The sequence below is a fragment of the Zingiber officinale genome, chromosome 9B, assembly GCF_018446385.1.
Source record: "Zingiber officinale cultivar Zhangliang chromosome 9B, Zo_v1.1, whole genome shotgun sequence".
NCBI lineage: Eukaryota > Viridiplantae > Streptophyta > Magnoliopsida > Zingiberales > Zingiberaceae > Zingiber > Zingiber officinale.
Genome location: NC_056003.1, coordinates 118,918,219 through 119,062,397, shown reverse-complemented (window position 1 = coordinate 119,062,397; position 144,179 = coordinate 118,918,219). Strand labels below are relative to the sequence as shown.

General features: G+C 37.0%; 5 protein-coding genes and 1 pseudogene across 10 annotated transcripts in view; 4 read left to right on the top strand and 2 right to left on the bottom strand.

Moving 5' to 3' along the window:
* LOC122025705 (50S ribosomal protein L18, chloroplastic-like) overlaps window positions 1-2,182 on the top strand; it is a 2,864-nt gene extending 682 nt beyond the window's left edge. Inside the window, exons 2-3 of the mRNA XM_042584549.1 lie at window positions 1,498-1,659; window positions 1,956-2,182. Coding sequence (XP_042440483.1) covers window positions 1,498-1,659; window positions 1,956-2,105 — 312 coding nt within the window. The 3' untranslated portion in view covers window positions 2,106-2,182. The remainder of the gene's footprint in view (window positions 1-1,497; window positions 1,660-1,955) is intronic.
* Window positions 2,183-4,451: 2,269 nt separating this feature from the next.
* On the bottom strand, window positions 4,452-7,574 carry LOC122024807 (porphobilinogen deaminase, chloroplastic-like). 2 transcript variants are annotated; one of them, XM_042583516.1, is made up of 5 exons: window positions 7,273-7,574; window positions 5,766-6,171; window positions 5,178-5,381; window positions 4,857-5,034; window positions 4,452-4,778 (listed from the first exon to the last, which is right to left on the bottom strand). In XM_042583516.1, exons 1-5 carry the CDS (start codon window positions 7,518-7,520, stop codon window positions 4,666-4,668), a joined length of 1,149 nt encoding a protein of 382 aa, XP_042439450.1. In that variant the 5' UTR covers window positions 7,521-7,574; the 3' UTR covers window positions 4,452-4,665. The 2 variants fall into 2 exon arrangements, with proteins under 2 accessions (XP_042439450.1, XP_042439451.1); XM_042583517.1 differs by having other exon boundaries at window positions 5,766-6,176; window positions 7,273-7,401.
* Window positions 7,575-38,395: 30,821 nt separating this feature from the next.
* LOC122023336 lies at window positions 38,396-106,082 on the top strand (annotated as a pseudogene).
* A 1,583-nt stretch (window positions 106,083-107,665) lies between these two features.
* LOC122025325 lies at window positions 107,666-110,599 on the top strand. 4 transcript variants are annotated; one of them, XM_042584111.1, is made up of 7 exons: window positions 107,666-107,894; window positions 107,957-108,039; window positions 108,120-108,182; window positions 108,258-108,315; window positions 108,434-108,565; window positions 110,179-110,346; window positions 110,423-110,599. In XM_042584111.1, the coding sequence occupies exons 2-7, from the start codon at window positions 107,975-107,977 to the stop codon at window positions 110,504-110,506; spliced, it is 570 nt and encodes a 189-aa protein (XP_042440045.1). In that variant the 5' UTR covers window positions 107,666-107,894; window positions 107,957-107,974; the 3' UTR covers window positions 110,507-110,599. The 4 variants fall into 4 exon arrangements, with proteins under 4 accessions (XP_042440045.1, XP_042440044.1, XP_042440047.1 ...); XM_042584113.1 differs by having other exon boundaries at window positions 107,667-107,894; window positions 108,123-108,182; XM_042584110.1 differs by having other exon boundaries at window positions 107,666-108,039.
* Window positions 110,600-131,457: 20,858 nt separating this feature from the next.
* On the top strand, window positions 131,458-133,178 carry LOC122023459 (putative L-cysteine desulfhydrase 1). Its single transcript, XM_042581575.1, has 2 exons — window positions 131,458-132,890; window positions 132,975-133,178. Exon 1 carries the CDS (start codon window positions 131,556-131,558, stop codon window positions 132,879-132,881), a length of 1,326 nt encoding a protein of 441 aa, XP_042437509.1. The 5' UTR covers window positions 131,458-131,555; the 3' UTR covers window positions 132,882-132,890; window positions 132,975-133,178.
* On the bottom strand, window positions 133,140-136,731 carry LOC122023460 (ubiquitin carboxyl-terminal hydrolase 3-like). Of its 2 annotated transcripts, none has more exons than XM_042581576.1 (9): window positions 136,625-136,731; window positions 136,234-136,365; window positions 136,102-136,155; window positions 135,494-135,599; window positions 134,679-134,737; window positions 134,515-134,589; window positions 133,917-133,965; window positions 133,736-133,812; window positions 133,140-133,399 (listed from the first exon to the last, which is right to left on the bottom strand). In XM_042581576.1, exons 1-9 carry the CDS (start codon window positions 136,727-136,729, stop codon window positions 133,298-133,300), a joined length of 759 nt encoding a protein of 252 aa, XP_042437510.1. In that variant the 5' UTR covers window positions 136,730-136,731; the 3' UTR covers window positions 133,140-133,297. The 2 variants fall into 2 exon arrangements, with proteins under 2 accessions (XP_042437510.1, XP_042437511.1); XM_042581577.1 differs by lacking the exon at window positions 136,625-136,731 and adding an exon at window positions 136,480-136,617.
* Between the last annotated feature and the right edge of the window lie 7,448 nt (window positions 136,732-144,179).

Below are 144,179 nucleotides of genomic sequence, written 5' to 3'. Positions count from 1 at the left end.
CACTCATTCATGATGAAACTGAATGTGCAACATTGTGAATACTAATCTGAATTATACCTTTGCCAGCTAGAGTTCAAGCTGAATTGTTCAATCTATGTATTTTGATTTGTTACATTTTTCTATCTTAAGATGTTTGTGCATTGCAATCTGATTTATCATGACTTTGGTACTGTAGAATAAAGTATATTTATCATTTTTTGATGTTATGTAGCTTGCTCATGTGTGCCTCTGTGGAACAGTTCTACAAACTATGCAACATTGTAAATAGTATTCTGAATTATACTTTTGCCAACTAGAGTTCAAGCTGAATTGTTAAATCTACGTATTTTGATTGTTGCATTTTGCTATCTTAAGATGTTTGTGTATTACAATCTTATTTATCAGGACTTTGATGCTGTAGAATAAAGTATATTTATCATTTTTCGATGTTATGTAGCTTGTTCATGTGTGCCTCTGCGGAACTTTTGATGGAACGAAAATAGCACAGCAAATGTTACATTTGAACTCCAATCAAGAGTTTCTTGCCACTAGACGAAACTCGATTTTGCTGGGCTGTTTTGGAAGATGTTAATAGTAGACTTTCTAGCTATAGAACTTGTAGTCTTTAGCAGATACTTCTACCTTAATGGAGCGTAACTTTGATTTAAACTTAACCAAAAGAACTGATATAGAATCAGTTTTGCTATTTTTGCTGAGTATTGTTATTGTATATGCAAACAAAATTTGTATGTTGTTGGCGATAGTTCCTCATGCTTATTTTTCCAATGACAAGCATGCTTATTTTCGAATAAGTTTGTGGTTCCTTGCACGGATTGAGGTTTCATTAAGCATATTTCATTGGCATATGCTTGTGCAGTTTATTATTTTGCAGAAGTATTTTGTAAATGCATTTGATGATCCTCGTGTCAATTGAACTCATCATGTTTCCCATGATCGTCATCAACATTCCCCCCATCCTGTCTTATTTGCCACAGCTATTTGTGTTTAGATACATTCTACTCGAATCAATTTGAAAGTATTTAACTATTCTAGTTAGAGTATGTTTGTTGCTTTTCATTTTAGCTCGTAGATGTTCATACTTTTTACTTTGTTTTTGTATTGATTGAAGAGTAAATAAATATGTGCATTATACTAATTCGCTAAAATCTTTTACTTTTTACAAATATGGAAGGTTTCTTATGGTGAATGAAGTTTAAACTTCAAAGTAGTTTGTGCATATTGTCCTACCTTTCACAAACCGAAAAATCATCATTTCATGATCATCTATAATGGGAAAATGTGTTTACATTCATGCTTTATTATGGCAAGTTATTTGAAGATTTAAGTTTTATGACTGTCATTGGTGTTTCGAATAGGAATGAGCATTCGCTCTAATGCATATAGCCGATAGTTATCCACAGTTAAAATGTGTATTTCTTAGCATTCTTTTTAATGTGTCGTGTTGTGAAGCTTCCATTCAATTTGTGCTTGTTACTGAAAGCATTTCGTCTTTGTCAGGTGAATGGTACCCCGGAGAGACCAAGGATGTGTATTTACCGCTCGAACAAGCATTTATACGTCCAAGTCATTGACGATTCCAAGATGCACACACTAGCTTCAGCTTCTACAATGCAGAAACCTATTTCGGTAGAGCATGATTACTCTTCTGGTCCAACTCTCGTAAGCCTTCGACATCCCTCTACATGATTACGGAAGTCTTATCTAGCTATTACAATCTTTCTTTTCTCGTTAACAACCTAACGCATTCAATCCACATATCAAATGCTCTCTAGAGAAAAGTCGATGTTTGAGTTGAATAGATGAAGGGGAAGACCTCACCAAGACTAGAAAGACTCGCAAGTTATATTCAAGTGATGGTAGTACCTCAAAATGATAGTAACAAGAAATGACGACCACGGTTGTGGATACATATCACTCGACTTGTGCTAATCTAAGTGTCATAATCTTGTTATCAGGAAGTGGCAAAGAAGGTGGGCGAAGTCATCGCAAAGGCTTGCTTGGAGAAGGGAATCGCCAAGGTGGCTTTCGATCGCGGTGGCTTTCCTTATCATGGACGCATAGAAGCTTTGGCTAATGCCGCGAGGGAACACGGTCTTGAGTTCTAAAAAATTGTTCTATTGATGGAATTGGAAGAACAAATATGTATAGTTTTCTTTTCAACTATAGCATGATTTCCAAGTCATTCGATGTCTAGTAGATACAAAATTGTCGTCATAAGATGATGTTATCCCTGAACTTGATGATCAAGGGTACTTCATTCCGACAAATTTCTCTGTCTTTGTCGCAGAGGCGATCATCTTGATGCATGGTCCTTGTTGGTATGAACGATGTAAGAGTTCGGTCGAGGAATCAGAATTGTGGCTCTCATTTCGACCGAGACCTTTCGTGGTCGATCTTTATATCTTCCTCTTTTTGATATTAAGAAATTCTTAGCCTTGTCCCTTTCCATGGTCCATGGGAGTTGTACCCTGAGAGTAAGAAAAATTCCTCAAATGAGGGGAAATAATTAATAATAATAATATTATTATTATTATTATTATTATTATTATTATTTAAAATTATCAGATTAAAAATAAATAAATAAAATGAAATCACCAGATTGCCATCTTAATCAAACGGGGGAGAAAATCAGTTGGCGGGCACGTGCTACGCACGTGCTCCCGTCGATCTCCCTCTGCGCCGCCTCCGCAACTTCGCCGACGGAGAGCGCGTCGTGACGGGGCGGAAGACGAGGATGGCCTCGCCGACGGCGACCACAGCCACGACGGCGGAGGTTTCGATGACGGACAGCCACTGGAAGGCGTCGTCGTCTGGATTCCAGAGAATGGAGAGCGCGAGGGCGGCCACATGGACGGAGAGCCCGGCGACCACTGCGGCGCAGAGCACGTAGAGCGACGCCGGAGGCGTCGATTGATCACCACGGAGACGGCCGCCCAGGAGGCGGAGGAGGCAGAGTAAGATGACGAGGAAGGCCGGCTCGGCGAGGTGTTGAGAGGAGACGAAGTAGGCGTGGCAGATGAGGTCGGGGTGGCGGCGGAGGACGGAGACGCGGCGGCGGAGGACGGGGGAGCGGAGGAGCTGGGAGAAGGACCAGAGGCAGGCGAAGAGAGGAAGGAGGAGGCGGACAGGCCAGAGCGGGCTGAGGAGGTCGTGGAGCCGTTGGCGGCGGCGGCAGCGGAGGAGCACGGCGGCGGAGGAGGCAGAGGAGAGGAGGAGGAGGAACGAGGCGAGGGCGACGGAGATGAGGTCTTCAGAGGAGTCAGAAGGGTCCGGAAAATCCAAAGGCATCTCCTTTACGTCCCTCGCCGGCGCCACCTCCTCCGCCGGCGATTTGACTGTTGCAGAGACCCAGTTGGAGGCGGTACACGGCTGATTATGATCCCGATGCCTTCTCCCTTGCCCTTGCCATCGTGATCGCCTTGCTCCTCTTCCTCCTCCTCCTCCTGCGCCTCCTCCGTCGTCGTGGGCTTTGAGATGCTTCCTGTTTTCTCGGGGAGGAGGAAATCGGAGGAGAAGACGCTTCCATTTTAATTGGGGGCATTAAGCCAACGGCCAATTCCAACCATCTCCATCTCCATCTCCATCTCCAGGGGAGGGGTGCGAATGAATCGAGTTGGTTCGAAAAATAAATATTTTTGAATTAAGATTTGTATAATTTCAATCCATCTTAAATTTAAATTATTTTAAATTATAATTTGATTCTCTTTAAATCAAGATTCGAATAATTCGAACTTAAATTTTGATTTATCATTTTAAATTATAATTTGATTCTGTTTAAATCAAGATTTGAATAATTTGACCTGGAATCTCATTTCAAATAAGCTCGAGTCATGGGACTATAAATGAGTTATGTAGTATTTAAATTTATTTAATAAGATATTTAACCAAGTCAAATTAAATTTAAAATAAATTAAACGGTTGAAATTATTATTCAAACTTAACTTAATCTTTTTTTACGAGCTTGAGTTTCATTGTCCAAGCTTCTCTAACTGTTTAGAAATTTTACCATTACAAACTTTTAGTGATTATTAAGTTTAATAACCTAAATTTATTTATTTACCATAAATCAACTCATAATTATTGTTCTTATTTATTGGTAATCTAACAACTATCCAATTCTCATGACCTTCCAAAAAAAATTTTCATCAACTACCAAAGTTAATTGCACACTCTTTGTTCATAAATATTAAAGAACTAAATATATTTTCCTCAAATTTATTCATTTATTCAACAAATATAAATAAACTTTTATCAAGTTAAATACAAAATTTATGAATATTTGATTCATCCACAATAAATAAATAAATAAATAAATATATATATATATATATATATATATATATATATATATATATATATATTTGGATGATTCAATACGTTTGGACCCCTAATCAGCACAAGGATGAGCCGGTCGAGCCAGATCATCTGACCAACATCGCAATACATGTAACTGCTCCCAAACAACAATACTTTTATTTTATTGTCGAAATAATCTCACTCATCGATACAATGACTAATAGAAAATGGCCATAGTTTCTCCCTAAGCAAAGTAGAATATCAATGTGATGTCACATAGATGATACAAAAGTCGAGAATACACGATACAAACTAACTCGAATCAAAAGCATGATTTCGTATCTAAACTGCTCTTCTGAGTTTGCAAGATTACCAATCGAAGAAACCAGGGCCAGCTTTCGAAAGTAACTCTTTCCCGGCATCTTGTCCCATTGCCACCATGTCGTCGAGAGCATATAGTCCTCTTCTCGATGTCTCTAGCACTGATGGTTAACAAAATTATGGTCGATTCACAAGTAATAAAACAAATGAACTGATAGATCTTGAATTCATAAAGTTACCCCTTTTCCCATCAGGCGAAGCAACCAAACACTGTAGAACACAATATCCGTCAGCATTGCGATGAGCATAGCCAGCAATGGGCGTACGGCAAGACCCATCAAGTGTCTCAAGAAATGCCCTTTCACAAGCAACAGCTAACCGAGTATCATCGTGGTTCAGTGAAGCTATGTAATTAGCCTGATTCACAGGCAAATGCATTGCATAAAGCATGTTCATAGGAAAGAAAAATTACATCTCCGCTACTAATGGAGGTAAGCCGGTTACAAAATGTTGATTAAGCAAGATCAAGGGAAAGTTCTATTGATTACCATACGACTCACCATTTTATCATCATTGCTTCTACAACCAATTCCAATAGCACCTTGGGCAATTGCCGGAAGCATATCTTCGATAGAGAGTATTGCAGTGACCTTGTCAGTCATATTCAATCGTTTCAGCCCTGCCAATGCTAACAACGTTGCTTGAACTTCACCATCATTGAGTTTTTTCAATCGGGTCTGGACGTTCCCTCTGAAGTTAACTACCTGCCATTTTTTTTAGCGAATGTGTAAATCTCTGTGATCAATCACATACATGTTCTACCATCACACGAAGCCATAGAGAGACTCATGAATTTACATGTACCTATTTCATAGTAGGCCATGCATTGCTTTCTTTGAATACTTCTGCTTATTTTTTAATCGAATATTTGCACGATTATGCTTACACGTCGATCTAGAGCATTTAATGAAGTGAAACCATAAAGCACACTGAAGAAGGAAGACGAAAACCTATACCATTGTCATGTTGACTGGCTAAATGTTAATAAAGCACCAAGAAAACCTAGTTCCTACTAATAAGCATTTACCGAGCTCTACAAATGCAAAAAAAAAGCTTTTATCTGGAGCAAAATGGGATCCTTACGATACCTTAAGTGATGGATATCTGTATAAGATTTGAGACTGTCGCCGGAGGGAAGCTGTTCCAACAACACTCCCAGCAGGTAACTCCGAGAGAGAACTTGAAGATAAGGAAATGAATGCATCCCTTACGTCTTCTCGGGGAAGGTTGCAGGGCAAGATCGTGCCTTGTGGAAGATAAGTAGGAACATCCTTCATTGAATGAACTGCGATGTCAATTCTACCTTCCAATAGTGCCTCGTCTATCTCTTTAGTAAATAGACCCTTGCCACCAATGTCGGCCAGAGGTTGATTGAGTATTTTGTCGCCGGTCGTCTTAATAATTACTATGTCAATAGCTCCATCCTCAGCAAGCTCTGAGTGTGTTGACATCAGTTTATCCCGTGTCTCGTACGCCTGGGCAAGTGCCAGTGGACTGTCCTACATGCCAATGACAACCGATAAAAATCAGCTCAAAAAACAAAAGTATTTCCACCTTCAGAGATTACTCACTTGCAACATCTAGAGGATCAATATAGGGTCATTAAGAAATCAGGAAGTTGAAGAACTACTATAAACTGAGTAACAATCGAAAAAAGACAATGCACTAGATGTTGGCATTATTTACAAGCATAGTTACCTAAAAGGAACCAATTATATTCCAACTTACAATTTGTTCCCCATCTTTAAAACATCACAAAGTCAACCTATGATAATTCAAACAATTTTGGTCAAATCTCACTTTACCGTCTAATAGAACCATTAAATGGCTATCGTATTCATTTTACATAAGCATAATTGTAGACACATCATCAAACCATATAAACATGACACAAAGCTTTTGCAGAGAACTTATATTGATTGAAAGCAAGCTTTTGTAGGAACAAACATACATGCCATCTTAAAAGCATCTCAACCAAGTTTAACCACAAAATCAAGCCACCAAATCCAATAAAAATGTTTTAGTTAACTGCACGACAAAGGACAAACTACAAGTTGATCAGGCCTTTATTAGGTAATAGATCTATGATTCAGTTTGAACTAAAACTAGAGATATCAAGCACCAACATCCTCAGCGAACAAGAGAAAATCAAGGTAGCATCAAAATTAGAACCCAAACTAGCATCAAATCTCATTTTCTCCTTTTGCTCCACTAATTCAAACTCGCATTGTTTGAATCCCACTGAAATGAAACTTTTGGGGTTTGACCCTTTGTTCAGAAGCACAAATATCAGTTATCAAGATGCTTGAAGACCAATGTTACTAAGAGCAACAGATGTTATCAGCCTAGCAATTTCATCTGGACCAAGAGAAATCTGCAATGGGATTTCACCTACGTCAGAATGAGAAGAATATAGTGAATTGTGCTGTCTCGAAACTACACATTTGGAGTAGAAAACACAACGAACCGCGAAGGAAACAAAGAGGAGGGGCAAATCCTAAAACAAAACGCTAAAAAACCCTACTTTTAACGAGAAAACTAAGATCGATTATAACTTTCGCTCGAGTTAAGATCATTGGGGAAAAAAGGCTTCACCTTCCGCGGGTGCCAATCCTCAGAAGGGCGACCTGAGCCTTCGCCTCCTGCTCCACCACCACGGCTGCCCTCACGACTAAGGCCCGCCTCCCAAGGGAGGAAGCCGGGCGTCTTCCAGGGCAGAACACGGCAGGGGCAGCGGCGAAAGGGTGAAGCGCGGTGACAGTCATGGCGGCGGGCGCCTTCGAATGCCGCAATCCGAGAGGGAAGCAGGAATGGGAGTAGGATCGGATAGAGTTGGAGCCCATCGTGGATTAGGTGGAGGTTTGGGTTTGGGGAGAAGATGATGAGGTAGATCAGATGGATGTTGGGATACGTTTACTAGGGAGGAGAGGAGAGGAGAGGAGAGGAGATTATTAATGAAAAGCATGCTGTAAGCTTTAAATTAGGCCCGGCCCAATAAAAGTCTTAATTTGGGCCTAATAAATTTATCGTCTAAAAATAAAATTGATAGGATATTTTGGGGAAAAAATACGTTCGGCAAATTAGGAATCAGGTAGAAAAGTTTTTAAAATATCTATATCTAGTTTTAAAATTATCTAATTTTATTTCTATCCATCTGAATTCATTGTTATAATGTAGTAATTGATTCATACACGATTCATCAAGACAAGCTTTTAATATAATGTGTTAAATTAATATTTGAAGATATAAATATAATCAGGAGAACGAAACAAACACATAAATACTAGTTCCATGTGTATTTCGAGCTATTTAGGTTCATTAAATGATTTTGGTTGAAATTGACTGATGGACCTATAAAATTCAAAATAATATGGAACTAACTTTTATGTATTTGTCATGTTCTCCTGATTATATTCATATCTTGAAATATCAATTTTAATACACAATATTGAGAGCAATAAATTTTTTATCATAAAAAATACATAAGATCTTGTTCCATGTCATTCTGATCTTTATAAATTTATCAATTGATTTTGATCGAAATTAATTGATAGACCTGATCTGTAATATCATGGAACTAGGTCTTATATATTTATCTTGTTCTTCTTATTATAGTACCCTCAAATATCAATTAAAGATTTTTAATCATACAAGATTTTTTAAAATAAAGATTTTTAATCGTATAGCAATCGATTCAAAAGGGTTTTATGATAATAAACATTAATTTTAATTGATTGCTATGGTAAAATTGATTCAGGGAAAAAATAAAATTAAATACATATTTAGTAATTTTAAATTTAAGATAGATGATTTAGGTGATATGAAATAGGTCGTTGAACGAAGCCCAGATACACAATATGGGCCGGCTCAATTAAGCAAGTCAATTGAGCAAGTGCAACTGATTGAAGACTCACCATTTTTCGTGTGGCTGCTGCCTTTAAATAAGCAACTACAGTTCGTTTGAGCTTAGTATATATTATTCATGGTCTCTATCCTACTACCTTTCACGTTTCAACTACTGGAGATACAATATATTTTGCTTTTCCTGCAGGTGCTTGATGGCCAAGAGAATACATTAGTAGTGTCTTCAAATCTCCCAAGCAGAAGTTCTCATAAGCAACTAACTTTGGACACGAATCGCTCAAGAAGAAATCCTCATAAGCAACTAACTTTGGACGCGAATACGTTGCCAAAGTACCGATGACACCCACCACAAAACTAAAAGTCCTAAAATCTGACCAAATTTCTTTGCTCTTTCAGTGTTTTTCGCCAAATGTGTTTGATTTATATGGCATTTATGGTTCTGTGAGAGACTTTTAATCTATTGTAGTGGATGAATAACATCTATCTTTCTTCTCTCATGTAGAAACAGAAAATGGTGAAGCCTGGATAAGTATAACAGCCCCTTCAACGTTGTAAATTGCCATTAGAAAAGAGCAAAACAAAGTGTTTGTGTCCATCTGCTCCACATTGACTGCCAATGACTGCTGTTGATGGCATAATTGAATTTAGCAGTCCAAAGAAATGTCATTTGTTGCCTCTTTAAATGTCTGGAAGGTGAAGGTTTGAAGTTACTTTGAGCTTTTTGGTTTGCAAATTGATATTTTTCTAGATATCATCGGTTTTTAGTTATCCAAATAAAAAAGATTATTATGCTTTTGCCAATTATCTTTGTATTTTATAAAAAAAAATTGTGGGTTTTTATTACAGAAATTATATTTGTTATGTGATTTTTTTTTTTGTCTTTCCTAGATTATCAGTATTATTATTGAAAAATAAAGGCATAGGATATTCAAGATTTCAAGGAGTACAATGGAGTTTTATTTGTGAATTTTTAACACGAACTTTTGATAATCAATTTTTTTTTTTAATAAAAGCATGAGTTTAATGGCTTTAAGGAATAGGAATAGTATTCTTCATAGTTAGGCAAGATTAGTTCGTGGAATAATTTGGATTAGAGTTCTTATATATAAAATAAAGAACTTAAAATGTATTTATGAATTTTGATTGACTTAAATTTATATAATGATTTTGATTAAACTATTATATGAAATTATATTATCGAAATTGAAAAAAAAAAAAACTCTTCATATATTATTTTTGATTAAAATTATTATATATATATATATATATATATATATATATATGATCCGGTGGTAAGGACGGGAGACTCTCATGGGCGGAGAGTCAAAGACACGTGGAGGTCAACCCCAGGTTCGCGCCGAACGGAGGATGCGGGGCCGAACGGAATGATGCCGGGCCGAACGGAAGCATGCCGGGCCGAACGGAAGCCTGCCGGGCCGAACGGAAGGATGCGGCGCCGAGCGGAAGGATGCGGCGCCGAACGGAAGCATGCCGGGCCGAACGGAAGCATGTCGGGCCGAACGGAAGGATGCCGGGCCGACCTGACATTCGGCCAGGAGCTTCCCGGGCCGAATAGAAGACAACCCGACCATGGGCGGGTTTCCAACGCTCATAGTGAAAAGGGTCACCTGGCCGAGCGGATATCCCGCTCGGCCGAAGCATAAAGCATCGTTGCTGTGGAACACTCTCAGCCGAGCACCCAGTCGGACTGATACCTACGCCCGGTCGGACCTATGCCTGCCGAGCGGCTGGCCACTCGGCGCGGGAACAGAAGAGACAAAAGGACAAAGGAAACATCGGGGGAACATCTTCTGACAACAAGCGTGTTCGACGACTAACCCATACGCAGAAGTTTATGACAGAAGGTTCTACTGTCCCATCAGAGATGTGCTTGGACTGTAGCAGTATGACGTCAGGCAAGCTCTTCTGACAAGCCTATACTGAGGTATGGTGAGAGGACACGTATTCGCCTCGGTATGTGTGTTTGAGCCTCTTCACAGCTCTATATAAAGGGTCCTCACCCTTCGCCGGAGGTACGTGATCTGGCATATTCAGAGACATTTTATCGTCTTCCACTTGCCTGACTTGAGCGTCGGAGGGTCGTCGCCGGGAATCCCCTCCCGGCCCGACTTCTTTGCAGGTTCGTTGGAGCGCCGTACGACCAGTCGGAGATCTACGTCAGCAACCAGGAGAGTGTCACGTGCCCAGCGTCCGTTGATTCAGCTATTCAGACAGGATCAATTTGGCGCCGTCTGTGGGAACGCACCTGCATCCGAGCGGAAGCAATGGACGAAGCTGGACGACCGATACGGTGATGCTCTCCATGGAGGAGCTCGACGCTCTGATCGAGGCAAGAGCGGCTAAGCTTGTGGAACAACAGAAACAGAAGGCGCAAGCCGAGCGGATGGAGCAACAAGCGACTGCAGAGTCAGGAGGCCGAGCGGAAGCCGAGTTTCGAATGGAGAACATCTCACCAAGGGGTCGAGATAACGATCCGATCGGCATTCAAGGGGAAAGAGGATGGCCGAGCGAACCACCTCCAGCCGTATCGAGCTGGGTGAAAGGTGCGCCGATGTAATTCATTTTATGTATGTCTTGGTCGCCTGTGCCCTTTTAATGCAGGAGGCAAAGTGATAAAACGTATTTTGGAATTATTGGCCAAACGACCGACTACACGAAGACCACGTGCCACTCGGACCATGTTGAAATTAGCCTTGAAGGCCGTCGAGCTCCGACGTTAAAAATCGAGAGTCGGACCGGCGATTATAAACCCTCCGAGCGGAAGACCGTCGAGCTCCGACGTTAAAAATCGAGAGTCAAGCCGGCGACTATAAACCCTCCGAGCGGAAGACCGTCGATCTCCGACGTTAAATATCGAGAGTCGAGCCGGCGACTATAAACCCTCCGAGCGGAAGACCGTCGAGCTCCGACGTTAAATATCGAGAGTCGAGCCGGCGACTATAAACCCTCCGAGCGGAAGACCGTCGAGCTCCGACGTTAAATATCGAGAGTCGAGCCGGCGACTAAAAACCTTCCAAGCGGAAGACCGTCGAGCTCCGACGTTAAATATCGAGCAGCCGGCGTCTATAAATCCTCTGGACGGAAGCCATGGTACGACTCGGTTATAAACCGACCCAGGCCGGTCCGCCATAAGGCAAGAAAAATAGAGAGACGAGCCGGCGTCTATAAACCCTCCGAGCGGAAGACCGTCGAGCTCCGACGTTAAAAATCAAGAGACGAGCCGGCGTCTATAAACCCTCCGAGCGGAAGACCGTCGAGCTTCGACGTTAAATATCGAGAGTCGAGCCGGCGACGCGGCTCGACTATAAACCCTCCGAGCGGAAGACCGTCGAGCTCCGACGTTAAATATCGAGAGTCGAGCCGGCGACTATAAACCCTCCGAGCGGAAGACCGTCGAGCTCCGACGTTAAATATCGAGAGTCGAGCCGGCAACTATAAACCCTCCGAGCGGAAGACCGTCGAGCTCCGACGTTAAATATCAAGAGTCAAGCCGGCGACTATAAACCCTCCGGCCGGAAGAAGACATAAAGAGGGACTTTGTAAGTCAATTTGGCCGATCGGTCAACTAACCAAAAGCACTTCGTAAATGTCCGGCGGAAATCCCGTTTGCAAAACAGGATATATTCAGCCGAGCGGACTAGCTATCCAAAATACTTCGTGAGAAATCCCTTTCAAAACGCAAGAGAGGTGGAATGAGAGGCGATTAACGAGGAGAAGCGGAGGATGGTTTCTTGGATGCGCCGCTCGGCACTACGGGCGTCCAGTCAGTCGGACTATGCGCCTCCTTCGACTAGACTTGAAGGGGAGGCATGTGATCCGGTGGTAAGGACGGGGGACCCTCATGGGCGGAGGGTCAAAGACACGTGGAGGTCAACCCCAGGTTCGCGCCGAACGGAGGATGCAGGGCCGAACGGAAGGATGTCGGGCCGAACGGAAGCATGTCGGGCCGAACGGAAGCCTGCCGGGCCGAACGGAAGCCTGCCGGGCCGAACGGAAGCCTGCCGGGCCGAACGGAAGGATGCGGCGCCGAGCGGAAGGATGCGGCGCCGAACGGAAGCATGCCGGGCCGAACGGAAGCATGCTAGGCCGAACGGAAGCATGCCGGGCCGAACGGAAGGATGCCGGGCCGACCTGACATTCGGCCAGGAGCTTCCCGGACCGGACAGAAGACAACCCGACCATGGGCGGATTTCCGACGCTCATAGTGAAAAGGGTCACCTGGCCGAGCGGATATCCCGCTCGGCCGAAGCATAAAGCATCGTTGCTGTGGAACACTCTCAGCCGAGCACCCGGTCGGACCGATACCTACGCCCGGTCGGACCTATGCCTGCCGAGCGGCTGGCCGCTCGGCGCGAGAACATAAGAGACAAAAGGACAAAGGAAATATCGGGGGAACATCTTCTGACAACAAGCGTGTTCGACGACTAACCCATACGCAGAAGTTTATGACAGAAGGTTCTACTGTCCCATCATATAGGTGCTTGGACTGTAGCAGTATGGCGTCAGGCAAGCTCTTCTGACAAGCCCATACTGAGGTATGGTGAGAGGACACGTATTCACCTCGGTATGTGTGCTTGAGCCTCTTCACAGCTCTATATAAAGGGTCCTCACCCTTCGCGGGAGGTACGCGATCTGGCATATTCAGAGCCATTTCCTCATCTTCCACTTGCCTGACTTGAGCGTCGAAGGGTCGTCGCCGGGAATCCCCTCCCGGTCCGACTTTTTTGCAGGTTCGCCGGAGCGCCATACGACCGGTCGGAGATCTACATCAGCAACCAGGAGAGCGCCACGTGCCCAACATCCGTTGATTCAGCTATTCGGACAGGATCAATATATTTGAAAATGGATATTTTTATAAAATATGTATATTTGGAAACAAGATAAATTGTACTAAGTTATGATTTACTTGTGCAGTTTAATAAATATGATCAAATTCTTTGGTCATTTTAGCACAGGTTGGAAATTAAAATGTTGATATCCCATTTTATGTAATGTCCATATTATATATTCACATCTTTGGTTATTGTTGATCCCCGGGTAGCTTCTGGAGTATGCAAACTGATCGTCGAGGCTAGTGTTCGACACTATTTCCGTAAACGATATTGCTCCGCTACGGTGCTTAACGGATTGTTGCAATTCGTTCCCAAGATACAACGACGACGAATGTCTCGGAATCGTAGCACTCCGACTTCCGAGACCAGCGAACCTTTTAGTAGACTTCTTGGACTCTTGAATGCACAAGATGAGATGAATGCTTGAGGAAGAGAAGAGAGGATTGAGTGAGTATTCCATCATCTGGAGGGTTCTATTTATACTGAAAGAAGAGGTTGAGTGTCCTTTGGGTGAGTGGATGTGTTCCTTAGGCTGGATAGATCTAGATCATCTATTCTGAAGGGTTTGGGCTGGATAGATCTAGATCATCTATTCTAAAGGGTTGTAACCCTTCACCAAGCCCACTTCAATCTCATCCATCAGATCTGAGGAGTTGTGACCCTCAGATCCCGCCTATTGTCATCGGCCATCAGATCTGGATCCATTGATTCGATGCTTCAGATCAAGTCTCATCAAGCGATCGTTACTCTTTGCGATCCAACGCTCTAGATCGCATCACAAGCGATCCATCATACCTATTTGATCAACGTTGATCAACGGTAGCCATCCATTCCCTAAGTCAACTGTCTAGTCATCTCCCTTTGCCCACGAGGATGCCGCATAGGTACTGCCATGTCAAGTACGAGCCTGACACGTCACCCGAAGTGCAAAGTGCGCCTACAAAGCGCTCATTGCGCACGTGCGCACGTGGCGGGTGGCGGGCTCACAGGTGCGAGCACCTGCTCGCCCTGGGCTAAGGGGTCACCTGTCATTTTTATTTTTGTGTTAACTCCATTAACATATCTTCATTAATAAGTAGAGAATACACATCGAGAATTTCCGATGTGGGACTATTCTCCCATGCACTTTATTAATGAATAATAAATGTTATTTTGGGCTGACTTTAAACATTAATTTCTCATTCACCCTTAATTGGTTTTGAGCAAATTAATAGTTTAAATCTATTTACGCGAATCGTAGATTTCAATTTTGAAGTCAATTATGACTTTCAACAATTGATGACTTCCTTCCTCTAAATCGTTTTGGTCCATTTAAGACCCCAATATCCAACAATTATCTAATGTAGTATTACTGTTTGCGGAGTAAATGCTGCAGAAAAACGGTGCTGGTGCAATAGGGGCCCCTAGGATTTTGGTGTTGAAATAATATGAGCCACATAAGTTGCAGGACGTTATGAGACAATTTGGGCAGTGTATTCTAGCCTGCCTGACAGTTTTCCTCTTGCAACAGGTGCATCTGCTTGGTTGTGGAGGAAAAATATTTTCATTATGCTGCTAGTTATGCAGACAGTTGTACTGATCATCTGTAACCCTGATTTAGGGTCTGTAGCCGGCATCAATTTGTCTAAGCATTAATAAATATTCATTAGTGTGGCTAAGGTTTGAAGGGACCTATTTAAATCATGGAAATCGTCTTCCTCTTCAGATATACTGAAGATTACATCACTCTGTGTCTCTCCTTCTTGGATTGATAGAATGTCATAATCATCAAGAATTTCTAATTACTCAAATATGGTGACTCTTTTAATATTTCGGCGATCATTAGGGCATTCTCGTGCAAAATGACCTTCCTACCCGCACAAATAATATTTGCACTTTTTATTCCGCACAAGATGCTTTCTCTTTTCGATTCTGGCATGTGAATCATAAGGTTTGCCCTTGTAGGTTTTTGATCGTCGAATTCCATATTTCTTTGGACCTTGCTTCTTGTGATACCATGGTATTGGCATTTGACTGCAAAAAGATAGATCTTTTGAAGGCGACATCTTTACATTCATGCTCTAGAAATTTATAGGCAAATAACACTCTAGGGAAGGCGCCAACGGATAGGCCAGGATATTTTTCATCAAAAGATGCCTTTATTCTTATTCCCAGGTCACTAGACATTTTTATCCAGAACTTCTCAGAGAGCTCAGGTCTAGTAAATAAGCGTCCTATCTTGGATGCTAACTTCGAATAATCATTCATATATTGAGTAATATTTTTGACATTTTCACAGAATAATTTTTCCAAATCTCTGTATGCCACACCATGTATAACTGTGGATCCTTGGATGAGATCTTCAGAAGAAAATACTCGATGCATTTGAGAAATCATATTTTACATATCTTCCCTTTCATCAGCTATATCTATAAGTGCTTGATATTCTGTAGGGTAGGTCATGCGCCACTGGATCCATACTAATTTTTCAATCTCTCCTAAGAAATTTTTCATGTTTTCAATTTTGTCTTTGGGATCTGTAAATCCCTTGCCGGCAACATGGTTCTTGGTGATGGATTCCCATCAAGAAAATACGTCGTGGAACATACCTATTTATTCAGGGATTACAAAAATAGTACCTCCTTGTTGTTGGGCCGAAGGTAAAATCCACATCTTAGTGGTAGGGGTGAGCAAAAATTCGGAAAAACCGAATTAACCGAACCGAACCAACCGAATTTAGAAATTCGGTTCGATTTTCGATTAATTCGGTTCGGTTTCGATTTTGAATTTTGTAATTCGGTTAAACCGAATAAGAATATTATTTTAATTAATTTTTTATTTTAAAATATAATTAATTAAATAAATTCTTTTTTTAAAAGGTAAAACCGAATAGGGTTTTAAAATTCAGTTAATTCGGTCAATTCAGTCGAAACCGAATTAACCGATATCTTATTGGTTCGGTTTCATAGGGAAATTCGGTCGGTTCGATTGGTTGAAAAGAAATTTGGTTTATTCGATTTTCGGTCTATTCGGTTCGATTGGTTCGGTTTTGACCGAATGCTCACTTAGTGGTATTATCCCGCCTGAACTGTGCATTAGAGGGCCTTTGATGAAAGTTGGGCCAAGCTGGTCCTGGATCCATTCTGACTGCTGGTGGATAGTCAGGATGCCCCATCATGGTATCCTGTGGCGGGTTATATGGAAAAACAACAATACTTGAAAAGTATATTTGTTGAGGTTCAGGTTCTTTCATAAGATGCCACAAGCTGGGGTATTCCATTTCATACCTGGTAGCAATTAGTTGATTTTGGGTATCATTTTCAACAAATGAGTTTAACCATTCTATTTCATCTGAATATTGGTCCCATATAGGTTGATCATTCTGGTCCATAGGTAGGGAGATTGAAGCCATATAAGCAATTCTTGCCAAGAGGTCATCCTCATCCTGGGGGTACCCAAAGAAATATCCATGGGCTGGAGTACATAGGCCCCTGTGCATCTCTTGCATGGATTTCTTCCGGATCCCTCCGGGAAGGAATGCACTCAACTATCACCATTATAGAATGCTTCACTGTGATTCTTGCAATGACCAGACGAGGGGGTTGCCCCCTTCTCTTGAACGAGCGAGGTAGAATAGTCTAAGCTCGAAGGCTCTTGTCAAAGCCTGGTCTGCCCTCTGCAAGGACTCTCTGGCGCACTACATGTCCCTGGTCGACTCCCCGATCTTGCTCTACTGGCTGATCTGACCCTTCCCTCTAGGTCGCATAGCTTCCTCTCTAAGGCTTCCCTTCCTCTGACTTTCATTGGCTGATCTCCTAAGACTTGAATTGGCATTTGACTAAGCTCCCACCCGAGTGAGCTTACCAGCGCGTAGTTTGTTAAAAATGGCTTTTTGGGAAGTTGACCCAAGATTTTGGGATGTAGATTCGAATCCATTTCTCCTTCGGTAACTTTTAGCTAAGCTTGGTACTTCATGAATATCTGGTGTCAGAATTCTTTCAAAAATGATCTGAGCAATGCAGTCTCCTTGATAAACAATTACTGATTCATTCGAGTGATTAAAGACAACAATAATAATCTCTCAAGTCACTGTCAATAACACCAGCTCCAACATCTATTCTTAAATTCCATAGTGCACCAGATAGTGTAGCAATTCGACCATAGCAATCCTAGGTAATCTCCATGCTAAGGCCTGTTGGTACTTGGCCCCGTCCTCTAGGTTGTATAGTGCTGATTTTACTTGCGGCTAAATCAAAGCCTAGAGCACCATTAGATTTATGCTAGGGTAACTTTATATAAGGTGAGAGTCATAAAGGAGAGGTCACGAGGATAAATTATGTTGACAAAAGTGATGTAAGGGCAATTGTTATTAGGATTATAGAATCCTTTTCTTTTTCTGTAGTTAAATAAAGTTCATTATTTTGTCTCGAAATCTGATACTCATATTTATAAAAAACCCGAAACCTCTACTTAGGGCATCTCTAATGATTAAATTTTTCAATAATTTTTTTTGTAATTTTCAATATGCCACACCAATATCACATCACAAGTATAAAAAGTTCTTAAGACATCTTTAATGGTTAAACATCTCAATAATTTTTTTTTTAATATTTTTCAATATACTACATCATGCCACATCACAAGTATAAACACCTACTATTATATCCACAATGAAAAAATCTCCATATAATTTTTTTGTGTGTCCTACATTATAAATCATATATTTTTATTTATTATTTTTTCATTTAATATATCTATATAATTTTCATTTAATATTTTAATTAATTTTTGATTTTGATTTAATTTATTTATAAATTTTAATTAATAAATTTATGATTTTAATCTAATTTAATTTATAATTTTAAATCAATAAATAAATAAATTAATTATTTTAATTTAATTATAATCATTTTTATATTTTTTTTAACTTATCTTAAATATATTTATTTTAAAAAATAAGTACCACTTTAATTATTATTAACTATTTATGAAATAAACATTATAATTAAATGTTACATCAAATAATTTATTTTTAATTATTTAAAAATAATCAATCATACACATTAATTATCGATTTCACTCTCAAAAGAAAAAAAACCCTTGAAACTTAAACCTACACTTAAATTAAAAACTTCAAATTTCACCAGCATAATCATAAAATTTTTTTTTAAGTAAATTTTTTCAATTTTACAAACCTTTTTTCTTGCATTGGGAGATGCTTTTAATTGCTCCGCTCAACCCTCTCGGTCTTCCTCCTGCCGTCGCCACACCCCCCTTAACCGTCCACTCCTCTTCCCTTCCCTCCTCTGTCTTCGCTCGCCGCCTTCGCCTTCGCCTTCGCCTTCGTCGCCACTGCCACCAGTGCCTTCCCAGTTCTCACCATCACCAGCTCGGCATACCCGCATTTTCTCCTCCCTAGTCGGTACTGGATCCCTTGCCTTGCCTTCTCCGTCCGTAGCAGGTCGAATTTGTGTTGGTTTCTTTCTGTAATCATAGTAAGGCTCAAAGGCAGTGCAACTACGTAACTAAAAGGACATGCCTTGAGAATGCACAAACTACCTCAGAATAAAAAAAAGAATCATTCTTATCGCGATAAAACTTTGGCTTTAGGCCTAAATCCAGCTCATTGGCTACATATATGAGAAACTGGTCTCCTACTAATTTCCCTTAAATGGCTCAACTCTTGGGGACTACATGATCAAGGATATCAATGTACCTTATTGTCTCTACTTCAACTAGTTTATTTCTTAAAATTGCTTAACTAACTCAGTGACTATCATACTGTGAGATGCCAATACTTATTTAGATTTCGTGTCAGTGCAATTGTCATTGCATTAGCTTTCCCAAGGTTATGGTTAATAACACAACCATAATTGTTCTCAAACTTCATTAATCTCCTCTATTTTAGATTCAACATTGTATGAGTGAAAAGATATTTCAAACACCTATGGTTGGTAAATATCTAAAAACCAATCCCACAAAGATAGCGTCTCAAAAACTTAAAGGCAAAAAAATAGTTAATTTAAATCATGAATGAAATAATTCTTCTATGGTCCTTTATGAGAAACATAAGCTACCACTCGACCGTGTTGCATTAGTGTTACACCTAATCCCTACTTAGATGCATTTGTATCGAGAACATTTCTATCCTTTGCAAAAGAAGTAACTAACACTACTCACCAATTGAGTCGATTGCCCAATTAGCTTCTATTGATGCAATTGTGCTACTAGTGGACCTTGAGTTTTGAAATTTGAGAAAAAATTAAGTTAGACCTTGCTTTGTGATTTGATATGCGTGTTTGAGTGTGCAGGGATTGTAGTAACACATATGGAACTTGGAGAGCTTATGGCTTGACATAGTCTAGTGATTGATGATGATTTAGCGTGGCTAAGATAACACACTCAATGGCTTGGAGGTTCAAATAGATTAGAGAAGGATGGCATGAGGTATCCAAAGGATCATAGGATGAGGAGCATTGAGGTGGTGATAGAGTAGTTCTGGATCATTGATTTGACATGGATTAACAATTTATGGCTCGAGGTTCATATAGATCGAAGTAGAAAGTTGCATGAGGCAGATTGAGGGACTATAAGATGAGGAGCATTAAGATAACAAGGACAACAATTGGTGAAGACAGACTCTATAGGTGAAGGGTTGATGGATGACATATGAAAGAGCCAAGGGCTCATGCACATCCATGGCACCAAGTAATCTAATAAGAGATGGTCGAGGAATGAAGTCAAGCTCTAATGATAAGTCTTTAGTGAGCTAAGAGTGTTGAGTGACCTATAATCCTTGAGGGTTGAGAGGAAAGCTCAACATAGGTGGAGTCAATCTTTGAGATGGTTGTAGTTAGAGTCAACAATTGATTGACAATCGACAATATCGCCATGTGGATTCAGGGTTTGAGGTTTACTAGTCGACTAGTGTTGGAATCCAATCAAAATGGTGGATGAGTTAACTGATGAAATAGATAATCAACTACAAACGAAAATCCTAAAGTTATCATAAGCTGAGGTTTATAGTTTGGAGCATTCAACTAATATGGATTTTAGTCGTTTGGAGGATCAATCGGCCGGAGTAGTCGATTGGGTTTGAGGAGTAAACAAACAGAATGCTTCTATTTATCATTGAGTCGAATTTATATGGACTGATGGTAAGTGGTTGGTTGACTAGTTGCCAATGTAGAAAGTAGAAAGGACTAGTTGTTGCGTGATAATGGTCAATCATGAGGACCAATCGACTAATTAAACCAGAGCAATCGACTACTGGACGACAAACAACAAGAGACGTCAGAGGATTGAATACTATAAAAGGGGAGCTTAGTGGAGTCCTTAAGACTAGTGAAAGTAAGGCTAGTTAGATCTTATTAGAGATTCTATCTTTGTCCTTAGCTTTCGTGTAATCCATTATAAAACTTTTGAACTTGTAAGAGAATTTTTCACCTTTGTAGTTCACTTAGAAGGAGAAAATTAACGGCTTTCTGAGAATGATCCACTGATGGATCATAGTTCGTGAAGTAGGAGCTTGGGACTTAAACCATATTAAATGAATGTGTTAGTTGTTTCCGAGAATGATCCTTATAAGTGCGATTCTGTCATGTTTTCATTTTCACTATATTAATTGTTTGTAACCTTGCTAACTCAATAGCAAAAGTAGGAAGACTCATCATTTGCAGATCCTCAATCGCTATTCACCCCTCCAATTTAGTCATCCATTCCCTAAAGCTGTTCTATCAATCACTGAATTCCTATACTAATTAACTGATACTCTAATTTTAGTCCCTCTAAGGCTGAAATCTCATTGTGTTAAAAGACAACATGTCTTTGAAACTCCTTTATTTGTTTAGCACTAATCAACCTCAACTTAATATGACTTCCGATGCTTAGAGATCATTTTTTTAGGCTTCATCCATTGCTTACTATTTGGTTGACTTTGGCCTACTAAGGCTTCCACTTGCTGAGTCTCTAGTCAACCTTGACACGCCAATACTCCACTTGCCTAGAATTCACTCTTATGAGACTTTATTAATATATAATTAACCCTGACCTGTTGTGTCTTTATTATTTGCTAAACATCCAACCCTCTGTGACTTGCTTAGACACGAGAATCTACGAGTAACTTACCCTTTAAGTTTGGGTAGACTTTATTTACATGAGAAGTTAATCTTTGAGTTGATCAAAATTGATGATTTAGTCGACTGAAGATTAGATTTAATATAATTAAGTCAACTAAGTAGTCAATTCCAATTGAACTACCAGCAATTAAAATGCTTTTGTTTGTGGGTGGCTCAGTCAACTATGTAGTTGATTGAGGTAAGATAAGTCACTTGATAAATAAAAGCAATTATAGTGATCGATGGAACAATTGAAATTTTGGAAGATTTATTGATTGACATGATTAGAGTGTAATGTTAGATGACCCAAATGCTACATTATGTTAGTTGACTTAATGAATGATCAATTGACTCAAATATTCATCGAAGAGTTAGGTAGTTAGATAATATACAAAGTCAATCAACTTTGGATAAAACAATTGTCATAACAATGGGGTTAAATATTATCACTATTTTTATTTAAATAGGAATATTTTTAAAGTATTTGTAATTTTAAATTTATCTTAAATTAATTTATTGATATATATTAAATATTAAATTGTAATTTTTTTTGAAAATTTTGTATATTTTTTAAAATAAACTTTGTGTATATGTTAATATACATTTTTTTTTCATTCCCAATTGCGCCCGGGGCCGCTAGCAAGAGAGTTTCAGCATTTTACTTAACCACACATGCACGTTTCAGGATTTCTTATTTCATGTACATAATTTTCATAATATCCAAATCATGTAGCATATTTTCGTGATACCTCTCCTTTGTTTCTCTAGGTCAATTAGATAGTGTTGGACTCCGTGGTTGTTTTGATGTGATCAACCAAATTAGGTTAGATCCTATTTGGTTTTGATCCCTGTGTCTAAGTGTGCAGGAGCTTAGGAGCGCAGAAAGTCGAGCGAAAGACACAACTAGTGAGAAGGACGGTACAGGAAGGGAGCCGACGGGCTCGGTGTGTCCGAAGGACGAAAGAACTGCGGAAAGAGTACATCGGTGGACGAGAAGAACGTGCGCGACGTTCGAGGGACGAGAAGTCAGGGCGGAAGCATGCTCGAGGAGAAAGTCGGAAATTGGGTTCGGGCGAGCCCTATTTCGGTTGGCCGCAATCACCCAAGCTATCGGGACTTCGGAAGAAGAAAAGAAGTCAAAAGGAGCTGGAAATGCAAGCTGAAGGCGCCCTCAACGAAGTGTTGGAGGCGCCTCGGTTGCCTACAGGCATGAGGGCGCCCTCATTGCCTTGAGGGCGGCCTCCACATTGTCCAGGGCGCCCTTAAGGCCATTGAGGGCGCCTTCGACCTAGTCTACTTGACTGTTTCGTAGTTGGATAAAGTTTTATCCGATGCCTCGACTAGAGGCGCCCTCAACCTCTTGGGAGGCACCCTCAAGACTCGAGAAAGGATTTCCAGGAGCTATATAAAGACCCCTGGAGCTAGGAAATTATTCTTTCAACTCAATATTCAATTCCTAGCAACTTTTAGAGTTTTCTTAGTGTGTAAAAGGCTTCTCCATCTACAGTGAAGGAGATATTTCTAGTGGAGCTTTTAAACAGCTTTGGATTAACAACCACCTAGGTTGTAACCAAGTTAAATTTCTTGTCTCTTCTTTTTTGTTATTTTATTTTATTATTGTTGCTGTTTTAAAGTTGAAAGAACGAGAAGGGTATTTTCTTTTTGCAGGCAATTCACCCCTCTCCTCTTGTCGGCCCCGCTGCACCAACAAGTGGTATTAGAGTCAGATCACCTTAGAAGGACTTATCGCCTGAAGCATCAAGATCAAGACGATGGTCGGTGCAAGTATTCATCCCCCGAAATTCGACGGAGACTTTGCTACATGGAAACACTGAATGGAGGTATTCTTCAAAATAGAATTTGATATTCTTTTAGTTATGAAATATGGTTTTGCAGTCCCTAAAGACAAGGAAGAATACAACTGGACGAAAAAGGAACAAGCTGATTTCGTGGCCAACGGAAAGGCAGAGTTTCATTTGCTCAGCGTTTTGCCACCCCAGAAGGTAAGTCAGATCGGAAGCTACGACTCCGCCAAAGACCTCTGGGAAAAAATCCTGGAGCTCCACAAAGGCACCTCAGAAGCGAAGTTAGCAAGGCGCGACATTTTCCGGACTCAGCTTACAAATCTCTGGATGAACAATGGCGAGAAGGTAGCGCAACTCCAAGCAAGAATTAAGGAACTAATAACCCAACTGAACAACCTCGGAGAATAGGTAACAAACCGAGACTCGATTCGGTATGCGCTCAACGCCTTCCCAAGAACTCCATAATGGGCGTCCTTAGTAGATGCATACTACATCTCTAAGGATTTTGAGGTAAGTACGCTAGAAAATTTATTTTCTACATTTGAACTTCACGAGTCTCGAATTGCAGAACCTAAACAAATAGAGAAGTCAAATTTCAATGTTGCCCTACAAGCCAAGATGGACGATCCCGACTCCGAAACGTCGATCGATGAAACTAAAGTGACGCTATTGGTAAGGAAGTTAAATAAGTTTATTAAGACTAATAAATTTAGATCGCAGTCGAGAAAGCATCAACGCAACAGAAGGACGATTCAATGCTACAACTGCAACGAGGAAGGACATATCAAGGATGACTACCCAAAATTGAAGAAAAGGGACAAGGAGAAGTCTTAAAAATCGACGTGCTCTAAACGCAAGAGTCTAAAGGCTACATGGGATGAATCATCATCCTCCGAATCTGAAGTCGAAGCCTTCTCGGGATTAACACTGATGGCCAACCATTAAATTGAAGAAGAAACCAGCTCAGAAATGAGCATAGATAGAATGGGGAGAATCAGAAGAAGAAAGCTGCGATGAAGGGGGAGCATCAGAAATTGAGGTAAGTAAGTTACATGCTCTAACCCCCAAGCAGTCCTTTTAGTTCATCAAAGTTCTTACAAAAGACCTAGTAAAATCAGAAAAAGAAATGGTTGATTTAAAAATATTGTTAGATAATTTACAAACAGAAAATGATAATTTGAAATTGCAAATTGACATTTTGAAAACAAATGCATGTTTAAAACCTAACAACTTTCAAAAATCTAAACTTAGAGTTTATGGAAAATTAAATTGGTACATTAGAAAACATCAGGGACAATTTAGAAAAGTTCTCAAAAGTTATGTACCTCCTAAATACTTGATTAATCAAGTAGGAAGGAACCTATACTGGGTTCCAAAATCTTTATTAGATTAAATTTTTGTAAGCAGCAAGAAAAATTAAACAGTTAATTTCTTTATAAGGTTTTGTTTAAGAAAGTGGTTGTTGCTCCAATAACCAAGAAGGCCTAATGCCTCGCTACTGCCTGGAAGTCAAAATATTGAAATAAAATATTTAATTACAAATTCTATTATTGCAATCTTTATGCTTAAAATGTGAGTTTAGTAATTTCTTTAAATTACTACTTGTCTGTTTTTTTTACCCTAACTTGAACTTGGGTTGATGCACATCAAAAAAAGGGAGATTGTTGGATCCCGTGGTTGTTTTGATGTGATCAACCAAGTTAGGTTAGGTCCTGTTTGGTTTTGATCCCTATGTCTAAATGTGCAGGAGCTTAGGAGCGCAGGAAGTCAATCGGAAAACGTAGCTAGCGAGAAGGACGACACCGGAAGGGAGCTGACGGGCTCGGTGCGTCCGAAGGACGAAAGAACTACGGAAGAGTACACCGGTGGACGAGAAGAACGTGCGTGATCCGATGCCTCGGCTGGAGGCGCCCTCAACCTCTTGGGAGGCGCCCTCAAGACTCAAGATAGGATTTCCAGGAGCTATATAAATGCCCCCGGAGTTAGGAAATTATTCATTTAACTCAGTATTCAATTCCTATCAACTCTTAGAGCTTTCTTAGTATGTAAAATGCTTCTACGCCTACAGTGAAAGAGACATTTCTAGTGGAACTTTTCAACTACCTTGGATTAACAATCACCTAGGTTGTAACCAAGTTAAATTTCTTGTCTCTTCTTTTCTGTTATTTTATTTTATTATTGTTGTTGTTTTAGAGTTGAAAGAACGAGGAGGGTACTTTTTTTTTGCAGGCAATTCACCCCTCCCCTCTTGCCGGCCCGGCTGCACCAACAGATAGTTTGGTTTGAAACTGGCTAACGAACCTATAGAATTCCGAATTACTTCAAATCAAAACCAATGTACTCTAGAAGCCTATTTAATATGTTTTTGCCCTCGGATCTAAATTCAATAGCGTAAATTGAGAGTAGTGAATTAAATTAAAAGCACATCTTCAAATTTTTACTCTACCCATAAAAAAATTCATGTTCTCAATTTACACTATCGAATTCAGAGATGAGGGCATTAATATATTAAGAAGGTTTTTGAGAGAACATTGGTTTTGGTTTGAAGTGATTCGGAGTTGGACTTACACCATTCAAAAATTTAAAATTTTGATATTTTCGAACTAGGGAGTCTTAGGAATCCATTGGTGATGTTGATTAGTGAGTATCATTGTCCTAGGTCTTATAATAAGCTTGTGATAAATTTTATCGAGTCTTTACAAGCTTTAAAAATTCACTGCTCTCAATTTATGCTATCAAATTCAGATTTGAGGGTGAGACTTTTAGGAATACATTGGTTTTGGTTTGAAGTGATTTGGAGTTCTCTAAGTCCAGTTGATGAACTTATACCATTAAAAAATTCAAAAGTTTGATATTTTTCGAATTAGGACACTCCTAAGAATCCATTGGTGGTGTTGGTAAGTGAGTATCATTGTCCTAAGCCGTATAATGAGCTTGTGATAAATTTTATCAAGCTTTTGCAAACAAAAAAATTTACGCTATCGAATTCAGATCCGAAGGCGTAAACGAGAAATCTTGAAATTTGCCTACATGATCGAATGGAAGAGTTGGACGAATGGGGGCTCAGTGCAGAAGAGCTCAACTTCTTGGAGGAGGACGCTATCAGGAAAATCTCCGAGAGGAAAGCTTCGTCCATCGCCTCTTCTTCATCTTCTTCTCCTGCACCAAGCCGACGCCTCCAAGAACCCACCTTTCAAGCCGGTCGACAAACGACCTCCTTGGAATCCCGCTAGGGCAAGGTAACGAGTCAGGGGTTGTCCTCGTGTTTATGTAATTCCATGTTTATTTGCTTGGTTTGTCGATTAAGCAGAGTTGGACATCTTTTTTTTTTTTACTTAAAAGATCAATATACTATCTACGGTAGAGTTATTTTTGCTCTTAACCATTTCTATCATCACTTTTTCTGATTATGAAGGGAATTTATGGAAATCCTTTCTCTAAAACAAACATGAGAACTGGAAGGATGTTTCTTTTGTTCAAATTTTTGTGTATGTCGTGAAAATTTGATCACCATTCTTAGTGAACTGCCAAATAAAGGCCTCCATGAAGTCATAGCATTATGACTGGTAGATGGTTATGTGAAATATCAAGACAACAATTTTGTATTGGTTTCTTTTTGTCTTCCATAGATTTCCCTTTTAGGTTAGGATGATTATCAATTCAAATGAATTACTATTCTCGTGGATCTCTTGCTTTTTTTAGTCACATGCACACATTTGCTTATGATTAGTATTCTTATTGCCACATATAGTAGATGGTTTTTCTAACACTTTTGGTTGATTATATAGGCAAAGGCCTCCCATGCAGTTTTAATAATTTTCTGTTTAACAGAAATATGAAATGTGAATGCAACATCCAATTTTTTTTGGTTACATGCACTCATTTGTATATATGGTAAGAATTCTCTTGGATATAGTGAGTGGGTTCAGTGAGTTGATGATATAGGTATTGTTTCATGTCTTACTTGATCACATATGACATCCTTTTAGATTTATGTTTTATCACCTTTAGAATTCCTATGCATCTTTTATGAGCTCCCTCGCCTCTCTGGTGTCTCAAGGATGCCATTTCTTATAGCAATCCATGTTGCTTTTGTGACTACAAAATTCATGCTTTTTTCATAGGATCGCCACACCTGAAAAATATTCCACAGGGAACAATAAAACCTCAAAGGGAATGGGGAGAAAGAGTCATTTATGTTAACAACAACAAATTATTATGTTAGTGGATAAAGAAAAATTAAAATTGAATGTTATGCAGTAGTAATCTCCTTTAGCCGTATGGTATTTCCCTGACATACATTCAATCAAGGCTCCAGGGAAGGACCAAAACCTAGCACATAAAGGGGCCTTAAACTAAGATATTTCTTCCTGGCACTATATAGATGAAATATACCCCTGCATACTAACTTAGTGATTCCAAAGTGGTTAGATGATTGACAAAATTTTGCAATATAAGGCTTAATTTTTTCATGGTTTTCAATTTCCATAAGTTCTTCACACAGAAGGATTATAAGAGCTATAAGAGCCAGTAGAGTGGGGCAACCTACTGCTTTTCTGCTAGACATTGTTTATAGGGGTAGTTTTATCATGCCATTGCTATTCAAAGTACACAATGCCAACAACTACATAGGTACAACTCTGCCATTGGACTTCACAAACACCTCATCTGAGCTACAATCTGTTCATTCTCAATCTCAAAGGAATTTGAAGGCAAAAGAATGTGACTGAAAACCTATTAGGCCTTTTTAAATATTTTTTTTTTGAAAAATTTCTGAAAACTCTTCTCATTTCTTAGAAAATAGAATTTAAATGTTGAGGAGAAGAATGAAATAAATACTTAATATTAACTTTTTTTGACACATGCAAATTTATTAGGGGTAAATGATGTGATAGATATATATATATTTTAAAATTTTAATAGATTTATTTAATTTCCTGAAAACTGTAAAGTGTAAACAGAAAAATTTTCGTTGCCAAACCAGGCCTTTGGCTGGGCAAAATTCTGAAAATATTATCCTTTTCTTAGAAAATAGAATTTAAAAGCTAAAAAGATAATTGAAATAAATATTTAGAATTGACTTTTTTTAACAGATTTGTATTTATTACAGGTGAATAATGTTATAATTTTTTTTAATGGCTTTATTATATTTTCTGAAAACTGCAAGCAGAAAACTGGAAATTATTACATTTGCATTGGCAAATGCTTTAATATTTTGATAATCTTGTTTCTTATGAGTAACCTCTTTCCTAAAGATTTTTTGATAGTGTAAAATTCTTAGCATTGTCTACATGTGACATTTGGATTTCGCATGAAATAACCTTGACACAAACAAAAAGTGAGATATCTGGTCGTGCGATATTAGCATGTATGAACTTTTAAAATAAGTTCAAAATTACACAACTAAATATCACATATTTATTTTATTTCTTCTCTATAATTTTCAACAACTTGTCCTTTATCGGATACAAACTCAATATCATCATTGTGATCCTCCTTTTCTTCTTTAGATGCAAAATCATCCTTGTGAAGTTCTCTCACTCTAGATCTTTTTCGGGGTTGTAGATTTTTATTTGCTCCACTTGCTTCATCAACCATTTGCCATGTGAGCCCGGAACCTATTTCAACTTCATCATCTTCCCCACCATCCACAATCAAACCTTGTGCATTTGAAGCATCTTTTGCAAGAAGGACATCGACATTTCATTCTTTTTCTATTTTTTATTTGTTCAACAATCTAGCATTAAATTGGACAAATACTAGATTATTCAACCTGTTGACATCCAACCTATTTTTCTTTTTTGTATGAATCTTGAAAACGGGAAAAAGTAAATATTATAGTTAGTAACATGAAATTAATACTTTCCTTTAATTAAAGACTTAAAGTTTAAAGCTTACTCCTTCGAATGCACTTAAATTTCTTTCACACCCAGATGAGCTTGTAGTTAATGAAAGTATCCTCAATGCCACTCTTAGCAAGTTGGGTGTGTGAGCACCATATGTACTCCACCATGCACATGGATTAAATGTATCATCATTTTTTTCATATGCTTTTGCTGCTAATATTTTTCCAAGTAACCCAGTTGTGTCTCTGTATTTGCAAATTCCTTGTTAATAATTGTATCCTGTAGATCTAATTCATTGACATACAAAACTTCCATGCATTTAAAAATTTCCATTATGGCATCCTCATAAAGAGCAATAGAACTATCTTTATAGTAAAAATAGGGATTTAATAAAAATACAGTGGTATGCAATGATGTTTCAAGTCTATCCTTTATTTTTGACTCAATAATCACTATGATAGGCTGATAGTTTGATATTCCACATTGTTCAAGGTCACCTTGATATCTTCTTGAGCTTAAAGAAACGCCCCATATAGAAACCTCATGGATGACTTTCTATCTCCGTCTACCAATCGAAGAACTCTTATCCAAGTAGCAAATGTTTTCAAATAAAGTGTCACACCATTCCAAAAACTCATGCTCATTATAGTAGAGAGCCAATTTCCTTTGTTTATTTTTGACTATTTACATTTCTCCAACTCATCACTTGTAAACATGACCCTTAAACTAGATTCTTTTTCAATCAAACTTTGCAATGTGAGGAAATTTGATGCAAACCTAGTTACTCTAGCCGGACTATGTCTCTCTTCTTTGTGAAACTTCTCATACAAAGTCTTATGGTGAGCATAAATGAAAATGGCAAAAGACTTGTCTTGCTCAATAATCTTTTTATATCTGGGAAGCTTGCCAATACTTTTAAGCATGAGCAATGTTCTAAAACGCGCCCTAGGCGGCCGCTTAGGCGCTCGGCGGCTGGCAACTACAACGGAAAGGTGCTGGGCGTCGCTAGGTGGTGTGGAAATTTCGGGATTCTTTTTTTTTTCCCTTTAAAGCCCTAAATCGCTATCGGTTTGATTGCTTAGCCTCCTCCGCCTCTCATCTCCTTCGGAAAACTCTGCTCAACACGATCGGTAAGTTTTTCATTTATGTAATAATTTTTTTTCCTCCCGCGACACTTCTGGGTCACGAGACGCGTCTGCCACGCCGGGCGTGTTCCTGGACACGTCCACCGCCGCTGAACCTGTCGTCGGAAGCTTTCGGCGGATCCACCAGAGGCATTCGGCGGTGCTAGCAATGCCAACGTCGCATCTAGTGCAGGTGTTGGACGTGACGTTGGCACTACTGGTGCCTCTAGAAGCCTCGGTGAAGCTTCCGATGCTGCTAGAAGCATTCGGCGTCGCGTCCGACAACGGCGGATGCGTCCAGTGTGCGTCGTTCAGCGCTTGAGATTTTTCCCTTTTTTTAAAAAATTATTTATTATTTATTTAATTAAATAATTTCTCAATTAAATAGGATAATTTAAGTTGACTTTTATACACCCTAATTAAATTATCCCAACAAACTATATAAAAATGTATTTAAAATTAAAATCTTTTTATAAATTTTATTAATATTATATTTAAAATTTAAAATTTTTGATAACTATTATTAATTAATTTATATTTTGATATTTTATATTTAAAATTAAATTTTTTAAATAAATCTTATTAATCCATATAAATCATATTTATATTCATAATTTTATATTTAAAATTTAAAAAAATCCTAATAAATTTTATTAATTTATTTTTATTCTAATAATATTATATTTAAAATTCAAAAATTCTGATAACTATTATTAGTTAATTTATATTTTTATATTTTATATTTAAAATTTAAAATTTCTAATAAATCTTATTAATTCATATAAACCATATTTATATTCATAATTTCATATTTAAAATTTTTAAAAAATCCTATTAAATTTTATTAATTTATATAGATCACATTTATATTCTAATAATATATTTTTTATTTAATTTATATTATTTTTTTAATTATTTATATTCTAAATTTATTCTCAAATCACTTTTTAGGTTATCACAATTACAATGGTAAGCTACCCATCTTCGACAACATCCGTTACTCAACCCGAATTCGGAATTCTTAGGAGAAAGTCAAATAATATTGGATGGGAGTATGAGATGTTGATTGATCATAACAACCTCGACAAAATTAATTGCAAGATATGTAAAAAAACGATGTTGGAGGGAGTATATAGGATCTAGAAGCACATAGGACATATACCTAGAAATAAGGTTTAAAATTTCGACCCGTGTCGAGGTTTCAATCTTGGACCGGAACGGTATGGTTTCGATACCGTATCGTGCCATGACGGTATAGTTTCAATATTTTCTAACTATAAAATATATTAATTAAAAAAAATATTTAATATAAATATTTAAAAAATAAACAAAATAAACAATATAAAAAATAATCTTTAAAAAAGGAAAAAATGAAAATAGATAAATAAATAAATAAACATTTTATTATAATTTTTAAATTAAAATAAATGAAATATAAAATTAATTAGATAATTTTTTTAGGGTAATAGGGTTTAATAAAGTCTCTTTAGATTATCTCCATCACAGTTAGGAGTTGATTAAAATAATTAACTTAAGTTTAATTAAAAAAAATTCGAAATCGGACACTACTCGTGAGCTCGCGCTACTTTGGCGCTGTTGCGAGTTCAGCGACCCCTCAACCATGGTCTTGGGGATCACGTGACTCCTTCGGTGCGACCGCAGTGGTCGTGCGACCCTTCTGCAGCGGCCGTAGGGTTGCCGCCTCCGCGGCGGTAGCAGAAGGGTTATGCAACCTCTCCGCTACTGATGCGGGGTTGAGCGACCCCTTCGCGGTGAACGTAGGGTCGCGCAACACATCGCAGCTGTCGTGGGTCTGGTGTCGAGGTCGTGCCGGTGCCGGTCGTCGGGTGGAACGAGATATTTCGCCAATTTCGACCGTCTCGGCACGAAACTTTAAACCATGCTGGAAATGTATTTGGTTGTCGAAAAACATCTCAAGAAGATAAAAATAATTGTAAACAGGTTATTTTAGAGGGGAGGAGCAGAAAGAAGAACAAAAAAAAATGGAAGAACAAAGTTGTAGAGTAGAGGTGACTAGATGAAGAAGGTCCTGAAATTGAAGGGATAGATGGAATTAAAAAACCTCTTCCACTTAGCCCCATGGATAGAAATGCATCGGTAATGCTCCAGAAACTGTAGGTTCCAGTTGGAGTAAAGTGCTTCGCCAAAAAAATATAAATGAAACTCTTTTCAAAGAGAGAACTTGACAAGTTCAGCAATATGTTGGGAGATGAGTTTATGAAAATGGAATCCCATTCAATGCTGTTGATAATGATAACTTCAAATAATTAATGGAGGTAGTGGGTCAATTTGGACTAGGATTCAAGCCTCCAACTGAATATCAGTTTAGGGAGACACTTTTGAAAGTTGAAGTTGAAATAACAAAACAACTGCCGAAGAAACATGAAGAAGAATGAGCAAAGAAGGGGTGCTCGATCATGACAGATGCATAAAGTGATAGAAAAAGAAGCATCTTAAATTTGTGTGTTAATTGTAAGTTGGGTACTAAATTATAGAGTCTAAGGAATCTTCAGACGAGACACATACAGTTGAATTTATTTTTGCGTATGTTGAAAAGTGTGTTGAACAAGTAAGAGCTCAGAATATTGTTCAGATTGTAACAGACAATGCCACCAACAATATGACTGTAGCTAAATTGATTAGAGAAAAGAGATCTGGGATTTTTTGGAGTTTTTGTGCAACTCACATTATTAATCTCATGCTTGAAAGTATTTGCAAGCTTCCACGATATAAAAAGGTTGTTGAGCAAGCCAAGTCTTTTACCATTTTCATTTATGCTCACCATAAGACTTTGTCATGAGAAGTGCCACGAAGAAGAGAGATATAGTCCAGCCATGAGTTACCAGGTTTGCATTAAATTTGCTCACATTGCAAAGTTTGATTGAAAAAAATCTAGTTTAAGGATCATGTTTACAAGTGATATGTAGGAGAAATGCAAATGGTCAAAAACAAAGGAAGGGAAATTGGCTTACTCTTCTACTATGATGAACATGAGTTTTTGGAACGATGACACATTGTTTGAAAATATTTGCTCCTTTGGTAAGAGTTCTTTGATTGGTAGATGGAGATAAAAAGCCATCAATGGGGTTTTTATATGGGGAGCTTCTTCAAGCTAAAGAAGATATCAAGGTGGCCCTGGACAATGTGGAATCAAACTATCAGCCTATCATAGTGATTATTGAGTCAAAAATGAAGGATAGACTTATACATCATTGCATATCATTGTATTTTGTTGAATTCTTATTTTTGCTATAAAAATAGTTTTATTGCTCTTTATGAGGAGGTCAAAACAGGGATTTTTGAATGTATGGAAATTTTGCATGTCAATGAGTTAGATCTATAGGATATAATTATTAACAAGGAATTTGCAAAATACAGAGACAAGATTAGATTATTTGGAAAAATATTGGCAGCAAAAACTAATGATGATACATTTGATCCATGTGCATGGTGGAGTATATACAGTACTCACACACCCAACTTGCTAAAAGTGACATTGAGGATACTTTCATTAATTACAAGTTCATTTGGATGTGAAAGAAATTCGAGTGCATTCGAAGGAGTAAACTTTAAATAAGTCTTTAATTAAAGTAAAGTATTAATTTTTAAAGTTTTATATTCATGTTACTAACTATAATATTTACTCTCTGTTTTTTTTTAATACAAAGAAAATAAATAAGTTGGATGTCAACATATTGAACAATCTAATATTTGTCCAATTTAATGCTAGATTGTTGAACAAACAAAAAAGAGAAAAAGAATGAAATGTCGATGTCCTTCTTGCAAAAGATGCTTTTAATGCACATGGTTGGATTGTGGATGGTGGTGGAGATGATGAAGTTGAACTAGGTTCCGACTCACTTGGTAAATGGTTGATGAAGCAAGTGGAGTAAATAAAAATCTACAACCCCAAAGAAGTTCTAGAGTGAGAGAACTTCATGAAGATGATTTTGCATTCGAAGAAGAAGAGGAAGATCACAATGATCATATTGAGTTTATGTCCGATAAAGAACAAGTTATTGAAAATTATAGAGAAGAAGAAGTAGAATAAATATGAGTTTATGAGATATTAATATATTATTAGTTGTGTAATTTTGAACTCATTTTGTTAAGGTATGATTTATGTTATTCAACAATTATATTTTGCTTAGACCTTAGTAGTTCACAATGATGTAATCTTGTGAAATGCATTTGTGAATTTTTGCATTTACTGGTTCACAATGATGTTTGCTTGTGAACTGCATTTGTGAATTTAGCACTTACGGTTTATTTTTTCTTTCACTTAATATGACAATGATGAATACATTCTAGTTGATACCATTCACTGAATTTAACACTTATTGTTTTAGCACTTACTTAAATGCATTCTTCTTGTGAACTGCATTTGTTTATTTAATCTCATATTCTCATCCCATTCATAAGCCCACTGCCATTCAAGGGATATCGAGGAATTTAAATGAATGTGAATGACTTGTGAATTTAAATGAATGTGAACTGTTTGTAAATTTAAATGAATGATTCATTTAAATGCCATTCTAGTTGATCTTGGCAAAAGTTGTTTTAGCACTTATTGTTTATTTAATCCATGTCATTCACTGAATTTAGCACTTACTTTTGTAATCTCAGGATAGTTTAAGATATAATTAGATCTTTATTGCTTGTAATAACCTTGACAATATTCATATTTGCATATGTCTACATAAATCAAGGGATACTGAGGAATCCGTCTAGCGGCACCTAATCCCCTCCTAAGCGGCCTAGGTGGTGGTTTGCCTCCTGACTAGCGCTTAATGAATTTTAGAACCTTGAGCATGAGATTAACGGTGTGAGTTGTGCATGAACTCCAAAAGATCCCAAGTCACTTTTCTCTCATCAATTTAGCTGTAGGCATATTGTTGGTGACATTGTCTGTTACAATCTGAATAATATTCTGAGAGCCTATTTGTTCAACATACTTATCAACATACTCAAAAATATGTTGAGTTGTATGTGCCTCGTCTAAAGACTTCCTTAGACTCAAAAATGTAGTACCTTGCTTGTAATTAACACACAAATTTAAGATGCATTTTTTTCTATCACTCCATGCATCTGTCATGATCGAGCATTAATTCTTTGCCTATTCTTCATGTTTCTTCAACAGTTGTTTTGTTCTTTCAACTTCGGCTTTCAACAGTGGCTCCCTAAGTTGATATTGAGTTGGAGGCTTGAATCCTAGTCCATATTGACTTACTACCGCCATTAGTTGTTTGAAGCTATCATTATCAACAAAATTAAATGAGATTTCATTTTCATAAACCCATCTCTCAACATATTGTTGAACTTGTTGAGTTCTCTCTTTAAAAAGAACTTTATTTATATTTTTTTGGTGAAGCACTTTACTTCCACCGGAACCTACATTTTCGGGAGCAATTATTGATGTATATCTATCCATGGGGCCAAGTGAAAGAAGTTTTTTAATTTCATCTATCCCTTCAATTTCAGGACCTTCTTCTTCGTCTAGAGAAATAGTCACCTTTGCTCTACAACTTTGTTTTTTCCATTATTGTGTTCTTATTTCTATTCCTCCCTTTTAAAATAGTCTGTTTGCACTTATTTTTATCTTCTTGAGATGCTTTTCGACAGCTAGATACATTTCCAGGTATATTTCCTATGCGCTTCTTGATCTTATATACTCCCCAATATCATTTTTTCACACAACTTATATTTAATTTTGTCGAGGTTCTTAGGATTAATCAACATCTCATACTCCCATCTAATGTCATTTGACTTTCTTCTAAGAATTCCGGATTTGGATTGAGTGACGGATGCTGTTGAAGATAGATTGCTTACTATTGTAATTGTGATAACGTAAAAAGTGATTTAAGAATAAATTTAGGATATAAATTAGTAAAAAACTATTATCAGAATAAAAATATGATTTATATAAATTAATAAAATTTATTAGATTTTTAAAAAAAAATTATATATAAAATTATGAATATAAATATGATTTATATGAATTAGTTAGAATTTTTTAATTTTAAATATAAAATATCAGAATATAAATTAATTCGTAATATTTATTAGAAATTTTAAATTTTAAACATAATATTAATAGAATATAAATAAATTAATAAAATTTATAAAAAGATTTTAATTTTAAATATGTTTTTATATAATTTATTGAGATAATTTAATTAGGATGCATAAAAGCCTATTGAAATTACCCTATTTAAGCGAGAAGTTGTTTAATTAAATAAATAATAAATATATTAAAAAAAACATTGTGGTGCTGAACGCTCGCGGGATGCATCGGTGGCGGTGGACGCGTTCTCGGACGTGTTTGTCGTCGTCGGATGCGTCCTACTTGCGGGAGGAAAAAAAATTATTGCATAAATTGAAAAACTTACCAATTGTTGACCAGAGTCTTCCGGAGGAGGCGAGAGACAGTCGAACAAGCGTGAGCAGATGAATTGGATATGATTTAGGGCTTTAAATGAAAAAAGAAACAAAGGAAAATTGACGTACTCTATTATGATGAGCATGAATTTTTGGAATGGCGTAACACTTTGTTTGAAAATATTTGCTCTTTGATAGGAGTTCTTCGATTGATAGATGGAGATAGAAAGCTATCCATGAGGTTTCTATAACGGGAGCTTTTTCAAGCTAAAGAAGATATCAAGATGATCTTGAATAACGTGGAATCAAATTATCAGCCTATCATAGTGATTATTGATTTAAAAATGAAGGATAGACTTGATGCATTATTGCATACCATTGCATTTTTGTTGAATCCCTATTTTACTATAAAGATAGTTTTATTGCTCTTTATAAGGAGGTTACGACGGGGATTTTTGAATGCATGGAAATTTTATATGCCAATGAGTTATATCTTCAGGATACAAATATTAACAAGGAATTTGCAAAATCCAAAGACAAGACTGGGTTATTTAGAAAAACATTGGTAGCAAAAGCATGTGAAAAAAATAATGATACATTTGATCCATGTGCATGGTGGAGTACATATGGTGCTCACACTCCCAACTTGCTAAGAGTGACATTGAGTATACTTTCATTAACTATAAGTTCATCTGGGTATGAAAGAAATTAGAGTGTATTCGAAGGAGTAAGCTTTAAACTCTAAGTCTTTAATTAAAGTAAAACATTGGTAACAAAAACATGTGAAAAAAATGATGATATATTTGATCCATGTGCATGGTGGAGTAGATATGGTGTTCACACACCCAACTTGCTAAGAGTGACATTGAGGATATATTCATTAACTACAAGTTTATCTGGATGTGAAAGAAATGGAGTGTATTTGAAGGAATAAGCTTTAAATTTTAAGTCTTTAATTAAAGTAAAGTATTAATTTCATGTTACTAGTTAATGGACCCAGAGAATTCCAAATTACTTCAAATCAAAATCAATGTACTCTATAAGCCTATTTAATATGTTTATGCCTTCAGATTTGAATTCAATAGCGTAAATTGAAAATAGTGAATTAATTTGAGAGCACATTTTCAAATTTTTACTCTACCCATTAAAAAATTCACTGATCTTAATTTATGCTATCGAATTTAGATCTGAGGGCATAAATATATTAAGAAGGTTTTCAAGAGTACATTAGTTTTGCTTTGAAGTGATTCGGAGTTGGACCTATACCAGTTGAAAATTTAAAAGTTTGATATTTTCGAACTAGGGAGTCTTAGGAATTCATTGGTGATGTTGATTAGTGAGTATCATTGTCCTAGGCTTTAAATGAGCTTGTGACAAATTTTATAGTCTTTATAAGCTTTAAAAATTCACTGCTCTCAATTTACGCTATCAAATTCAGATGAGAGGGTGAGGCTTTTAGGAGTACATTGGTTTTGGTTTAAAGTGATTCGGAGTTCTCTAAGTCCGGTTGATGAACTTATACTATTCAAAAATTCAAAAGTTTAATATGTTTTCGAATTAGAACAGTTCTAGGAACTCATTGGTGGTGTTGGTAAGTGAATATCATTGTCTAAGTTGTATAATGAGTTTGTGATAAATTTTATCAAGCTTTTGCAAACAAAAAAATTTACGCTATCGAATTCAGATCCGAAGGTGAAAATGAGAAATCTTGAAATTTGTCTATGCGATCGAATGGAAGAGTTGGACGAATGGGGGCTCAGTGCAGAGCTCAACATCTTGGAGCAAGATGCTAACAGGAAAATCTTTGAGAGGAAAGCTTCGTCCATCGCCTCTTCGTCATCTTCTTCTCCTGCACACCAAGACGACGCCTCCGAGAACCCACCTTTCAAGCCGGTCTAAGACCTCCTTGGAATCCCTCTAGGGCAAGGTAACGAGTCAGGGGTTGTCCTCGTGTTTATGTAATTCCATGTTTATCTGCTTGGTTTGTTTATTAAGCAGAGTTGGACATTTTTTTTTACTTAAAGATCAATATACAATCTACGATAGAGTTTTTTGCTCTTAACCATTTCTTTCATCACTTTTTCTGATTGTGAAGGGAATTTATGGAAATCCTTTCTCTAAAACAGTCATGAGAACTGGAAGGATGTTTCTTTTATTGAAGTTTTTGTCTATGAAGTGAAAATTCGATCACCATTCTTGGTGAACTGCCAAATAAAGGCCTCCATGAAGTCGTAGCATTATGACTGGTAGATAGTTATGTGAAATTTGAAGACAACAATTTTGTATTGGTTTCCTTTTGTCTTCCACCTTTTAGGTTATGATGATTATCAATTCAAATGAATTACTATTCTCGTGGATCTCTTGCTTTTTTTAGTCACATGCACACATTTGCTTATGATTAGTATTCTTATTGTCACAGATAGTAGATGGCTTTTCTGGCACTTTTGGTTGATTATATAGGCAAAGGCCTCCCATGCAGTTTTAATAATTTTCTTTTGAACAGAAATATGAAATGTGAATGCAACATCCAAATTTTTTGGTCACATGCACTCATTTGTATATGGTAAGAATTCTCTTGGATATAGTGAGTGGGTTCAGTGAGTTGATGATATAGGTATTGTTTCATGTCTTACTTGACCACATATGACATCCTTTTAGATTTATGTTTTATCACCTTTAGAATTCCTATGCATCTTTTAGGAGCTCTCTCGCCTCTCTGGTGTCTCAAGGATGCCATTTCTTATAGCAATCCATGTCACTTTTGTGACTACAAAATTCATGCTTTTTTCATAGGATCGCCACACCTGAAAAATATTCCACAGGGAACAATGAAACCTCAAAGGGAATGGGGAGAAAGAGTCATTTATGTTGACAACAACAAATTATTATGTTAGTAGATACAAAAAAAATTAAAATTGAATGTTATGCAGTAGTAATCTCCTTTAGCCGTATGGTATTTCCCTGACATACACATTCAATCAAGGCTCTAGGGAAGGACCAAAACCTAGCACATAAAGGGGCCTTAAAGTCTTAAACTAAGATATTTCTTCCTGGCACTATATAGATGAAATATACCCCCGCATACTAACTTAGTGATTCCAAAGTGGTTAGATGATTGACAAAATTTTGCAATATAGGGCTTAATTTTTCATGGTTTTCAATTTCCATAAGTTCTTCACACAAAGATTACAAGAGCAAGTAGAGTGGAGCAACCTACTGCTTCTTTTCTGCCAGACATTGTTTATAGGGGTAGTTTTATCATGCCATTGCTATTTAAAGTACACAATGCCAACAACTACATAGGTACAACTCTGCCATCTGAGCTACAATCGGTTCATTCTCAATCTCAAAGGAATTTGAAGGCAAAAGAATGTGACTGAAAACTTATTAGGCCTTTTTTTATAGATTTTTTTTGAAAATTTTCTGAAAACTCTTCTCATTTCTTAGAAAATAGAATTTAAAAGTTGAGAAGAAGAATGAAATAAATACTTAACATTGACTTTTTTTTGACACATGCAAATTTATTAGGCGTAAATGATGTGATAGATATAGTTTTTATTTTTAAAATTTCAATAGATTTAACTGAATTGCATAGTGAAAACAGAAAAATTTTAGTTGCCAAACCAGGCCTTTGGCTTTGTTTGGCTGGGGAAAATTCTGAAAATATTTTCCTTTTCTTAGAAAATAGAATTTAGAAGCTAAAAAGATAATTGCAATAAATATTTAGAATTGACTTTTTTTTGACACATTTGTATTTTTTAAGGTGAATAATGTTATAATTTTTTTAATGACTTTATTATATTTTCTGAAAACTGCAAGCAGAACACTGAAAATTACTACATTTCCATTGGCGAATGCTTTAATATTTTGATAATCTTGTTTCTTATAAGTAACCTCTTTCCTAGAGATTTTTTGATAGTGTAAAATTCTTAGCATTGTCTTCCTGTGACATTTGGATTTTGCATTAAATAACCTTGACACAAACAAAAAGTGAGATATCTGGTCTTGTGATATTAGCATGTATGAACTTTTGGTTGGCTCTGATAACATATGTAGGCTTAATTTACGTGAGTGGTATGCAAGACCATCACCTTCTGATCACAATTTAAAATTTGAAACGACGAGTGTCTAATGTTTTATATTGTGATAGCTCTCTATCTTTTGCAAAAGATCTGTAACATACTTTTTCTAAGTAAATATTTCTCCTTTAGAACTAGAAATGACCTCCAATATAAGAGATTAATGTGATTTTTTAAAATCCTTATTGGATTATTGGGTTTCCAAATACATGTTAACCTTGAATTTCTTACACATCACTATCAGTTGACATAAGTTACCAAGATTATTGCGCCTGTGATTGTATCATATAGAAACAAATGTTTAATTTTGGAGCATTGTAAACTAATATTACTGATTGCTTGACAAAATTTCTTGGACCCATGCTTGTGGACTTTTGAGGCCATAGACTAACTCCTTGAGTTTGCGTATTTTTCTGACTTTTAACAACATACCTTGGAGTCTGCTCCATGTATTATCATGTCAGCTGATTGTTGAACAGATTTGTGTCCCTGCCATCTGTTTTAAACATCTGCCAACTTTGGTTAATAGCCAAAGATTGAATATAGATTGGTAGGAACATTGAAACAGAAACTTATTTGAAATTACCATATTGCACCTTGAGTATAACCTTTGATATCTACACATACATTGAAGGGGAGTCTTGCGCAACGATAAAGTTGCTGCCATGTGACCTTACAGTTATGGGTTCGAGTCATGGAAACAACCAATTGCAATGCAAGGTAATGCCGTGTATAATAGACCCAATGTGGTCCGACCCTTCCCTAGGCCTCTGCATTGGCGACAACTTTCGTGTACTGGGCTATCCTTTTTTAGAAGATTACTTTAAATATCCACAACATGAAACGGATTGACCTTCAGGATGGAGAGATAAACTTTTACATGATGTGGGAGGAGCTCCAACATTTCCTTACTATAACCTTTGATAGTGACACATCATTATCAACAACAACAATCAAGCCTTATCCTACTAGGTAGAGTTGGCTATATGAATCCTTCTACGCTATTGGGTTATATCCCCTGCTATATCATCATCTATATTTAAATAAATTTTATCTTATTTTATTATTGCTAACAATGCCTTTTTTGGTCTTTCTCTTCTTCGTTTGTAGTGACACATACTCTATAATAATCAATTTTGCTACCTAGAAGCTACTTAATTTTAAACATCCACAACATGAAACAGATTGAACTTCAGGAGGTGGAGAGATAAACTTTTGCAGGCTATAGGAAGGGATGACCATCTTTTCCTTATTTATTGAATGCTTCCCGTGTGATTCACCAAAGGCTTCCTTACAGATGTCATAAAGGAGAAGAATATGTCAAATTCTCAAAAAGAATGGCGCAAATGTCTAAATGCAAAACTTAACAGCAGAACACAATAGTGGAGGCACCCTTATCCTTTTGAAGAGTGATTGATAATTTTATATTATTGACGAAGGGTTTGTGGATGAAGGTGAAACAAACATTTGTGTAATATGAAGATATGATGGAAAAAAATAACTATGCCAATGGTCCACTTGTAGTGGAGTCTCTGGAGAAGCAGCCTTTGGTAAGGTCAGGAGGGTAGGTTGGGTCATGGTAGAGGTGAGTCTAAGACAATATGCTGTGGTCTCAAATAAGATGTAGCAATAGAGATATAAAAGTGTTGGGACATTGGATCAAACATCAATAGTTCTTCTTGGTGTGAGAGTATCCAAAAAAGATATAATGTAACAAGATTTTGTTTGTCATGTCCAACTCCAATAACATCTTTAAAACAATGACAACCAAAACCCTTAAGTGGTAAAATAAAGTAAATTGTCAAGGGCCAATACATGTGAAGGGAATTTTACTACTGAGAACAGTTGGAGAAGAAACCCGTATAATGAGATACCATAGACAAGACTAGCATGTCCCTATTAAAATTCAGGTATATGTATGAGCAACATCATAATATCAGTGTACAAAATTTTGATAGAAGCAAGTAATTAAATTTCGTTCTATGTCAGCCAACTTGTGTGAAAAGTTTTGTTCCGTTTGCTAATCAACATGCGAGAAGGCATGAGATGAGTAGGTACGAGACGTTGACATGATCGCGAGTTGCCTTCCTCTTCCATGAACATTTCTCCTTGCAAGCAATGATAAAGGATCTGCAAGCGACAAGACTAGCATGTTCCCTTCCTTCGTTTCATTTACCCCCTTCGCCACTGATCCTCGTCTCCTCCTCTCTTCTGTAGTACCTCTTCTTCTGCCAGTTCTCCTCCATCAATCCTTTTTCTCCTTCTCCTTTGCTGATCCTCTTAGTCTTCCTTCTCCTTGGAGTGATCAGTGCATGACACAAGGTTTCAAGCTCCTTTATTTTATTCTAAATGTTGATGGGTGACCAAGGCATCAATGTGTCTTAGGGATAGTGTTGGTTGTGGTAAAGGTTGTATGCAGACTAGAAAATTCGTCACACATTCATGGTTTGAAATCTCCTACTGTGCTGAGCGACATAATCGAAATGTTATTCCAATAAATTACTTAAACCCTATACTACTAGGCATAGGCAATCTATCCTACATTGTTGTGCCAATCATGTCAATGAGTGTTGTACATTCGACACCCCTGGCATAATACAAAATGTGCCAACATGAATTAAGATAATGTTTGTTATTTTTTATACCTTTTGTCTATACAATAGAATGTTAAAATTGTACCATTCCAAATGAAACATAGGTATATAGTTTTACTCTTTTCTTCTTCTTTTTCATCTTATTTCTCCTTCCCCTCCAATTCTTCACCGTCACTATCTGACAAAACATTGGTACAGTACTAAAATAGTATCATTCCATTTAAAATCTGAAACTCTAGTATGGCATTCACATAGTGGTCTTCATTAGACTTGAGATTACAAATTCTAACCTTCGTTTGCTAACAATGTATTTAGTCAGATAACACAAACAGATAAACATTACCACATAGTAATAAACTTTGCCCCTTAATATGACAGACAAAACATTAGACATCAGGATCAAGACAAATGGAAAGAGGAAAAGGTTAGAGAAATCATTTTGTCATATGAGAGAATGCCCCTTAATATGACGGACAAAGCATTATACATCAGGATCAAGACAAATGGAAAGAGGAAAAGGTTAGAGTGAAAAAAACTATCATCTTGTCATATGAGAGGATGCACTAGAATAACATAAATAGGGAGCGTCATGTACTACCTTCAAAACATTACTAGAGGTTGAGGAGGAGGCTGTAAATTGGAGGAGTTCTGAATTAAAGTGTGAAATTACTGATATATTAGTTAAGTGCTAGTATTGGGCGTTGGGTGTTGGGGAAGAGACATAAGGTGGTGGCATGCAACAGTCTGTGTAAGACAACATCACTGCATTAGATGGTTGGGCAGCTCAATGAACATGAGATGGATACAAATACAATCTACAACCACAACCACAACCACATTTATCTTCCTGATGTTGTTCATTTGCATGAGAAACAACCTTTGAAGAAGTAGAGATTGCAGGTGTAGTGTGGGAGAAACATGAAGCAGCCAAGATAGAACAATGAAGAGAGTGAATGGTTATGTTTACTAGCAGGTCAACTGATTAATAGCATGAAAATCCATTAACACTAGAGTCTTAGCCACCTGGAATTCTTCACATTAATGCTAAAGATAAGGTCTTCTCTTCATCAACTTCTTTAATGGGGCTCTTGATGTATTGTTGGCTACTGACTTATTTTGGTTCCACTATATGTATTAGAGAACACAAAAATTGATATTTTGCATTTTATTGATGTCATGCTGGTGTCATATATCTTCCATTTCACCTTGGGAAATGTTAGGATATGAACCTACTTTTAAAGTATTATATCTTGATATCTTGTTTAGGTTGAAGCCTTTCCTCAAGATATTTCTTCAGCTGACATATCCACAGGGACAGGTACATACCTTAAAGATCTGTTTTAAGTAGTCTTATGTATGACAATTTGAGCTTACTTGGTTACCTTTCTAGGGGAAAGCACCAGATCTGCCCTACCCATACTTTCTGTCAGATTTTGTGTTCATGAAAGTGGTGCCATGGCTGCAAAGTTCTCTTACCATGTGGTAGTTCGTTTTCTCAGTACCTACATTTCATGTATTTGGACTTATATAGAACTATCTGTTATTTTATAATTTGTATGTTCATTCCAGTTACTTGTAAATGCTTTTCACAAGATCCGAAGGGCTAGCTGGCATGAAAAAGAAAGGTATTGTGCCCACTTTTATGAATATAGTAAATGCTATTGTTTTAATTGGTTTCTTTGCATTTTCTATTCCTTTAATGATAAATCACTAGGCTATGGATGTTCCCTCTATCATCCTTGGCAGTGGCTGAGGAGATTCTTAGTGCAGTGACTGGTGCAAATGTTGAGGTATTTCTATTATTTCATACTGTCTTTTCTCATGTTTGTGGACTATTAGGTATAGTTTTTTTTTTTCTTTTGTTTCTGTTATGGATTCAACAAAGGCGATCATATCAAACAAGATATTGGAATGCACTATGGTAAATGCTTTGTTATTTTATTTTTCGGATCAGTAGTGTCACACTAGTGAGTCAAAGTTATCCCAAATAATCAAAATTATTTACTCAAATAACCATCATTCTTAGGTAGAGAAACTACACCCATTGGTGCATCGTGCTGTGGTAGCTGCCTCTGCTGTTCATGATCTTCGAGGTAAATGCCAATGCCTCTGCTGTTCATGATCTTCGAGGTAAATGCCCATACATGTGTTAGAGGTGCATAATGACCTCTAACTGTGTCAATGATTATGATCATACTAGTTATCAAGAGTTTTGCATTTGCATTGCCTCTATGGTTGTATTTGTGCTTCAGAGCAATGTAGTCATGCTATTACCTTTCCAAGTTAATTATATGCCACATCATTATCTTTATATCACAAATGAAACTTGAATCTCATGGCCATGGTTTTAAATCTGAATGATGAGAGCAGTATGTACTGGTCTGACAAGCATTGACATCAGTGAGGTACAATAGACTTTCTGCTGTAATTTCTTATTTTGTTTATATGGAATTAAACCATTTTGTTTCTTCAAACACCAATACTGTACTAGTCTCAGCTCCGATTGGTACTAGACAGGGACAGAGGTTTTTTAGTTTGAACCATAGTCAAGTTCTATTGAAAATAAATATATGATTCACTTTAGTTAAAATTAGAAATGATTCTTTGTTTGTTTGTCCTCTTTTGGTTTGGGTTTTATTCTGTTTCAATATGTTCTTTCATATTTTTGACCTTTTTTCTTGTATTTAGAAGGTTTTTCTTGAAGCTCACATTTTATGAGTCTACTTTTTCTTCTCTCTTGGTAGTATGCATCATACTTAAATCACTGCCTCATATTTATGGAGTTTTGTAAGGTCGTTCTGATTTAGAGTGTTGGAAGACTTTTCTAATATGTTCACTCCTTTTTTTATTGGTAACTCTTGTATTAAGTTTTTCAATATGATACTAATTAATCTTCTGAAAAGGTTTATATGACAGGATGCCAAGCTATCTTGAGACGAAACTTCTACCTTTCCAAAGAGAAGGAGTTAGGTATGTAGTATACTACTGATTTTAAAGATAATATGGATCTTATCGAAAGGTATAGGTTTCATTTGACCATATATTCTTCTACCTTTCAAAGAAGTTAGGCATGTAATATACAACTGATTTCGAAGATAACATGGATCTTATACAAAGGTTTAGGTTTCAAATAACATGGATCCTATTTAAAGGTTTAGGTTTTGTTTAACCATTTACTCATGTTTGCTAGATTGTAAGTTGTGTCTAGTTCATGGCTTGAAATATACCATGTTAGGTGGGATGGTTGAAATATACTGTTTTGTATATGATAGAAGCCTGAGATTGTCATGGTTTAACTCTCTGGTATTGCTTGTACCAATCATGCTGTTGAGTATCACGTTGTGCTGACACTTGACATGCTTTGACACACTTATGCACATATCAATATGGATTTAAGTATGGTTTGAAATCTCGTACTATGTCGTGTCAATGTGATGAGTATCTTATCGTAATGAGACTTAACACCCTTTACATGTTACGATATTGGTCAAAATGAATTGAGATAATGTTATATTTGTTTAGTTCGTGTCCATACAAAATAATATCAAAATTGTACTATTCTAGATGAAATATAAATTCAGAACTTATGTATATAGTTATCATATATGCTTTTCCTTCTTCGTCTCCTTTCTCCTTCCACCTCCAATTTGTCATCGACACCATCCGTTAGAACCTTGACATTATACAACAACAATAATCAGTTTTTTATGTCGCTAAGTAAGGTCGACTATATGAATCCTTCTATATTATTGAGCTTGATTTCCTACTATATCATTATTTATATTTAAATATATTTTATCATTAGTAACCAAGTTTTTTTGATTTCCTTTTTCTCGATTGTTGTGTGTATTTGTCATGGTCTCACATCACCTAACTGGAGTATTTATTAGTTGCCTAAGTATATATTCATAGTTTCTTAATCACATTTGTCGCAATTTTCCATCTTTCTCTATAATGTTTTCATTTTTTATCTTATCTATCCTCATATGTCTGCTCATCCACCTTAACATCCTTATCTTAACATTCTCATCTTCTGCTTGTGTGCTTGCTTCATAGTCCAACTCTATATAATATAATTGGTCTAACTTTCATTTTGTAAAACTTCCCTTTAAGCTTTAGAGGTACCTTACGATCATAAAGAACATTTGATGCTCTCTTCTATTTCAACTATCCTGCTTGTATCCTATATAAAACATCTCTATTAACTCCATCTTTTTGCAAAAACAAGCTAGATACTTAAAGCTTTTAGTTACACAGATGACTTGTTATCTTTCATCTTAATAATTGTCTTACTATCTACTACTACTACTAAATTTAAATTCCATATGTTCTATCTTTAGTAAGCGTAAACCCTTTAACTTAGGACATCGACACTATATTGAAACAATATCGTTAGTTCAAAAATTGAAATTCTTTTTGAATCTTGGTGGCAAAAAGCGAATACGCTCGCCCCAACACCCCCGCCAACCCGTCCTAGAGCCAACATGGAGGAGGTAAATCATGGGCAACTACTAACCTTTGGAATAGTGACTAGCACATAAGGGCGACATTTACCTCGACTATGTCGAGATTCGAACCCCAAACCTCATGGTGGCAACACCTCATGCACTAGCCACTAGACCATCCCGAGGGGACAACTCTTTTTGAATCTTGAATTAAGGTAATGTTTATTATTTTTTTTTACAGTTTGTTTCTTCAAAATTCTGATTTAATTGTTTATCTAATTCCTATAGTTTTATTTTTATACTTAAACAAGTACTGGAAAAATATCGTAGGTATAAAACTTAATAAATTTGTCTCAACACACATTCAAGTACAAAAGAATAAAATCATATTTAATTACTAATTTATATAGTTCTATTAAAATTAGAAAATTTGAATGAAAGAGAATTGAGTAAAATTAATCTAAATTCATATGGGTATGCTTTAATATATGTTGAGTTTACACTACATATAGCACAACAAAATTTATTTAAATTAACAATTACTATCATCTTGCTTTTATAAGCAAATAACTAAAGAAATGGGTATTAAAAAAATAAGCTCATCTAAGTTTATCTAGACATGCTTCGATGCATGCCAAAGTACAATGAGTGTCAGGACAACATGATGCTAAAGTGGAACCACCCCAGTTGGAAACCAAAACTCCTGCACCTCGGTGCTGAAATTGAACCACTCCAGTTGGAAACCAAAACTCCAGCACCTCGGTGCTGAAATCAAACCACTTTAGTTGGGAACAAAATATCCGGCATGGAATGAATATTTAATGCATATGACCAGCTATATTGATGCCTTCTTTTCTTTCTTTATCTTCTTCCTTCCTCCACTTCTCATTACTCCCACCACCTCTTTTCACTTTGGCATGGTATCAAAATCGACTTGTTCTGGTCGACCACTGAAACTTTAGATCAAAATAAGATTTAAAGCTTAGTCTAGGGCACTCTGTATATGTCCTTCCCACCTTGATTTATGCATATATAGACTATAGAAAAGAAGCTATAGATTATAAAATTGATAAATATGGCTCATTCCAAATGCTTGACAATTTGAAAGCTGTTGGTGCTACTTTCTCCCAGTGTGCATATACATTAAAGTCTCAATACCTACATCATCAAACAATTAAGCCACTTATTTTAACGTCCCCTCGGAGCGGTGCGGTGGTTGAGGCATGAGGTGTTGCCACATGAGGTCTTGGAGTCAAAACTTGGCGCGTCCGAGCATGCCTTGGCCACCTGTACTAATGGCTAGTAGCGACCTGTGATTTACTTTCCTAGGGACGGGTTGATGGGGGCGCTGGGGTGAACAAATCGCCTTTTGCCACATAAGTCATTTAAACAATTTGTAAGTCACTTAATACCAATTTGTAGATATGGAAAGAACTAAATGTATAAATCATAAGGATGACAATAATTCAAAATTCTTTTTTTTCTCCTCTGCTGATGCACTAGAACTTTTATGGTCTCCATCTATTTTTGACTCAACTATTTTACATTTATTTATTGGTAAATTTTAATTACTGACAAAAATTTAATGGGGGTGATGGATGTGGGCGTGAAAGTGGTGCCTATAACAATACAGTGGAGAATGACTGAATCACAAAAACTTGGTGGTTTTATGAATTTAAGTGTTTGAAACGGTTTGATTTGACATTTTTCATCATTGTTTGATCACGATGATGAAGTGACAGAAGTTGAATTTAATGTGGTGGTGTAGGTATTTGGTTGCTTTGTGAGTGACATGCTTCTACTTTTTAATAAATAAGAACGCTTCTATTAGAATAATGTTTGTAGGTATATTTGGTTTCCCATACCATTGGCTAAGGCTTCAAATGCATATACAATCTAATATAAATAAACTAATATAATGGCCGACACTATTTTGAATTTCTTAAAGGAAGATTAGAACATTGCCTATTTCTCATGGCAAGCCTCATAGTTATTCAACAAAAAGAATATATTAATCATCAATGCTTAACTATTAAACAAAAAGCAGACAATATTGTGTAATTAATCATCAAAGCTTCCAGAAAAGAGTATATCATATTGGGCAAAAAAATAAAACTTTCATCTACTTGCTGTGTCTATTAAGAGATGGAGTCGGCTTGTAGCAGTCTTCAAAAAGAAAGATTTAGGAGATTACCTTAGGGCTTTCTGGAATTTATACAAGATAATCTTGGTAATTAAAGATGATCTGTCCATACATGTTTTTGATATGATATATCTTTCGTTTCCAATGACAACACACACTTGCACCCTTGGACGTGGAGTGCATCTGCTTTAAGGCACAGGTGCGACAAGTGTAACTTGCAGTTGGTGAATTAACGATGACAGCCGTTCACATGTTTTTTGACACATTCTTTTATATTCAATGGCAACAAAGATGTTCTCGACGTGAAATGGTGGCAGCCTTAAGGCATGGTGCAATGAACGCAACTTGGTGAAATGGCGATGATGGTTGTGAGAGTTGAGACATTTATGACAAGCATTGGAACATGAGTTGTAAAAAAACAATAATGAAATATTTGACAAATAAAAATAATAATGAAATAGATTTAATTAAATCGTGGTGTAGGGGTGGTGCCCATGGGAGATAAGGAACAACTCCAAGCAATGGTGCGGCCACAATGGAGACCAACTCCAAAGAAGGTTCAATAAAATTTGATTAAATTTCGAGATCTGAGTACAACCTAGAGGTTTATTGGTTGAAATCCGAATACAATATGGAGTTTACTTCGAAATAGGAAAACTACAAATTAACAAAGATTTGGGCGAATGATTCATTACACACATAAATCATGCTAAGTTTGTTGTAAGATAATTACTGTGTTTTTGAACTGCCATTATTTTTTAATAATTTATAATTCTACATCGAAATTGTATTGATCATACCTGAATCTTTAAGAGCTGCGTTAACCATTTATCTTTTTCTTATTCCAGAATTCTAAGTTTTTGTAATCTTATTTGCATGTTACAATTTTCTATATTAGATTCGTTTTGAAGCATGGTGGGCGTGCTCTTCTAGCTGATGAGATGGGTCTTGGAAAGACGTTACAGGCATTGGATCTTGGGCCCAGAATTTGTATTGTGCTTGCATGTTCTTAAGTATTTAGTGTGTAATTTAAGTTGAATCTTCTTATATTGATGACATCCAACACTTATTTTGTCATTTCCCCCCTTTTGTTTGTGTCTAATGTCTTTTGGTGCATTTCTTATGGCTGAACTATGCAGAATATTTGGGTAAGTAGCATTTGCAACTTTGAGAATCTCAGCCTCCACTGTGTCTGAAAACTTGCAATACCTAAAAGCTTCAACTAAAAAGTCAAAACTGTCAAATGTTTGAGAATAAAACGTTGTAAAATAGCATATAGTTTTTTTTCAGCAAGCTGAAACTCAGATTGCTTAGAATTGGGGTGGTGCTCAACCAAAACATTTGCCATGCAACATTTGGTATATATGATACTGAATTAGAAGATTGTTCAAATTGTACATATTGTTCTTCATCAACGGTTAAATTTTGGCTTCATTATGGATTTCAGTCTCTTGCCAAGATGGTATGGTATTAATATTGACTTTTATCGATGCATGATGTCATCAACACAGGTGGAATCATGCCAACCTACTTTCAGAGTGATTTCATTCTCTGATCTCCTTCCACTTGACTTGAAATATTATCATTTTCTAGTTGTGTTTTTTTACTATCTATTTGTGGCTAGGTATTTGGAACTTGCCCTTCCCTTTTGCTCCGTGCAAGTCTGTATTCCTTGAAATGCTCTAATTAATTGAATTTTGACTGCATAATTAAAGTTTTCTTTTGTCTCTATTTATTCTTTGTGCCTTCAACGCTAGCCATTTTCACAGTTTTGTCTGTAGAATCTATTAACCTTTGAACACGTCCATACCATCTTAACCTATTTTCTCATCTCCTTCTATTTGGCCTATTTACCTATAAAAGGTAAGAAATATATCAAATTTACAGCAGTTAAGTTGGCATAGAAAGAGCTTTAGAATATTTATTATTATTTAATGTAGTACTTATGCACAGTTCTTTAGTTGTATTATATAATTATTGGCAAGGGTTAAAATCTCATTCTATTTTGGGGTTTTAAACCTCGGCTAAGATGAGATTGTGCTGACGATGTTGACGGCCTGTTGAGATGGTGTCAGTTGGAACTAATTAGGAGGAAGAATAAGAGGAGAGGAAGAAGAAGAAATGGGAGTGGAATACGTGTAGTTCTTATTGGTACTGTCTTGAATAGGAAGCAAGGGAGTGCCACTTGCTGCTGCCTCTGTGTCTCAAGGAGGAAGCGAGGTTGCTGCTGAGCAGTTTCACTACTGCCCAGAGTTTTCTGCTGCTTCATCCCGAAGAGGATTGGAACCCTCGCTACATCTCATGCAGGAAGACTAGTAGGATGAATAGTTGTTTCCATTGCTAGAGTTTGAAGAGGATGCGAGGGGATGCCAGTATTTGTTCTTTTCTGCTCTGTGTCAAGGGGACGCAAGGACCAATAGTGGATTGAGCAGACCATAGATGAGAAGGTGAAGAAGAGAAAGAAGAAGAAAAGGAGCAAGAAATCTACTCGTTCATTTACTGTTCTTGAATGCTATTGGAGTTCATATTACTGATATAGGCTGAAACCAATGCATTGATCCCTTGATATAGGCAGAAGGTATTTATGCCCATGCCGATCTGGTTTTGGTAGTGGTCAATGAGTGGAATGATGTATTTCACCTCTTCCTAATGACATGGAACCAGATAACCATGTAACTGCCTAATGTTTGTTGTCTCCATGTAGGTTTCAGACTGTCAGTATCAATGCTTCACAGCATGCAAGTTATAACTAGTCTCTCTGTTTGGGTTGACATCTACATACAGGGTACAACTAGGAGAGCTGTTTCTATTATTGTTCATTTTATAACAATTTGAAGCCATTTAAACAAACTTGTTGACTATAGTTTCTCTTACACCAATCATGCATTTTGTCAGCTCATGCTTAAATTTGTCTAGCACAGTTTTTGATATTTATCTTGCTTTAAATGGATGGTGAAGTAATTTTTAAATCAAAACTGTTATACTTCATAAGTAAAGGATACATATTTAGTTAGCTATTTGCTAGTTTAAGCCTAATCAAGCAAGTGAATTTATAGTCTCCAATATGGGTATCATATTCTAGTTTAGTATTCTTGATCCTTTATGACAACTGCTCAAGTCAACTCGTCTCCAATTCACCCTTTTTATAACAATTTGAAGCCATTTAAACAAACTTGTTGACTATAGCTTCTCTTACACCAATCATGCATTTTGTTAGCTCATGCTTAAATTTGTCTAGCACAGTTTTGATATTTATCTTGCTTTAAATGGATGGTGAAGTAATTTTTAAATCAAAACTGTTATACTTCATAAGAAGTAAAGGATACATATTTAGTTAGCTATTTGCTAGTTTAAACCTAATCAAGCAAGTGAATTTATAGTCTCCAATATGGGTATCATATTCTAGTTTAGTATTCTTGATCCTTTATGACAACTGCCCAAGTCAACTCTTCTCTAATTCACCATTTTGTTCTCTTCTATTATTGGATTCAGATTGTATCATAAGAGGCTCACAATAGGAATTTACTATTTCATTTTTGTTTTTGTACTGTTGATTTAGGTTTGCAACAGCAAATATTATTGCTCCCAATGGAGTGCTAATCTTGCTGCGTTTTGAAATTAATTGCTTTCTTCTACAGGCAATTGCTGTTGCTGCATGCATGTCTGAGGCATGGCCTGTTCTTGTTATTACTCCATCTTCTTTACGTATACAATGGGCTTTTGTGAGTATCCCACCATGCCTATTGATGTCATGGTAGGATATCCATTGTTCTTCAGTTAATTTGACTGTTTTAAATATGGTTTTCAGATGATTCAGCAGTGGCTTAATATACCCTCTGCAGATATTCTGGTAAATTGTTACATTCCTTAAAAAGCTTTCTACCTGAATTGTAAAGCTAAATTCTCTTTCCTGCGTATTGGTATTTTAGTTTATCTGATAGAATCCTACTGTTGTGAGTGCACAAAGCAACGCTGTAAGAAATCTCATGGCCACAAATGAGTTGCTCTCGACGATGTTGTAATACTGTCACGGCCAAGGAGTGAAATGTCGTTCTGTGTTGGGTGGCACGGACGATTTTTACTGTTTTAGCGCTCGGGCGAAACTGGCACCTTGTGTGAGATAATTTCACGAGGTGTGCGTCACGCATAACAAACAGAATCGAGTGCGCGTCCGCAACAACACGCACGACAAAACTAATTGAATGAATTCCTTTTGTCGCGATTGATTAAGGCTTGGAAGGATAAAAAAAATCCTATATAAAGCAGGGGAGGCAACGACGAGCAACAACGACCACTCCGGAGGTATGATTTCCCCTCTTCGCAAATGGCCCGGAGGTGTCCCGGATGCCTCCGACCACCCTTCACACAATCACATCCCGGATGCGTGGTGTTGGAAGTGTCCCGCGGCGCCTTCAGCGTCGTCGGATGCCCCTCGGGGCGATGTTTCTATTTCATCGATCGAAAATTAAATTTTTGATTTAATTAATTTAAACAATTCCCAAGTTAGGTGTGATATTTCAAACATGTGTTTATAAACCCTAATTAAATTATCCTAATAAAATACTATAACAACCAACAACAACCAAGCCTTATTCCACTAGGTGGGGTCGACTATATGAATTCTTTTACGCTATTGAGCTCTATCTCCTACTAGATCATCATCTATACTTAAATACATTTTATCTTTTTTTAATTGTTGCTAACCGAGTTTTTTTGGTCTTCATTTTCCTCATTTGATATGCGTGCTTGTCATAGTTTCACATCGCCTAACTGGAATATTTATTGGTTGTCTAAGTATATGCCCGTACTGTCTTAAACGTGTCTCTCAGAGTTTTTCCTCAACAGATGCAACTCAGACTTTCTCTCTAATGCTTTCATTTTTTATTTTGTCTATCCTCGTATGTCTATACATCCACCTTAACATCCTCATCTCTACAACTCTCATATTCTGCTCATGTGCTCGAGTCATAACCCAACATTTAACTCCATATAACATAGTAGGTCTAACTGTGATTTTGTAGAACTTTCCTTTAAGTTTTAGAGGTACTTTACGGTCAAATAAAACACCCAACACTCTCCTCCATTTCAACCATCCTGCTTATATTCTATATAAGACATCTCTCTCAATCTCTCCATTATTTTGCAAAAATGATCCTAAATATTTAAACCTTTCGGTTCTGAGCAACTCGTCATCTCCTATCTTAACAATTGTTTTATTATGTCTAATATTGTTAAACTTAAATTCCATATATTCTGTTTTTATTCTACTAAGCCTAAAACCTTTCTTTTCTTGTATTTTCCTCTAAAATTCTAGTTTAGCATTCCTCTACTATTCATTTTTCCTTGCCTTTCTCTTGTACTTTCTCATTCCACCACTAAGATTCCTTACTTAGTGGTGCATGTTCCTTTGACTTACCTAGTACACTCTTAGCTACTATTTTCAACTTTGTTACTATATTATCCCATGTCGTATTAGAGTCACCGTATATTTCACTTAATGTTTATACTCCTACCTTCTATTTAAATATATTTTGCTTCCATCCTTTAACTTCCACAATTTAATTCTATGAGTCGTATATATTTTCTTTCTATTGATATTATGTTTGAGGCGTATATCCAATATTACTAACCTATGTTGGGTAATTAAGCTTTCTCCGTGTATGCCTTTGCAATCTTTACAAATCTTTTTATCCTTCTTTCTAACCATAAGAAAGTCAATTTGTGATTTATTATTCCCACTTTTGAACGTGACTAAGTGTTTTCTTTTCTTAAAAAAACGTATGAGTTAATATAAGGTTATATGCTATTACAAAATCTAATATAGTTTTCCTTATTTCTCGTTCTAAACCCATAACTCTCATGTATGACTCATATTTCTCATTTTTCACTCCAACACGCCCATTTAGATCACCTTTTATTAAAATCATTTCATTTGGCAAAATGTTTTGTAATATTTCATCTAAGTCATCCCAAAATCTTGATTTGGTAGCTTCATCTAATCTTACCTACGGTGTATATGCGCTAATTATATTCATAATTTTTTTCGCCACTATTATCTTAAGGGGTATAATTCTATCACCTTTTCTAACTACTACAACTTCATTCTTTAACGAACTATCTACAACAATATCCACTCCATTTCTTATTTTACTCTGTCTAGTGTATAATAACTTAAAACCCGAGTTCTCTATCATTTTTACTTCTCGCCTACCCATTTTGTCTTTTGTACACACAAAATATTAATTTTTCTTCTAATTATCGTATCTACTATCTCCATTGATTTACCGGTCAGGGTTCTTATAATCCATGTTCTAAATATTAGATTATTATTTTTCCTATCATATTTGTTCTTATCCAACCTATGGTGTGAGAACTCTTACTTATTTAACACTATACCTAAGTTCTCACGAAGATGTAGCGGTCCTTGCCGATACGTTATAGTCAAATCCTCAACTCGAACTCTTGTATATTTAGCACTACGTCCGAATTCTGGAGATATAGTCGTCCTTGTTAAGACATTACAGTTGGATCCTGCAACGTGTTCCTTCCGGGGAAACAACTTAGCATTAGCACAATAGTTTGATGGATTCATTCATTGAATATTTGTCATAGTTTTAACGTTCGCTGACATCCCAATAAAATATATAATTAGTATTTTTAAAATTTATGTTTTAATGTTTTAAATTTCATTTAAAAATTCTAAAAAAATTATAGTAATTTAGATTTATATTCTAATATTTTTTTATTATTTTAAATTTTATTTAATTTTTTTTAAAAAATAATAAATTAGATTTATATTCTGATAATTTTTTATTATTTTATAATTTTTTACTTTTTAATTGATATTTTTTTACTATTTAAGATATATATTATTTAAATTAATAATTAAATAAATAAATAATTTATATAATTATTATATATAAAGTAACATCTTTGTGTTAATTTATATATTTATTATAGATAATATTTTTTTCTTAGAATTAATTTGAAATTTGGATTTATGAATATTAATATATTTAGCTTTTTTACTTTTAGGATTCTTGTTTCTTAAACATATGAAATATATATTTTTATCTTAAAATGTTTCTATCTAATCTGTTTAGGAAATATTACTTGTCTTTTATTTTAGAAGTCATTCAATAATTGATAATTTATATAAAATCAATGTACAATTTATTTTTAAATTATACATAATAAATATATTTGTCTAATAATTACTATATATAAATAAAAAAATATCGAAAGTGTATCGGTGTGAGATGATACGATATTGAAATTGTATCGTTTCGGTCTAGGACCGAAACCTCGGCATGGGTTGAGATTTTAAAATTTGGTGACAACACTGTCACAAATGGTTAAAATCTTGCGATATTGGTTGAGGCACTACTAAGTACTAACATGGTGTTGCACAGATTAAGTTAGCAATAGCCATGCACTATTGTACTGCTGTCATAGAAGCTTGAAAAAATCATTTAAAATTTAAAAATTGTGTACATGAACACACACAATTAGAACACTACTTAGTCTTCCATAAGTATCCATTATATGCATATCCATGATATTTTGAAGGGGAACCTTGGCGGTAAAATTGCTGCCATGTGACATCAAGGTCACAAGTTCAAGTTGCGGAAACATCCTTTTGCAAAATGCAAGGTAAGGTTACATACAATGGACCCAATGTGATCCATTCTTTTTTCAGGACCCGTACTCGCGGGAGCTTCGTGCACCAGACTACTCTTTTATACTAATTATGAGACAAATGTCAACAACATTGATAATGATAAATTATTCAATACATCATGATTTGAAATCTTCTGCATGTTAGATGGTATTGTCCAAACTTATTGCAAGAATTAGATTTTGTTCCATTCCAGTTGGCATGAATGAAGTTTTTTGTTCCATCTGCTGAGTGACGTGAGAAGGCTGTGACGAGAATGCACTAGACAGTGACATGGCAAGCTGCCTTCCTTTTTTTGCGACCCCCTCTACAAGTGAAGACAAAGGAGACTAGGGCTACTTTGAGGTACATGATATGCATTTTCTTCCTCTTGATCTCGACTGCCTCTTCCTCTTCCTCTACCTCAACCTCATACTCTTATTTCTCTGCGTTCTCCTCCTTCGCCTCCTTCGTTGGTTCTCTTCCTCCACCTTTTGTTCCTTTGCAAGTCCTCTCTTTTTGTCGGTCCTCTTCCTTTGCCTCCTCCGTAGATTCTCTTCCTCCACCTTCGCCGCCTCCTCCAACCTCCAATAGCCCTCTTCCTCCTCTTTTATCAATCCTCTTTTTCTTCCTCCTCATTGGAGCTACCAACACCGGATCAAAATGGAATGATCTTAAACAGTATCGATTGTCATATTTGGTTGAAACTTTAAACCTTGACTTATTGTTCTATTATAATTATCAAAATCTCATATTGATAATCTCTCTTTTGTCATCTGTCTGTGTGTGTATATATATATATATATATATATATAGAGAGAGAGAGAGAGAGAGAGAGAGAGAGATTTGATATGCTAAATGATGATTTGTGCTATTAAAATCTCATGTGTATATATATATATATTGTGTCAACAATTGACATGCTTTGACACACATTAAGATAAATTAAATATTTTTTGTACCTTATTTCTTGAAAATTATAATTAATTCAGTTGAGCAACTAAATGCTATAATCGTAAAAAAAATAAACGAAAGAAGATTACAGATTTTAATTTTATACGAATCTATGTTGACGTACATTAAAATATAATAGAGAGAATTATTTCTAATTCAACTATCTAACTACTATAATTTTATTAACAGTCAAAAATGTTTAGTGAAAGATTAAATTAATAAGTTCATCTGGATTATTCTTGATGCCTTTTAACACATGTCAAAATATGTTGAGTTCAATTTACTGTCTAATTGTAAGGTTTGTCTTAGAAGAAAATAAAGTGAAGGAATATGAAATGAGTAAAACTCATCTAAATTCATGTTTTGATGTGTTTGAAGCAGGTTGAGTGTTGGCACAAACACGTTGCTGAAACCTTATTACAGTCGGTTTGGGACCAAATTTCTAGCATGAAACTATATTTTTAATCTTGCTCACATCCAACGTACGACAATCATTTTAATACAAGGAAGGTGTAATTGATAGTCGCGCTGCTTGTAATAGCTCGTAGCGTATTGGATTGAAATTTTAATCTTTTTAATTGATAAGTACTTATATTTGGAAGAAAAAAAGCCAAGTGGATTATAATTGTTATAAGATTAAGATATTTACTTGGGAACCTGCAGAGTGTTAATACAACTGAACACTGGAATTGTACCATTTTGTTCAAGGATCAAATTTTAGCACAACATGAGATTTTTAAACCTTGTTTTAAATAACAATTTCTTATAGAAAGTCCAGCAAGGTGTAAACCTTATAACTCGTCTCAAGGAAGGTTGTGACAATATTGTAAAATAAACAAGAATATCGTATGATAACCTTAAATGTTATATCCTTATTAATGCAAACCATTGAGAGATAAGTTAATTTTTAAGAGAGGCTAAAGTGTTTTCTAAAAATATAAAAATTTTGCATATAGGAAAATATCTAAAATCTGAATTCATGCATAAACATAGGTAAACATGGTCAGACTGTTCCAGCTCATATCATGTGTTGTTATGGTATTAATATGATAAATTTTGGGCTGAAGCTAGGGGTAGCAGCAAAATCAGTATTTAAAATAAATTTCCTTAGGGAGAATTGGAATTTCTTAAGAAAGCTTTAGTTGAGATGTTTATGAGTGAGAATATTAGTTCAACTGATCAACTTAAAAGATTGACTTATGGTTCTGATTCTATTGATCTTTGATTTCAAATATCTTGCACATGCCTTGGCACTGCAATAAGATTTTTCTTTGTTGACATGGTTGTTGCCTTGGGGTCGAGTAAAGAAAAATACATGAGAAAGAAGATTGTGTATTAGGCAGTATAAGAAAACCCTACTAAATTAAGAAACTCACCTCAGCTTTGACGTCTATGGACATTGCCACCGCAGCAGCCTAATTATCCAATCATTGTTATAACCCTTAGCCGTGGACCTAGTGCATTTGAAGATCTTGGAAGACTCAATAACATCTAGAGTTTTGTTTACAAGATTGGTTTTCTTTTTCATAAATTTGTTGGCTTCTTTACGAGCTAGACTAATTAGACATTGGAATAATGCATTGAACAGAATTTGAATTCTTCTTAACTTCTCCTTTTCTCCTTGATAGCCTTAAATTACAACTTGAACTTAAAAGTTCAGTTGTATGCTAGAACTAATAACATTGATAGATTTCCTGTAAAATATTAAACACGACTGTTATGTGATTCTTAGTGAGTAATTAACAGTCATGGTTATTGGTCTTTGCAGGTAGTGCTATCTCAATCTGGAGGTTCTAACAAAGCTGGATTTAAGTTAGTATTGTCACAACTAAAATCAAGTATCCATCTAGATGGTGTATTCAACATAGTCTCTTATGATGTAGTTCCTAAGATGCAAGATATTTTATTGGCTTCTGAGTTTAAGGTAATTAAAATTTTCTCATTTTCTTGTCTATATGCTATTTATTTATTTATTTTATTTCTGCACTCATATTCTGACTTGCAATTTTGTGACAAATTAAGGATGGCTAGTCAAAACCCTAAGTCTTAGGCAATCATTAGCCAATCAAAATGACATTTACTTGTTATTGTTTAAGACCCTGAGTTGCCCTTTGATGGCATTTCCTTGTTTATAATTGATATAGATTCCATGTTGTAGGGTTGATCCTAGGATCTAGAGTGAGTTTGATTGCTATTTTTTCTTTTTCTATTTGTGAAAGATATTCTTATGCCTTCATCTTAAATTACAAACTATGTTTGATGTGCCTGCCCTTTTTTCTTCAAGCCAGTAGTGTAGTTAATCTTGCATTACCAAGCCATTTTTCTCGAAAGGAAAGATCTTAATATTTCATAGTAGCTTACAGGTTATATACATAAGATTTTAAAAAATTTTCTCATCTATCTATAATCTTCAACACACAAAGTGATCTGTGTGAGGTCTATTTGAATAGAGAGTCTTTGAGGCACTTCAAGAAGTGCTCCTAGTTTTATAGGCTCATGATTGATAAGGATTGATCATATCATATGAGGAGAAGTTAATCTAGGAATAGGTAAAAGGGTTGAGTAAGGTTTAAATTGCTGTTTCATGTTGTGTTTTGACACTCGAGACGAATCTGCAAATGTTGGAAGTGTGGTGTGGTGATATCTGAAACTTTTCAAGTTAATATCAATTAATATCATCGTCGAAGCTACATCTTTATACCAATTATTCGAGTTTGGCTATGTGGATTGTATCCCTCTATTGAATTCTATATAAGGTTATATGAATAATAATATTCAAATAAGTAAATCTCTTTGTATTACATAATATACTCTTTGATTTCCCTTAACCCCTTGCACATTTTATTGTATATACAGAAGCTATTGGCTATAATTGAATATGTGTATAGTATCTCAACCTATTTTCTTTTAATTTTCTTTTTCCTAAATTTTTTCTTTCCTTGGGGCAAAACGCGAAATCTCCTGTACCATCAAGAGATTTCCTTATCTAAATTTCTTTAAACAAACAAGTCAATTATGAAGGGTGAATCATTGGATGGTGGGGTACTTGGATGAAGGAGCTAACCATAAGAGACAAACTGGTGGCAAAGGAGCTCCTCTTCATTCCTTCATGGGAGGTCACAAGGATATCAACACGTAGATGATTCACTCTCTACCTGTTACTATTGGTGAACTCTAGTAGTCTCGAACATAAGCAAAGGTTGCAACTTTTGGCTGAAGATTTTTTTATGGTGGAATGATTGACTTTAAATTCATGGCATAACCACACATAAATGGGTCTTCTAGTGAGATTTTGACTACTGGCCGATGCAAGGTTTTGCAGATGTCGACTCTTACATAATGCTTGTAACCTGGGAAGGGGACAATTCGTGCAATCTTGCTGAGACGAGCTAGTTTACTATTGTTGTTTCAAAAGGGGGCATACTTGAACCGTTGTGACATAAATCTCCACCTGAACTTTCCAACAGAAGGCCTTCCCCTTTCTAAAGAAATGGTCAACTGGGCTGAGAAATTTGGGTGTGCTTGTATTCTATTCTACAACAAACCTTTTTCGTGCCTTGAGAGTTCAATAGAGACCTCTGTGCTTTTTCAAATAGAGCAGTGCCGGTGGATCAAAGGTTGACTGTGCATTATGCCTATTGAAGAAACAATGTGCTGGCTAGCTGCACTATTAGGTACATCACTTGATCAGTTAATAGGACAATGGTTTAGGAATCTCAATTCCTTCACAAATGCAATAGCTAAATAAGGGGAAGGCTTATTTCCGAGTTGCTTCTCTCCCTATCCTACCAAATATATAGACTCTAAAGGTCCATTTCTTTAAAGTGTAGAAAAGTGAAAGGATAGTGATTTTGAGGCATAGGATCCCCTTCCAGCTCAGCAGGTTCAGCCTACATGGCACAGATCCAGCTCACTCGCAGGTTGTATTGAGGCATGACCCACACACAACCTGTAATACATAAGATCCAATAACCTATTAGGGTTTGGAACCACGATCCTCTATAAAAGATTGATAATGGTATGAAATCCTAGTTTTGCTGACTTAGGCAGGAGAGGGGCTTTGCCTGGATGACTCCTGATGAGGAGCCCTTTGATGCGTTTTGATCTACATAGGTTTGGCACAAGAGCTTCGTTAGGTCTTACAAGCGGTAGATTTCCCTAGCCGTAATATTGGTGTTGTGTGTGGGAAACATGAGCCAAAGACATTGAGAAAACCCTTAGAGAGCAAGATTGAGGGGCAGAGCCGACAGAAAGAGGGCAATGAACAGAAGATTCATCAGCAGATTGACCCCCTTCCTTCTTCTGGGCGCTTCGCACTTCTTGCCCCTTCATATCTTGGCCGCGCTGCATCTGACCCTCCCCTCTCCAATCCAATACTCGCGTCACCAATTGTGCATTGGACCATCCTAGTCATGGGCAGTGCTGGGTACATTAAAACAATGCTGTGCTGCAGCTTCTCAAGGGAGGGTACCACTCCATCATAGTGGACAACCTCGACAACTCCTTGGAAGTCGCCCTTGACCTGGTCAAGGAGCTCACTGGGGAGTCGGCAAGAATCTCTCCTTCCATCAGATTGATCTTTGAGACAGAGAAGCATTGGAGAAGGATGGAATCGAAGGCCAATGAAGAAGGGGATTTAGTGGCCAGGGCTGCCTTTGTCCTTGATAGCCCCGGCGGAAACTCTGCGGATGAAGTCAATGCTACGGAGGAAGGTGACCTAGGTCAGATGTTGTTTCTTGTGTCCTTGTTCGGCCTATGGTGCCTCTTTAATATCTATTTCAACATCTACAACAAATAAGTTCTGAAGGTTTTCCACTTTCCACACTGACAATTGGATCAACACTTGTCTTATTTATGTGTACCACTAGTCTTTACAAACGCCCTAAGGTTTCTGCTTCACAGCTCGTTGCAATATTACCATTGGCTCTTATCCACACAATGGGAAATCTTTTCACTAACATGAACCTTGGGAAGGTTGTTTCTTTCACACGCACACAATTAAGGCTATGGAACCCTTTTTCTCTGTTCTTCTTTCTTCCTTGTTCTTAGGAGAGTTATCTACCATTTGGGCTTTACTGTCTATTATGCCAATTGTTAGAGGTGTAGTTTTGGCATCTCTAACAGAAGCTTCTTTTAATTGGCCTGGATTTTGGAGCGTAATGGCTTCCAACTTGACTTTCCAATCCTACAATGTGCTAAGCAAGAAAGGCATGGTTAAGAAAGAGGGATCATTGGACAACATCAATCTCTTCTCAATAATAACAATTATGTCTTTTTTCTTATAGCACCTGCAACATTATTTGTTGAAGGTATCAAGATCACTCCATATTTGTAGTCTATTGATTTCTCCTTATTGGTCCATGTTGTTGGGGTTGCAAGGTTGCAAACATAGTCCCATATTGAAAACACATGGGAAAGATCATGGGTTTATAAGAGAAAAGTCTCTATTGGCATGAGGCCTTTTGGGGAGAGCCCAAGAGCAAAGCCATGAGGGTCTAGGCCCAAAGTGGACAATATCATGCTATTGTGGAGATATCTAAATTCTTTTTGATCCAACACATGTTTCCATGCTCATTAATAGTTTAGAGGATGATGAAAGTGATGAGGTGTGCCGTCTATTTAGAATGAGGTAGAGTAAGAGGAATTGGGAGATGGATCCTAGTTGATATTATGAAATGATAAATCTGAGAATGAAGCTGATATAGGAGAGGTAATTTTTGGTTGGCCAATATCTCCTAAATGCCATGCTGAGATTGTGATTATGATTGACCTGTTGTTTGATGGTTCTTATCCACTGTAAAGAAAGCACAACAGATTATTGTTGGGCTTGTTCAGACTAGGCAAAATGTTCAAAGCTAGGGGAAATGAAGCTCAATATATGGGATCATTGTCTATCGAAACGTGGCTATTATTCACTATATATATATGGGCACAAGCATCAAGAATGTGGGCTTAAGTAAGATCTTGGGATCGACTCTTATTCTCCCAGGCCTTTGGTCTCGGGATTGACTTGATACTTATTCTCCTAGGCCCATGATCTCAAGATTGACGCAATATTGGTTCTCCCCTACGTGGTCTTCTATAATACTCTTCCTAACTTTGGTAGTCTTTCCTATTATCCTCGCTTCGACTTTTCGATCTTCCGAGTTGTGAGATTGAGGTGGTCTTCCTAGTTATTCTCTTCTTGTCTGCCTTGGCCTTCCGAGTTAAGGGATCAAGATGGTCTTCTATATTATCTCTCCATTGATAGCCTTCCGAGTTGAAGGTTCAAGGTTGTCTTTTCTATTATCCTCTCCTCCTGAGGATTGAGGTGATTTTCCATAATAAGCTTTCCATGACTTCATTGGTCTCCTGGATCGAGGGATCAAGCCTTGTATTCTTATATTACTCTTCCCGACCTCATAAGCCTTTTGGTCATGGATCAAGCTCTGTTTTCTTATACATTCTATGGGAATATCCCCACTTTGCATACTATGTGCTTAGGAACATCCCCATTTAGGGGCATCCCTAGTAAGCACATGCATTCTCGCTTCGCATACTATGTGCTTGCAAACATTCCCACTTGGGAATATTCCTAGTAAGCACGTGCATCCTCACTTAGTATACTATGTGCTTGGATTAGCCCCACTTAGGAATATCCCCAGTAAGCACACGACATCCCCGCTTCGGATACTATGTGCTTGAGAACATAAACATCCCCACTTGGGAATATTCCTAGTAAGCACGTGCATCCTCACTTAGTATACTATGTGCTTGGATTAGCCCCACTTAAGAATATCCCTAGTAAGCACACGACATCCCCGCTTTGGATACTATGTGCTTGAGAACATCCTCAATAAGCACACACATCCATTCTTTGCATATGTGTTTGAGAATATCCCCGTCAATCACACACATCCTCGCTTCATATACTGTGCTTAGGAACATTCCCGATAAGCACACACATCCTTGATGCGTGTGCTTGCCTTTGGGAATTTCCCTGTCTCACGCATACTTAGTTTAAGAACATCTCACTCAGCCTCTCCTTTATATGAGAATTCCCCAACACTCGATTGCGGGACCAAGTGTCTTATTCTCTCCCCACGACCTTAATAGGATCTAGTTTGTCTCCCTGGTCAGCGTGGGATAGAGCCTCTTATTCTCTCTCTCCACTCGGTTGTGGGATTGAGCCTCTTATTCTTTCCTTGACCCTTATTCACGGGATCGAGCTTCTTATTCTTTCCCTGATCTTCGGTCGTGGAATCGAGTATCTTATTCTCTTGCCATGACCTCAGTGAGATCAAGCTTCTCTCCCAATTAGGAGCGAGATCAAGTTTTATATTCTCTCCCTGACCGTTGGTCGCAAGATTGAGCATCTTATTCTCTCCCCACAATCTCAGCAGATCAAGCTTCTCTCCTCGGTCAATGCGGGATTGAGCATCTTATTCTCTCCCCACAAGCTCAGTAAGATTAAGCTTCTCTCCCTAGTCGATGCGGGATCGAGCATCTTATTTTCTCCCCATCACCGGGATAGAGCTTCTCTCCTTTGTCGACGTGGGATCGAGCTTTTTATTCTCCCCCCGACCTTTGGTGTTGGATTGATCCAACTTTTCTCCCTAGTCGGTGCGATCAAGATTCTATCCTCTCCTCGACCCTCGATCACTAGATTATCTTATTCTCACATCTCAGCAGGATCAAGTTTCTCTCCTGGTTGGGATCGAGCCTCTTACTCTCAGTCTAACCATTGATCGTGGGATCGAACTTTTGATTCTCTCCCCGACCCTTGGCCACGTGATCGAGCATCTTATTCTCTCCCTATGATCTCAGCGGGATCAAGCTTCTCTTCATGGTCGACGTCAGATTAAGCCTCTTATTCCCTCCTTGAAATTCGATTGCAGGATCGAGCTTCCTATTCTCCCTATTTGATCACGGGATTGAGCATCTTTTCTCCCCATGACCTCAACAGGATTGAGCTTCTCTCCCTAGTCGACGCAGGATCGAATCTCTTATTCCTCTCTAAACTTCGATCGTGGGATGGAGCATCTTATTCTCTCCCCATGACCTCTGCGGGATCGAGGTTCTCTTCCCGGTCGGCGTGGGATCGAATCTCTTATTCTCTTCCTGACATTAGTTGCAGGATGGTGTATCTTATTCTCTCCCATGAACTTCGCGTGATTGAGCTTCTCTCCTCAATTTGTGTGGGATCGAGCCTCTTATTCTCTCCTCGGCCATTGGTCACGAAATTAAGCTTCTTATTCTTTTCCCTGTCTTTGTGAGATCGAGCTTCTCTCCTCCCTCGTCTTATTCTCTCTTTGGCCCTCGGTCATGAGATTGAGCTTCTTGTTCTCTCATCGACTCCGCGGGTATTTAGAACTCACAGACTAAGATATTTTGTAATTTTGTGGTAGTGACCCCTATTCCTGCTTAAAGGCTAACTCGACCATGTTCTCCCCGATGTCGTTGGTTCATTTGAGGTGAAGACTAAGTTGTAGATGCTTCCCCCTATTATATCTTTGTCCCTTGCCTACCTGATGTTAAGATGAATTTCTTTTTTCCACTTTCCCCCAGCCTCAATGGGATTGAGTCAGATTTCTTATATTCTCTCTCAGACTTCAGAGGTTTTCTTAAATTCTTGGGATCAAGCTATATCTCATTAGCTCATGGCTCTGGGGTCATCTCCTTCATACCGATCAATCCTTAGGAAAGACACTCATCGAATCCCTTGACACTACTCCTGTGACTTCACGAGTCACTCCCCCCATACGACATCCCGAGTTGCTCTCGACTAGCCCTAGTTACCCATTCAGCTTGGCGATTTGGCTCCCCAATTTAGCCTCTTGAATTGCTCTTATAGCAGCCCGAGTGCCCACTCTCCCTAAATCGAACTTCCTTTGACATTGATATCCAAGGACAGTGTGCAAAGCTAGCCAAGTCAGCCTATGTGGTTCTGGTCCACGTTAGTACATCTAGTTTGCATGATTCCCATCCAGTTCACGACTCAGCTCAAATTACTGAGTCCTAGCATACCTCGGTATCTTACCTCGAGTGGCCCACGCGACTCAACTATTCGAGTTGCTCTTGAGTACTCAACAGTTTGAGTACTCCATGCAGCGTGGCGACTTGGCTCCCAACACTGCCTCTCGAGTTGCTCTTATAGCTTTGCAACCTGAGCACCCCACGCTCCCTAAGTTAGACTTCATTTGACTCTGCTCCTTATTTTGACTTGGAGGGGTGACTCGTGATACTGGGAAATAGGATCCCCTTCCAACTTAGCAGGCCTAGCCTACATGGTGCAAATTCATCTCAGATGCATGAACCACACACGACCTACAATTCGTAAGATCTAATAACTCGTGAGGGTTTGGGACCATGATTCTCTATAAAAGGTTGGCAATGATATGAAACCCTAGCTTTCCTTCTCTTCTTCTATATTTTTTTTCTATTCTATTGTTGCCATGGGGGATGATGACTTAGGCATTGGAGGGTCTCACCGAGATGACTTCTGGCGAGCCCTTTGACACGTGTTGATTTACATAAGTCAGATCATAGGAGAAAGCTTTGTAGGTCAAGTGACACATTTTCCTAGCCGCAATAGATACTAAAGTGGGAAAATGAGTGCATGTAATAAAAGGTTGCATTTTCCTTTTATTCATATCGACTTTTTTTTTCTCTATTCATCCCTCCACTTTTCTATATTGAAGCCTTTAAGTGTAAACAAATTCATCTTGAGACACTTTGCTACATGTTGAAGCATGTTTAGTGTTGACATAGTACAACGTAATAATTCTTTAATTCATTTGATTATCTAATTATTATAATTATATTTTTAGAACTAAATAAACTTAGTGGAGGGGATTAAAGGAGTAAAATGCATCTAAATTCATCTCAGCATACTTTATCTCATGTTGAGTTTCGATGTGGTACTGTCATTGTCTTGTTTTGGTTTGATATTGAAACTCTAGCAAGGAATGATATTTTAGAACTTGGTCTCTATTACTTGCAATTGTTACCATTTGCAAAGTCAGAATGAAAATGCTGATTATGATGATGATAGGAACACTTTAGCTAACTTTGCTAATGCAATTAGACTTTTGTTCAAACATGTTTTTGTTAATGTTTTATTTAACATTGTTGCATGTTTCTTTTTTTTTTTGTTACATAATTGGAACCTCTTAACCAAATGATTTTATAATTAAGTTTGGGAGTTAATTTTGTCTCCCTCTGCTGTGAGCTTCTGTTTCCGAAATCAGCGATCTTACAAAATCTTGTTTTCTTAAAAGGAGTTAGTTTTAGATATATGGTACTGCACCTCTTCTTGTTGGCATAAACCTTTCTACTCGTTACTTAGCCTTTTGTTGTAATGCTTCTTTCTCAGTTTGTCCTTGCAGATGAATCACATTTTATGAAGAATGCTCAAGCTAAGCGAACAAATGCTTGTATCCCAATTCTACAGGTCAGGCATTAATTTCTAAACCAAGTTAACTTCATCACAAATGATATTTCTTTTGAGACCTTGCCATAATTTGTAAATTTGTGGAATCTAGACATATGGCATGATGAAAGTTGCTTTGTTATTACTATACATATATAACTCCAAACTTCATGGCTTCCATTTCTCAGAATATTATTCATCTGTTGACGTGGAAGAATTTTGTTTTCTACCTTTATGAACTATTTTTCTCAATTTGGGTGTACTAGAATAACTACAAGAAAGTGGCAATCTATTCCATCTATATCTGTATTTTTGTTTCAGATGGACCTCCACCATTTTTTTTTTTGCATAATATGTATTAAAGACTTAAAGATACAGTTTAATACTATCACACTGAAAAAACTGCAGAACTTCATTTATCATTGACATTTAGATACAGCATCCAGGATTAAATGATCAAATGGGGGCAAAATATATTCCAGAGATATCAATGTGCAGTACAAAATTTCACCAAATTAAAAAATTGGCCATTATTATCACAATTATTGGTTCAATAAATACAAATACCTGAATGATTCTCTAAATGAGTTGATTAAATGACAAAATATTTCAATTTGTTAATACTGTAACACAAACTTTGAGATAAATTATAAGGATAGACATTTTTGTAAAGGTAACTCTTTTTTTTTTCAATCAATAGAATGCCAATGTTCTCTAACCCCCCCTTTTAATTTGTACATTTATCTCAATTTTTTTTTATCTCTAACCCACCCTTTTAATAGAATGTCAGTGTTCTTTAAATTTTTTATTTGCAGCCAAAAATTATCTCAATTTTTTCTCTTGATTAACTCATTTATTATATCATATTTTCTGTATTGCAGAAGATAATTTGCATCTGTGAGAAAATTGTAAACATATATAAAAATATTCCATAGCCTCTTTATTTTTTTAGATAAATTACTTTAGAAAAGTTTGTTAGAGTTTTTAGGGTTTTATTAGAAAAGTCACTTACTTTATGAAGAATAAGTGATCCCATGTATTAGATAAGGTTTCAATTAATGCAATTGCCAATTTCCAACATGGTATCAGAGCTGAAACTTGTTGATTTGGTCTTAGTATTAGTTATCCTGTAATTCACTATCATGCTCAACATCGCCCTCATCCATGAATCATACACATTTTGATACTTGATTTGTTTCCTTCTCTCCTTATTCTTTCCTTACAAATAAAAAGTTAATTCTTTCATTTTTCTTTCTTTAGTATTCTATATCTTATTCCTAATCTATCCTCTCTTTATCTTCGTGCCCTCTTAAGTGTTGTGTCCTCTTAATTTTATCTTCCTTTACCCTAGTGCTTCTACTCCATTGTTGCGTATATCTTTCTATTATCATTTCCTTATTTTATTTGCCCACTTTTTTTCTATGGTCGCTTATTAACCTTAATATATATATATTGGATAATTAAAAGTTGTATATTATGTATCAAAATGTAGAAAATGAGGAAGTATCAGATCTAAGTAGGCACCTAAAGACTTGTATACATGGAGCTGCACACTCCTGTGTATCATCTCAACATTTGTCCTTCACCAAAACAACTACGGTTATGTGCCCTCCATACATAGGGTATCATTGGCAAGGCCAACAGAAGGGCCTTTGTCAACGTCCTGCTCCCCATGGTAGTCTTCGGCGATATGAAGACATCTTCGGGCACGTATGGAGGTATCTTCGAATCCTCCACCATAGCTCTGCAATAGGAGGTACTGGAAGAACAAATGCTCGGGTGTCTTAGGCGCTTGTCTAGAAAAAGTGCACACTCGATCCTCTTGATGATCCTGCCTATCTTTGGTGGGAAGTCTCCCCAGTGCCAGCATCCAGAAAGTGACTATATGACTTAGCTACAGATAAGTCTTCCACACCATCCGGGCCCATGGCATTGTGAGACTAGGTCGTCTGAAGAAGTCATATGCTCGGGCTACCCCACCATCCTGGGTGCGATGAACCCACTTGATCCAGAGTGCGTTCTCCTCTTGAATCCGCCATAGGAGAGCCAAGTTCCAGGCCCGCAAGTCCTTGAATCTCAAGCATCCCTCGTCCACCGACACATATTTGCTCAAGACACTTGGGGTGCTTGGACGTCCTCATGAAAGATCGACAGATACTGTAAGTGTGATCGATGATGCTCTGCGGTATCAGTAGAATGGACAATCAGAAGCACTGAACCCCTGAAGTATTGAGATGATGAGCTCCGCCTTGCCGGCATAAGACAAGATCTTCTTCGGCCAAGCATTGATCCGTCTGATCAATGAGTCAAATAGGGGGAATAGTTAGAGTGGTAGAGATGCTCAATAGCAAGTGGTATCCCAAGGTATCGGAAAGGCATAGCACCCTTTTGACAACCTGTGATGGAAAGAAGCTGTCTATGTGTCTACTTATCCACTCCAGCTAAGTGGATGTTCGATTCCTGCTGCTGCCCCAAAATCACTCAAACAAGTGGTCAGTGTGCCTACCGATACTACATCACCATGACTGAAAAGTAGAATATCATTAGCATAGGTTAGGTGGGCTAGTTTGAGGTGGCTGCACTATGGGTGGAAGATGAATCTGGACCGATGGTGCACTGCTGCAGCTGCCTCCCAAAGATCTCAATACAAATGCCAAATAGATACGGTGATAAAAGGTCTCCCTATCTTAGTTCTCGGGCCCCCTAGAAGTGACCAAAAGTCCCGCCATTAATGGCCAACGAGAAGGAGGGTAGTGGTCACACACTCCATGATCCAAGCCACAAACTACTGGGGTAAGTTCAGGCCCACAAGAGCATCCTGAAGAAAATCCCAATGTACCAATCTATCTTCATGATGCAACAAGGGGAGATTCGCTTTCAATGATACTTCCAGAAGAGTTCTTGTGCTAAATGAATGTCATCAGTGATCAGTCTGCCTTGTACAAAAGCCGCCTGATGAAGGATATGGCCTAGGACACCAGAAATACGAGCTGCCAACAACTTTGATACAACTTTGTAGAATATTGTACAGCAGGAAATATGCCTATAATCTGTTACTTTGCTAGTGCGTGCGGACTTTGGGACAAGAGCAATCAAGGTATGATTCAATCTGCGTAATAACCTCCAATTATGGAAGAACTCCCGAAATGCAACAATAAAATCTGGTCCAACAGAATCCCATGCTTGTTTAAAGAACTTAGACCCATATCCATCCAATCCGAGCTCCCTCTGATCACCAATGTCGAACAACGCTTTTATATCATTTGAGGTAGGTATACGAATGAGTTGGGCATGCTGATCGGAGTGAAGTAGCCGGCCAAATGGGTGGGACTGCTGTGGAAAGTGTCACGCCCCAGAGGAGCCCCTATCCGAAGAAATTTCGGCAGCATCTCCCCTGTACGACGGACAATCTGAAACTATACTACATCACCATATACCTCATCCACATGCGGTTGGAATAATAACAATAATAAACAAACCACAACATATAGACATCCACGCAGTTAATAAGCAATGATAATAAGACTCAAAATCCACCCTACTCAACTACACCCATAAAACATAAATCCGACGATCAAATCAACTTACCTCTTCTGCCGTCTAGGCAGGTATATTGTAAAACAAATCCAATTAAAAACCCATCGACAAGTACAATCCATACAAGCTCCAAATATCAAAACAAAACCAGTCCAAACATAGTCTAGTACATAAAACCAAAATATAAATAAACATCCTCGTGGCTGCAGGGGACTAGCAACTGGAACTCTCTCCTGACAGCATCAACCTGAAAATAGTGAATATCCACGGGGTGAGTCAACTCCTCAGCGGGTATACAACAACAATTAAGCCTTTTCCCACTAGGTGGGGTCGGCTGTATGAATCCTTTTACGCCATTGAGCTCTATCTCCTATTATATCATCATCTATATTTAAATAAATTTTATCTTGTTTTATTGTTGCTAACCAAGTCTTTTTTGGTCTTCCTCTTCCTCGTTTTATATGCATGTTTATCATAGTTTCACATCGCCTAACTGGAGCATTTATTGGTCATCTAAGTACATGTCCGTACCATCTTAAACGTGTCTCTCTGAGTTTTTCCTCAATAGATGCAACTCCTATTTTCTCTCTAATGCTCTCATTTCTTATTTTGTCCATCCTCGTATGTCCACACATCCACCTTAACATCCTCATCTCTGCAACTCTCATCTTCTGCTCATGTGCTCCATATAACATAGCAGGTCTAACTGCGATTTTATAGAACTTACCTTTAAGTTTAAGAGGTACTTTACGGTCACATAAAACACTCGACGCTCCTCTCCATTTCACCCATCCTGCTTGTATTCTATGTAAGACATCTCTCTCAATCCCTCCATCATTTTGTAAAAATGATCCTAAATATTTAAATCTTTCAGTTCCAGGCAACTCGTCCTCTCCTATCTTAACAATTGTTTCATTACTTCTAATATTGCTAAACTTAAATTCCATATATTCCGTCTTTAATCTACTAAGCTTAAAACCTTTTCCTTCTAGTGTTTCCCTCCAAGATTCTAGCTTAGCATTTACTTCTTCACGTGTCTCATCTACCAAAATATATCATCTGCAAACAACATGCACTAATCATGGGTAACAACTAATATACATAGTAGAGAAATAACATCTAGCACTAATCATGCGTACAGTCTCCTGATATAAGAAGGATAAAATGTAACTGTAGTAAAAAGGAGAAAACTGTACTAACCAGGACCTGGTACAAGGATAAACAGTCCGAGAGGTATAGAAATCTTGTATGCATGTCAAGCATGACATCCAACCAATATGCAGCAAATAAATGCAGTAAACACAATCACAAGAAATAAATGCATATGATGCGATGATGCGTCCGGTCACCCCGACGCTACCAACCATCTCACACACATAGTGAGACAGAGTGGGTAGGGCTATGCCATCACTGCTCCTGATGAGTGACCGAGTGGACGGGATGCTGTCGGAGTACACCTATCCTCCTACCCCAAATCATAAATGGGGGAGCGCAATGCTCTCAACTCCCGGTACACGATGACGGGGAGGAATCTCTGCTGGCTACCACGCTGCGTCACACTATCCATGAGCGGACCAACGAAGCCAAACAAAGTCCCTGCTGCAACACACTCTGCGTGTATCGACCACTAACCCATGAGTGGTGGTGTGTGCAGATCCATGTAACTGACGATGTGCTCAACAATAATGGAGCGGACTATCGCACAGCATGCAATCATGCGAATGGTGCATGACACTAACCATGGAAATATCCTGAGCTAATCCATATATATATAGAAGGTGCACCTTAGGTCAATGATTCAAATCAAAGGTACACAGATAAGATAAGGTATAAAACCTAGGTCCTGAACATGGTGAAGCATGGTATATCACTACCCCCTATAAGCATGTATAAGCAGGTAAGGAATAACATGAGATGCAAAACAAGTATCAACCAAGCATGTAACAAGTATCGAGTAGTGACTAACCGAAACAGATAAGAAACATAATTATTGCAATTTGTTAAATTCACTACTATGCATATCAAACGACATAAAGTCAGAAGTACCCGCCTCCGATAAGAAATGTCCAATATGGTCCAATCCGACATCGAGATAATCGTCTCGCGTCAAAGTCCTGTGTCACCAATATAGATATATTTTATTTAGCTATAATTTACATAAATAGCTAAATAAAATTCCTAAGAACTATTTAGGGCAAAACCCTAAACCATAATCCTCAACTTACCTAAATCAAATCTAACGGTTAATTAAGGTTAGTTTTCTAATCCCTAATCAATCCTTAGATTAAAAATCCAAAACTAACTAACCAAGTTCGCAATATTTACATCCTCAAATTGGATTTAAGCTACAACAAGAAACAAACAACTCCTTACCCTCAATCCGGAACCTCTCCTGTTAATCCACGGCCAATTAGAGCTGCTGTCGAAAATTTGCTTGCCGGAACTATTGCTGCCACAGATCTGTTGCCTACACTGCAAAGGACTACTACTCCCTATGTGTCAGCATCCCAGTCAAAATCTAATACCAAATATGCCTTACCTGCAACGGAGCCAAATTCTTCCTCTTGTTTTCTCTCTGCCGGCTACTGGTGGCGAAGAAAGAAGACCCACAGTTGAGTTAGGGCACAAAAGTGAGCAGAGGGGAGGCACTCAGCACTATGGTTCGCGGTGAGAAGGAAGTCTAGGGCACAGTGGTGTATGGTGGTCGGCTGTGGCCCAAATCTAGGGCACGGTGCGGCTCGGGAAGGAGGAGGAGCCGGCCGGAGAACTAGGGCCGGCAGTGGCGTCGGGGCTGGCTAGGGCACAGACCGGCGGTGGCTCGGCGGAGAAGGAGAGGAAGATGGCCGGCGTCGCAGGAAGGGAAGGAAAAGAAGATGAAGTGGTGTTGGGCAGAAGAAATGAAGAGAGGGAGAAGAAGTAGAAGGAGGCTTCGGCAGGGGAAGAAAAGAAACGAAGAAAAATAAAGAAAATAAAAATATAAATATAAACATTTCCTCGCTTAAATAGGGTAGCCTAAATAGGTTTTACCGGGCCCCGTTTTCATCCCCGTTATCTCGTCCGTACGAGCTCCGAAAAATTCCCGAAAAATTTCCAAAAATTTCGGAAAATTCTCTTATCATTATTCGTCATTTTTTTTCGATATTTTACAGAAATTCTCACCTGTCCACTCTAGTTCCAAGTTGTGCACTGAAATGGTCCTCAAATGCTTGCAGAACTTCGGTATATGAAGTGGTTAGGCTGCTATCAGTGGCCTCGACAGCTGTGATTGCATTTATCCTATTATTCCATTTAACTAGAGCATGAAAGAATTAGGAGTTGTGGTCCACTTGCTTGAAGTATGCTGCCTTCGCACGCTGCAAATAGAAGCTGTGTTCAGCAGCGTTTAAGCGAGCAGCCTGCTGTTGTAACTCTTGATAGCCCTCATCCATGGCGCCATGTGTCATCCCCTCTATTTGTGCATCCTCCAGAAGTTGCCGGGCAGTAGCAGCCCTTTGAGAAATATGCAGAAAGTGTGTGTGTGTTCTAATTAGCATGTAAAAACAAAAACAAAAAAAAATAAATTGAAATTTCATCTTCATCCTCAATCGTAGAAAATATCTCAGTAACATAAATCTCTTCCTTACCAATGAACTTGATGTCATTTCTACACATGAAGCTTTACTAATGACAACTATTTGCTTTGGGAAATGCAGTTTCTCTTATTGCTTCATGCTCATGATAACCTTAAAAAAAAATTACTGGTCTTTGTGCTGCTTTATCTCAGTCTCTTTCAAGTTTATTATTGTTTTTATTATTGTTCTTTTTTCTTATTTAACTCATTCTTTTATTTTGATTTTCCTATTATTAACATTTATCTTAATATTCTTTCTCCCCGCCAGTTTCATCTTTTAAGATCTCTTTTCTTCTCGCCAATTATAAGCCTGTCTATTTTCCTCTTATTCTATTTTATTAATTTTTTCCCCTTAGGATGCCATCAATTAAAACCCTAAACTAACAATCTTGTAATTCACCTTTTTTTCTCTTCTCCGTCTCTCATCATTATAGATTATTTCCTTCATCGCACCCTCTACAGATTTTTTGTCGTCTCCATGTTTTACTGAGTTGTTCCATCACCATTCTCTATTCTCATTCATTCTCTAATATTCCTTGTTTCCTTTTAACAGCCTATAGCTGAACCTGGATTCCTTTCTCTAGCCTTTATCATTGGTGTTTTATCTTGCTCAACCTTCATTGTCGATCTTTTCTTGTACCAGCCTTCGTAGCTAGATTCCTTTTACCAGCCTTCATAGCTGAATTTTTCACTTTTGTTGGATCTTCATTGCTGATTTTTTTTTTTCCTTTTACCTACCTTATAGATGAATTCCTTGGTGAGCCTTCATAGCTTTATTTTTCCTCTTTTGCTCGACCTTCATTCATTGTTGGTTTTTTTTTAATCGACCTTCGTAGCTTGATTTCGTTACTGACCTTTATGATTGAATTTCCTCCTTTTGCTTGGCTTTCATTGTCAATTTGTTTTCTTTTATCAGCCTTCATAATTGCATTCCTTTTAATATCCTTTGTAGCTGGATTTTTTTCCCTTTTGCCTGGCTTTCATTGTCAATTTTTTCTTATACCAGCCTTCATAGTTCAAGTTTTACCTCTTGCTCTGCCTTCATTGCCAATTTTTCTTTTTACCATAGCTGGATTTTTCTTTGTTCCTCAGTCTTCATTGTTGGGTCCGTTTTACTGGCCTTCATAGTTTGATATTTTGCTATTTCTCGACCTTCATTGCTGATTTTTTTCCGTTGCCGACCTTTATAATTGGATTCCTTTTACCAGCTTTCAAGTTGGATGTCTTTTATCAGCCTTCATAGTTGGATTTCTTTTATCAGTCTTCATAGTTAAATTTCTTTTATTAGCCTTCATAGCTAGATTTTTCCTCGCTGTTGCTCGGCTTTCATTACCGATTTTCCCTGTTACTTGCCTTATACCTGGATTCCTTAGGGTTTAATAGTAAAATGGAAACACTCATTCTATCTAATAATACACACTATAAATAATATTTTCCTTAGGATATTTGGATTATTTCTCAATTTAAAAAGGGTACAAGTGTTATCATTCTCCATTAGTGAGCTTCTATATACTGATGAATGTTATTTTCAATGAACAAGCGCCTTACTTCACCCCACCTTATCTTTAGTGAGAGAATTCCATACTAGAGGATTAAGGACGGGGATTTCTTGCTTGACCTTTTATTACCTTTGATGTATAGGTCAATACCTAAATTCATGTCAAATCCTATGTCTACCTATGCATGAAAACCCCAACTCTGTCATTAAAAATATGAGACTTGACAAGGCAAACTTGAGGAAGCAGATGGTTGTCCTTGAACTAATGCTATGCAAGTCCAAGAATTGCACCCAAATCCTAAGAATGAGTTTGATGTCAAGAATGTATTTTTGCATGGAGAACTAGGGGAAATAAATCTATATGGAGGTCTCACCACCATCAACAACCAACAACAACAAGCCTTATTCTACTAGGTGGGGTCTGCTATATGGAGGTCTCACCAGGATATGAAAATAATTTATGAGCTCATACTGTATGAAAGCCTTATATGGACTTGAGAAATTATCACAGACATTATTTACAAGGGTTATGATTGTCATGTGGTATAGATAAAACCAGGGGGATCACATATTTTTATGAAACACTCTTCTTCAGGAGGAGTCACAATGCTTTTAGTATATATTGATGATATAACAGTTACATTAAATGATGTGGCTCATTCTAAACGAGATATTTTTTATCTCTCAATAGAAATATATTCTTGAAAAATAGGCAAACAATATGCAAGTCAAGTTCTCGAATAGAACCAAATTCTCAGACTTAGAGTGGTGGAGAAATATGCAGATAAGGAGATGTATCAATGATGGGTAAAAGTTATTTATCGGTTTCATACATAACCAAACATTGTTGGGAATTATGTAGTCTCTGCAGAACAATTCCGACTTTAATAATTTTACATATTTGATGCAATCGAATAACAACGGAAGCGATTACGCAATTTCATAAATCATAATCGAACATATGAATATAAACTAATGATGAAATTAAATTTATAAAATAAATATTTTGTAGAAAACTAACCACTTGTGGTTTTCTTCCCTTTTGTGAATCCGAGGTGTGTAGAAACCACAATCTTCTGGTACAATCCTTCCTGCCGGCAGTGTGTGGACACTCCAAAACACAAACACTAGAAATCAAAATGTATTTTCTCTACATTGTTTTCAATACATGAAAACGTTGAGTCGGCTTGATATCAGAACATATCTGTACTTATAGAATTCAAAAACCCTAAGACTTGTTCTAGCAGGAATAGGATTCTCAATCCTAAACTTTGAAATTAGATCTTATCTTTTAGATATTAAATAAAATATAATATATTCTCAATATGTTGAGATATTATTAATATCTATTTGGATATTACCATAATAATCCAAATTTATAATTATCTCATAATTATAATTTAGATCTAATCACATTTAATTGCATTTATCTACAAGCCCTTGAACATATAGAAACACTTTTCCATTTTCACATTTGATTTCTAGATCGTATTTCTAGTCCATCATTTATTAAGAAGGCGTACTAGGGATGGACCCATAATTAAAAGCTCTAATAAATTAGATAAATAATTGAACTCTTTGATTAATTTATCCAACTTATTAATTCCATTATTACTCCACTAAAAATATGGAATTGCACTCTTTTTCGTTATGAAATATTTTACTCTTCTAAAAGAGCAGATCATTTATTTAATCATTACATATGGATTAATCCTCCATTGCCAATTCATAGTTTGGAGCTAGGAATATTCCGTTTACCTCTCCGTTACTTTTTATCCTCATCTACTATTAATTCATTAGTGAGTGGTTTAATTTGTAACATAATTATAAATTAGTTGGGCCCATCACTCAATTCCAGAATTAACAAATGAGGGAATCGTCTGTCTACTTCCCGCAGGAAGGAATGAATTCCATCTGTGAATTCATATTCGTAGTCAATCATTTCAAATATAAATCTAAAATGCAAGTGTTGAGAATGCACAAAAACTTTAAACAAGCAAATTAAGAATCATATTAGAATGAATAGGAGTCTATAATTATGTTAAGATTAAGATTTGTCCATATATGATCATCTTATGATTTAATTAAAATTTTATATTAACAACAGAATTTATTATGAAATAAATAATTAAATTGATCCAAGTCCTATATAATCTCATTATATATAAATGCCACCATCTCGATGTCTCCACATCAACGTTCTGGATAAGACGATCACATTCATAATGTTCTTGGGCCGCATTAGTGATGCTTTAATTAAAGACCCCATACTTTAATTAATTTCATAACGGACTCCGTTTAAGTTTATTATCCATAATTTTAATCCTCTTGTATATATAACTCATATATACTAAAATTATGATTACATCCAATAAACTAGGAATTTTACTATGATATTCAAGACAATGAGTTTCAAGAAAAAATGTTCAATAATAAGCGTCACATTTATTAAAAATAAAAACATTTTATGTTTACAATGCTTTAAGGGCACCATCCCCAACAAACATAGGTTAAGAGAAGTTCATTTGCAAGCAGCTCACCAAATATTACATTATCTTGAAGAACACTAGGAAAGGAAAGCGTATTTTGTTTAAAAGAAATGAAGGTGTTAGAGGCACATATAGATGCTGATGATGGTTGATAAGAGGTGAACCATACGATATTGCACCCTTGTAGGTGGTAGTAACCTTGTGACATGGAAAGCAAGAAACAACATGTGGTAGCGGTCTAATGCAAAGGCAAAATTCCGAGTAATGATTTGTGGTGTATGTGAACTACTTTGATTAAAGATCATTATAGAAGACTTGAAGATCAAGTGGGATGAGTCAATGAGATTTTATTATGATAATAAGTTTGCGATTAACATATATCACAATTCACTACAACATGATTGACTGAAGCACATTGAAATTGACAAATACTTCATCAAGGACATTAGAGAACTAGTTGATTTGTACCCTTTTTGTATCTACACATGGATAACTTGCAAATATAGTTACTAAACAGTTAGGTAGTTTAGTATTTCAAAAAAATGTTGAACTAGGTAACACCAAACTTGGGCGACTGGCCGAACCCCATGGAAGTTCCTACCAGCTGCCAATAGTTTAGGATTTCAAAGTATTATATCCAAGCGTGAAATGATAAACGTCTACTCACCATCTTGAGGGGGAGTATAAGAATATGATTTTGTAACCATATATAGGCTAAAAATATTCGTTTAGTTTTTTTTAGAAACGCTTGTTTATAAAATTTTGTTTGGAAAAGTCTCATATAGGTTTTAGGGTTTTTATTAAAAAAGTAAATAATTCATGTTATTAATCTATTAAAAAGTGTTAGGATTCCATGTATTAGACAAGTTTTCACTGAATACGAGTTTTAATTTCCAGCAACATCATTGGTTGATAGGGGTGTCAATTCTGGTTGGTCGGGTTCGGGTCGGGTTGAAAAAAACATTTATAAAAAAATCTCAACTCAAACCACATCTGAACCTGAATACAACTCGAAACCCCTAAACCCGAACCTGACCAATCCGAACCCGACCCGAATAACTCAATTAAAAATGACTTTTTTTTTTGGTTATTTTCCCAATAATTCTTCACTTTTATCTCAATACTCCATCATTATCATACTAACATTGATATTGATATACATAAAAGTATCTTAATTTTTAAAATAAAATTTAATTTAACCCCCAAACCCCACCAAAATCTAGATTATGGTAAACTCGAACTCGACTTGAAAATCTCTAACCTGAACCCGAAAACCTCCAACCCAAACCTGATTTTTGAGTCGGGTCGTTGGGTCGAGTTCATTTTTGACGTCCCTATTGGTTGATCTATCTAGTCCCTTGGACTTTAAAACTAGGGCAATCTACAAGAAGCATGGCAACCTGTATAATTGGAGACCCCTCACTGACAGTAGTCAAATGCTAGCAACATCCATAGAAAAACTCTCGTCAGCTTGTTCCCATCCTTCACTGAGATTTATCAAAATTATTTTCCATACAATGCTTCCATGCATGTACCTTGGCTCTTGAACTCTATGTCAGTTACCTTTAAGGCTTTAACAATGTTCAACCACTTCTCATGCCTTTAGGTTGGCCTGATTTAATCAGGTGGCTTGGAAAACTATAAGGATGAAGAGTAGGAACTAGAAAGAAATAAAACATAGAGAAGCAGGAAAGTTAGGGAGTAGAAACAGAAGGGCGGTGGGGTGGGGTACAGAAGATGCAAAGAAGAATAAGTTACCTAATTGGAAAGAGATTGGTCCCAACAATTGACAGTCTTTGTTATTGCATTGGTGATGACAACTAGATTTAGGTTGAGAAAAACATGTATGGGGAACTTTCTGTGTTGCACTGCATCTTAAGATTAGTGGAATCGAGAAACAATTTTTTTGTTGCTTTGGAAGAAGAGAAGGTTCTTGAAAAATTGTAGATAATGAATTTTTTGGGGCTCAAGTGTGTCATTTTGGGTGTTTTGTTAGGCTAGTAGTAGGTTCATTGTCACTACAGATATGCCCCTTATTTATTTTGTTAGCCCAATGGGGATCTACTTGATTCCGTTGTTTCTAACATGTAAGTTACATGTCTACAAATATTCTGTTTAGAACTTCAAATTGGTAAGCTGAACTGCTTTGGTTATGCTCTTATTTAGGCCATTCAACTATCCACTCCTTAATTATAGTTACATAGTTGCACTGCCTTTGAGCCTTGCTGCTCTTTATTTCAGAAAGCTCAATATGCAATTCTTCTGAGTGGAACTCCTGCTTTATCCAGACCTATTGAGTTGTTCAAACAGGTGAACACTTAAAATTTTAGATTCTATTGCCTGATCACCTTGCTCCTCATGTTTGTGATTGTCTTAGAAGGTTTAAAACTGATGTATTATTTTCCAGCTTGAGGCTTTACATCCTAGTGTTTACAAAAATGTGCACGAGTATGGGAACCGCTATTGCAAGGGAGTAAGTCTTTATCTTCCCATTTCTAGTTTTCCACTAGACAATGCATCTTTTGGCAAAATTTAAGTTTAAATAACTCCTGAACTTTATCTTCTAGGGCTTCTTTGGTGTATATCAAGGTGCAAGTAACCATGCAGAATTGCATAGTTTGCTAAAGGCAACTGTCATGATTCGCAGGTTAAAAAGAGATGTACTCTCACAGCTTCCAGTGAAGCATAGGCAACAAGTAATGTTATCTATTCCCAATACATTATTTGGAGAAAGTCAAACTGTTTGTTTTTGTCTTGGCAAGAATGATTTGCAATCTGCGCACCGTTCTTGGTTTTGTTATCGTCCTATTTTACAGTGTTTTTGGAATAGTAAAGGATTGCAGGTTTGGTCTGATTGTGGATCAAATTCTTTTTTTTCTTCATAGTTGGTCACTTGCAATTTTGTGAAGATAAGGAGAAGTTTTCAATTAACAGAAACTAGATGCTTGAGAATCATAAAACTTCACATCTAATGGGTTTAACTAGACAAAAGTGTTGTCTTTGTGCATTTTCCTTGCTCGTTGTTTTTAGAAAATAATAGCATCATTTTCTTTGAACCCATGTAGATATCCAGCATTTCCCTACCTTTTATCTCACCTTCCATTTTGTGGTGTGGAACTTCGGTGTCAATTTTTGTTTTGCTGGTTATCGTCCTATTCGATTTAAGTTCATATATACATTCTAATCGATCTCATTTAATTGCCAAAATTGCTCAAAGCTGCTGTGCCTCATTTAATTTATTTGTTTTGAAACTTTCATTTTATATTTTTTATCTATTATCTCTTCTCCTACAATCTCTGTATGTTTCGTGAATGCCACTTGCAAACGACTGACCTCAAGAATTACAAATTCAAGTGTGCATATTTAACTCGTTTGTTTTCAAGAAAAACCATGTAAATTTGTTTCAGTTCATACTTTGAGCTACAGTTCATGTTAAAATTTTTATTCCTATAAGCTATGGTGGTATTTGCCTTCTCATTCATTCTACGGGAGTCTTTAGTGAAATTGTATGGAAACTACTCCAACCATTGCTATGGAGACAATTGAAATTTCATTCCATGCCACCTGCTCAGGTGCCTAGAATTGTTCCTCTGGATTACTGGTAACTAAACGGATCTCTTGAAGTTGACACTAGCTGGAACTCATAGTGGATGGCAGAGGCTTTATTGGAGGAAAATTTTTGATGTGGAATCAAGCCAATGAGTGAGGGAGGAGTAGATGACCATTGATGGGTGGATAAAATGGTGCTGGAGAAGAAATCGATGTTGGGACTGAAAATTACTTTGACAGGGTGAGAAAATGAGAAATCAATGCCCAAATGAGTGCTGGCCTCTCTGTCTCTTCCTCCTGTTCCTTTTCCTCTACTTTCTCTTCCTATTCCTCCTCATTTGTAGCTACCCACACCACTTTGTACTAACACTGCTACCATCGCATTCCCGTAAGCGACTGAGACATAGACCAAAAATGAGATTATGGGCCTTGGACAGGTTTTGCGCGTGAAGTGGATAGTGAGAAAAAAAGAGAATGCCTAAATATCTAGAAGCTATGATTATACTTATCTGATGGGACATTCCACATAGGTTTGGCTCCTTGTTCAATGATTCAATTACGTTCACAAAGTGAACTTCATTGAGCTAAAAGCATGTTCTGTGGGCTTCATCAAGTGGGTTCATGCATGGATGTTAGACAATAGTTTGGAAGATATGGCACTGAAAATTGTAGAGATGGTCGTCCTTTATATTTATTGACAAGGTTTGGGATCTACATGCTCATGGAAAAGTCCTTAACCATATATATGTGGTGACTTGGGAGTTGAAACCCCTATAGAAATGCTTGATGAAATAAGAAAGGTTCTTCTGGATTTTATGTTTTCTGACCAAGGGATCAAAATGAGACATGCTAGACGTGCCATGTGTTGATGTTGGTGGGTGTGTCAGATGGTAGATCAAGAGAAAAAAGTAGAGGTAGAAGGGGAAAAAGGCAAATCACTAAAGCTTTGCTGATGTACTAGGGTTTGTATTGCTTCACTTTGCCTCAATCATCTTTCCCATGAGTTGCGGATACTTTGCCGACTTATGTTGCCCCAAGCACAAACCATTGCCTATGTCTGCTTGTCTCAACATTCTTTGACGTGAGTCATAGAAGCTTCACTGATTCGTGTTGCCTCGATTAAGTTGTGGAAATGGTTCGACAGTTGGAGAAGAAGGGGGAAATAGCGTGTTGCCTCAATCATGGACCACCAGCCATGTTGCCTTCTCTCAATCGTCTTTGATGTGAGTTGCGGAAGCTTTGCTGTCTCACACCACCACAATTTAGTCACGAAAATTGTTCAACAGTGAGGAGGAGCTCTCTATTTGGGGCTTCTCGCGATGAACGATTTGAGACTTCTTGTGATGAATAATTCAAAGATTATTGTGGAATATGTCGATTAAGGATGAACAATTTGGAGGCTCAAAGCTTCTCACAACAAAGGCAACCACTAAGTCTTCTTGTCCACTTAGGGTCCAGAAGTTTTGGAGTTTCTCGTGTGTTGATAAACAGGTAAAATTATTTTTTTTGCCAATGTCATCACCACAGCTTGAGATTTTACTGCTTTAGGCAATGCTTTCTATGTCATATTTCTATATAAGGAACATCTTTTTCAGCTAAGCCAAATCATATGACCCAGAAAATGTATTTCAATAAAATTTTGGGAAAATAGCAAGTCATATATCTTAAGTCTTAACAATTGTTTGTTCTCTCACAACAATCTCTGTTTCAACTGCCAATGAAGATTATTTTAGTTTGAGTTTTTTTTTAGTTTTAAATTTCATATTGCTAAACTTGATCTTGAGAAATATTGTTCTATTTAATTTCTTGATTGATGTTTTTTTTTTCTGTTATAAATTTTTTGATGTTTACAGGTCTTTCTGGATTTGAATGAGAGTGATATTAGACAAATACGAATACTCCTTCGTGAGGTATTCCTGTTAGCCACATGCTTATATTTCATATATGCTTAGTTGTCTTTATCATTGACATTCTATAACTTTCTTAGTTGTGACTTTTAGTTGCATCATATTAATGGCTAGTATAATGTAGCTATGTTATACAAGTGAAACCGAGGTTTAAAATCTCGACCCGTGCCGAGATTTTGGTTTCGGACTGGAACGATATGGTTTCGGCATCGTATCGTGTCGTGTTGATACGTTTTTGATATTTTTTTATTTATATATAGTAATTATTAGATAAATATGTTAATTGTGTATAATTTAAAAATAAGGTGTATATTAATTTTATATAAGTTTTTTGAACAATTTCATATGGCTAGAAAAATAATTAAATATAGTTTTTTTAAAGATGTATTAATAACTCAAATTAAAAGTAATACATCATAATTATATAAATTAATTGTTTATTCATTTAATTAATTATTAGTTTAAATCTTATATATTTAAAATAGTAAAAAAAACTATCAAAATATCAATTAAACAGTAAAAAAATATAAAATAATAATAATAAATTATCAAAATATAAATATGATTTATTAGAATTTTTAAGTAAAATTTAAAACAATAAAAAAGATTTTTTATAATATCAATTAATAATTTTTAAAAAGTTTTTAACTTTAGATATATTTTTAGAGATAATTTAATTAGGGTTATGAAAGCTTATTCAAAATATCACTTCTCGGTCGGAAATTGTTTCAATTAATTAAATCTTTTTTCTTTAGTAACAGTACACACGATTACGCAGCGCCTGAGAGCAGCGCTCGCGCTAGCGCCGGCAGAGACATCATACGACGCTTTCGACGCTCGTGGAGGGGTCGCGTGACACTTCGACGCCTACGAAGGCGTCGCACAACGCTTCCAGCGCAGGCAGAGGCGCCCCACGGTGCTTCTAGCGCCGCCGGAAGCATCGTGGGACGCTTCTAGCGGCATGGAGGCACCCCATGATCATCAATCGTGCTAGATGACACACACGAAATTTATTCGCGTATACGGTGCCGGTTTCGCTTCCGCATTGAAACGGTTATTTCGGCGATTTTGGGCAGCACGACTCAGCAATTCAAACCCTGAGTGAAACAACAATTAGAATACTTTAAGTCACAGGAAGTATCTTGCAACTTAAATTTCTTATTTTATTCCTTGATCAAAACATAGAATAAGGTGACGTGTGAAATTTCATGTCGTATGCCAGAATAGTGCTACTTGTATTGAGTAGAGTTGGGTAGTACCACTCGCAACATTGGTCAACATTGGTAGAGATGAGAATCTATCGTGATGTGTTATCTGGATGATTCTGCTGGTCACTGGAAGAGGAAGAACATCTTAAAAGTCAACTTGAAATTTGAAGGATTCATACTGGCATGAAGAATCAAGGAGTCGTATACGACAGTGGGAGGTGCTTGGAACTCTGAAGGATGAATCCAGGGACATCAGCCTCGGAGGAGTGTAGTAAGGTTGTTGGATGAGATTTTGCTGGATAGTGGACCCTGCTGGAATTGTGATTTGGCGACCAGTCTAAATCATGTAGTGTGGTTAATATTGAGGCTGCCCTATAGGGGGAAGCTTTCTGTTTTTTTCTTAGATGGGTTAATGGTGCCGACCGGAGCAACGCCTACAGCTGGTTGCTGACCGTCGTAGCATTGCCAATGACCAACATTGCTTAATTATTTTTTTGTTAAAAAAATGTAATGAGAAAGTTTTGAAGCTTGACTTGTTTCTTATTAAATGTCTAAATGACCACTTGATCACTAGGCAGATTGCTTATAATACTGGTGCAAGCTACACTCATCTATTCGAAGTATACTAATTTGTTAGAAATCCTTGATTCTAGTTCTCTGCCTTCATTGTTTTCAATATTAGTTAGCCAACCTTCATGCAACATAGCTTTTACATAATGTTATAAGTGTTTCTAAAAGAATTTTTTCTTCTACTATTTCCTTCGTCGTTGTTGAATGAAACACAGAAAGCTTCTTTTATCCAATTTTTAAGGAAGTATGTCCACATACTATTTTATCTTTAAAGTTTGCAATCGAAGTTTTCATGTTACTTTTTTTTTTCAGTTGGAGATGGTGAAAATGAAGATTGAGGCTTGTAATTCCCCTGTGAAGATTAGGTCACTCAAGTTTATGCAAAGGAGTCTTATCAACAAGGTGCGAGTTATTGTCCTACATAACTTAAATGCATTTCTGTTGGTCTACTTATATTTCAAATATATCCTTAAGTTTTGTAAATGCATAACATTTACAGGTTGCTTAACACAATAGTGGAAGTTAAGGTCTGAATTATGTTATAATTAATTTCATTTGTTCATTGCTGCCATGGTATAGCTCTATTTATCTCTATACGTGATAATTGATCCTTATAATGAAAATTAAAATAAATTACTTTAAAATAAAACGATCCAATAAACCTAGTTTAGAGTTTAAGGAAGAGAGACCAAAGAAGAATTGATTAGTAATGATAAAATATAATAAAATCATTTAAATGTAGATAAAAATATAGTAGGAGATCGAGCCTAATGACGTGAAAAGATCTTTATAGTCTACCCTACTTAGTGGGATAAAGGTATAGTTGTTGTTGTTTAATAGCATTAGTCATAGTCAAGGAATGAAATCTCGAGCCGTGTCGCCCGAAACGGACGGTTTTTACTGTTCTAACACCAGCACTAACACAGCATGTGCAATAATTTTGCATGTGTCACTGCGTGCGTCACGTGAGCGCAACAGAAGGAAGAAGGAATAAGGTTGGAAACTTACCCGAAAGGAAGCATCGGCGAAATATTAGGGTTTTGGGCGAGGCGACGACGAAGGTGAGGCGATGACAATGAGACGGTGACGGTGAGGCGACAACGAGGCGGTGGTGGCGATGGTGGCAGGCGAGGTGGAGAAGTGGCGAGGGAGAAGTGGAATCGCGATGAGAGCGATGGGGAAGAAGCGAAATCACGATGAGAGAAAAAGTTAGATTTTATTAAATCATTAAATTATATATAGAATTTCTAATTTCTAATTAATTATTATATAAATTATAATTATATATTATATAAATTAAAAATTAATTAAATAAACTATTAATTAATAAATATAATTATAATATATAATTTTATAATTTTTATTTAAAATATAAAAAATAAAGTAAAAAACAATATATAGTTATATAATTTAAAATAATTTTAAAATCAAATTTTATTTTTTTTATAAATTAAAAATAGATTAAAATTTTATAAATAATTTTAAAAAATTTAATTGTTAAAAAATTTAAAAATATATAATTATTTCAAATAAATTTGATTTTAGAATGCAATATATATAAACTATAATATTTAATATATATTATTTATAATATTTATAAACTATAATTATATAAATATATATTATATAAATTAATAATTAAATAATTTATATAATTGTTATATATAAATTAGGATTAATTTATGTAATTATTATAGATAATAATAATTTTTTCTAAGAATTAATTTGATTTGAGATTTGAAACCACGAGTATTAATATACTTAGCTCTCTACTTTTAAGTTCTTACTTTCTAAGCATATGAAATACATATTTTTATTAGAAGTTTTATACGGTCAAGTTACACTAAATAAATATACAACTTATTTATATATATATCGAAACAATATTGATACGATATGATAAGATACCGAAACTGTATCGTTCCGGTCTAGAGCCCAAATCTTGGCATGGGTCAAGATTTTAAATCTTGGCGATAGTAGCAAAAGAAATTTTCTATATTTTCTTAAAATGCTATTATAATGGAAATTGCTTATATTGTCTTGCAAATTTAACATTTTGCATAGTTGCCACTTCAAAATTTTATTTGTAATGTTTATCATTCCAAAACTTAAAATCTTGCATATATGCCATCAAACAGTATCTCTCCTAAAATAGTAACTTAAGAATTATAATTGACAATCCTTATAAACATTATATGAAGTGAATTGAATTTAATCACTTATCAACATTTTCATTAATTTCTTTTGATGCATATTTATTTGATATTTGGGATGACATTGAAATCCAATAAAAATGATAAAATAAGAAAAGCAAGTTAATGGCTGCGAGAAAAAAAAAAGACAATTGCATAATCATCAAGATTATGTTAAGTACATTTTATGTATAGAATTGTAACCAAACAATATTACCTGTGTTTAGTTTAAACTAATGTTATTTGAAATAGATTTATAATTTTAGAAGGCTATATATGTTACATTGAGTTTTATAATGGAACATTTGTTTTTTAATTTCTATGAGGATATACATATATGTATTTGCCCCATTGTTATAAATATTTTCATAACATTATATTTACATGTTTAATAATTATTCACGTGTCCTAATAGATACTTATTTAAAAATTTTAATATAATTATTAATTATTATAATATTATAAATTTTTATTTAATACTGATGACTTAATCAGTAACATTATATCAAATAATATAATATTAGTATTCAACTATTGATACTATTAATCATATTCTTTAATGCAAATAATTAGATATTAACAGTTACCCTGCCACTAAAGTGGTTACATATTATATGAACTTTTTAAGAATCATCAAATTAATAAAATAATAATATCTCTTATTGTGTTCTAGGTTATGTAACTTTATTTTACAATTAACAATGATCAACAATTATAAAAGCAAATATCACCACTATGGGAGATGTAGATGCTAAATTGAGGGATCTCAAAATCAAACACTCTAAAATGGAGAATACTCTTTGATATAGAAAAGCTAATCAAACAATATGGAAGATTTTAAAAAATATATATTTATAAGCTCTTTGGTAAATTGAATAAAAAGTTTTAAATAAATAGATTGCTAAATTAATGTCAAACAATCAAGACTTCATTGAATCCTAACAAGTATCTTGAGTCCCTCTCCCGATTGTTATTTGCTGATCCACATCTTCTCTAGGTGCAATGCTACTTCACAACCTCATGTTGTCTCGTTCTTCCATCTCTGTTAGAACCAAGCTATGAAACTGCTACGTTGTCATTCTCCTCTTTGTTAATTCTAGTCTTGTGCCAACCTTCCCTTTCTTCATGTTCGCTAACAACCACAATGTTGTCTTGCCCCATTCCGCATAATTTGTCCCCATCCTAGCATAAAATCAGAACTCGTGCGATTCATTTATAACATTCCAGCCACTATTGTGGCCGCACATGCAGTTGAACCCACATGTGACCATTTATTTAGCTATGTTAGCCTAGCCCGATGCCTCTCTTGTTGCTCATCAGAGCTTCTCCTCTCTGCTTGATGGACCATGCACATGAGCCATCCCTCATGTTAGCTTTCATGTTGCTCTCGGCCTAAGGTAAAGATCCCGCATATTTGTTGGTTGACTTTTTGTCCTTTGGTTGGCACCACAACATATTCACATGTGGCATTTGTGCCCTCCCTTTGGCCTGCGAATTACTCTACCTGGTTGTCACCATTGTTGAAGTTTGTCTTATATCCTAACCGTGATCCCCACGAAGATAAGAAGGAATATGGGTAGGTGAATTATTCAAGCATGTTAAGTTCCTTTTGCTAGCTTTGTTTATTTCCTGAACAAGAAGCATGCATTATCTCTGGTTTTTATTGTTGAAAATTTTTAGACAGGAGGCTTTTTAGTTTTTCCATATCTAGTGATATGTTGGAATTTAATAGCTACTAGGAGTCTTGTTTATGATTTCTTGATATGTTCACATAAAACATATAGAAGATGGCAACTTTCATGTTCTTGATTGGTTGTATATATTACCGATGTGCGGACATGTATGCTTCTCTCCTTTATCTAATTTGTAATCTGGTCTTTTATGTGGGAAAAAATATTTGACCTTGGGATAATTTACAATCTTACTTCAGATCTACAATGATTCAGCTGAAGCTAAAGTTCCTGCTGTTCTTGACTACCTGGGAACAGTGATTGAGGTAATCATCAGGACTTTGCAAAGATGGTTTTTACTAAATATATTTTTTCACTCAGTTTGTGCATTGAATAAAAAAAGGGATTTTATTTTATAGTTGATATGGTATTTTTTTTTGGTTAATAGTAATATACATTATCATTATAATCTTTTAATGGACATAACACATTCCAAAACTGCATAAATCACGTAATATGTAAAACTATAATTTTTACTATATTATTGTTATACATCACCTTAATAATAACATATTAACAATCAATCAGCACTTTAACCTTACCTAATAACATTGTTATTGACTAAATCACATCATTATTATTAACTTAAATCATAGAATACTAATTTAACTAAAATTAAGAATACCTTAATTAAATCGCTATCCAACACAAACTTACCTAGTCCCTCACCATAATCAAATTAATTGCTACCAACTTAACCTTACCTATTGATCCTGTCTGAAATCTGCGAAGACGTGCGCCGGCTCCGATGAACGATGCTCCTTGCTGAAGATAACCTCCTGAAGATATGGAAGAAGCTCTCCCTGACCCTACGCACAGCGAGACAAACCAACAAAGTGTTAGCGACCTAAGACCGGGGTGGGGATCCCTGGCTAGGCCCTCTGACGCTCAAGTCAGTTTCTCTCTCAAAGGTGGAAGAAAGGAAGAAAAACAGTAACTGAAGTGAAACAGTGTTTAGATGCTAAAACTTGCGTACCTTGCCAACGGAGAGGATCCCTCTTTTTTATACTATCTCACGTGACTTCCGTAGTCGTGAAGTGGTCCCCGGTTTGTTAGAGTTTGTTAAGAGATGAAGTCATCTTTAGGCTTCGTGCAATAAAATGTTTAAGGAATCTTTTTTGTACTCCAGATATATCTCTTTTGTCATTTAGGACTTATGGGACACGTCATTATAACTGAAGAAGCTTTTAGAAGAAGTTTCCCGCCAATTTTGCTAGGCTGCCATGTTTTAGTCGCTTGATCTGACTACATATGTTATAAAGAATACCCCTTGCTGAATATGTCTCGGACGATCGTTCTAGCCGGCCGTATATTAGGAATACCTGTTGTTGAATATGTCTCGGCCGGTCGTTCTAGCCGGCCGCATACTTGGAATACCTGCTATTGAATATGTCTCGACCAGTCGTTCAAGCCGGTCGTATATTAGAAATACCTTCTGTTAAGCATGTTTCGTTCAAGATTGTACTATAAGGATGAGTGACTTTTATGCGCAGTCGGGCTCTACTCGACCAGTAACATGTTAAGAATCGTGTATAAGGCTAAGTATCCTTACGCTCGGGCGGGCTTGCTCGACCGAGCATATATGAGCACATGGGTGCTCGCTTCAATCTTTAGTCGGCTGGTAACGTGTTGAGAATCTTATATAAGGCTAACTACCTTTACGCTCGGGCGGGTTTTGCCCGGCCGAGCGTGTATGGGCATGTGGGTGCTCACTCGGCCTTCAGTCGATCGGTAACATGCTGAAAATATTATATAAGGCTAAATGTCTTTATACTTGGGCGGGCTTTGCTCGGTCGTGTGTATATGAGCACACGAGTACTCGCTCGGCCTTCGGTTGGCCGGTCACATGCTGATAATATTATGTAAGGCTAAATATCTTTACACTCGGGCGAGCTTTGCCCGACCGAGTGTTTATGGACACGTGGGTGCTCGCTCAGCCTTCAGTCGGCCGGTGACATGCTGAGAATATTATATAAGGTTAAATGCTTTTATGCTCGGGCGGGCTTTGCCCGGCCGAGCATATATAAGCACGTGGATGCTCGCTCGGCCTTCGATCTGCCGGTAACATGCTGAGAATATTATATAAGGCTAAATACCTTTATGCTTGGTCACCTAAACCTTCATTAAAAAGTTGATGAAAATATCTCTTCTTTTATTTCTCCATCATTTACTAGTACCCTATTACATTCATCTTTAATACATTTTATTTGGATATCTTCTTTTCTTTCATTTTAACTATTCTATAAATATCTTTTTCCCTTTATTTTATATCCAATTTTTAATATAATCATTCAAAAATTTCATTCTTTGCTTCATTCATTATTCTCGTAACTTTTTTCTTAGCTATTGTATATTTTTTTAAGTTTACCTCGTTCTTACAAATATATAATTCCTTATAAGCTATTCGTTTTTTCTTCACTTTTTTTTTTGTACTTTCACATTCCACCACTAAGATTTCTTACTTAGTGGTGCATATCCTTTTGACTCACTGAGTACACTCTTAGCTGCTATTTTCAATTTTAAGACCATCTTATCCTATGTCGTATTAGAGTCACCGTATATTTCACCTAATGTTTGTATTTTTACATTCTCTTTAAATATATTTTGCTTCTCATCCTTTAACTTCCACCACTTAATTTTAAAAGTCATATATATTTTCTTTCCATTGATATTATGTTTGAGACGTATATTCAACACTACTAACCTATGTTGGGTAGTTAAGATTTCTCTATAAATGACCTTGCAATCTTTACAAATCTTTTTTTTATCTTTTTTCCTAACTATAAGAAAGTTAATTTACGATTTATTATTTCCACTTTTGAACGTGACCAAGTGTTTTCTCTTTTCTTAAAAAACGTATTAGCTAATACAAGGTCATATGCTAGCGCAAAATCTAATATAGTTTTCTCTTCCTCATTTCTCGTTCCACACCCATATACCCTCTCATATTCCTCATTTTTCACTCCGACATGCTTATTTAGATCACCTCCTATTAAAAGCATTTCATTTGGCGGAATGTTTCGTAATATTTTATCTAAGTCGTCCCAAAATCTTGATTTGGTAGCTTCATCTAATCCTACTTGCGATGTATGTATGCTAACTATATTCCTAATTTCTTTCACCACTATTATCTTAAGGGTTATATTTCTATCTCCTTTTCTAACTATTTCTACAACTTCATCCTTTAACGAACTATCTACACTAATATTCACTCCATTTCTTGTTTTACTCTTTCTAGTGTACCATAACTTAAAACCCGAGTTTTTTTTTTTTTTTTTATCATTTTTGCCTTTTCGCCTACTCATTTTCTCTCTTGTACACACAAAATATTAATTTTTCTCCTAATCATTGTATTTACTATCTCCATTGATTATCATTATACACAAAATACTAGTGAGGGTTCCTATGTTCCATGTTTCAAATCTTAGATTATTAGTCTACCTATCATATTTGTTCTTATCCAACCTATGGTGTAATAACTCTTGCCTATTAACACTATATCCAAGTATATAATTGTCCTTGCCGATATGTTACAGTCGGACCCTACAATGCGAACTCTTGTATGTTTAGAATTACACTCGAGTTCTGGAGATGTAGCAGTCTTTGACAAGACGTTGCAGTTGGATCCAGCAACGCGTTCTTTCCGGGGAACAAACTAGCATTAGCACAATAGTTTAGTGGATTCATTCATTGAATATTTGTCATAGTTTTAACATTGGCCGGTAACCTAACGTAACCCTCCTCCTTTATTCGGGCTTGGGACCGGCTATGACTAGTTCGTCAGAAGCGGATTTTTTTTAAAAATATAAAATATATTAACTAAAAATAAAAAATTTAATCTAATTAAAAATGATATATACTAAATTAATGGGTTAATTTTATTAGGGTTTAATTAAGCCTATTTAAATTATCTCAATTAGTTGATGAAAATTATTAATCTGTTTAATTAATTAAACCTAAGTTACAACCATTGCCCCCATTGTTCCACCTTGTTTCGCCCACCTATTCCGCGTTGTCGGGCTAGCGCGACGCCTTCGAACGCATCGAAGATAGCATAGCGACGCATCCAGACGCGTCACGGGGGCTCAAGGTGCACCGGCATCGGAGGCTTGCCTATGCCAGTTCGCGAGTGGAACGAAATATTTCATCCGTATCAAATGAAACAGAACTAGATTTTAAACCCTGGGATCAACAAATTGTTGCTGCTTCAGCATATATCAAGTTATCAACAGCATCAGTCATTGCCTTTGGTGAAAATCAGATACTTCAAAAGAATGGAGAACATTATTAGAGAATGAGTGAGATTTAGGAAGATGAATTTGAGAGGGCTAGAAAGTAAATAGTCAGGGAACAAGATTGAGGAACCACATTTAAACTCAAATCTACAAAGGGATACAAACTGCGCTAGTAACCTTTTAGCCATTAGCACAATGACCCAACAACTAGGCAATCTAAGTGTTCATCCTAGTACTCAGTAGCAATCTGAAACTTGGTGGATTTTTGTGCCTTATTGCTGGTAGTATTGTCTGTACCAAGTGATACCTTATGAAACTTCAATTATAATTATCATATGTGAATTATGTTCACATATTTAAATTGTTTATGCCATTATACCTTTTTTATGAGTTTCAAGAACCTCATTTGTTAGAGCTGTAGTATTTCTTATTATTAAGGCGCGTACAACTGTTTGACAGTTGCTTTTATAAGCCTTAACATACATGGAAATGTTTTATCTTTATACTCTACATCAAGGCTTCAACAAGTTACTTCATATGTGTTCTTGTTGCAGGCAGATTGCAAGTTCTTGATATTTGCCCACCATCAGCACATGATTGATGCAATACACCAATTTCTTCTTGTAAGCAACTTCTTTGTTTGTTATGTAGTATGATTCTTCACCAGCGAAACACCACAAACAAGTAACAATATATTGCAGAAAAAAAAAGTTGGTTGTATAAGGATTGATGGCAGTACACCTTCTACATCAAGACATGCTTTAGTTGCTGACTTTCAAGAGAAGGATAGCATCAAGGCTGCAGTTGTAGGCTACTTTTTAGTTTGATTGGTTGTCTCTGTTTTGTTTTAATTTTTTCACTTTTTTATGTTAATAAATAGCAAACAAAAACCTGAGTACATGTTCTTTTATAGCTTTCTATTAGAGCTGGAGGCGTTGGCTTGACTCTCACAGCTGCAAGCACAGTAATTTTTGCGGAGTTGCCATGGACTCCTGGTGAGATCATTCAAGCAGAAGATCGTGCTCACAGGATTGGTCAGGTAATGGTTAAAACTATTGCTATATTTCTTGGTTAGCCTAAAGATATCATCTGTCCTTTCTTGGATGCAAACACTCCTCTCTATAGGAATTTGATATTGATGAAGCTATCATAAATTGGGTGATTAAAATGAAGATGTTTTGGAGTCTTGTACTCTCATGACCCGGAGACTTCCATCCTTGTATGAGAGCCTCTTTACTTGGATAATATTCATCCTTTATCAAAAACCGTAAATAATACTTGAGAAGGATACATCAGGTTGTACGAATATGAATATGCAACACTTTATTAAATGATTAAAAGAATGTGAATAAAATGTTTGTCCCAAAACTATGACTATTATAACCATGACATCACTAACAAACTGATTTCATGCACACAATGAAATAGAAAACACCAAAAATATCAAAATGCATAAATAACCAACTATGTAGTAAAGAAATAAATTGAATGGTATCTATAGAAGTGTCTCCAAAACTATCGTTGAGCATCTCTAAATTTTTGATTATTCATTGTAAATATCATTAATAAATTTTAATAGGGTAGACCAATTTGATAAACAACAAGAGTATAAAAGGACAAGCAAACATAAAGATATGATCAAGCAATAGATGTAGGTAGGAGTATGCAATTAATTTTTCTTCTAACAAGACATAATATAAACCGTACATAATTTTATCTCAAATGTTCCTCTAATAAAAACCTAATTTGATTCTCAATGAAATAATTATTTATTTATTATCATCAAGCACTAAGATGATTTTTAGCAATCACCAAGAAAATGAAAAAGTTTTCTTCGTTCTTACAATCACCAAGCTTGAACTCATCTCAAACTCGATAAAGTCTAATAAGCAAACTTGAAAAAGTTTGATAAGAAAATGAACAAGCTTGAGCAAAGCCAAGATTGGCTCGGTTTGGCTCGTTTACACTCTCTTGATATAGTCCTATGGATGGATGAACCATGCAATCAACCCCTAATAGTTGGAACATTTGGATTTTTGTTATATACAATTTTTAGTGTGAACTGCTTTTATTGCTAGGCCAACAACTATGTATATATTTTTCTACTAAATTGTATCTTGCTTTTTATGGAAATTTGGTAATAGATGAATTATTTTATAAAGATTAAACCAGTGGAAAAAACGTTAAGTTTCATGCATTTATTTTTCTTGACTTGTATCTAAAATTGTACCTTCAATGGATAAACATTAGGGTAACATCTAAGAGCATGGTTCCATGATAGTCTTAGGATCACAGATTTTTCTTGCCTTGTATCTAACATTGTGCTTTCATGGATAAACATTAGTGAATTATTGAACAAACGATTTTGTAGAAGAGCCTCTTTCTCTAAGATATGCTATGCTGGCATTTAATTGTGGATCCATTAAAACTTTCCTAGCTTTCTTTTTAATTGTGCTTAGACAAAAATACCAGATTATGTTAATATAGCTATGTATGCATGAATGCTCTCCCAAGGTTCTATGGATGTATTTCTTTTCATGAATACCATTTGCGGTGTAATTTTCCAGAATAATTTACTCAGTTGATATATGGAAACTCTTAATTCTATCAAACCTCAAATCCAATTAAATATTCTTGTCCCATTCCGGTTACAGGTATCATCAGTCAACATATACTATCTTTTAGCAAATGACACTGTGGATGACATAATCTGGTAAGCCCATGCCCCCTCCCCTCCGTTAGTTCTGTGGCACTTTTGCTTGCTAACTGTGGATAACTGACAATATTCATTTTGTGGCACTTTTGATTGGTATCTGTGCATACTGACTAATATTCATTCTATTCAGGGGTGTCGTTCAAAATAAATTGGAGAATGTTGGCCAGGTTCTATTTTCTCCCCCTTCCTTTTACTACTCTTTTTTTTTTATAAATAAAAATATATTAAATCCAAATAAAAAAATGTACAACCAGAATTGGGCAAGCCCAATCATCATAATCAACCGCCTCTCATCCCTGGGCTACTTATGTCTGACACAACGTCAGATCAAAGTATATCTCCACTGATCGGTATACATGTGTTTGCGCACTTTTCTTGAATATCGACTCAATATCTAATTATCTCTCCCCAAAGAAACTACTATTCCTCACTTACCAAACATAGTGAATCATAGAAGATAAAATCAGGTGACGGGCCTTTGTCAATAGATGGCTCCCTCGGTAGTATCTATCGAAGACGCACATCATCCTCTTATATATGGGCATTTTCTGTCACATATGTAGTCAGTCTCTGATCCTTCTCCAAACTCCACAATAGGGAGGCATCCAAAAAACAGATGCTCCTGTGATTCAAGCACTTGATAGCAGAAGGTGCACGGTCGATCCTCCAAGTACTCCTGCCTATGTCTAGTAGGAAGACGTCATTGTGCCAACATCTAGAATATGACTGTATGACTCGGCTGAACATAGTAGGTCTTCCACACTATCCGGGCCTATAGTTTCTTGGTCTCTTCATTTTATTATTGATCAAACAACTCGTCATAGTCACATTCATAACATTAAATTTCTCAAAATGACTGAATAAAGTTGATGTTAATCTCTTATAGATATTGATTCTGTCTAAAAGTGGAGATGGTGTGCTGGGTAGGTAGCTACAACGTTGACTGAGCGAAGACCTTTGAATTGAATCGAGGACTGCTAGTGTGCTAAACTCCATGCACACACTTAAACGATCCAACATAATATCAACGTCAAAAACTAGGGAAGGGGTCCCTGGTGAAGGCCTTCCAACGCTCGAGTTAGTGTATTTCTCGAGCAGAGTAAACGAGTGGTAGGATGCGCGTAGTAAAATGTATGGAGTGTGCATATCTCACCATCGGAGAGGACCCTCCATTTATATATTACCTTTATAACTTCTGCAATCATGAGATGATACAGAATGGTAGGTGTCAAAAGTTGTTGAGCAATGGAATATATACATCCTAGAAGGCGTATGAGGCATCGTCCATTACCCATGTGCACCCTTTTGTAATTGATTCCCTTAATGAGACGGTTGAAGGAATATGCTGTCATTATGTGTTAACTGAGGGAAAGTATAATCATCTTTGAAGAAGATTCCATTAAAGGTCTGTGTCATCATAGAGGAATATTCTCTAACAAACGGCTATTACTCTGACAGGTTGTTGAGATTCTCTATCAATGTTGTCCCTAGGATATATCCCGGTCGGAAGTTTAGTCGACCGATCGCTTAATTCGGCGACAGATCGATATGTATAACGAAGCTACTACTTTCTATATAGATGCTGTCTTTAGGGCAGCTCGAATATATGTTGTGTGATGTTGAAGATCTGAGTGAAATAATATAAATGAGTCCCTTAGGTCTGAGCGGTTCTATGACTGTCCGGCCGTACGTAGGGTTGCTTGTGTCTGGAGAATGGGGAACTGAGCCCTAAGAGACCCAACCAACCTTTTCGTCGGTCGTCCTTACAATTAGGGACTAGTCCTTGGTCACTGAGGTAATATCTCGAGCGATTTAAATCTAGTTGGGTTATTGAGACCTGACCAAATATGTTCCCGGTCATCCTCTAGGCAGGCCGGTTTTCTTTTCGACACAGAGGAATAATAAGGGTCGGATACCCACAAAGGGTTGTGGTTCCTTTCTCCCTCAGGCACGACCGACCATTGGGCCAGCTGTCCTTGAATTGGTGGGCCTTAGTACCGGGCGAGAGGCTGGGCCCTATTCAAGGGTGATCCTTTGATTGCTACCTTTCCTTGACTTGAACCGTCACCTCATCTTAACTTTATTTTCCACGTCAATCCAGGGTCTGCATTTAACACCCCGTATCAGATATTTGTTAGGACTCTTAGCGGTCGGCTAGAGGGGGGAGGGGGGTTGAATAACCCCTGCACAAATCAAGCAAAAACAACCTTTCTCGAACTTATAACTTAATTAAAATAACACTTGCATAAGAATAATAAAGAAATTAAAAAGACGAGGCTCAGCAGATTTACTTGGTTACAATCGGGGAGGTTGTTAATCTAAGGTAGATGAAAAAGCGTACTAAAAATCACCTCTGGGCGGAGAAGCCTCTTACAACATTCAAAGCAAACAAAACAATGCTAAACTCAGACAAACTCAAGCACAAGTGGTGTTACTTTGTAATTCTTGTTGTCTTTAGCTTCCAGGCGCATGACTGCTTATATAGCCCTGTTTGGTGCGCTTGGAAGCGTTCTAGGTGCCTGGAATGAGATAAAACTTTATCCCCGACGCGCCGGTCAAAGGCCACGTCGATCTTGATAAAACTTGGGTTCCGGGCGCTCGGAAGGGTTCTGGGCACCCTGACCAGTCGGGGCGCCCTGGACTGGTCCGGGCACCCCGAAGGGTGAAAGTCAACATTGTGTTGACTTTCACAACGGGCCTCCAGCTTCGACTCCTCTTGCTTCGGTCCGGGTCTTCTGTTCTGGCAGCGCTCGCTTGGATGATTTCAGTCATCCAGAATAGGGTTTATCCGAACTCAACTTCCGGCCTTCTCCTCGAGTAAGCTTCCGATTCGGCTTCTTGTCCCTCGGAATCGCCGCGTGCTTCCTTCTCGTCCGCCAGCGTACTCTTCCATAGCTTTTCGTCCCTCGAACAGTTGCATCTTTTGCTCCTCGAGCAATCTTCCGCTCCGGCTTCTCGTCCCTCGGAAACACCGCACGCTCCCTTCTCTTCCGCAGCACCATCGCACGCTCGCTTCTCTTCCGCAACACCTCGTCCCTCAGATGCACTGAGCCCGTTGGCTCTCTTCCGTGTCGTCCTTCTCGCTAGCTGCGTCTTTTGCTCGACATCCTATGCTCCTAAGTTCTTGCACACTTAGACATAGGGTTAAACACAACATGACCTAACTTAACATATTTGATCACATTAAAACTACCTTGGGGTACCAACAATCTCCCCATTTTTTATGTGAGCAATTCAAGTAAAGTTAGGGTAAACCAATATAAAGTAAAAGCAATAAATTTTGCAATAAAATGCAAAAATTGAAAAAATTAAGCTACCTCCCCCTATACTTAATTTTCCCTTCTCCCCCTTTGATCGCATAAAAAATGGAGTACTAAAAAAAATATAAGGTAACTTTTCAAAAAATTTAATTCGTTTAACAAATAAAATTCTGAATTTATAAGTTAAAATGACTTAAAAAATTTGGTCAATTTTAAACACAAGTCTAAGAGAAAAAGATCGAAATTGAAATTCTGAAAACAATTTTGGAAATCTTGAAATATTTTCTTAAAAATGTATAGAGCATGCATTTTGACAAAAGAAAATATATTTTCAAGAAAAATTCTTAAAAAAAATTGTATTTAGATAAATAAGTCAAAAACTTTTCAGAAACATTTTCTTAGTTAGCAGGGATAACTCTTGGAAATTTTGAATAACAAAATTCAAATGTTGAGATTTTTCTATAGATGGGATCAAATTAATATCGAATAATAATTAAACTCAAAAGGAATTTTGTAGTTTTAAAAAAATCAATTTGCAAAAAAAACAAGCATGATCTTGGAATCCAAAATAGATTCCTTTCTACCACATTAACAAGAAAAATTTTAGCTTTTCTAATTTGCCCATTGTGATATTTAAATTTCCATTTTAGTTTATAATAGTTTCTAAAATTCGAAGCAGAGAATTTTGAACATGCAGAAATTTTTAAAGTTTGTGTATGTTCCTTTAACATTTCATTTTCTGTTTTTGATTTACAAGAATCTTTCAAAAACATTTTTATCAAATTAAGCAATTGGTCAGGAGATAGAGACCGTACCTGATTTACCTTGTCGACTTCTGATGCTCCCCTTGTAGAGTTGTTTTCCTCCGATGTTGCTCCCCCTTCATTGATGCTCTCAGTGCTTATTTTTGAAGAACTTTCTTTATTTTCAGGTAGGTACTCGGCTATGAGGGCAGTTTTGGTAATTTCCTCGTTTTCTGCTTCTAATGACAACTCGAAGTTCATCGAGGTGTTGGATTCGACTATTTTTGGTTCTTCGTAGAGCTTTAAGAACTTTTTCCAAAGTTCTTTTGCACTTTTGTATTTTCCGACTCTGACAAGGTCCTAGGCAGGTAGAACGCTCAGAAGGCGGGACTCAGCCTTACCATTTGCCATAAAATCATTACATTGTTCCTCGGTTCATTGATGCTCCTCAAGTTATTCTCCTTCTTTGCTTTTGGGCATATTAAAATTATACTTAATTGTTAGATAAATATTAAAATCGGTTTTAAAATAAACCTCCATTCGACGTCTCAAAAAAGTGAACTCCCCCTCGAATACTGGTGGGTAGATGATAGCTCCGGCCATCGTTTTTGCTTCGATCGGCGGTTAGTCCTCCTGAAGCGTCTTGACTCTGATACCATTTGTTAAGACCTTTAGCGGCCGACTAGAGGGGGGTGAATAGCCCCTACACAAATCAAGCAAAAACAACCTTTCTCGAACTTATAATTTAATTAAAATAACATTTGCATAAGAATAATAAAGAAACTAAAGAGACGAGGCTCAGCAGATTTACTTGGTTATAACCGGGGATGTTGTTAATCCAAGGCAGATGAAAAAGCGCACTAAAAATCATCTCTGGGTGAAGAAGCCTCTTACAGCATTCAAAGCTCACAAAACAAAGCTAAACTGTGACAAACTCAAGCACAAGTGTTGTTACTATAATTCTTGTTGTCTTTAGTTTCTGGTAGCAGGACTGCTTATATAGCCCTGCTCGGGGCGCCTGGAAGCGTTCCAGGCGCTTGGAATGTGATAAAACTTTATCCCTGACGCGCCGGTCAAAGATCATGTCGATCTTGATAAAACTTGGGTTCCGGGCGCTCGGAGTCCGGGCGCCCCGAAGGGTGAATGAAACGACCCTAAGTTTTTTTTTCATTCATCATATAACATTCCAATAAATAAGAAAACTGTTTGTAATCAATAAACCAGTCATACATCCTAGGGATCTAAATTGAAAACTACTTTATTCTCTTTAAATTATAAATGTTGTTTATTTATTCTTTATGCGGAATCGGAAGGTCATCGGGAGTGTACTGTCCAGCCCAGTCTGGTCAATGGTCCAAGCCTCCCACGTCGTTCGTTTCTACACCTGCCACAAACCAAACCTAGTGAGTTTAACTCAGCACCTCCAAACCATAGTAGCAAATTCCTTAACTAGTCACACGCATCATTAAATCTACCTTTACTGTGAATTTGTGGTCAAACATACAAGTAAACAGGCATATAAGCTTTTTTTTTTCATAATTCATTAAACTATGAGTATCACACAACATTATTTTTTAGCATCCTTCAATCATTACATTATGGAGCATTTTCCTTTAACATTTATCGTATATCATTCTTATGTGGAAATGTATTAGTCATCTTTTATCCTTTGTTTGATTGATCAATCTGTTTAACCTTGGTACTAGGTGGCGGGACGTTAGTAGCTCTCGTCACTGGGTCGTGACCAAATATGAAAATCTGATGTTGGGGTCCCTCTGGGGCCATATCATTTCCATTAAGGTAATCAGGCATCATAACTCTAGCACATCCTATTAGACTACGTAAAGTCTAATAAACATACATATCATTAAACTTTGCATTACACAATAAACATGCACATCATTAATCTACAAGAAAAGTCTTATAAACATGTACAACATTAATCTATGTAAAGCCCATTAAACATGCTTGTCATTACTCTACAAAAGTCTAGTAAACATGTACAACATTAAATTTATGTAAAGCCTAATAAACATGCTTGTCATTAATCTACAAAAGTCTAGTAAACATGTATAACATTAATTTATGTAAAGCCCATAAACATGCATATCATAAATCTACAAAGAAGTATAAATAATCATTTACAGTACTCGTTTATTTTATTGTGTTGCAATTACTCATGGCGATGCCACGATACCTATCTTCCTCATACAAAAAGGTGGCAACTATTCATCAGACCTGCTGTTCACTCTTCCCAACAACCATCCGAAAATCTGCTACATACTACCCTCGAACTCCCCTCGAAATATGCTGCCCACGATATCAAACAACCCCCAAAAAAAATCTGCTACATACCACCCTCAAGCACCCCTCAAAGACTGCTACGCACGACCTCAAACAACTTCCAAAAATCTGCTGTGTACCTCCCTCAAGCACCCCTCGAATTCTACGGCACACAACCTCGAACAGCCTTCCAGAAATCTGCTACGTATCCCTCTCCAGCACCCCCCGAAATATGCTGCACACGACCTCGAACAACCCTCCATAAATCTGCTACTCTTAGCCTTCAAATCCACCTCGAAAACCTGCTGTAAATAATCCAAATATCCGACAAAACCTACAACTTGAAGCCCTCCACCCCCCTTGAAAACATGCTGCGTATACATGTTCAAAGACATAGGAAGAGAAGTCGAAAACCTGGCGTGTTTACAGATTTGAAGGTATAGGAGGAAAACCTACTACATGTATAGATTTAAGGTGTAGAAAGAAAAGTAAAGAACCTATTATCATGTTCCCTTTTTTTTTAAAAAAAAAAAGTCGGGCTTTACAGTGAAAGTCAACATAGTGTTGACTTTCACTCCGGGTCTCCAGCTTCGGCTCCGCTTGCTTCGGTCCGGGTCTTCCGCTCCGGCTTCATTCGCTTGGGTGATTTCGGTCATCCGGAATAGGGCTCATCCGAACCCAACTTCCGGCCTTCTTCTCGAGCAAGCTTCCGCTCCAGTTTCTCATCCCTCGGAATCGCCATGTGCTTCCTTCTCGTCCACCAGCGTACTCTTTCACAACTTTTCGTCCCTCAAACAATTGTGTCTTTTGCTCCTCAAGCAATCTTCCGCTCCGGCTTCTCTTCCCACGGAAACACCGCACGCTCCCTTCTCGTCCGTCGGTATACTCTTCCGCAGTACCTCATCCCTCAGACGCACCGAGCCTGTCGGCTATCTTTCGTGTCTTCCTTCTCGCTTGCTGCGTCTTTTGCTCGACGTCCTGTGCTCCTAAGTTCTGTACACTTAGACACAGGGTTAACTTGTTTGATCACATCAAAATTACCTTCGGGTACCAACAATATTTACCTCCAAGTATTAAATTGAAGAGAATATAATTCCTAAGCACAGTCGCAATGCATATCGGATTTCAAATATACTGCACAAAGCACCAACAATAGGTTCTCTGTTTCATTTTGCTGCTGATACCTTTAAAGTTTCAACTACTGGAGGTACAATTTTTTGCTTTTCCTGCAGGTGCTTGATGGCCAATGGAGGACATTACGAGTGTCTTGGAATCCCCAAGCATAAGTCCTCTTAAGCAACGAACTTTGGACGCCTCTATGAAACGTTGCCAAAGTACCGACGACGCCCACCGCAAAGCTAAAAGTCCTAAAATCTGACCTGAGTTTCCTCGCTCTCTGTGTTTTGCGAATGCATGCCAAATGCGTTCCGTTTATATGTCATTTTGGGTTTTGTGAGAGACGGTTGGTAATCAATTGTAGTGGATGAATAACATGCATCTTTCTTCTCTCTTGTAGAAAAAGAAAATGATGAAGCATCGAGAAGTATCACTGCCCTTCAGCGTTGTAAATTGTCATTAGAAAAGAGCAAAACAAAGTGTTGGTGTTCATCTGTTCAACATTGACTTACCAGTTATGTTTAGGGGTGCAAATGAGTTGAGCTGTTTGTGAGCCGCTCGTGAGTTGCTTGGTCAAATTTAATCGAGCTCAAATTTAATCGAGCTCGAGCTCATCTAACATTGCCTCAAGGGCTCGTCGAGCCTTATCGAGTCAAGTTAATTTAATATTTTAATAATTAAAATTATTATTATTTTTAAAATAAAGAATAAGTTAAGGAAGAGTTTGTGGCTTGAGCATGTCATTTGGTGTATTTGAGGTCTAACATGTTTTTAATTTATTTTTCCAAGCTGAGCTCGAGTCTATGCAATTTTCTCGAGCTCGAACTGGCATGAGCTCGAGCTTGACTCGATTCGATAACAGTCCTAGTTACGTTGAGTTTTTTGGCTTGAAAATTGATAATTTTCTAGAGATCATCGGTTTTGTGTTATCCAAATAAAGAAATTTACTCTGCTTTTGTAAATTATCTTTGTATTTTATAAAAAAAAATTGTGGCTTTTTATTACAGAAATTATATTTGTTATGTGACTTTTTTTATCTTTTCTAAATTATCAGTATTATTATTGTGTGGGTTTTATCTATTCATTTAGAAAGTAAAGATCAATCCAGTTTTATTGGAAGTACCAACTAGCTCTTGCTCTCGGATCGTATTGATCGGTAGAATTAGTATTATCCTACGTTATAATGATTTTATATATTTTTTGTTGGTGTTATTTTGTTGACCTTTAAATTGAGCCAAGAGGTCGAGATTCTAAAGATCGTAAAAAGTGATTTGCTATTTGTTTGCAGATTAATACGGAAGAGATGAATTACGGATGATTATTAGACTTGGGTTATTGAATAGTAATAGGAGAAGGATAGACACTTGATTGTTAATTGGAATTTGACCTCTAAATTTCATGATAATAATTCATAATTTGATGTTATTTGCCATATTTGAACGTATGCAAAAGAAACTTAAAAATTAAAAATATAAAATATTCAAAATTTCAATAACATAATCGAGGGTTTATTCGTAAATTTCAAACATGGACCTTTGCCGATCATTTTTTAAAAATAAAAAAAAAATGCGTGGCTTTAAGGAACAGGAACAATATTCTTTATAGTTAGGCAAGTTTAGTACCTGAAATAATTTGCATCAAAGTTTTTATATAAAATAAATAAAGAGATTAATAAATATAGTTATTTTGATTAATTTTGACTAAATTATTATATGAAATTGTATGGATCAAAATTGGAGAAAAACATCATTCACATATTAATTTTAATTAATATTATTATATATATTTAAATATATATAATAATATTGATAAATATTTGAATTATTATTAAGATTAGAAAAAGTCCTTTTTCTTTATATGTTGATCGTTAATTCCTTGGAATTGATTCCTTTCATAAATTTTCTTTTAAAAGTTATGTTTTTATATGGATCAAATTGATTTTTTTTAATAAAAAATAAATAGAAATATTTTTATGATAAATTAAAATAGGACGATTTTTTAATAACGAACATCTTTTTTTTTAATCATTCTTCCAATTGTTGGTTTCGAATCCTCAAAATTCTATTTATAGAAAACCCGAAACCCTAATAACCGCTCCGACTCCGCCTCTTCTCATCACTTTCGGTCTTCCTCCTGCCATCGGCGCACTCCCGTCACCGTCTACGGCTCCTCTTTCCTTCCCTCTGTTTTCGGTCGCCGTCGCTGCTGCCACCAGTGCCTTCTCACCATCAACAGCTCGGCATACCAGCATTTTCTCTTTTCACTAGTCGCTACTGGATCCCATACCTTCTCCGTCCGTGGCAGGTCGAATTTGTGTTGGTTTCTTTCTGTAATCCTAGTAAGTGTTTGGTTTAAAGCCGCTGCAGATATCAAGGAGAACAGCCATGGGCAAGAAGCGAAGCAGTTCTCTTAGGCCTGTCAAAGCATCCAAAGGAGATCCACAGTCAGAGTAGGGATTCCTCCTTCTTGCTTTTCTTCTTCTTTTCATTGTATCGGTTGATGATACGTCTTGTTGTTTAACTATATAAGCAGAGTGAGCTCAAATTGCTACGAAGGAGAGCGCCTCGATCATCTCCTTGTTCAACTCACCAAGTAACTTGCACCATTTTTTCCTCGTGCCATTCCTCTAGTCGCTTTTGAATTCATAATTGCTTTTGTTTGCTTTAGGAGCATTGAATCAGCTAAACTTTCCAAAGGAGAGCTACCTGATAAGATGTGGATCAAGGTTTTCCTTACCTTTTTTATTTTTTTCTTAATTAATTAAGGGAATTTAGCCCCCAATGTGCCTTTAGTACTACTGTTTATTGATTTGTTAGTGCCATTGTTGAATTTGGTTCATGTAGCAACAATTTGCTATTGGAGTCAACGATGTCACACGTGTTCTTGAAAGAATGATACAAGCTGAGGCAGATTGCCAATCAAAGAAAGAGCATAGTAATATCAATCTCCGTAGAGCTCCTCTGGTCCCTCTGCAGGTTATGTTCTTTCTGCAATGTCTTCTATGCTTCTGCTTTTATGCCCAAAATAATGATGGTAGAGCATTAGAAATAGGGGTGTCAAAAATGAACTTGACCTACCAACTCAACTTGAGTCGACCCAAAAAAATCAGATTCGAATTGAGGGTTTTGGGGTTCAGGTTGGGTTTGGGATTTTTTGGGTTGGTTTAGTTTCAGTCCAGTTTGGGTTGTGTTCAGGTTGACCTAAATTTAGGATTTAGGAGTCTTTTTGGGGTTAAATCATTTTATTTTGAAAATTAAGATGTTTTATGTACATAAATAATAGAATGTAGTATACATGATGAAATATTGAGACAAAAGTGAAGAATTATAGGGAAATAACAAAAAAAGTTTTTTTTTTCAGGTTGGGCGGGTTATTTGGGATGCATGAGTGATTATTTGTGAGTCATTTGTTTTTACAGGACCTCCTTTAGGATTTACTAATCTCTCTGGTAAAGTTTTGTTTTTTCCTCCCCACCCTACATGTATATCATTTCACTTTAATACTTAAGACTCTTTATCTACTCCCTCTGTATTGATGTTGAATGTCAGCATTTTAAAACAAATACTCCAAGTGTACACTTGACATCCTAGTTGATGACAAATACCCTATTGATGTTGAATGTCAACATTTGAAAACAAATACTCCAAGTGTACACTTGACATCCTAGTTTATCACAAGTAAATATTTTTAGATACAATTTTGTTGGAAAGTTATTTACAATTTTAGATACTCATACTTTAGTTCAAGAAAATAGTTCCCGTCTAGATTAAGAGTATATTGTTTCTCCTACTTTTTAATATATTTGGTCTGGCAAGCCTTCAACCTTCCCCTTTCTAAACAGAAATGGTGTTTTCGATGGGTTTAAGAAATCATTTCTTATACTTCTTCTTTCTCAGCTAAATGGACTATTTTGTATGAATAAGATGGAGCAATGTTTCATAATAATTTTCTCTATCAATTGTCTTGTATCAAGAGTCAGTTCTATATTCTTTCTTTCTTGCATTCGTATTATATAAACTCAATAATCATGCTAAAGATAAATGCTTTTGTTTGTTGCATACTGACAAGATTATACTTGTTGACTTCAGTAAGTTTTATTTCTTCGTAAGAAAATTCCCATTAATTCTTAAAAATGCTTTCTTCTTAAGTGTCCATAAGGGTAGCATACATACCTAAGGCTCACAAGTATGCGCATACAATTCTCTATGTTAAAATGAATTTGAATGTAGTAACGTTTATCCTTACAGAGATAGATTTCATGCATGTAGTAGGGTCATGTTAAGTTTCCCAACCGAAACGCCTTCAAATAAATAATTATGTAGTGCAGAGATTATGCAAATAAACAGTTCTGGGAGTTTTAGGGTCTATACTGCTTTGACAGGGTTGAGAAAGTAGCAAATGTCAGCAGATGACAGTGCTTGAGTGTCTGTTAGCACAAGTTGAAAGAGTAAAGGTTTATTGTGTAGCTGATAATCTGGTATCGGGTATAAGTTTTTGAGCAATGGTTTCTTTGCTTTGCATTTACCTATCTAATGACATGTTTGGGTATCTGTTCTAATATATATTTATACATATTTGGTGCAAGTAGGCGGTGCTCTTAGCTGCGGACTGCAACCCCCGAAGGCTGACAAAACATATTCCAAGCTTGGCATCGTCCATGCAGATCCCTGTGATATTCGTGAAGGATAATAAAAGAGGTTCCTTGAGATTAGGTGAACTGGTGATGTTGAAAACAGCAATGGCAATTGGAATAAAGGTTGGTTGCTTTTCCTCTCCACGTTATCATGTTTGTATGAGTGAAGCTAAGGCTATTGCTTTCATCTCTTGTCTAGGTCAAAGGAAGCATAATTAACGAAGCAATTGACGAACTTCTCAGCAGTCATTCCCCGGAAACCTCCCTTCAGACACATGATTAAGCTTTTTGTAGGGAGTGGGAGAAAGAGCAGAAATGAAATATCCACGATCTTAACTTGGTATCAAAGCCTATCTAATTCGTCGTATCTTATCCATTTCATATCGCCGCAGTGACTGATCATCCTTCCTTTCTTCCCATCTCCGTACTATTTTGCCACTAATACAATAAAAATCATGCGAATAATGATGGAATCCCCAATTGAATTTAAATTCAGTCGATAATCTTGACTAAATTAATTTCAGTCGGTAATTATTGAGGGAAATTAAAAAGAAGAGTCTTGGCGTAACGGTAAAGTTGTTGATATGTGATCAAAAAATTGCGAGTTTGAATTCTGTAAATGGTCTCTTACAAAAAGTAGAATAAGTTGTGTATAATGGATCATTCCCCGAGACTCTGCATGACAGGAGCTTTATGCATTGGGCTATCCTTTTAATTATTGAGGGAAATTAACATTCAGTTGGTATACAATAATTGAATTAATTTCAGTGGGAATTTAGTCAACAAATCTACTTATTGTGGGCGTACTTTCAGGGTTTTCTGTCAAGTCGGGCGTGGGTTCGGAGTTTTTCGATGGAATGGCCAATTTAGTCGGTAATTATTGATTAAAATAAATTCAATTGGCAATTCCACTTATCGTGGGTGTAGTTTCAAGGTTTTTTTGTGGTAATTATCGATTGAATATCAATTTCAGGCGGTAATTACCGATTGAATTAAATTCAGTCGGGAAATCCAAATAAAAATTAAGGCACGTCTTGCTTTCTCACGCACACGCGAACTCCTCTCCTCTCCTCGCAATCGGCAAATCTCCCTCCTGGCGATCAGCAACCCCTCTCCTCTCTTGGACTCGGCGATCGGCGAACCTCTCTCTCGGTGATTAGTAACCTCTCTCTTCTCTCGGACTCGTCGATCGACAACCTCCCCTTTTCCGGGTAATCGGTTACTTGGAGTATACTCCTCCCTCTCTTCTTGTCAAGTTCTCACATGCACGCAAGCTAGTCTTAGGCCTGTTCGCAGTCGGTCGTCGCAGGCCTGCTCGTGGTCAGTCACCGCAGTTTTGCTTGTGGCCGGCTAGTTGTCGGAGTGTTTGCTCACGGTCGGTTGGCCGCTGCAGTGTCTGCTCGTGGTTGGTCGACCGTTGTAGTGTCTGCTCGTGGCCGATTGGTCGCTGCAGTGTTTACTTGGGCTGATCGGGCGCTGCAGTGTCTGCTAGCAGTTGGATGGCTGCTGTAGTGGCCTGCTCACGTCTAGCTGTCGTAGTTTCTGCTCGTGACCGACCAGCCGTCACAGTGTCTGCTCGTGGTCGGTCGGTCGGACGCCATAGTGTCTACTCGTTGTCGGGTTGCAGTCGCAGTGTCTGCTCGCAGTCGACCGACCGCTGTAGTGTTTGCTCGCGGTCGGCCGGTCGTCGCAGTGTCTACTCACGGTCGGTCGGCCTCGCAGTGGCCTGCTCGCGGCTGGATGGCCGCAGTGTCCTACCCGCGGTCGGCCGCAGTGTCTTGCTCGTGGCTGGCTAGCAGTAGGGGCCTGCTAGTGGTCGGCCGGTCGTAGTGTCTTGCTCGAGGCTGACTACAGGGGCCTGCTTGTAGCCACGGCAGGGCCCTGCTCACGACCTCGATCGGCTACTGGAGCTAGCTCGTGGCCACGGCCGATTGTCGCAGGGTCTTGCACGCAGTCGGCTATAAGCGCTTGTTCAACCGTAGAGGTCATTAATTGTTTTATTGTATATTTGTGACTAATATCTATTTGTTTGAACCTCTTTAAACTCGTGTAGAGGATCTCATATATTTGAGACAAACAAAGCTTAGATGTGATGTTCAGGTGGATTTGACAGTTTACCTGTCCATTATTCTATAGATTAAATTTATTTTACTTGCATTATCTTTTATTTATTAAAGTTAGTTTAATTATATGTATTGCTATTTCATTTAATGATACCCTGAGCAATAACATGGAGTTATTAGAAATTCTAAGTTTATAATGATTCCCTAAGCAATAACATGAAATTCTAAGTTTGTAATGATACCCTAAGCAATATCATTATATTCTAAGTTTATCATTCATTTGCTTTAGTGTAGAGGGGATTTTGGGTAATATGATACGAAGATCATGAGATGAAATTGAGCTCATAATGTTTTATTTAAGCTTATTTCAAATGATACAAGTTTAATAATGTTTCAAATTATATTCTCATTAGGTAACAATGTCTATGAACAAAGTTTGGATGTATAATCAATTAGAAAATAGATTTATCAGAGATAATTTTATTATTGAAGTTGAACAGTTTGTGAATTTTATTAGAAATCATCCAGAATGTATGAATGATGCTGTGTTACGGTGTTAGTGCAATCATAAATAAAAATGTCGAAATAGAACTTTTTATGATGACGAATATATATATATATAATTTTGTGAGCCTTATTTATATAAACTAATTGGGTATTTTGATGGTTCGTCATCTGAGATAACTGTTATCGCTTCTGAAGCATCAACTAATATTTATATTGCAATATAATCAATGGTTCACAATGCGACGAATGCAGTTGATTATTCCAATATAGATGAAATATCAACACTTGAATATCAATAACTATATGAAATGTTAAAGGCTAGTGAAAGAGAAGTGTGGGAAGACATTCCTTCTAGCTATTTTCAACTATTAGCTACTGTAAGGTTATTGAATATGAAAACAGAACATTATTTTTCTGAAAGATGTTACCATGACATCTGTCAATTGATGTCAGAGTTTCTCCCTGCTGATAACATAATGACTTATAGCTTCTATAAAACAAAGAAATTGATTAGAGGTTTAGGTTTGTCTGTAGAGAAGATTGATTGTTGTATAAATAACTGCATGATATTTTGGAATAAAACAATGATCTGAATGAATGCTAAATCTGTACTCACCCTCGTTTTAGGCATCGTACTCGCATACCAGGGAAGAAGAAGAAAAATATTGCTTAGAAAGTGATGTATTATTTTTCGTTAACTGCTAGACTTCAACGCTTGTATGCATCTGTCGCTAAAGCTTGCCACATGATGTGGCATCATGAGCATAAGCACGAATAAGGTATAACGTGTCATTCTTGTGATTTCCTTGCATGGAAACATCTTGATACTGTATTTCTCTCCTTTGCAATGGAACAACGTAATGTGAGATTGAGACTTTTTGCAGATGGATTTCAACCATTTAGTCAGTCGGGACAGCAATATTCATCTTGGTCAGTCATATTAACACCATACAATTTACAGTCATGGATGTGCATGAAAGATGAATTTATATTTCTTACTGTGCTTATTCCTAATCCAACTAATCCCAAAGATAAGATAGATGTTTTCTTGCAACTTCTGACTATCGAGTTGAATGAATTATGGAATATAGGGTTGGTGACTTATGATGTTGCAAGTAAAACTAATTTTACATTGCATGCTCCCTTATTATGGGCAATCAGTGATTTTTCAACATATTCAATGTTGTCGGGATAGTGCGCGGCTGGTAAATTAGCATGCTCACATTGCATTACAGAGTCCAATGCATTTTTATTATCTTGCAGTGGAAATGTATCTTGATTTGATAATTTCCGTAAATTTTTACCAGTTGATCACCCTTATAGACGAAATAATAAAAATTTTGATGAGATAAATAAATATCTTATTAGGATATGCAAGTGTGGTTGAAAAAAAATGAGCATTTTCTGGGACTTGCCTTATTAGAAGTATCTATTCATTCGACATAATATAGATGTGATATATGTTTAGAAAAATTTCTTTGATAATATCTTTAACATTGTGATAAATGTGGCTGGAAGAACTAAGGACACTGTAAAATTATGTGAGGAATTAAAAGAACTAGTCAACATATTAGAGTTGCATCAGAATGAAACAACTACTAAATTTCCAAAAGCTTGTTATATATTGGACAAAAATGATAAACAAGGTTTATGTAATTGGTTGAAAGAAATCAAATTCCCAGATAGATATGCTTCGAATATGACTCGATGCGTGGATATGAACAATTTAAAGATGTTTGGAATGAAAAGTCATGGTTGCCACACGTTCATGCAAAAAACTTATTCCAATAGCTTTTCATGATTTACTTCCTAATAATATTTGGTAAACACTTATGAAGTTGAGTCTATTTTTTAGAGATTTGACAATGAGGTGTATTATGACGATCGATATGCTTCAGTTAGAAACAGACATTCCTTTTATACTTTGTAAGCTGGAGCGTATATTTCCACTTAGTTTTTTATTCAATGGAACATCTACCAGTACATTTACCATATGAGGCACGAATAGTTAGTCATGTGCAGTACAGATGGATGTATTCATTTGAATATTTTTTGAGAAAATTAAAAAATAATGTTTATAATAAAGCAAGAGTTAAGGGATCAATATATAATACTTATTTGGTTGAGGAAGTATTTTCCTTCTGCTCATATTATTTTGTTGATAATGTTAAAAATCAGACATCGCAAGTGTCCTAGAAATTTCGATGATACTCAGAATATAGACTTATTGATGCTTTCTATTTTAAATTTTTTTGGTAAACCAATAGATGCATCTATTTCTAGATGATTAAATCAACAAGAATATTGCGCTACAAAAACACACATACTCTTAAACTGTAATAAGGTCAAACCATACATAAAATAAGTTAACTTCTTTAATCAAATATTTATCTCATCGTATTTATTTCTTGAATTATTATAAATAAATAAATAAATAATTACAAAAAATGATAGAATAAACAATGCCTGCAATAATAATCACGTTTTTCCTAAATCGAGTAGTCATTTTATTAGTGTACTCTAGATCCTATAGTTTTCCATAGGATCACGTTTTTATTTTGCCCTTTCGAAATAAAAAAACGGAACTTTTCGAATCACGAAGGCATCTTTTTTGAGAATGTGACCTCCATCCGAACTAAAGGTGACAGACAGTGTAGCTATTTTTTTGACGAATGGTGTAGCCAATTTTTTAATGAGTGCATGGTGATCCTTTGTTGTGCAAAAAAAGTCAAACAGAGAGGAGATGACATAGGTCGGGATGGTGGGGAATATTTTTCAATGAATAGTTCAGTTTCTTGTCAAAAAAAAATGAGGAATAGAACATAGGTAAAAATCATCGTTCTAGTGAAGTATCATTTTCGACCAACTTTGTAACTTAATGTACATGAAATAGATTATCAGAGTAAACCTAACAAATATAACTTTAGTGTAGATTCTTCTCTAGTGAACATTATAGTTTATCGCTTCGACGGTCTTCATGAAATAGTTGCTCCTGACGACACGCCTTCCTCGTAACTAAGTTGAAAGCGACGAAACCTAGCTCCAAGAAGTGACTTTGACAGTTTTTTGTTATTGTATTAGAGAAGGGTTCAAGTAAAATGTTGGGCGGCGGGTGTAAACAAAAGTAACGCGAGGTTCAAATAATTCAAGTAGTTGTTAAATACTTTCAACCAACCATCTAGATATATGCTATAAAGTTGGTTAGACGATGGTAACATTTCAAAGTCGCCTACCATTATTGTAGGTAGGGAAATCTTCGTTTTACTTGTCTAATAATTATTTTTGTCATTGTAGAAAAATTAATCACAATAGTAATGATAGTTGAAATCATAGTGTGAAAGAAGTTTGACGCTATGATCAATCTTGTGAACATGTAAGCTTTATTCTACTAATGTGTAAACGAATTAATATGATATATAGATTAACATTATATGAAACTTTGGCAATGTAATTTAGTAAATTGATGATTATCATGTGTTCTTAATGATATGCATCTAGACTTTAATATCTTGAGAGTTTAATTCATGATATCTTGAATCAATCCATGAAAGTATAGTTACCAAATTAAAGTTGTTTATTTGAGAAATGTTGAATTTTAAAATGGGTAATGTATTGACATATTTTATTGATGTGGTTAGCATTGACAGTCTAATTCAGGTTTTGATGAATGACAAAATAGGTTAAGTTAGTTTCATAGTGATCTAACACTTTGATGAAGTGTGCAGGAGAAGCTCAGCTAGGTCGACGGGCCGACCGGATAGCTGGCACGAAGCTCAGCTAGGTCGACGGGCTGACTTGATAGCTGGCACGAAGTCCAGCTAGGCCGACGGGCTGACCTGATAGCTGACACGAAGTCCAAACGGATCGACGAGCTGACCGGATGTCTAGTAGGTAAGTTAAGGTAAGTCACTGGAGGGGAGTGACTTGGTGAGGACGCATTCCCCGTTCGAGCGAATAGTAGGTGTCGATCCCACTTAGAACCATTTCAGTTATCTAAGTTGAAATCGTGACTAGATTTCGGTCCCGGTGAGACGGAATCTAATTACTACTCTTTTACTATAATTGTGCTAACTTCTATTTTGCAGAGTAGTTTAGCTTTTATTTTACTCGGACTAACACTTTCTTACAGGAGAAGGACTTTCCGGAGAAAGGTGGTTCGAGCGCTCGGAGTTAGTCCGGGCGCCCGGAAGGCAAAGGTTATCTTGACAGCTAAGCGAGCGCTGATTGGACGGTCGACGTCACGGTCCAGGCGCCCGGAGCATGCCTATAGAAGAAGGCCTCCACGGAGCATCAAATATAACAACTACTTCTACGACTGCTCCATTGAGTTGTACTCCTACGACGTTGTGAAGCCTCTCCGACAACTTGCGGCTCAAGTCTTCTTTTTCAATTGTTGTTGGTATTTCGTTTTAAGCATTCTTGTACTTATATCTGTAATCACTTTTTCGAACTGCTAGTAAATTTTTCAACGAAAGCACTCGACGAGTGCGGGCCTTAGAATAGGAGTCGACAAAGACTCAGAACCAAGTAAAACCGATTTCGTGTTAGCTTTATGTTCTACTTTTATTTTTCTGCTGCTTACTCTAACTCGATAACGAATTTATTTTCGATCGCTATTCACACACCCCCTCCCCTCTAGCACTTTCACGATCCAACAAGTAGTATCAGAGCAGGTACCGCTCTAATTTGGTGCAACCACCAATCAGACAAAAGGGGGTGAATTTTTTTTCCTTTCTTTCGATTTTTAGTTTTACGATATAATCCAAACTGGTATCATTACCTTTTTGAAAAAAAATTTTCATTGCAAGTAAGTTGAACTGGTGCAACACAATTCAAATTTTATTTTATTTTTTAATCTCACACTACTAATCCAAGACCAAGTCTTCGGATTCATTTTCCTTTTTTCTCCTTGTGTAGAATCAATGTCTCAAATCGAAGGTTTTAGCACAGTTCGTCCACCTCTGTTCAACGATGACGACTTCCCCTACTGGAAGAAACGCATGGAGGTATACTTGAAGACCGACTTCGACCAATGGTTCAGTGTCACCCGTGGCTACAAGGCGCCTATCGATAACTCCAGAAATCCATTAGACCCAGAATAATGGAATTCGGACATGAAGAAGAAAGCCTATACGGATTTCAAAGCACTCAACACACTACAATGTGGGCTGACGAAGGAAGAATTGAACCGAATGGGATCACACCACAACGCAAAAGAACTATGGGATAAGCTCGTCAAACTTCACGAGGGAACCAGCGATGCCAAGGTGACCAAACGAGACCTTCTTTTAAATAAGTTATTTAATATTAAGATGCAGGAAGGAGAATCCACAAGTCATCTCCACGCGAGGATCAAGGACATCCTCAACGGACTTCACACTATCGGCCATCAAATGAAGAACCGGGATTTGATCAGGTACGCTCTAAATGCTCTAGATGAGTTGTTTTGTGAACTTGAGCTACACGAGCAAACTAACATCCGAATCGAGAAAGGTATCGCTTTGTTTGCAGGTTCTTCCAAGGAAAAGGCAAAGGCTAAGCCTGAACCTGAAGATGAGTCTGACCAAGATTCAGAAGATAAAGAGTACTTGATGAACTTGGTAAGAAAGATGTTTACCAGGAGAAAAAAGAACTTCAGCAAAAAGGACCTACAGAAGATCAACTCCACAACTGAACCAAGAAACGTGACCTGTTTCGGATGCAACAAGAAGGGCCACTACAAGAACGAGTGTCCAAAATTGAAGAACGACAAGTCAAAGGCAATCAAAAAGAAGACACTTAAAGCAACGTGGGACAATTCGTCTTCAGAAGAATCAAAAGCTGAAGAGCAGAGGCATCAAAGCCACCTCGCGCTAATGGCCCGCGAATCAAAATCGGAGGACGAATTAGAAGGCGGGTTTGAACCCGAATAGAGTCACGAGTCTATATTCATTTTCGAAGGTCCCGAGGAGGTATACCTTAGTTTAAATAAAAAGTTTTTTAAAATTATTGCATATTTAGATAGAAAGTTAACTGCAGCTGAAAATCAAAATAAAATGCTCCTTGAGAAGAACCAACACCTCAAGGAACAAATTACAAATTCTAATCTAAATCAAGTTTTAACACTTGAGGAGGAAAATTCAACACTAAAAACTAAAATCATAAAATTAAAAGGGCTTTTAGAAAAATTTACAGCTAGATCAAAAAATTTAGACCTTATCTTAAACAGTCAAAAAGTTATTTATAATAAATCTGGACTTGGATACAAATCAAATACTAATAAATCATTTATATCTCTAATAACTCAAAACAAACCACAAATTAAAGCTTGGATTCCGAAAGCGTGTCTAAATATACAAGTAGGATTAAATCAATACTATGTACCTAAAAATAAAATATATTATGTGAAATCAATTAAACCAAAGCAAAAAACCTAAATCAACTAAACCTAAACCAAACCATAGGAATAATTATAAAACCAACTTAAACCAAGATTATCATCAAGTTGATTACAATTATAAAAGTAATCGACATAAACCCAAAACTAAAATTTAACCTAGATCAATAATTCAGGGGAGGCTCCAAACTAGTTGGCACCTCCAAAATTAACCTACCCGGCAGGGTAATTATGATTAGTTTAAAAAGGGACTTAGTTTAACTTGACCTATGGTACTATGAAGTTTTGGATGATAGTAGGTTAGACAAACTCAGTCTATTTAAATCTAGAAAGATATGGCTTTGACATGTTATATTTGACTGAGTGGAATTAACTGAAGCTACCCCTTACGGATCCTAACTAGTTAGACCAAGTTTTTTACTAAGTTCAGTGGATATGACTATTTGAAAAATTTCGAAAGCAAGGTTACTCTAATGATGTCCAAGTGACTCACCATAGCCAGAAGTTTATCTAAAAAATATCTGTTTGTTGAGCTCAAAGATAAACCTGAATCTAACACAAAGTTAAACCAAACCTTGAAATTGAACTTAACTCATTTCACAAAAATTATAGAATTCCCTGATTGAAAACATAGATCGGGTAAAATGACTAAGAAATTAAAAATTAAATTAAATTAAATCAAATCAAATCAAATCAAATCAAATTAACTCAAATCAAATCAACTCAAATCAAATCAAATCAAAATAAATCAAATCAAATTAAAATTAAATTAAATTAAATTAAATTAAAATTAAATTCAAATTCAAATTAAAAATTCTTTTAAAAATTATTCTAACTTTAAAATTCTTTTAAAAATTATTTTAACTTAAAAATTGTATTAATAATTATTATAAAAAAATATTTTAACTTAAAAATTCTTTTAAAAAATTATTTTAACTTAAATTTTTTTTTCAAAATTATTTTAACTTAAATTTTTTTTTCAAAATTATTTTAACTTAAAAATTATTTTAACTTAAAAATTATTTAAACTTAAAAATTATTTTTTAAAAAAATTTAACTTTAAAATTTAAAAATAATTTTTATCTTAAAAATTATTTTAAAAATTATTTAAATTTAAAAATTCTATTAAAAATTATTTTTAAAAAATATTTAATATTAAAAATTCTTTTAAAAAATTATTTTAACTTTAAAATTCTTTTAAAAATTACTTTAACTTAAAAATCCTTTTAAAAAAATATTTTAACTTAAAAATTCTTTTAAAAATTATTTTAACTTAAAACTTATTTTAAAAAATTATTTCAACTTAAAAATTCTTTTGAAAAATATTTTAACTTAAAAATTATTTTTAAAATTATTTTAACTTAAAAATTCTTTTAAAACTTTCTTAACTTAAAACTTACTTTAAAAATTATTTTAACTTAAAAATTATTTAAAAAATTATTTTAACTTAAAACTTATTTTAAAATTATTATAACTTAAAATTATTTTAAAAATTATTTTAACTTAAAATTATATTAAAAATGATTTTAACTTAAATTATATCAAAAATTATTTTAACTTAATAAAATCATTAATAATAAAAAAAATAAAAACAAAACCATGGGCTCCCGCCCGCCCCTGGTATTAACTTCCGGGCGCCTAGAAGGCAGTCCGGGCGCCCCACCCCGAGAGTCTACTCTAGGCGCCCAGAGCCAGTCCGAGCGCCCGGAATGCCGTATATATGGGGCGGCAGGGGCGCCCCCAATCTTTGCACCTCCCCTTTCCACTCCTGCAAAGGCTCTCACCGAGCTTTAATGCAAGAGGGATTAAATCTTAAATTTTTAGTTCCTTCTTTGGTTATTACGTCGCTGTGAATCAATCGAGGTAGTCATTTCTTGTATTTTCTTTCACGATGTGTCGGTAATTTTTCTTTAGCCTACTAAATTTTCTTAAAAACATGTATTTTCTATCATTTATTGCTTAGTCTAGTTTTTCTTTGGTAAAGTAGGAAATGTGCTAATACTGGTGCTGGGCCCTCTACTGCTAGTACCGATCTTAGGTTCTCTACTGAAGAACTTAGGATTAGGTTTAACTCTACCATTTATATGCCTATATGGACTAGGTGTATAGATAGACCATTTTTTATGCGCTCTTGCATCTCAGCTGTAGAGGTCATTGACTACTACGACTTGCAGAACCTTGTTCATTGTACCAGTTCAGTTAACATAGGTTTATGTTTTGAATTGTATAACAATCTAGTTAGAGTAGATGACCTTCTATATACTACTAGGGTAGCTAGTATTGATATCACGCTATCCCCAGCTGCCATCTAGACCTTTTTAGGTTTACGACCATCTACATGCACTTTTCAGTGCTATCCTCCCAGGGATCTACCATTTGGTGATCCTTACTCGCATATTACTCTTGATATGATTTATTCGTACTTTTTTGGAGGAGAGCGAGTACCCACTGTTACCATGTTTAGGTCAGTTTCCCTTTGAGTCCAGGACTATGTCCTATATAGGGTTTTAGTCTCCTGTATTTTGTCGTTGACCACTCGCGACGTCACTATGATGCGTCCATTTTACTCTTTTCTCCTTTATGCCTTTTGCCATAGATTAGATATAGATATTAGCCTACATATCTTTCATGTCATTATCTACTCAACCGGAGTCACCACCAGCAGGCGGGTTCATATATTGTACTGTCACATTTTGACGTCATATATTGCCACCTTACATATTGACATCACCAGAGGTTATGTCCGAGTTCTGATTGAGTTTGGCGTTGTAGGATCTAGGAATTTCTCTTTAAGTGGTATCCATACCGATGATGAGGGTGTCCTGTCCTGGAGAAGGGGGGCACAGCATCAGCCTGACCCAGATGTAGAGCCAGATGCCAGGAGGAGGATGCAGAGCAGGATGAGTTTATGATCGTACTATTCGGTGAGGCCGCTCCTGCCCCAGCACCGCCCCCAGCACGAGCACCACGTCCCGCTCCTCACACTATAGGCGACTGAATTGCCGGACTAGAGCTATCTATGACGAGTCTCCACCAGGAGGTCTCCGATTTTCACCGAGGTATACATCAGGAGGTATCCGACTTATGATTGGATATCTGACAGGAGAGCTTCGACTTGCGACGGGATATGCGGCAGGAGATCTTCGACCTTCGACGTGACCTATCCAGCTCTCGAGAAGATAATCAGACACATCATTCTGAGTTGATGGCGTTGTTACGCTCCTTGGACTCCGGACCACCTCCTTCATCATTCCAATAGACTACGCGTTATTATATTTTCGCCATGACTATAGTATATTGACTGTAGTACATTTTACATTATTGACTTTAACTTCATATATTGCCTTGTCATGAATAGACTAGGATTCTTAAATTGTAAAATTATTTTCAAAAATTATCTTTAAAATTCTAGGGTAAAACTTTTTATATTTCTCAAAATCCTCCATTTTTATAATTTTTGGAAATAAGCTTTAGCCTTAGAATAGATCAATCCCTTAGAAAGCATGCTCCTATAGATCTAAGGTTTGAGCATCTCACCAACACATTAGGGCTAACTTGTTTGTATATTTATGAACTTAGAAAGGGGTGAAATGTATAAGCAAATTGCCTGGACTTAAAAAAAATGCTTATATCAGTGCTTCATCATAAGTCTGGGCGTTAAAAATGAAACAAATATTAATCAAGTTAAGTATTTCAGCTTAGTTAAACACTAACTGAATACAATTAACTTAACTTGACTAACTAAGCGAAAGTTGTTATCTTCTAATATTCAGTAAATAACTTATGATTAGACAGTTTAAGTTTTGTTAATGTGTCAGGTTCAAGGAGAGGATTAATTGTTTTCATACTTATTATTTTCTCTTCTTTGAAAATATTTTTGTAAAATTACTTTTGAAAAGTATTTTTCATTTCCTTAAAACATTGTTTTAAAAATTACTTTAATTTTGTAAATTTAATTTTTAAAAAATGGCTTTCAAAAACTTATTTTTGAACAGGAATTCAAAAACTTATTTTTGAAAATGGCTTTCAAAAACTTATTTTTGAAAGAAACTTTCATAAACTTATTTCTAAAAATTAGATTTATGTTTGAAAATTAGTTTAATTTTTCAAGCTTATGTTTGAAAATTCGTTTAATTTTGCAAAATTTATTTTTGAAAGATACTATGAAAATTACCTCAATTTTATAAACTTATTTAATTTTACAAAGTTAGTAGATTTTTGCCTTAGCATTTCTCATAAAGAGTTGGTTATTTAAAAAACTTAGCAATTTTGAAAAAGATAAAAGATGTTGAAAACTATTTCTGATCTTTTTAACAACTTTTTCGAACTTTCCTTTAACTTATTTTTTTCTAAGTTAAACTTCCCCTGGTCAACCTGAATATTTTGTATTTCTATGGTGTTAAATTTTATTTCAAGGTTAACTTATTTTCTGTTGTCAACCTGAAAATTATCTATGTTTCCATTTTTTGATGAATGCCAAAAGAGGAGAATTAGGTGGTTTAAGTTAGTTAGCAACAAAATACCAAACATAAAACAAGGCTAACTTAAAAAACCATGTTTTATACTTACTTATGTTTTGCATAATTTTCACTAACTTAATCCAGGTTGTCATTGCATCAAAAAGGGAAAGATTGTTGGTGCGGTTAGCATTGACAGTCTAACTCAGGTTTTGATGAATGATAAAGTAGGTTAAGTTAGTTTCATAGTGATCTAACACTTTGACGAAGTGTGCAGGAGAAGCCCAGCTAGATCGACGGGCCGATCGGATAGCTGGCACGAAGCCTAGCTAGGTCGACGGACTGACCGGATAGCTGGCACGAAGCCCATCTAGGTCGATGGGCCGACCGAATAGCTGGCATAAAGCCCAGCTAGGTCGTCGGGCTAACCTGATAGCTAGCATGAAGTCCAGCTAGGTCGATGGGCTGACCTGATAGCTAGCATAAAGTCTAGACTAGTCGACGGACTGACCGGACATCTGGAAAGTAAGTTAAGGTAAGTCACTGGAGGGGAGTGACTTGGTGAGGGCGTGTTCCCCGTTCGAGGGAACAATAGGCGTCGATCCAACTTAGAACAATTTATGTAATCTAAGTTAAGATCGTGACTAGATTCTGATCTCGGTGAGACGGAATCTAATTACTACTCTTTACTATAATTGTGCTAACTTCTGCTTTGCAGGGTAATTTAGCTTTTATTTTACCTCGGACTAACACTTTCTTGCAGGAGAAGGACTTTCTGGAGAAAGGTGGTTCGAGCGCCTGGAGTTAGTCCAGGCGGCCGGAAGGCAAAAGTTATCTTGACAGCTAGGCGAGCGCTGATTGGACGGTCGACGTCACGGTCCAGACGCCCAGAAGGGATCCGGGCGCCCGGAGCATGCCTATAAAAGAAGGCCTCCACGGAGCCTCAAATACAGCAACTGCTTCTACGATTGCTCCATTGCGTTGTGCTCCTACGACGTTGCGAAGCCTCTCCGACAACTTGCGGCTCAAGTCTTCTGTAAAATCCGGTAATTAAATAATAGGGGTTATTGGACGAATAACCTTAACGGAATTTTTAGAAATTTTTAGAAATTTTTCTGGAATTAATTGGAGCTCGTACGACATATTTAGAGGGGATGTATTTTTTTCCGTTTGGGAAAAAGTCTGTTTGGAATACCCTTTAAGTAGGAGTTAATAAATTCCATTAATACCTAATAAACCTAAGTGCTAGATAAAACCCTAAGTTAGCTTCCTCTCATCCCCGTCGAGTTCTCCTTGTCCTCGTGCCCTATGCCCGACGCGCCACCCTCCCTCTCCCTCTCGCGACCTCGCTGTTCCATCCATCGCCGTCGCACGCGATCAACCGTCGCGACCTAGCTCCCTCACGCGAGCACCTCAGCGCCGCCGATCCTCTCCTCACGCGATCACCCAACGCTTTGGACTGGATGTGTCGCCGATCCTCCTCGCACTAGCAGCGAGACACCGACGTTGCCAGCCATCGACGCCGCCGGCCATGGGAGATCGGTAGCCATCAAGTTTCTCCCTTACACGACCCTGCTCGATGGTCGATTTCGCTGGCAGCACTTGCTAGCCACTGCCCCTTTCTCCAAGCTTCTTCTTTCTTCTCCTAAGTTTTTCCAGCCGTGCCCTAGCTTTGATTTGTCGTCAGGAGGGTGGAGTTGATGAAGGGGGGCGATGACAAACTCTTCACCTAGCTTGCAGATCCGAGCAAGCCAACGTAGATTCTATCAATGAGGTACATCTCCTCTTCTTCACCGGATCTAGATCAAAGGTAAGTCAGGGTCTGATTTTAGCTTCTCTGAGGAATTTTGATTGGTTTTTTTTGTTGATTGCATAGCATGGTTTTGATTCATGGGTAATGATTTGGAGGTTTCTTTGTATGGAATTTGTTGCTCCTTGATGGTGGAATTTTCGGTCAGAATTTAGCAGGATTTTCTTGTAATGAGTTTTGTTCTATGGAAATGGATTTTTGGGGTTGTAGTTGGATGTTTGTTTTCCTTTCCTTCACTGCCCTCGTGAAGGTTCCTTTCGTTGTTTATTGATCGGGTTTAGGAAGGTAAGGATTCAGATTTGTTGTGGTTTTGTTCCGCAAGCTTGCTGTGGATTTTGGAACAGGTTGGGAGTTGAGTTTGTTGGTGATGTGTTTTGTTCTTGGAGGATGGTTTCAGTGTGTCGGATCGATTGGAATTGCGGTTTAGAGTGTGATGCTGTTCTTGATTCTTTGTGTCGCTTGGGACTTGTTTGGATAGACTTAAGGGTTGTGAATTGATCTTGATGTAGTTTTTGTTCAGCACGCTAACTTTGAATTTCTGAGCGGGTCTGTATATTTTGAAACAATCTCAATATTGTTTTGGTTTCGGTAAATAGTTTTGAATTCTGGATAGATTTGGATGAATCAAGGTTCATAGTTGAATTAGGGTTTTCCGCTAATTAGGTTGGGTTTCGGTTTAGCTAGTTAATTATGAAATTAGTTAAACTGTACATTGTGTGATTTACAGGGGCTATAATTCGAGACGAGCACTTCGACGTGGAGATTGTTTATCTCGGTCTACATTTAAGGCGGGTATTTCTTGCTTTGTCTCTTTAGTCCTTTGAACTTGGTGCATGAGCTATTTTTGGATAAGAACTGCCTTACCTTGACTCCACTCATAATTTTTCCTATGCTTGATACTTCCACTCAAAATCTTTGAGTTACTCGTTTTTAGATCCATACAGTCTCTTTTGTTATCCATGATCAGTAGCAGATACTAGATACCATGTTTGTATGCTTTGACTGTTATTTATTTATATATTATGTTGAGCATGCTGGCTTCATGTAGCATACCTGTTTCTGCTTATATATATATATATGATGACTGTTGCATTGTTCGCATCATGTCATTGCATGCATGTCGCATCCTCGGTCACTCGAGAGAGTGGTAGCTGGAGTTGATGCCGCTTGTCCTGTCGTGCCACACTCGGCCATTCGTGTGAGTGGTAGCTGGAGTACGAGCAGCAGGGACCCCGTCGCAGATGTAGCTAGTTAGCTACTATGCAACTGTCCCCTCGGCCACTTGTGTGAGTGGTAGCTGGAGTGGTGTACAGTCTGTCACTGACCCGGCCTCTCGACCATACAGGGGTCATGGTGCAGAGAGGTGGGCGGGAGTGACCATCTGTGCATACGCTGTTATTATGATATTTGCTTTGGCTGCTGCTGTTTATATATATGTTGTTATTGCTTATTTACTGCTGTCGTTCACATATGCTGATATGTTTACTTGTGTTGAGATGTATTCTCATTGTAAATGTTTAGTCATTGGATATTTGTATATACCTTGCTTATTACCTCTATAGTTATAAGCAGTACTGTAGCAGATTAGTATTCAGTTCTGACCTACTATACCTAGCTTAGGATATGGTTTCAGGTATGAACATTTATTTTGGTTCTGTTGTAGTATCTGCTATTTCTGTATGAGACTGTATACTCTTGGCTCACTTTCTAGTTATATGTTATGTTCATGCACTATCTCTTTCCTTACCCGCTGAGTTCCAATACTCACCACCCCGCAAAATGGTTTTCTTTCGCCAGGTAATAGGTAGATGAGTCATGGATGTTTGGAGAGTCCCAGCTGCCAGTCCCACGACACACTCGAGGATAGCTTCTTTTTTCTGGTTTTGGTTGCTGACGCAATTTATGTTTTGGTTTTGTGAACTTGGTATTGTATGCTTCGATATGGATTTTGGAGTCTAGTCTGGTGGTTGTAAGTATTTTTGTTAGTGTCATTGTTAGTTTTACGTTCGTATTATTTTGTGTCTTCCGCTGTGCATGTTTCCAGTCGTGTGGGTTGTTGTTAACTGTGTGGTTGTTTTTATTCATTTATGTCCAGTCAGGTAGGCTGTGTATATTAATTGCGTGTTTGTGTTATTTCTATATTGTTATCTATTCCAGCCGCATGTGGCTGAGGTATATGGTGATGTAGTAATGCTTCAGATTGTCCGCCGTACAAGGGAGATGCTGTCGAAATTTCTTCGGACAGGGACTCCTCCGGGGCGTGACATCTTCTTTTTCAATTGTTATATTGGTATTTATTTTTAAGCATTCTTGTACTTACATCTGTAATCACTTTTTCGAACTACTAGTGAATTGCCCAACGAAAGCACTCGACGAGTGCAAGCCTTGGAGTAGGAGTCAACAAAGGCTCTGAACCAAGTAAAATTGATTTCGTGTTAGCGTTGTGTTTTGCTTTAATTTTTTCGCTACTTACTCTAACTCAATAACGAATTTTCGATCGCTATTCACCCCCCCCCCCCCCCCCCCCCCCCCTCTAGACGTCCTTCAGTTGGCTAGTGTCTTATAGAAATATTCACATATTAATAGAAGTGATGGTTATTTAAGGCTACATCAATGTCAAGATTTATTTTTCCGATGAAGTGATGTCACATGAGATGGAATCAAAGACTGATTCGGTGTTGGTACACCAAACATAAACACTAGTGGTAATAAGATTTCATCTTCTGTTTCTGCTAGTATTTTGATGAGTACCGGAGATAGTATAAATTGTATATATAATTTGAGAGAAGAAGCTGTTTCTATTGATGATGTTATAAGCCAGAGTTGTTTAGAACAAATGTTTGAAGATACTTGGATTAAAGAAGAAAAATACAACATTAGAATGATAGCAGAAATTGAAAGAGATGTTTTCAAGGAAGAATTTATAGCGAATGATATATACTATTCAATAATTCGACAGTGATAATGATTGAGTATAGTGACCTTTAAGATGTGTTTTTATTTAATATTTTGTATGCTCCTATTGACATTGATAAAAAATTTTAGGATATTTCAAGAATTAAAAATATTTTTTAATTTTTTTTTTTTTGACAAAAATGAAGATTAATTGTTAAAATTATTTTCTTTAACAACTAATTTCGATATAAAGACATATTCTTGAATATTCTTTGTACATCCTCTAAAAAAATCTTCAAATATTTTTCTATTTTTTTCTCATTTTCTTTTTTTTAATGTGATCGAAGGGGTAGAAAATTAGAGGGGTTAAGTTGAGAGGGAATTTGAAATTTAAGTTGGTGCACATCAAAAAAGAGAGATTGCAAGTATCCCATGTTAGTTTTGATATGTTTAACTGAGTTAAGTTAGATCATATGGTCTTGATACCTTGTATCTAAGTATGCAGAGAGTTAGGAACACAAAAAGTCCGGCGTAAGACGCAGCTAGCGAGAAGGATGATAAGGAAAGCAAATCGATGAACTTGGTGCATCCGAGGGAATAGGAGTTGCGGAAGAGTACATCAGTGGACGAGAATGACGTGATCGGCGCCTCCAAGGGAAGAAAAGCCGGGGAGGAAGCTTGCTTGAGGAGAAGACCAGCGTTGGGTTCGGGTGAGCTCAACTCTGGACGGCCAGAGTATCACCCAAGCGACCGGATGAGAAAATGGTCAACTTCTGAGTTGATCTTTTCCAAGCGCTTGAACCAAGTTCAGGCACCCGAATTCCAAGCACTCGGAATGGACGGCCATGTCAGCGACCCATTGCCGAAACGGATTAGCATGGTGGCCACATCAGTAGATTCTAAGTACCCGGATCACTTCCAGGTGCCCAGAATTTCAAAAGTCATCCTGAGACGTTGAGTTGACCATTGCCAACGCAGATAGGGTTTGGCGTATCTAGTCGCCCGGATAGCTTCTAGTTGCCAAAAAGGAGTCAAGTCACCAATGGTGATATTCGACCAGTATGCTATAAATAGAGCTTTGGTGCTCAAGATTTAGAACAACACATTGAATTTCATTTTCTGTACTTCATTCTGAGTTTTCAACGTTTGTAAAAGACTACTCTGCCTTCTTCAAAGGAGATCTTAAAAGAGTTTTCATCATCTTGGATTAACAAGCTCACTGGTTGTAAACCAAGTAAATTCGAAGTTCTTTCTTACTTTGTTTTTATGTTAATTATTTTCACTTAATTAATATGTGTGTTCTTGCTAAATTAGAATCAAGAGAAAGTGTTAACTTTGATTTGCAGGCTATTCATCCTCTTAGCGAATCCGACCAGATCTTACAAATACTATTGTAGCCTCGGTCAACCCTCATCCGGACCTAATTCTTCTAGGCAATAAACATCAGTTGAAGGGATGGAAGCTTTGTACTAATGGAAGATCATGTGGTGTGAAGCACTTAAAACTACAGTTTAAGATTTCGTCAATGAAGCCTGAGCTCGGCTAGTGAAAGTGTCGGTGAACACTAAAGGGAGACGAGTCAATGATGTAAAAGTAGTCTTTTACATCGTTTTAACATATGGGAACTAAGGTTTTCGATTTCGCAAGCGGGAGCATGGAGGTGTCAAGATTTTTATACGAGAAAATGAACAAGTGGTTCGTGGTTCGTGGTTCGTGGTTCGTGGTTCATGGTTCAGTGACACGCCTCATAGTGCCGTTTAAATTTTGACAATTTTGTGAAGGGTAAAATGAAAATCTAACCTATAGGTGGCTACACGATTTGGACATTATCAAAACACCTACGCAATTTAAAGAAAACCCCAAAAAAAAAAACTACATTGTTTGGTAAATCATCAAATATTTTTCATTATATATATATATATATATATATATATATATATATATATATATATATATATATATATATATATAGAAATTTTAGCCTGCGGTGCGATTCTTGCACAAAAAACTGCTCTCCTCTAATCGGCCTGGACCGATCAGGCTCCAACCTGATCGGTCTGGGAGTCTCCTGATCGGTCTGTGGACCGATCAGGCCCTAGGCGGATCGGTCCACAGACCGATCAACCAACTCTCTGTGAGAGTTGGCTTCAAAGCCTGATCGGTCTGTGGACCGATCAGACTGTAGGTGGATCGGTCCACAGACCGATCCCCCTACTTTTTTGCCTCCTGATCGGTCTGGGGACCGATCAGGAGACTCCCAGACCGATCAGGTTGGAGCCTGATCGGTCCAGGCCGATCAGAGGAGAGCAGCGTTGATTTTTTTTTGTGTTTTCTCGCTGACGTGGCAAGTACCGCAGCAAAACCGCACATAAGCCACCGCAGGCTAAAATTTCTCTATATATATATATATAGAGGATTGATATGCTGCGCGCCTGCACAGTGCGCGACTGTGCGCGCGCAGCATATCAATCGGCGTTTTTTTATTTTTTATTTATTAGTTTTTAAATTAAAAAAATAATTAAAAATTTTCACATTTCCTTATATAAATTTCTAATACCTTAATATATCCTCTTAACATATTACAATACTCAATAAATGCTTAAATTAATTTTATTTTAATTTTTTTTTTAAAATCAAACACTATAACCTAATTGGGAAGCCTAAACCCCAGAGTAAAATCTAAAAAAAAAAATAACTTTAACACTATAACCAAAACCTGAACCCTAGAAATAAACTCTTAAAAAAATATTTTATTTTTTAATTTTTTTTTAATTCATAAATTAAAAAAAAAATAAAACAGTTATTATCCCGCGCGACGCGCACAGTGACATCGTGCAGGATAACAAATCTTTTTATATATATATATATATATATATATATATATATAATCTAAATCATCTTCTAGAATACAATGCCCTCAACAATGACCGTGTCATGGTAGTATAGTTTTCGTGACTCACGTGCTTAATATTTTTTATATATTTTTTTTTATAATTTAGATGTTTTGCCAAAATAGACTATGCACGCAACCATGTTCATATCATTATAATATTATTTTCATCATCCATATGCTTAATAATTTTTTATATTTTTCACGACGAAAGTAGACCGTCTTTTATATAATATTTAGAGGACGAATATTCTGTTTAGAAGCCGATATTTAGAATATTTGTCCTCTTGGGCTCCATTATTAATCGAACCTCCTCCGCCGCTGCACCAACGCGATGATGAGCCCCGCGGGAGCCAGCGGCCTTCCTGCGAAGCCGCTGCAGCCGGCATCCACCCACATCTCCGCCGCCGAGATCGCGGAGGAGTTCTCCCACCACCACCCCTCCGTCGCCCGCCTCAACAACGGCAGCTTCGGCAGCTGCCCCGCCTCCGTCTCCGCCGCCCAGCTCCGATGGCAGCGACTGTTCCTCCGTCAGCCCGACGAGTTCTACTTCCACCACCTCAAGCCCGGTATTCTCTGCTCCCGCGCCCTCGTGAGGGACCTCATCAACGCCGTCGACATCGAAGAGATCTCCCTAGTCGACAACGCCACCACCGCCGTCGCCATCGTCCTCCAGCACGCCTCCTGGTCCTTCGCCGAGGGCGCCTTCCGCAAGGGGGACGCAGTCGTCATATTCCAACACGCCTACCCCGCCGTCAAGAAGGCCATCCACGCCTACATCGCCCGGTCCGGCGGCCACGTTATCGAGGTACCCCTCGCCTTCCCCGTCTCCTCCGACGAGGAGATCATCCGCGAGTTCTGCAACGCCCTGGATCGGGCCAAGGCGGAGGGACGGAGGGTTCGCCTCGCCGTGATCTGCCACGTCACCTCCATGCCCAGCGTCGTCATCCCCGTCAAGGAGCTCACAGCAATCTGCCGGGAGGCAGGCGTCGACCAGGTGTTCGTCGACGGCGCCCACTCCATCGGCAACGTCAAGGTCGACGTGCAGGACATCGGCGCTGATTTCTACACCAGCAATTTCCACAAATGGTTCTTCTGCCCTCCCTCCGCCGCATTCCTGTACGCCCAAAAAGCTCCGACCTCGCCCCCTCTGCACCACCCGGTCGTCTCCCATGAGTACGGCAACGGCTTACCGACAGAGAGCTCGTGGATCGGCACCCGCGACTACAGTTCCCAGCTCGTGGTGCCGTCGGCCATGGAATTCATCAGTCGATTCGAGGGCGGGATCGAAGGCATCCAGGAGAGGAACCATGAGAGCGTTGTGAAGATGGGCAAGATGCTGGCCGACGCATGGGAAACGCTTCTCGGGTCACCTCCAGGGATGTGCTCTAGCATGATCATGGTCGGATTGCCGAACTGCTTAGGGGTTTCGAGCGAGACGGATGCTCTGAGTTTACGGAGCTTGTTGAGGGAGGAGTTCAAGGTTGAAGTTCCAGTTTACTTTCATCCTGAGGAGGATAAGAACCATGGTGTTACTACTGGCTATGTGAGGATTTCTCACCAGGTGTACAATGTCGAGGATGAGTATTATAGACTCAGAGATGCAGTTCTTAAGCTGGTGCAGGATGGCATTACTTGCTCGATGATTCTGTCTGAATGACTTCAGAAGGTTAGTCGATTCGAATCTAGTTCAAACCATGGATGACGCTGGGGCTTCTTGTGAAATAAGAGTCAGTATTTTATTGCAATGCAGGTTTAGTCGAGAAGAGGGCGAGCAGCAGCACATGACTGGTAGACGGTATCGGGGATCAGCGCGTAAGTTGATCCATCTATTTATTACCTTGCTCAGAAAGTTGAAATAAAACCGAGATTAGCGCATAAGTGGATCCATCTACTACTTATTACCTGGCTCAGAAAATTGAAATAAAGCCGATTTGTCGGTCGATGTTGGCAGTCATCACATAAGATTGCACTGAGAAAGCTTATTTGCCGGAACCACGAACCACAAAATCTGTACTAAAACTCATCTTGAATCTTATCCTCTGGCTCTGGAGGTAGAAAACCACCCCACAATCTTCACTCGGCAATTCCATTTTGTTTCTGTGACATTGCCATGACGTTGAAGTTCATCGAGTCAGGATTCTTCTCGATCATACCTTTTATGACTTTAGCAGCATCCTATGCAACACAGCCGTGTACACTATTCAACACTCCAACATAGTTTGAAGGGAGACATTATATATAGAGAGAGAAAATAAAAAGTTTATAATTCAGGTGCCATATAAAAAGAAGAGTTGTGATTAATTTTAACTTAAAATGATGCAAACTCATCATAAAATGAAATATTGAACAATAAAATAACATGTTCTATATAAGAGCAACTTCACTCTGAAACCAAAGTCACTCTTTATCAGTTGAATCGTGACTATATGCGGAAAATGGAGCTTAGGTCATATTATTCAAGTTCCTTTCCGTGAACATGCACCATTTCACAACTTAATCGAGTTAAAGTACCTGCAATAAAGTGTGAGGGGATGTAGGACCGTGACTTAGAGGTTTCGACTTCCTTCCATCAAGTTCGTAAAGTTCTCCTGAAAAATTGGAGTATAAAAGGGATGCATTCTTCCATTAGATTAACTGAATGTTCCATTTGGACAAGCATTAAATAAACTTGGATAATAAATTTCGTCCTTACCATCGACACAAGTGAAGCAAACATAATGCTCATTTACAACCGAAGAAGCCTGAAGAAGAAATGGCACATTGTTAACAGAATTTAGGGAAAATATGTAATGAAACATATCTTCCTGGAAATGGTGCTATTTTGTTAACCAGTGAGAGCTAATATGTAATTTTAGGATTAATTTGATTTTGGTCGCCATAATTCCATACTTCTCCAACTAGATCCAATAACTCACAAATTACTAATAGAACGTAAACAATTATTACAGTTTTACCTAGCCATGTACTGGACCAAGGAATAGATGTTTTGGGTTGAAATTGATGGATAACCTCAAAGTCGAACAGATTCAGTCGAAAGAAAGTTCTTCAATTAACTGAATAATCGAGTCAATTCCGTAGTTGACAAAATTGGAATTTAATCAACTAAAATTATCTAAGTCAACAGGTTTGAGTTAAGTCGATCAAAATGGTCATGAGCTACACGAAAAGTGCTCTTTACAGGATAAGGTTCAACTGAAGCTAAATCATCAACATAATTAATCAAAAAGCATATTCCTCATTCTGCCATTAGCTTTAGAAGCAATGGAAAAAAGATCATGTGTAGAAGGAACCTGTGTGTCCCCAGCAGTAGCAGCAAGAGAATGTGCATCCTCCATTTCTCGGTCCTTTTCCAAAAAAGCAGCACTCTGATAAGGAAAGGGGCAATTGACAACGTTAAATAATCAAAAAATTAAAAGTTCAAAACTTCATCTGGGAAATTGGAAAGTTGTCATACCTCAAATGGATCCAATCTGGCTGTCGATTTAAAAAATCTATCCAAAAAAGAGTTCTCGGCTACACAAGTAGAACCAAGATATAAGAAAATGTAATACAAGTGTAACACCACAGACCATTGACATAACAGCACCATAAATAAGGATGTTTTGGATTGAGTACTTGTTTCACAAATGCTACCTTCCTACTACAGCATTGCTAGTCTTCTCTTAGACCTTATATTGTTCCTAAACTGAATCTGAATAAGGTTTTGCCATATTATGTTGGGAACCCCCTACAATAGAGTGCAATCTCAATATAATATATGTTGAACTCTTTGCATATCAGTTGACTTTACAAGTGCATCTCTAAACATTTGTCTTCCAATTTCCTCAAAAAAAAAAAAATTGTGGCCTTACGTTATAACTATCGAATCCTTCTATGATTCTCTAATGAGTAAATTGAAGTGTCAATTTCAAAATCATAGGATAGCTATGTAATCCTCATGGACTTTGAATTTTAATAATTTAAATTTTTTAAAAGTAATTTTATGACACCAATTCTTGAAGTGATCAAATTTTCTTAAGTAGAAGAATCTGCAAGTAAGGTCAAACGATGGCTTACATAACTAAGGCAAAAGTCGAGAACAAATTAACAATTATAAAACCAGTTAAATTCTGGTTTGCAGAGTCCCATGGCAGAATGTACACCAAGCTGATTATGTATATGTAGCAAAACATTACTCATCACAATCAATCACAAGTAATTCTGCTAAGACCAACAAATAGTTCATTTAAAAAAAAACACACAACCCATATTTATATGGAGGGAACGCACCTAGCTTGATTCGTGAATTTGCATTTCCTATGGCATGAAGAACGGCGATAGTTCCACAAGCATTATCCACAGTTTGTTTCAGAAAATATACATTTGCATTTAGTTCCTATTAGAAGAAATGCAACAACCTTAAAGAAGATCCAAAGAAGAACAATATAACGAACAACCTACAAATCCAAAGGCTCTCAGACAAATTTATCTTTACTCACTCTATTCACCCATTTTCTAAAACACAGCTTAAAGATTTCTCTCGATTGTAGGTTTCATCATTAATCTCCAAGGCATGTCAAATAGTTGCCAAATGCTCGACTAACAATTAGGAGTGTTCTTGCATATTCATGTTCCAAATCAAATTGCAAAGATTTGTTGAAAGAGACCAAGAACTAACCACATACTAATCTCATTTAAGAGTAATCAGTATGAAAAACATTCACAGACTACATCATAAATGAGATATCAAACAATAGTTCCTCTCGATATACACTTTCATAAATATCATGCCTTTTCTTTATTCAAATTTTGAAGAGCATAACTGATAGACAGGTAGCTAATTGCAATGGAAGATGTTGGTGCTACATATTGATGGAACTAGGTGAGGCATTGCATACCTTACTTAGCTTCTCAGAGGCTTGTTCTTGATCTTCTACCTTCCCAGCCTCATCCTTTCACAAATTAGAAAAGTAAAAAATTGATAGCGCGGTACGAGATCTAAAAGAGCCTTTAACTAACAACAGCAGCACCTGAGTGGAAGATGGGAAAAGAAACAGCACTGCAAGCACAGGCTTCGGGACCATCAACAAGAGCTCGTCATCTAAACCATACACATCGTTGAACTCCACTTGATCCTCTGGAACACCGAGGCCCCAAATGAACTGCAAAAATTAAGAAACGAAAATTTGGGAAATTCCTTAGAAAGAGATATCTCCCATGTGAAAATCAATCGAAGATTTCTTGTTCCCAAAGAAAAGGGATTCGCACGCTTATACCCAAATGTCGACTGAAATTTTTTGTTTTCGGAAACTGAACGAAATAGATCGCTTCTTCTTTTCCCAGGAATCCAAACAAACAAGAGGCCAGATCGAAGGAACGATGGATGGATTCAGGGGCTGCAATTGACAAGAGAGGAGGTACCTGGTTCATCACGTCCGGATTTGCTTCGAGGGGAAGCCATCGTTTCGCCTGCTGCAACGATGCCATCGTCGGCTCGTTTGCGTATTTCCTAATTGAACCGGACATATAGGTACAAGCAGGACGGAATCAGATAAAAATATTTAATAATTAACGTTTTACATCAACTCTTAGTCTCTTACATAAAATATGATATTGTAGAAATTATACACATGAAGTTTGAAATCTAACGGACAAAGAAGTTAAGCTCTAGACTCTAGTCTATTCATTTCCACTGTGTTGATCCCTCCAAGGCTCCAACTCTTGCATAATATATGTTGCTGCAGAAACTGTAGCCAAATAAATATGAACGTCACTCACATAAATCGTAATATGCATAGAATTCTTATGAGAGATAGCGTAAAACAGAGAAAAAAAAAAGAGGTTTAGAATTTTGAGGAATCAACGATGAACAAAGAACACTTTAATAGCAAATGTTTCTGTCAATATAGAAGCAATAAAAAATAGGTCTACATCTCATTTTGCAACCCACTTGATGACTAACAACATAAAATACTCTCCATGCAAAAGCTATTAGTCATTTAGCCTATTAAGTTAATCACAACCAATTGATCTTATTGAACACTTAGGATTCTCATTTAAACCATATAACAGGTTGCAATACTAATACTTACAATATGTGATTGAAATGATATTGTTAGAGTTTACCAAGAGTCCAAGAGACTAGAACTCGAGAGTCTTTCCCTTGTCCCACTTAATACTCGACCGATTCTCCATAACCTGATAAATTAACATTGAGAACATTTAATCTAACTTGCAAGAGAAAAAGAACTAGAAGTTTAGGAAAGATTAGTCTACCTTTCTTCCATAGGTGAGCTTCATTTCCTGGTTGGCACAGAAGTCTGCGACTGCGACGGTCAACGAGTCGATACAAGAGGAGGCAATTGGATTCTACGAGATTGCATTTGTTGAAAATGTTGTAATATTTGCTCATTTTCAATTGTAGAAAAAATATCCTTTTCAATGTATACAACTAGATTGTCATTCATCCATTCATCTCCCATTTTATTGCGTAAATCAGTCTTCACAGTCTTCATTGTAGAAAAAACTCGTTCAACCGAAGCAGTTGCAACTGGTAAGACTAATGCCAACTCTATCATACGATAAACCAATGGGAACACCAAATGTTTTTCAGTCTCAACCAATTTATGAGCAAGAATTCTCAAGTCAACAATTGAAGAAAAGTAAGGATCATCCCGTAGATTATAAAAGTAACTCATAAGTTGTTGTTCCAAAAATAAATAATCAGTACCACAGAAGTCCTCGGGATAAAAATCAACGAGATGGATGAGTTTGTGAACATCAAATTGAGAGAAAGAATTTCTTGGATGAAGACATGATATGCAACCAAGCAAATCCGTACTAACTTCTGAAAATCGATTATTCATCTCTTGTATAATTAAATCAACAACCTAGCATTCAAATTTGCAACCATGATAACATTAATAATCAATGAAATCTCTTTAACAAAAAAAAAATAGAAATAATACCTGACAAAAAATCTCCACACGATAATGATGAAAATTGGTGATGAGTTGCCCTCTACGCCTACCATGACCACGAGTTAGCATGTTGTTCTCCATATCAAGTATTGAAATCATATTCAATTCACAAAATGTGTTAACTTGTTCCAAAATTATCTGCCATCCATCTTCCCTGAAGTCTTGTAGTCGACATTTCACACTTCTAACCAAGGACATGACTTGAACAATATTTTGATCCCCTTGTTGTAGGGAAAGTGATAACTCATTTGTAATTCTCAATATATACTTCATCAAATGTAACACAAAAACAAATTGATAACTCTCCATCTTCTCAATTAAACTTGCGGCAACACCTTTATTCGCAAAATAAAAGGCATCATCATGTACATTTCCTAACACTTCTATTACTGAAGACCACATAGAGCATAAACGAAGTAATGTTAAGTAGTGTGATCCCCAACGAGTATCTCCAGGTCTTGCTAAACTAGTTTCTTGATTTTTTTTCCTTTTCCACTAGTAATTTCTCCACTTTCCAATTTAGCAATTATTTTTGTTGGAACCCCAAGGTGTTTGATGTGATCAAACAAGCTAAGTTAGGTCCTGCGTTTGTTTAACCCTTGTGTCTAAGTGTGCAGGAGCTTAGGAACACAAGAAGTCGAGCGGAAGACGCGGCTAGCGAGAAGGACGGCACGGGAGAGAGCCGACGGGCTCGGTGCGTCCGAGGGACGAGGTGACCACGGAAGAGTACACCGGTGGACGAGAAGAACGCGCGCGGCGTTCGAGGGACGAGAAACCGGGAAGGAAGACTGCTCGAGGAGAAGGCCGAAACATGGGTTCGGGTGAGCCCTATTCCGGAAGGCTGAGATCACCCAAGCTAACGGAGCCGGAGCGAACAGACCCGGACCAAAACGAGCTAAACCGGAGTAGTGGAACCGGACCACAAAAAGTCAACAAAGTTGACTTGAGAGGTCCGGGCGCCCGGAATCATTCTGGGCGCCCTGGGCGCTATTGAGGGTCCGAGCGCCCGGAACCCCTCCGGGCGCCCGGAGTTGGATTTTGACCAGGATCGCGTCAAACGCGATCTAATCGTTGGGGATAGAATTTTATCCCCTCCAAGGCGCCCGAAACTCCTTCCAGGTGCCCGGACCAGTACTATAAATATAGTACTGGTCTGGACATTCAGGATAACTCACTTGTAATCAATTTCTTCTGTGCTTTCAATTCTGTTCTTTTCATTTGTGCTGTCAATGTTGTAAAGAGGCTATTCCGCCCAAAGGAGAATCAGATAGTGCGCTTACATTCCTTGGATTAGCAATCCCCTGATTGCAAACCAAGTAAAACTCTGGTGTCTGCTTTTCTTTACTTAGTCTCTTTTATTTATTTATTACAAGTGTTCATTATATAGTTGAAATCTGAGAAAGGTTTGAGTTTTATTTTGTAGGGCAATTCACCCCTCCCCTCTTGCCGGCCTCCAAAGGGACCAACAAGTGGTATCAGAGCAAGGCGCTTCAGGAGGACTAACCGCCGATCGAAGCAACAAAGATGGCTGGACCAAGCATTGTTCCACCAAAATTCGAGGGGAACTTTGCAGACTGGAAGCGTCGTATGGAGGTATTCCTAAAAACAGATTTTGAAATTCGGTTTATTATGAAATATGGTTTTGTAGCTCCAATAGATAAAGATGGAAAAGAAAAAGAAGAGAGCGATTGGACAAAGAAGGAGCAGAATGAGTCGGTAGTAAACATTCGTGCGGAACATCACCTGCTGAGCGTATTACCGCCTCAAGAGGTCAACCGCATCAGAAACTATTTATCTGCTAAAGAACTTTGGGAGAAGTTCTTGGAACTCCACGAAGGCACGTCCGAAGCGAAGCTCGCTAGAAGGGACATCCTCCGCAACAAACTGATGAACATCCGTCTGGAGAAAGGTGAGAAAGTAGCCGGTCTTCATGCAAAGGTAAAAGAACTAGTTACTGGTCTCGAAAACCTTGGTGAAACGGTAACAAACCGGGACACTATACGCTACGCGTTTCCAAGAACTCCGGAGTGGACATCAATCGTCGATGCTTACTTCATCTCAAAAGACCTGGAGGTAAGTACTTTAGAAGAGTTGTTTTCTACCCTTGAATTACACGAAACTAGATATGCAGAGATATCAAAGGACACAACCCAGACTATGGCGCTGAACGCAACCAACAAGGATGAACCTGAGTCAGACTCCAAAGACGATCAAGAAGCGTACATGGTAAGAAACTTTAAAAAGTTTTTTAGATCTAATAAATTTAAAATGTAGAATAAAAAGAATCAAAAAGGTAGAAGAAAGGTACGGTGCTACCAGTGTCAGAAGGAGGGACACCTAAGGGAAGACTGCCCAGAACTCAAGAAGGTCAAAATGAAGACACCCAAGAAATACAACCTAAAAGCATCTTGGGACGACACTTCTTCATCCAAATCAGAAGCTCAAGAATATGCCGGGATAGCACTGATGGCAAGCTACGAAGGACAAAGTACATCAGAACCCAGCATCGATGAAGGGGGAACGACCTCAGATGGAAGTAGCGAAGCAGGGGGAGATTCAGGCTTTAAGTCTGATATGGTAAGTGAGGTATGCCTCTTACCCCTTGATGAACTTTACTTTGGTATTAAGGCAATGACTAAATCCATGTATAAATTAGAAAATAAAAATACCAAATTAGAAAATGAAATTTTAGAAACAAAGAGAATTTTGGCAAAATCATGTCTTATAGACGATTTTGAAAAATTGAAAATTGAAAATTGAAAATTGAAAATGAAAAGCTAAAATAGAAAGATTGAAAAAATCTAATGGTTCAAATATTTCTACTTTTAGAAATTATAGAGGTTTAAATTGGTATTATAAATTTCATCAAAGTCAAATTAGAAATATATCAAAAATCTATATACCTAGAAAATACTTGGTTAATCATGTAGGTAGGAACCTCTATTGGGTTCCAAAAACCTATTTAATATAAAATTAAAGTCAGACTTAGCATTTTCAGCAAGGAAATTAAACAACTAATTTCTTTATGAGGTTTTGTCTAAGGAAGTGGTTGTTGCTCCAATAACCAAGAAGGCCTAGTGTCTCGCCACAACCTGGAAGCCAAGTATCGAAATGAAAAGTTTAATTGACTAACTGAAAAAGCATTAATTTAAATTACTTAATGCTTTAAAAGAGTTATTTAATTTGTATTAGAAAATATTTAAACTTTTTAACTTGACTTAGAAATTTTTTTTGAAAGTTATCTTAGATTTTTTATGATAATATTGCCTTATAATTTTTTCTTAAAATTGACTTAGAATTGTTTCTTATGAATATTAACTTAGAATTTTTTTTTTTGGAATGTTAAGTTTCAAACTTAAAATTTTTTTTTTAACACTTATGACTGTTTTTATCTGAAAAATGTTTTACTTAAATTTTTCTCAAAAGAAAAATTCTGAAGATTGTCTTTAATTAGATATTTTTTACACTCAGAGTTTTGTTTGAATTTACCTTAGACTTGTTTAAAATCCCGATTTTTATGTGATCAAAGGAGGAGAAGTATGTTAAGTCTAGGGGGAGGTAATATAATTTTTCATTTGAAAAATTCTTGGACTTATTTGAATATAAATTATTTTTATTGCATATGTTTACCCTAACTTAACTTGGGTTGCTCATATCAAAAAGGGGGAGATTGTTGGAACCCCAAGGTGTTTTGATGTGATCAAACAAGCTAAGTTAGGTCCTGCGTTTGTTTAACCCTTGTGTCTAAGTGTGCAGGAGCTTAGGAACACAGGAAGTCGAGCGGAAGACGCGGCTAGCGAGAAGGACGACACGGGAGAGAGCCGACGGGCTCGGTGCGTCCGAGGGACGAGGTGACCGCGGAAGAGTACACCGGTGGACGAGAAGAACGTGCGCGGTGTTCGAGGGACGAGAAACCGGGAAGGAAGGCTGCTCGAGGAGAAGGCCGGAACATGGGTTCGGGTGAGCCCTATTCCAGAAGGCCGAGATCACCCAAGCTAACGGAGCCGGAGCGAACAGACCCGGACCGAAACGAGCTAAACCGGAGCAGTGGAACCGGACCACAAAAAGTCAACAAAGTTGACTTGAGAGGTCCGGGCGCCCTGGGCGCTATTGAGGGTTCGGGCGCCCGGAGCTGGATTTTGACCAGGATCGCGTCAAACGCGATCTGATCGTTGGGGATAGAATTTTATCCCCTCCAGGGCGCCCGGAACTCCTTCCAGGTGCCCGGACCAGTACTATAAATATAGTACTGGTCTGCACATTCAGGATAACTCACTTGTAATCAATTCCTTCTGTGCTTTCAATTCTGTTCTTTTCATTTGTGCTGTCAACGTTGTAAAGAGGATACTCCGCCCAAAGGAGAATCAGATAGTGCGCTTACATTCCTTGGATTAGCAATCCCCTGATTGCAAACCAAGTAAAACTCTGGTGTCTGCTTTTCTTTACTTAGTCTCTTTTATTTATTTATTACAAGTGTTCATTATATAGTTGAAATCCGAGAAAGGTTCGAGTTTTATTTTGTAGGGCAATTCACCCCTCCCCTCTTGCCGGCCTCCAAAGGGACCAACAATTTTACCATGTTGAATCTTTCTAAGTTGATCTCTCCTCTTACAAGATGCTCCAGATATATTCACAATCATAGTGATATACCCAAAAAATTCAAATTGTCATGGGCAACAACAACAAGAACTAATTGGAGCTGGTGAGAAAAACAGTGGACATACATTGCAAATAGATTTTCTTGTAGTATCAGAGATTTCAATCAATTGAACTCACCACGCATATTTGAAGCTCATCATATCCTTGGCCTCTCAATCTAGATAATGATAAATCATGTTGCACAAATAAATCATCAATAGCCATTTTCAAAGAATGAGAGCTAGTGTCAGGCACATGCACAACTGCAAGAAATCGTTCAATCACACATCCTTTTTTATTCACATACCTCAAGACAACTACCATATGCTCCTTCACTGAACTGTCCCGAGCCTCATCAACCATCAAAGAATAGAATTTATCTCCAATATCATTGATTATAGCAAGTGTGATCTCTGAAGCACAAGCACGTGTTAAATCCTTTTGAATTTTTGGGGAAGTCAATTGATTGTTTGCAGGAGTATTTTGTTTTATAACTTTAGAAACCTCTTCATTTCATTGACTATACCATTCAAGCAACTTAAGAAATTACCCTTATTTGAAGAACTAGTTGACTCATCGTGTCCATGAAAGGGCAACCCTTGCTTCAATAGAAAGTGTGTCACATCTAACATTGTTGTTAAACGAGTCCGATAATCAATTTCCATATCGCGACTATGTACTCGTAAAATATTCCCCACACTATGCCTTTGATCTTGAAAAGCCTCAAAATGTATTCTAGCTTCATTGTGACAACTATTCACAGTCCCCATATGACGATTGAATCTTTCTAATGCCCTTTTCCAATTGTTATATCCATCTTTTATAAAGGCATTATCTACATTTTCTTTATTTAAAGGTTTGAAAAGATAACAACAAAAACAAAATGTAGCATCTTTTGATATGTTATACTCTAGCCATGTATATTTTTTATACCAAGTTCCTTGAAAACTTCTTTCTTGATTACCAAAAGTTGTTTTTGGATACACATGACCATTTGGTTGACAAGGCCCTCGGAGCGCATACTCTCTTCGAGCTTGATCTCGAATGGTAATATTAAATTCTTCAATTGGTTTTCGTAATCCCGGATCACTAACAATATCATCCAAATTTAATTCTACACGGGATTGATTTTCTACTTGTTCAATAACATTCATCTCATTAGAGGAGCTAGAGCCGGAACTACGAGTTCGTTTAAAAAATCTCTCCATATCCTACACAAATAAATAACTAAAAATAAATTATGTAATGGACAACTACAAATGTAATGGAAAAAATATATGTTGAGCTAAAACTTTAATAAACTACCACATTACCAGTACCACTACCAATCTAATAGAATACTCATGAAAAACTAAACA

What these genes read in the sequence shown, in the direction of transcription:
- LOC122024807 (XM_042583516.1), bottom strand. Translation starts at nt 7,520, where the DNA reads ATGGGCTCCAACTCTATCCGATCCTACTCCCATTCCTGCTTCCCTCTC. An exon ending in AGGATTGGCACCCGCGGAAG is followed by an intron (nt 6,172 to 7,272) that starts GTGAAGCCTTTT and finishes CATGTAGGACAG; the next exon opens with TCCACTGGCACTTGCCCAGG. An exon ending in ACAGATATCCATCACTTAAG is followed by an intron (nt 5,382 to 5,765) that starts GTATCGTAAGGA and finishes AAAAAATGGCAG; the next exon opens with GTAGTTAACTTCAGAGGGAA.
- LOC122023460 (XM_042581576.1), bottom strand. Translation starts at nt 136,729, where the DNA reads ATGTCCGGTTCAATTAGGAAATACGCAAACGAGCCGACGATGGCATCG. An exon ending in ATCCGGACGTGATGAACCAG is followed by an intron (nt 136,366 to 136,624) that starts GTACCTCCTCTC and finishes TAATTTTTGCAG; the next exon opens with TTCATTTGGGGCCTCGGTGT. An exon ending in AAATTCACGAATCAAGCTAG is followed by an intron (nt 134,738 to 135,493) that starts GTGCGTTCCCTC and finishes CTACTTGTGTAG; the next exon opens with CCGAGAACTCTTTTTTGGAT.
- LOC122023459 (XM_042581575.1), top strand. Translation starts at nt 131,556, where the DNA reads ATGATGAGCCCCGCGGGAGCCAGCGGCCTTCCTGCGAAGCCGCTGCAG.
- LOC122025325 (XM_042584111.1), top strand. Translation starts at nt 107,975, where the DNA reads ATGGGCAAGAAGCGAAGCAGTTCTCTTAGGCCTGTCAAAGCATCCAAA. An exon ending in CTGATAAGATGTGGATCAAG is followed by an intron (nt 108,316 to 108,433) that starts GTTTTCCTTACC and finishes TGGTTCATGTAG; the next exon opens with CAACAATTTGCTATTGGAGT. An exon ending in CTCCTCTGGTCCCTCTGCAG is followed by an intron (nt 108,566 to 110,178) that starts GTTATGTTCTTT and finishes TGGTGCAAGTAG; the next exon opens with GCGGTGCTCTTAGCTGCGGA.